The 142,852-nt window shown below is 40.9% G+C and overlaps 6 protein-coding genes across 9 annotated transcripts in view; 3 read left to right on the plus strand and 3 right to left on the minus strand.

Moving 5' to 3' along the window:
- Positions 1-18,176: 18,176 nt before the first annotated feature.
- Positions 18,177-64,961, minus strand: mllt10 (MLLT10 histone lysine methyltransferase DOT1L cofactor). Of its 4 annotated transcripts, none has more exons than XM_051940508.1 (21): positions 64,446-64,961; positions 61,369-61,448; positions 55,786-55,840; positions 53,336-53,445; positions 53,114-53,217; positions 50,775-50,868; positions 47,741-47,830; positions 41,860-41,958; positions 41,263-41,599; positions 40,307-40,525; positions 39,673-40,152; positions 33,983-34,143; positions 30,144-30,261; positions 25,906-25,984; positions 24,616-24,809; positions 23,397-23,546; positions 23,003-23,058; positions 22,441-22,742; positions 21,424-21,444; positions 21,059-21,149; positions 18,177-20,661 (listed from the first exon to the last, which is right to left on the minus strand). In XM_051940508.1, exons 1-21 carry the CDS (start codon positions 64,600-64,602, stop codon positions 20,377-20,379), a joined length of 3,282 nt encoding a protein of 1,093 aa, XP_051796468.1. In that variant the 5' UTR covers positions 64,603-64,961; the 3' UTR covers positions 18,177-20,376. The 4 variants fall into 4 exon arrangements, with proteins under 4 accessions (XP_051796468.1, XP_022045692.2, XP_051796469.1 ...); XM_022190000.2 differs by having other exon boundaries at positions 21,424-21,447; XM_051940509.1 differs by lacking the exon at positions 21,424-21,444.
- Positions 64,962-73,316: 8,355 nt separating this feature from the next.
- Positions 73,317-79,398, plus strand: skida1 (SKI/DACH domain containing 1). Its single transcript, XM_022189999.2, has one exon. It carries the CDS (start codon positions 74,013-74,015, stop codon positions 76,506-76,508), a length of 2,496 nt encoding a protein of 831 aa, XP_022045691.1. The 5' UTR covers positions 73,317-74,012; the 3' UTR covers positions 76,509-79,398.
- A 12,489-nt stretch (positions 79,399-91,887) lies between these two features.
- LOC110948446 (polycystic kidney disease 1 like 1) lies at positions 91,888-121,667 on the plus strand. Its single transcript, XM_051940515.1, has 51 exons — positions 91,888-92,040; positions 92,147-92,436; positions 94,051-94,699; positions 95,780-95,948; positions 96,138-96,377; positions 96,662-96,794; positions 97,187-97,390; positions 97,598-97,776; positions 99,790-99,993; positions 100,720-100,883; positions 100,985-101,104; positions 101,186-101,350; positions 102,934-103,005; positions 103,075-103,257; positions 103,347-103,424; positions 104,427-104,569; positions 104,906-105,026; positions 105,159-105,294; positions 106,293-106,476; positions 106,561-106,617; positions 106,728-107,075; positions 107,155-107,412; positions 107,490-107,603; positions 107,712-107,863; positions 107,985-108,085; positions 108,245-108,443; positions 108,541-108,624; positions 108,798-109,011; positions 112,530-112,636; positions 112,833-112,932; positions 113,018-113,140; positions 113,246-113,419; positions 113,509-113,683; positions 113,783-113,853; positions 113,937-114,301; positions 114,383-114,467; positions 114,568-114,732; positions 114,810-114,928; positions 115,086-115,196; positions 115,280-115,388; positions 115,604-115,669; positions 117,056-117,141; positions 117,270-117,504; positions 118,526-118,630; positions 118,932-119,072; positions 119,287-119,421; positions 119,750-119,965; positions 120,429-120,590; positions 120,792-120,944; positions 121,042-121,142; positions 121,234-121,667. The coding sequence occupies exons 2-51, from the start codon at positions 92,227-92,229 to the stop codon at positions 121,511-121,513; spliced, it is 8,265 nt and encodes a 2,754-aa protein (XP_051796475.1). The 5' UTR covers positions 91,888-92,040; positions 92,147-92,226; the 3' UTR covers positions 121,514-121,667.
- On the minus strand, positions 109,230-112,609 carry LOC127531367 (adiponectin-like). The gene is made up of 6 exons (XM_051940513.1): positions 111,922-112,609; positions 111,582-111,644; positions 111,418-111,480; positions 111,038-111,100; positions 110,672-110,800; positions 109,230-109,675 (listed from the first exon to the last, which is right to left on the minus strand). The coding sequence occupies exons 1-6, from the start codon at positions 111,992-111,994 to the stop codon at positions 109,395-109,397; spliced, it is 672 nt and encodes a 223-aa protein (XP_051796473.1). The 5' UTR covers positions 111,995-112,609; the 3' UTR covers positions 109,230-109,394.
- Positions 121,668-122,885: 1,218 nt separating the features above from the next.
- On the plus strand, positions 122,886-128,122 carry pdia4 (protein disulfide isomerase family A, member 4). Its single transcript, XM_022189995.2, has 10 exons — positions 122,886-123,184; positions 123,660-123,837; positions 124,880-125,085; positions 125,176-125,314; positions 125,419-125,624; positions 125,742-125,900; positions 126,194-126,345; positions 126,668-126,824; positions 127,066-127,299; positions 127,427-128,122. Exons 1-10 carry the CDS (start codon positions 123,109-123,111, stop codon positions 127,840-127,842), a joined length of 1,923 nt encoding a protein of 640 aa, XP_022045687.2. The 5' UTR covers positions 122,886-123,108; the 3' UTR covers positions 127,843-128,122.
- Positions 128,123-128,190: 68 nt separating this feature from the next.
- si:ch211-217a12.1 (alanine aminotransferase 2-like) overlaps positions 128,191-142,852 on the minus strand; it is an 18,150-nt gene continuing 3,488 nt past the window's right edge. Inside the window, exons 3-12 of the mRNA XM_022189996.2 lie at positions 137,376-137,465; positions 135,978-136,086; positions 135,641-135,774; positions 133,833-134,076; positions 133,592-133,671; positions 132,515-132,651; positions 131,854-132,028; positions 129,228-129,383; positions 129,031-129,143; positions 128,191-128,844 (exon numbers count right to left, since the gene is read on the minus strand). Of these exons, the coding sequence (XP_022045688.1) occupies positions 128,754-128,844; positions 129,031-129,143; positions 129,228-129,383; positions 131,854-132,028; positions 132,515-132,651; positions 133,592-133,671; positions 133,833-134,076; positions 135,641-135,774; positions 135,978-136,086; positions 137,376-137,465 (1,329 nt within the window). The 3' untranslated portion in view covers positions 128,191-128,753. The remainder of the gene's footprint in view (positions 128,845-129,030; positions 129,144-129,227; positions 129,384-131,853; positions 132,029-132,514; positions 132,652-133,591; positions 133,672-133,832; positions 134,077-135,640; positions 135,775-135,977; positions 136,087-137,375; positions 137,466-142,852) is intronic.

Consider the following 142,852-nt stretch of genomic DNA (forward strand, 5'->3'; position numbering starts at 1 on the left):
CTGTCTTTTCTGATCTGTTGTTTAGAACACATGCAACTGGTATGAATCTCTCCCTTCTTGTGTTTTTTCTCGGTCTTTTTTTCCTCCTCTCTTACTTTTATCTTGTTTTTTCCTCAGGCCACATCTGTCATTCCACGCTGGAGGGTTATGCCTGATCTTTGACCTTAGTTAGTGCAGCCCCTGAGACCTGTTTCACACTAACACACACACACTCACACACACACGGATACAGACAAACCTGCACACACAAAACAGCAGGTATCGATTGGTGATAGATAGAGCAGGGCTGGCCTGATAAGGAGGCCATATTTGATGTTTGTTCTCGCAGTAGAGAGAGAAGGCAGAGAGAGATTAAATCACAATGAGCAGCCTGCTCCGTCCTTGGCTTCGTCCCCACTTGAGGCTTTACAGGAGTTTAGGGGTCGAGCTTAAAGAATGACGGGTGAGGGATTGTGGACAAGGGGCGCCAGGCCTGCTTAAATCCACTGTGGTAAGAGCCATTGATTAACACGGCCTGTAATGTTATTCAAGGGTGTGTTTTTGCACAGTCCAAGGTTTTCAGCATTTCAAACTCGTAGGTGCACAACAACTGCTTCGCTTTTGAAGACAGCGCTTTGTTTTGTGCTCCTTGTGCAGCGTTATAGACTGATTGACAGGCATCAATACACGCCTGTAGATTCACAGTGGCCGCGTTCAGGTTTTTGTTGCCCTCAACACAAACACACACACACACACACACACACTGAGGGTTCATTCACCTACTGCTGCTCTGTATAGAATGTTTTTACCCATTTTCCATCTGCAAACATTCAACTATTCATAAGAAGTAATGTCCTCCAGACAGTCTGGTCTCAACTTACAATAAGCAGAAAATGATAGAAGTCTAAAACTAAAATTTTAAAATATAGTGCACTGAATTAAGGATGGGTGATTATAGTTGTTTTTTTTTTGCAAGAGCAACAGCAATATTCTTCTTTCAAAATATGCATCATCTAAATTACAAGCTTTATGTATTTATCATTGATCAATGCTACAAAGAAGCATAGTGATAAATAATCACACACATGAACCTATTTCTTAATTGTTTTACTCACACAATGAGAAATATATATTTGCAAATGTGTTCAGACCCCATGAATTCACATTAATGCTTAATGTTAAATAGTTAAAGCTGCTGAACACTTAATGTTCTCACTTTTTCTTACATCTATGATATAGCAGTGTTGAAGCTACATTATATTGCGTTAAAGGGTGTATTGATTGTGCATGTATGGCCTGTAAATGCTAAAAATGTTTTAATTAAAGTGCAGCTAAGTTATGGTTCAAATTTGCATCAGTATTGTGGTGGAAAACAAACTAAATCTGACACATGATATAAAAATTGGTTCACTTCAGTGTCTAGTGAGAACATGTCCTGTGAAGACTTTAAACTCTTTTTTTTTCTTTCCAAACTTTAATTGTGATAATCTAATCTCTAAAATGCAAACTTAAAGGTTCTGTCCTGTTGATTATTACCTAAGTGTGGGTAAATCACACGGCACCAAATCCCGCTCTGGCAGCGCACTGACCTAACAGTCCCTTTTACATATGACCACAGCCAACCCAGGACTGAAATCCCCCAGTCGAAGAAGCAGCATGTGTACGTATGAAAGGCTGTATATGTTGGCCAGTGTGCTCGCGGTCTCAAGGGCTGGGAGATTATGTCGACAAAAGGTGCACCTGGTGCTTTAGATTGAGTTTCTCTCCTCCCCTTCCTCCCTTTATCCCTCTGCCATCCCCCTCTCCTCTTCTCCTCCGGCCATTTCCAACATTACCCTGGGACTTTTAAAAGATTAGACAACAGCTTTCATAATTGTGCCGCTAATGCACGTTAACAGTTTGGAACAGTATTCTCTAATGGAAAATACTACTCTTTAACATCAAAGCTACCCCCTAGCTGTGGGAATACAGTTATTTTAGACTTTTATATAATTATGTGTGGTGTGTCAGAGCAGATCATGGAGCTCTGTTCCTGCGTAACCCAGATCTGATGGCCTCAGCAGCGATAAACAGGATATACATGTGTTTAGTTACACGCTGCTGATGTCTTTGGTTTAACAACAGTATTACTTAGCAGAGTAAAGCTACTTGTTGATTGATATTTAATGCTTGTTGCTGTTAAACTTACATAAGTGGTGAAAGAAGTGTTTACATCAGTTATTTAGGTCAAAGTACCAATGCAGGGATATCAAAAACACTGAATTACAAGTAAACCTTTACAATCTTACTTCATACTAAGTAAAAGTACAGCAATAATAGCACCAAATGCTTTTAGAATTTCAGATTGTAAATGCTGATGTAACAGTGTGTGTGTGTCTGGTTGAGGTGGAGTCAGTTCTTCATATATAGTAGGTGGTCTATTTTAGCATTGTCCAACCTGAGGGTCGAGTCCCCTCCAGTGGGTCACCAGAGAAATTTGAGAGGTCAGGAGATGATTAATGAGCAAGAAAAAAAAAACAGCAGAGCTCACAAAAACAAAAGTCTTCATTTTTCTGGGATCTTTCTAATCTTTGTGTGTGTTTAAGAGAGAAATACTGAATCTGTTTAAACAGTTATTTAAATAAAGCTACAATTGGCAGCCACAAGTCTGTTATTTAACAGTTTTGTCATTGGTTTTCTTCATGTAACAGTCGAATCTGTAAAAATAACTGCTGGCTACAGCTGTCAGATACATGATGAGGAGTTGAAAATGTGATATTCAACCGACAAAGAGTAGAGCACAAATATAAAATGGGAAAAAAATGGGAAAACTCAAGTAAACTGCTTCAAATTATGGTCAAGTTTTGCTACTTTCCATCACTGGAAGCTTTAAAGGTTTTCCAAAGGAAACATATTTGTTCAGTTTCTCTGTTTAAAATCATAATAAATTGGCAAACAGGAATCAAAATGAATGGAATTAAACGGAATACTCTCCCAGTGCAACTTGCTTTACGTTTAGGGAGAATTAGAGCGTCCTACTTGCAACTCTGCTGGGGTTTAGCTGCTGGTAGCGCTGAAGTCCAGAGTTGTTCTAGTTGAGTAATGGATCATTTCAGTGGATCATATTCCCACATCTGTAGCAGTGAAAATGTTTATTTGTCAGGTTTAATAAACCTGACAAGCAAAGCTGCGGTTTTCATTCCTTACGTCGCCTCATAGTCCACAGCTGTTTTAGATGTAATATTTGTGACAAAACTTTTCAAAATCATGAGCTAAGGCAACCTGGGTCTTGGGTATACACACTTCACAAGCTTCTCCTTTATTCTCTCTCTAGAGGGAAGCGAGAAAAAAATACAAATTAGCAGAGAGGCAAGCTTCTTTGTATGTGTTTTTCAAGGTCTGTGTGATAGAATACATGGGACTGACATATCAAACAGTTATCACAGCTGATGCAACAAGTCTAACAGCATTATTCACACTAATGCACGGACCCCTTTTCCTCTCTCTCTGCAGTCATCTTTACCTCTTACGGCCTCTTAACTCCCACAGCATGTATTTGGGAGGTGAATCAGCTGTGTGTGTGTGTGTGTGTGTGTGTGAGTGTGTGTTTCTGCATGGCGTCTTCACCAGCCTCCTGCCTCCTCTGCTTCCAAAACACACACACACACAAGCCTTCCGTCCAGCCCAAGGGTTTCCAGTCTGCATAATAAATGAGGCTTTGCTGATAGGTGGAGGAACAGGGGAGGGAGTCGGTTCCCTCTCTCTCTTTCTCACACACAGACACACAAACACACACACAAGCGTCGGCCTGTACCATTATGCTGCCTGGGTGTATACCACTTAACAGCTGTTGCCGCTGGAGAAATCCCAGGCCTCTTTACATGCCTGTTGTTCACTCATTTATCCTGATTTGGACTTCTCCTCCATCTCTGATGTTCAGATTTCAGCACCAGAATTTAGCTCCAAGTCTCTACAGGCTTCTTCTTTCAGCTGCAGTGTCCTTGAGCAAGGCAGCTACCCCATGCTCAGGGCAACACCCACCCTTCAAGGTGTTTGTGCATCCTACATGGGAAGACCTCCCCTGTTTGTGCAGCTTCCCCCCCCCCCCCCCAATATTTATTAGCTAATCATAAAAACACACACATACAGGAGCGGAGGGATGACTATCAGAGGATTGGCTGTCTTGAGGTTGATCATTTGTTATGCGTGTGGAAGCTTTCTGAATACTAAAATCACATTTCTCACCTGACAACAAGCACAAAAGAGGAATAATTAATAACACACCTCTCTGCTATAGTCTCTCTCTTTTTTATTTTATTTTAGGTAATTATCATTTATGGACAACTCCCTCAGCCTGCTGCCAACACCAACCAGGGCTGGAATTATTTAATAATATAGACCCCCTCCTCACATAGTCGACCATTTGAAAGTAATTATCAGTAATGATCCGCCGGTGACTGATCTATTTTTACCTGATGATCAAACCAGATCTCATCTCAGATCTATATCCCGTGACATTCATTATAACCCTACAAGATTACATTCATCTCTGCCAGCACCACCTGTCTTTGTAATGGTGTTTCATTCTTCACCCAGAGCCCATTCACACTGATGGTAAATACAGGAATTACAATGGAAATGCAGTGCTAGAATTTTTTATTTTGTACCCAGATGGGATGTAAGCATTGTTTTGAGTATGTCAGTGTATGTGTGTGATTTACAAATTACCTTTAATCCATTTAATAAATATTCTGCGTTTCCAGTTTTCTGTGGTAACTTTAACCACTCTCCTTTAAATTTAAATCAGCATGTGAACTTTTAAGTCTCTTGCATATAAATATACAAATAAGCACACTAGTTCCTACTTTGTTTAACCACACTATCACGTTTATTAAAAGAGCCAAATCTTGCCCTTAAGCCAACTTGACATATAGGATCCAAGGAAAAAATGCCCAAGCAAAGATAAAAAAGGTTTTTTCTAAATGACTTTAATTGATTTATACATAATTTAGTGCATTTCTGTGTCGGTCATGTGGCTTCCCTGCAGTTGGCTGCTGTGGTCGATGGTCTTCAAAACAACAGACTGGAGGTCGCCATAGCAGCCATAGGAGGCTTTGGTTTCTGCAAAGAGACAAACATGACAGGAAAAACGAGAAAAGAGTCCACATCCTGTTAGAGAACACGGTGGAAAGGAGGGAATTAGATAAAGTAGGATAAGCTTACTAAAATCCACTGTCAGTTTATTTATACGTATTAGTAAATAATATAATCACAGTATATTCGGAGGAGGTCACATAATTAGAGCAGTTTAAAATGCTGCCTGTTTTTAATAACATCACTACACCCTCATTATACTCTGCTAAATTCACATCACATCGAACGTTGCAGCTTTTCGTAATTAAAATGAAGCTGTACAAGGTGATATTTTTTTGGTATTTTTTTTTTTAGATATGTTCTAAATTTGGGCGTTTTAGAAATCTTATCTGCGCCAATATAGCGCGGATCCTGAGACAAAACACACCGGGAAATGTGCACGGCTGCGCGGCTGCTGCTGCTCGGTGGAGTGGAGCTCCGCCGCGGAGCTGCATTTCCCCTTCCTAAGGGGAAAAGCAGACAACAGAAAACCACCCATTCAAATCCCCTTCCTTTTACCGCTGAATTAATGCGCTCATTAGCCCGCCGTGAAGATATCCTCCTGCTCCTCGCTTCTCTCCGGGTTTTCGCAGCTCGTTTCTCCTCGCCGGTAGTGGGACCCGCGGCGCAGCGGCGGAGGGACGGATCTGTGGCCGGGCAGCGATGCGCACAGAGCGGGGAGGAGAGCGGAGCAGGAGCCGCTGAGTCCCGAGGAGAGGCTGCTGCACGGAGAGGCGAAGAGGGAACTCTGAGCAACTCACTTTCTCTATACTGTGGTCACATTTAGCCTATACAAGCAAATTCAGCTAATTTAATATAATTTGAACTTTTTTTACATGAAACAATTTCTATAATACATTTTTAATATTCTTGTATATTCAGTTTGTTGTGCACCAAACAGAAAGTAGACCCACAAACACTAAAAATGCAGCATTTTTAAAAGATAATTTAAAAAATATCTAAATATATTTTTTTCTGCAGTTTGGCTTTGGAATAGATAGATAGATAGATAGATAGATAGCAGGGGTGGACTGGGGCAAAATATCAGCTCTGGCATTTTTGGCCCAGACCAGCCCACAACATTATCGGTTGACTGAATCAAGCACTAATTTTTGAATGACAAAAAACCGACAGAGGTCGGATTTTCAGAACAAAAATTCAAAAATATCCCTAGAGACCTATACAAACTTGTTGGCAAGTTGGGGATAAAAACAATTGCAAACCAGTAGAGCAGGAGTATTCAACTAAAATTCAAACTGGTCCAGTTTTAGAAAACGTATTAAAGCAAAGGTCCAGAACATCATGATGTCAAATCTGAATTAGTGCCATAGCTATATGTTGATGTAACCTACTAGTTTTATTAGCCTTTGCATGTAACCAGTAACTGACTATCAAAAATTCAGTACAGTTCACAAAACATTTTGGCAACCTTTTTTACAAATAACTTTTTATATAACCGTAAATCTTAAAATAAAAATGACTGAACAACCTGAACCAATTTATAGACATCATTAATAATGCCAAAATCCAAACAATGTAAACAATTGAACCAGGGGCAGATCCAGATTAATTTTAGTTGAGGGGCACAGGGGGGTACAACAGGTATTTTGGGGGGGCCACCGAAACGTTGTAAGAAAAAATGAAAGCTGCTACTCACCTCTCGCTTTTAAAAAGTATTTTTCATGTTTGTTTGTTTTTTTTTGGCTCAATAGGAAAGCTGCATATGACCTTTTCATTTTGGACTGTTAACATTCAAATTATGATGGACTTGTTTCCTTGTTTATGTGAATTACAGCATCATCAGCTGCAGCATCTGCCTGTTCTGTAAAACTGGAAAGCTCAATGACAGTATTCTGAAGGCAATTAAGTGACAAATATTGTGCAAGAGCAGCACTGTATACAACTCTGTCAATTTCCACTTCTTAGAATGTTTACTGCCAATTATCAGTAATTGGATTAATAAGAAATAATATTCTGTACTTTTAGCAACTAGTTCTTAGCTGTATACCAGAAACATCATAGGGTTCTGTATACTAATCAGTCTAAATCAAAATGAGTACTACCCAATACACAGTGAACAACAATCTGTACCCTTGATCTGTGGTAAAATAATCTTAAATGTTCTGTGAAGTAATGTCAATTTTAAAATACAATAAAATACAGTAAGTAGCACTCTAACCTTAGAACAATAATAAACAGTAACAATACTCCATATTCTTAAATCAGATACAATAAAATACTGTAAGTAACACTCTCTACATTTAACAATAAACTTGAGAACAATAATATACAGTAACAATATTCCATATTCTTAAGTCATTTAATAGTTCACAGCTCAGCAAACATCATAGTGTTCTGCATAGAAATCACAAAAAGCTGCTTTCAATAATCTTTCACAGTGAGCAGATGTTCTTGTGTTGCAGGTCCATGGTCCAGATGGGGGGTCTGGCACCGTGTACTTCCTAGAGCACCTCCTCTTTTTGCATTCTTCATATGGGATGGAAATAAAATAATGTTGGTTTAACACGTCCATCAAAGACCTGTAGGTGTGAAGCAGGAAGCCCTCCACAATGAGGATGTGAGTCTCCTCCTCCTCTTTGTAGTCAGATTTCGGGTTGATCTCTATGTCCAGGGTGTTATTAACGCCATGAGACTCCTGAAACTTCACCGGGTTCTCCAGCCACGAGTAGATCTTACTCATCATGGCGTCCATGTCCAGAGCAGTGACAACATTGTACTGCTTAAAGCCATCTTCACCAACTTCAGTCTGATCTTGGGGCTTGAAGTCATCCTGATGGACCACGCAGCAGTTGGACAGGTTCTTGATCAGGCGGTTGGTGAGGATGGTTTTCCCTCCATTGGTTACACCGCTGATGCCGATGATGTACTTCATGTTCTTAGATTGGTCAAAGCTTGGAAAGAGTAAAAAACGTCGACAGAAAACCGGGTCGGGAGTGATCGGACGTGGAAGAAAGCTGAAAAAGAGAAGGTTGCAACAGGAAACATCAACTACTCGAGTCCTCCATGGCACTTGAGTTTAGTGAGTAAGGTAAGAGCAGAAAGGGAGCTGCCACTCGGACGCAGTTCTTCCACCCAGAGAGGACCTCTTTTGGTTGTCACTGCTACACATACTGCCCTAGTTGAGGTTTTAGGTGGAATATTCCTTTTAACCAGCCCCTCAGGTCTGTCTGAGGATTTTGGATGGAATACTCGGTTAAACCAACATTTTAGGTGCATGCCCAGGGATTTTTGGTGGAATGTTCCTTTAAGGTGGATGTGTGAGAACCTTGTAGGTGGAATATTTCCTGAAACCAACCTTTTAGGTCAACATTCAAAGATTTAAGGTGGAATATTTCTTTAAACAAACCTAAATTTCATGTTTTGATCATTATCAAGTGAGAAACTTCAATCCAGACTCCTCATAATGACGTTTGAGATTTATGCTGCTGTTATTTAATTCAGACTAAATGACAGAAATCCACAACTGTAATTTTATTTCAGGACTTGGTTATTAAATGTCAGAACATTCCATGTGACTCTAAAAACTCAACAGCTTTACAAACTCTAAGATTAAACTCTCCACAAGGATCCAAAATAAATTGAACTTCTACATGAGAGCTTTAATTATTCTTCATCTACTTCCTGAAAAATTTGGTCAATAAAAAGACAAAAACTAATATTTTCAGCTGAACTAAAGACAGACTTTTTCTGCTCACATGTTGTGTTGTTGTAAACTTACTCTTTCAAATAAATAGCCTCCTAACCCCTTGGAAACCAGCGTTTGTCCTGTTTTTGTGTCATTCCTCGGCAACCCTAGACAGCCGGTTTTAATGTTTTTTTGAGCAACACACCATACTATGACGTTTTTATAATGATGGTTGTACTATGGAACCAGTTTGACATGTTCAGATGTTCTTTGTGTGAAAACGCAGAGATTTCAGGTATCAGAAGGTGGTTTTCTACTTTCTTTGTTAACTTTATGCTTCAACTTAAACTAAATTTACTTCACTAACCCAGCCCTCTGGACTTCCAGTAAGCTGTGCTCCTATTGGCTGTCCAGGTGGCTGCTTGGTGTTATCAGGAACACCTGAGCAGCTCAGTGTCTTCCTGCTTTATGTCTGCAGTCAAACATTTCCTCTGCTTCTCTTCACCGATCCGAGTTTGGCTCCGTTGCTTTAGTTTGTTCTTTAGGCGTTCCAGCAGTAAAATCGGCTTTAATGTGTTTCTTGGTGTGTTTTACGGCTTTGTAGTGGATAGTTGTCTTGGTAAATGTGGTTCTTTAGCCACAGTTAGCACATGGTGCTAATGTGTGCAGTGATTAGTGGATTTGGTGCAGCTGAGTTGTGTCTTTATCTTGGCTGTAGTGAGTCTTTGGAGGTTTTTGGTCAGACACATTCTGTATTCTTGTTTATGAACCAACGTTGGTTGTCTAGAAGGTAAGAGTTCCTGTCCTGATTCTGTTTAGAGGTTCTCTGGTAGACTGCAGGAGACGTTAGCGTTTGGGTTGTGCTAGTTTGGTTTTGTACGGTTTCATATGGACGACTATCTTGAGGCCCCTCCATGTGGTTTAGTGAGGTTTTCTGTAACAGTTCTACAAAGCAACCTGCAGCAGAAGAGACACTGAGAGGTTTTAGGAAGTTCTGGAGACCAGACTTTAGAGCAGCAGAAACATTTGTCAGCAGTTTGAGCAGGAGAAGGTGAGCTTCAGAGTAGAAATGAGAAGGAAACCTTGTTGACCCGTGTGGTGAGGTCTTGTACGAAGAGTTTGAGCAGGTTGTGAAGCGTCTGTAGTTCTTTGGTCTGAAAGCACCAGAAGAGTCGACTCATTAAAGGAGAAAACGGGAGTTTTCTCTTTCCTTGTTTAGTTTTGTCATCTGTGTGGAAGGTGCTAAACAAATAAAGTTGATAAAGTGAATAACCTATTAACTCATGATCGTGACAACAGAAGTATTTTCATTGTGATTTAAGGGTTTGTTTCATTTTTAAGGTTGGGGTTAAAATCTTGACAAAAAAAGATTGAAGAAATAAACATTAAGAACAATTAAATCAAAGGAAAAAAGCAACTTAAAAAGAAAATTAAACATTAAATACAATTAAATTATATTCAACAGGCAAAATATTTAATTAGATAAAACAGAAGATACAAAATATGTAATTATGAAATTAAACATTTTTAAACAAAAATATTAAACATTAAAGATGAAATACTTTACATAATTAAACATTTAAAAATATAAACTATTTAATTAGATTATTAAAACTTTAAAAAGCCAAAAACATTTAATGAAAAAATTTAATGTTTAATTAGAAAATTAAATCTTAAAGACAATAAAACATTCAGTAGGAATTAAACTGAAAATACAATGATGCAAATAGAAGAAAATTAAACATTAAAAGATGGTAAAACATTTAAAAGAAAAACCTTAACAAAGATTTAATCTAAAAATTAAACACTGGGAAAGAAAAAAAATTCAAACAAGCTGATAAAACATTTGAAAAACAAATATTAAAAAGACAAAACATTTCAAAGTCAAATCAGACATTAGAAAAGAAAAAAAGGTGAGAAAAGAGTAAAACTAAACATTTAAGAAGAATCGAACTCGAGACAAAATATTTCAAAAGACACCAGTTAGACTTTAGGAGATCAAATTAAACAGAAGAGACAATAAAACGATCAAAAAGAGCAAAAACAGCTAAAGGTCTTAAAGCGTTTTGTAGTCTGAAATGAAAACATTAAGTTGTTTCTCCAAACATTTTCTCTTTCTATGTCCTTGGTTTTATTGTGAACAAACTTACTAAGAACTCATTTCAGAAAACTGCTTTCCAGATAAAGTCTACTAGTAGTTGAAGGCATCGATCAAACTAATGTTACCTTCTGATCTCCACAAACTTTACTGTTCAGTGAAGAGAATCAAAGTTTGTTCAGGATTTCTAAAAAACCCACAGGTGAAGGTCTGAGAAGAACTCGGATAGTCTAAGGCCCCATCCACACAAAGACAAACCGAGGTCGAAACGCATAAGTTTCTTGCTGAATCTGCGTATCATCCACACGAAGACGGCGTTTTGGGGGTCTGTAAGCGATCATTTTTGAAACCAGGTTCCAGAGTGGAAAGATTTTGAAATGCCGTATACGCAGCTCCGTGTTTACTGGCTCTCCGCTACTTTTCAAATATGCTTGCGTCATAGTTTCATATTTTCATTGACATGCATGCACAGTTTCATAACTTCATTGGCACGCATGCGCCACACACGGTAACGACAACAACAATGGCGGCGTACAGTGTAGCAAATGTGCTAATGAAGCTAGTGACCCTACTATCCCTGTTGCAGCAAAATCTCCTTCTTCTCAATCACCACCGAGTTGAACAAACAATTATCGAGGACACATTACGGCACTTTATGGATACACCCCGGCTTGGTCTCTGTTTACGACTTTTGCTGCAAGTGCACATGCCCACTGTTTTTTCTTCTGTTTGCACGTGTTTCCGTCATATCGTTACAGCGCCCCTAGAGGTCTGGCATGTGTTTTTACAGCGTTTCCATGCATATCGAGTGCATTCATGTAGACACACATTTTCTGAGATGCCTTCGTCTTTATGGCGATCGTGTTTGAAACTGTTAAGCGTTTTGTCTTCGTGTGGATGGGGCTTAAATGTGAAATCAAGACTCATGGTCACAAGTTTTAAGGCTTCTGTTAACCGCAAAGTTCAAAATAACAGAGGAGTACTGAGAAACTTTTAAAACTTCAGCCCTCAGACTGTCTAAAGGCTCAAACTAACAGGGATCTACTCAGGAACTTAGAAGATATCAGTCATTGGACTGTCTGAAAGTTAAATCTAACAGAGATCTACTGTGGGACTAAGAAAATTTCAGCCCTCAGACTGTGTGAAAGCTCAGGTCCTGAGGACTCGGGAGGTCTGGAGGCTTTGGAAAGTCTTGGAACTGAGGGTTCAACCCTCCAGCCCAAAGGCTGAAGTCCAACCTCCTGTGAAAAATGGTCGAGACGAGACTCGAGTTAAAAAAAACTCAAAAATGACAAAAGATAAATGATAAATGTGCAAAAAAAGAAGAATTAGTATCTGAGCAAGTAGCTCAGGGGTAAGGAGAAAGACTACCAAGTGAAAGGTAGCAGGTTCAAGACCGACCACTGGTGTTTGTCTTTGTCAAGATTTTGATAAAATTTAAGAAGGATTGGGTCTTGAACCCAGCAACCTGCAGCTCCATAGGCAAACCCTTAACTCACTGAGCTACAGATCAGACACAAACAAATAACTTCATCGTCCCTCTGACATCGTAGTTTCTGTTCCTAATAAAGTGATCACATGGGTGGAGGCAAGGCGGAGTCCGGGTGGAGTTAGGGCGGAGACTAGGCGGGGAGGTGGGAGGCAGCCGAGTGTCAGAAAACATTTAGAAAACAACATCAACAAAACACTCAAAGATTTGAACATCATTAAAGGGAAGTCCAACTTTTGCATAACAATGTCTAATTAAAGGACATTTATTTCCAACGTAAATGTGTGATGTTCGTCCTCTGGAGCTTTCTCTACACATCGTCTTCTACCTGGACAGGTTTGGTCGGGAGCATGTGGAACAAACGTGAAAAACTGCACTTTAACATCAATGAATGACACTGAAGTTTAACCTCTACATAAATGAGACTGAGTCTGGATGTGCTGCTCTGTCATTAACTCTTAAGTTTAGGGAGAGTTCAAACTACAGAGGACAGTTCAGATAAGACTTGAGAATGAGCTTATTACTAACAAACATCTCAGACTTTCTGAGCTTCAGCACCTCTAGCAAGATATTTTAACAACAAGCAACTTCAGAGATCCAGAAGTTGGAGAGAGTTAGCTTTAGCTGAGCCAAAGAACATGTGGGACGCTAACCTAGCAAACATTTCTGACTTTTCTCTGTGAATCCTGAGAAATACTTTCCTATTTAATGACAGAGCTACACATCTGAACTCAGTCTCATTAAAACAGACTCTAATTCAGTGTCATCCATCCATATTACAGTACAGTTACCTAAAATGTTTGTTGCATGAGCTCCAACAAAACCTGTCCAGGTAGAAGGCCACTTTGACAAACAGGAAGTGGAAGATTCCAAGCAGATTTATAGAAGGGGGAACCGGACTGTACTAAGTGTGGTCAAGTATAGAGGGGTTTTTTGTGGGTTTTTAAGGCTGATAATGATTATTAGTGAGACATTTGGAGGAGATATTAATTTGCAGTAAATGAAAGTCTTTAAAATCTTGGAGTTAAACTTAGAAGAACACAAACTCTAACAGAAAACTTTGTTGATACGTTTTTGTTTTGTTTCCAGATGTTAAGTTAAAGGAGTTTTATTCATGACGTATAACCAATCAAATCACTCCAGAAGACAGAGCGACCACAGGTAGATGAAGGTTCAGAGCCAAAGTAGCGCCATTTTTTAAACTGATTTATTACCGTAAATCAGTAAAAAATAAAATACTGATAATCAGTAAATCAGCCCACAATTACTACAATTCTACAATGAATGTCTCTTTCCTTTGAATTGTTATTTGTACAGTATATGATGGCCAATCAGATCATGGGGGAACCATTGCCCCCCCCCCAGAAGATCCACCACTGAATGTCGTGTTATTTGTCTCTCTATCTGCTCTGTCGTCTTGTCTGTCCTTTGCCTCTAAACTGTTTTCTGAAGGCTGAGCTTGCTTAGCGGCTACAATGCAGAAATTTTATTGGCTGAGTAGCGTCACGTGGGACGCCTGAATTCGTATGTAATTGGTCTGTGTGTTTCCTGAGCTGATAACCAACGACGTAAACACTGGAAAAGTTGGGATAACAGAAGTGACACGTTAAATTTAAAATGTCACCACAATTTACTGATTACAGGTCCGGGGAACCTGTTGACTAGCCCCACCTCAGATAGATAGACAGACAGACAGACAGACAGATAGTTTGTTTTCATTGCACTCTTTTTCCCATGCATTATCATCTCCATCACCCCAAAAGCCCAAATATCTATTTGAAACATTTGCTCTTAATAGTCTTTCACCTTCCTCTTATTTACACGTGATTGTTTTTTTTTTTCATTTTGCAAATATTTACCATACAAGACATCTTACCCAGTTGCCTTTCCCAGTTTTGCAGTCATTTAATGCTGTTTTCTTGTGATCATTTCTCTGCAGCTGCACTTGTGTATCATCTAGGTTGCTTGTTGTGTTTAGTGTAAATGGTGGCCCTGCAAACTGACTCCGACAAAGCCAACACATGAGCTTTTTTCCCCCCCTCCACATCCACATCAAGTCAGGCTCCAAGGATACAGACTAAAAAGGCTAAATGGTGCATTGCTTGTTTTCCATTTGCTGTCATTTATCCGGGCTTGTGATCGCCCTTCAGTCACTGCATGTGTAGCTGCAGTGGCATCAATAAGGGAACTGTGTAAGGTGTTATTCAGCTGGAAGGCAAAGAGAGAGACAGAGGATGCAGAGAGGAGTGTATATAAATATATATGCATATGTGTGTGTGTGTGTGTGTGTGTGTGTGTGCCAGGGGGGTGACAGAAGAGTGTCACTTAGCAGAAGAATACGAGCTGTCTGAGAATGAAGAGGGATGAGGCTGAATCCTGCTGCTTCCCTTCGCCACCATTATCCTACAGGAGAGAGACCTGTGGGGGGCACAAACACACACAAACCAAACACACACACACACACACACAAACCAAACACACACATACACACACACTCACACACTCCCTCTCTCTCTGGGAATCTCCTCAGCTGTTCCCCCTTCACTCTTTCCATGCAGCCTCTTCCTCCTCCTCCTCTTCCTCTCTGCCCTGACGGCCCTAAACACCTCTGTTTGCCGGATCTGGTTCCACTCAGCACCGGATCAGGGCCCCTGGCAGCTGACTGTAGGTTTCTGGCCGGGATTAAGCCTCCTAATGGCAGCCACTCTGTGATGATTTACACTGCATTACTGTACACAGCAGTGGCCGCCTCCTCCTGCTAATGGTTTATTAGACCGGAGCCTCTCTCAGCTTTATTGCTCTTTGCTCTCTCTGTCTTTGAGGCCGAGGTCTAATTAAATAATTTAACTGAATTACCAAACATGTGCTGAAACCTGCGCGGGAATCACTCGTTGCACTTGGTGTAGCTGTTTTATGGTTTTGCTCTCCTTTTTTTTTTGGCTGGATGGGAAAGATGATGGCAAGGAAAGCTGATCCACTGTAAGTATGTGAGAACTGATGCTACAATAAATTTCATACATTTTCCTTTTTTATTTTTTGGGGGAATTACACCATCCTTAATGCTTTGGCACTATTATTCCCCTGCTATTCATAACACTAATGCACACTGAATTTGAATGAATCGCTTGTGAAAACATTGCTGTCAACTTTTCAGAACTAATGTTTATTTTCAACCAAGACACATTTTTTTCAGTCAATAAAGAAGCACTGAGTCGTTCAGTTTATGTGAAAATGTGCTTGCTTTCATTGCATAGTGATTAATTTGACTTAGTTTTGTAGTTGTGTGCATTGGTTATTTTAGTGGAAACATTTAAAGCGAAACTCTTTAAAACGAAAGGAAAAAAGCAGCTTATTCTTTCTGTGATTATTTGAAAATTCAGATTTTTTTTCTCCTGCTTTGAGTCTTTTCTTTCAGATACATGCAGAATCGTTCACAATTACAGTTAAAAATTCTACTCAAGTTACATTTTCTAACCTAAATTTGCTGCTGCAGAAAAATGTGTGTGATTGTTCAGTGTAGCTTTTTTCCTTCAGGGCAATAAACATACATCATGTCAAACTGCACTCTGCTTCAACTTTAATGTTAGATTATCTTAAGAGTTTAAGCAGTCCTGGATGGTTATAGTGCCTTATTTGGAAGAAGAAATAAAGGGGGAGATTACACACATTAAAGCAGAAACTGAAGCTCAGTGCTCAGTCAGAATCAGGTATCTATGCTACTGCAGAGCATTCCTCAGTGACAGCAGCTCAGTCTGAAGCCGCAGATCTCTGGCCTACATTTGTCTAATCATCCAGGGCTTAACCCTCCTGCTGGCCTGCTATCTCAGAGAGGGAGAGATCCTCCCGTCTCCTAACGCCACGGCTTAGTGATGTTTTGACTCTGCGATCAGGCACCTGGTCGGGCAGCTCACAGGGGTCCTACGTCAGCTGTTGAGCCCACCCACCCCCCCTGGAGTGAGAGAGAGAGAGAGAGAGAGAGAAAGAGAGTTAGAGAGAGGGGGGAGTGTGATCGATGATAGACACGGCGGCTCGGCCCCTGTGAGGCCGGGTGCTGCTATTACTGGGAGAGTGGAGGGGAGGCAGCCCTGATGGGGGGGGGGGGGGCTTATATGAAAGAGAGGGTCCTGGGTGGAGGTGGTGGTGGTGGGGGTGAGGAAGGGAGGAAGAAGAGGGTGGGGGAGGAGGAGGGGGGCTGTGCTGTTTAAACAGCCTGGCTTTGATTGACAGGGCTGATAGCGAGTGAAAGGGAGGGGGGTATTTGGTGGGGGAGGAAGCAAGTGGCTGGGTAAAGAGAGGAGGAGGGGGGTTGTGTTGTATGTGTTGTGTTGAATGCAGGTTAGTTTGTGTGTGTGTGTGTGTGGGGGGGGGGGGGGTATTTTTGAAGGGAGCAGGAGTGCAGGAGGAAAGTGAGCTTTTAATTACCAGGGCAGAAGCAGATGTAGCAGAATGGTGCCCCCTCCCCACTACCACCACCTCCACAACACACACACTGGTGTGTCTTGGCAGCTGGAAGTCATCAGCTTCAGCGTGTGTGTGCGTGCGTGCGTGTGTGTGTGTTAGGACAGGAGCCTTGAAGCACATTGTTTAAATTTAAAGATGTTCAGTTTCTATTGGCACCTCTGAGCTTGATGATTATTCATTTTTTCTCCCCCTCCTTCCTCACTGAATGAATCACATTCTGCTGCTGCTGCTGCTGCTGCTGTCGCCTCTTCCATGATTTTCTGTGTAATTAATTGCATAGAATATAAAACCAGGTGAGCTGTTTCTCTTTTCACTGCACAGTATGTTCAGGAAAATAGGAGTTAGCTCTCAAGGGTGACTTCAAATTCCAAAAAAAAACCGAACAGATTGAACAGAAGCATTTTAATATGTTTGTTAGTCTAACTCTCATCTACAGTCACCTCCTGAGGCACTTTAACCGTCATGTCGTCCTACGGGTTAAACTGACCAGTTTTAAAGTTTGAAAATGTGTGTGCGTGCGTGCGTGTGTGTGTGTGTGTGTGTGTGTGTGTGGGGGGGGGGGGTATTTTCATAGTGAAAACTTTCACATTTTCAACATTTTTTGGTGGGGAAAAAAGAAATGTTAAAAAAATTGTTTAAGAACATTCAGAAAAAAAATCTGATCTAGATTTCTTCTCCAAATGTTCTTAAAGAAAGTAATACAACTTTTACTGATATACATGCAATCACTTTAGATACTTTTAGGATTTTTTGGAAGATTTTCATTTTTTGAAAATATTTACAATTTTTATTTTTTAAATTTTATTTGTCAAATTTAGGGATTTTTTAAATATATTTTTTTTCAGGGAAACTTAAGGAATTTTCTTCCTGAAGATTTTGCAAATTTTCATAAATTTGGGGTGTTTTTTTGCAGAATTTTTAGATTTCTGTCAGAAAAGTGAACAATATTTTTTTGGGCCCGTATATGAGGACAACAAGAGGGTTAACATAGAAGAAACAGACAGAAATATCTTTTTATTCAAGTATTTAGTCATAACAACATATTTGGCCTGAACTGTATTGTATCATTTTTATGGATCATCTACATGAGTCATTTTTAACACTTGGCCAGATGAAAATTAACTTTCATAGGAATTTCTTGGCTCATTTCCAGTTCTCTTACACTAATCTCTGTGTTAACTCTGTTAAATAAACAAATAAATGTATTTTAGATACATGTATAACCAATCATATTCACACTTTATCTTTATTAAAAATATAAGATTCTTAATTGAATTAAATATTCAGTATCAGATCAATTAGAAATACTACTTGTCACATTGTAATAGAAGTTTTCAAAGTCACTATGAAAGTGGATTAAAACTCCTCGATACAAACACTGAACGCGCTCGTGATTTTCTCCAGAGTGTTTCTTTATTTCTGTGTTTTGGAATACAATGTCTGATTTTTTTATCTTATTTTTTTAACCCCCCAATCATTTTCCACTTGTACAAAATTGAGCCAAACAAATGTGTGCACAGATGAAAACATGGTGCCCAGAGTATAAAATGACTTTTTCATAGAGAAAATGGTGCAAAACTTAAAAAAAAAGAAACACAATGTCCCTGCACATATAAAAATAAATTAATACTTTTGTGTGTCCAGTCACTGCCAACCTTACTGTCTGGTACTAAAGATTCACACACACAAACTGAGGCTTCATTGGCTTTCCTTCACACCAGCACGGCCAATCACAATCACTTATGTACACCAACGGCCAATGAGAAAGGTCTATGTACACTTAACGAGGTAAAAACTGTGCCACTGAATGCCCCTCTGACACACTTTGTCCCCCCCCTACAAACAGCTATGTACAGCCACACCCCCTCCCCAATCAGCCAACTATCAAGTAGCTTCTAGCTTTTAAACACATGACACAGAGTAGAAGTCATTAAAAGGGTTTTACAGCAAGATTAGACTGTATGGAGAGAAAATCAAGACAAAAAAAAAACTTTACACAGTAGTACAAAACGATGTTAAATTGCAAAACCAGCGGGCCTTTAAAATATATCATCTTATGCCCATTACACAAAGACTCCAGATAAATAAAAAAGCACAACCCAAAGTTGGCTTTGATATTTGAGAATGCAGCAGAATAAAATTTCCTAGTTTTATTAAAGAGACGGCACATCCAGCCTCACAGGCAGAGTGTTTTTGTAATCTGTTGCCTTAGCAACGCAGCTTAATTACCAGTAGCGTTGTGAAAAATTGGGCTGAGTGACAGGGACTAAAAGGAAAACAAAATCCCGCCTTCCCCCCTTGGCCTCAGGCACTTGGGTTTGGACCTTGATTGGCCAGTCCTGACTGTTGTGGGTTTTTAAGCGGCCGCTGCTGCCGGCCTTTTAGGTCCTGATAGGCTGATCCTGCTCGAGAGGTAGGTGCAGCAGGGGGCTCAATCAGGAAGATGAAATGTAATGACTTCCATTCGCAGACAACCAACTGCATGATTCCTTTTTTTTGTGCCTTGTGGATTAAATGCATCCTTGTGAACATTCAACGTGCCGTTTTATCTCCTCTTTTGTTACACTTTCCTCTCCTGAGTGAGCCCCCTGTATCTGGCCTGGAGAACAGACAGTCGAAAAGCAAGGCTTCTGTGGTGACCGTGCGAGACTTGGCTCACTGACATTAATGGATCAGCACAAACGGGAGTGAAAGAGACACGGGGAGAGAGGCAGCAGCGAGAACATGTGGGACATTTTCACAAGTCTCACCTAATATTCCCGTTGGGACTGCAGCGAGACAGATGTCAAACACACATCTGCTACTGTAAGTCCTATTGGTAGGGAATAGTATTTTTTGTATTCACGTATTGCTGCTATTGTTCTTCTTGTGTTTGTAGTTGTGTGTGTGCTGAGCGCAAAACTCTGGTTAGCTGAGGGCCCTGAGAGAGTGAAACAGCAGACAGACGAGACCAGGACAGAAACAAGAGGGAAAAAAAAGAAGAAGGAACGTGTACAAGAAGCAGAAAGAAGAAAACATCGAAAGAAAATGATTAAAGAATAAGTTTCAGGGACCTGTTGGTCAATTTACGGGTTAAGAGAGGAGAACAAACACATCACATGTCCTCTGGTGCGACATACTGACACTAATTAACACTCAGCTGCAACAAGTGACATTAAATAAAAACCATGAAGTAGACGAAAGACGAAACAAGAACCCGAAGCGGCACTAAAACCTAAAGTTAGAAAACTAAAGTTGGACTGAAATAAATAGCACAAATTTACACAAAATGTGGTTTCAAGATTGCAACTTGAAAAAGTTGCAAAAATAAACCAGGGTAGGTCAACTACAGCGAGCTTGTGACTGTAAAACAACCCAACTAAAAACACTTCCTATTTCTGTCTTCGGCTATAACTTGCCGCACTATGCGCTAATGTTTTAGCACACACCGCTGGAAAGGATAATCCACCAGGAACACAGATTTCTCTCCTGCCAATGTTCTCATCACTGAACTACAAAGTTGACCAACAGGCTGATCCCAAAAAACTCTGCATATTTATTTTAAAAAAGGGAGGAAAAAAAAAAAAATCAAAAACAAAAGAGCATATGCCGTCATGTCTTCTCCTGCCCCGCGACGCCCACGGCTTTCTCGGCTAGCCGAGGCTTCTGCGCCCCGGAGCCGTGCGTGTCGGCGTGTGCGTGCTGCAGCGCCAGGAAGGGGTTGGCGGTGATGGCGCCTTGGCCCTGGCTCTGGGCGCCGGGCAGCAGGTTGTTGATGGGCAGCTGAGCGGAGGAGAGCGGGATGGAGGGAATCTGGGCAGAGGAGGAGAGGGACTGCAGCTGCTGGAGGTCCTGCTGCTGCTGCATCAGTTGGTAGAGCAACACCTGCTGCTGCTCCTGGGGGAGACAGGGAGGGAGGGAGGAGAGGAAGATATACAGAGGAAGAGGAGCGAGAAAGAGGAAATTGTGGAAGGGCAAAAAAATGAGGATTAAGTGGAGGTTGTAGACAAGAAGGGAGGCAAAGTGGAGGGGAAAATGAGGGACAGAGGCAAGGGAAAAAAGAAAAGAGGGAGGATAGAGAGGGGAAAAGAGGAGAAAAGTGTGACACGAAGAAAAAAAAAAGAGACAGTTAATAAGCTTGGTGATTTAAACCATTGTCCCAAGGAAAATTGTAGCTCAGTGTCTTTGTGTGTGTTTAACTGTGTGTGATGTTGAGTAATCACATGCTGGCTGGTGTGTGTGTGTGTGTGTGTGTGTGTGTGTGTGTGTGTGTGTGTGTGTGTGTGTGTCGTACCGCTGAGGGCTGTGAGGACAGCAGCTGCTGGAGCTGATGCTGCTGCAGGAGGAATCTGTGCTGCTCAGACAGCAGGCCGAGTCGCGCAGCGCTGATGACACAAAACGCAATAAACACTCACGCACAAGACGGTTTAACACACACTTTCAAAAATGAAGAGCACACTACACACTGAATAGAATAACAGAATCCAAAGAAATGCACAACAAATCATAAATTCATCCTACAAAAAGAAGCATTTTAAATGTTTGAGTTTGACAACTACAAACTGAATTTACTTTCTGATAAACAACAAAACATTCACACACAGAAAACGTGTTCTTTAGCTGCAGGTTGCTGCCATGTGCCACCAAATTCCTTCTCACCTGTTCTTACTAGTTGCCGAGCTGCTAGAATCCAGCACGAAAGCAAAAAAAGGGAATAAAAAGGAGAAGACGCAAGTTCACATTCAAAACATCTTGTGGAATATCGAGATGACAGACAAGAAGGATTCTGCTGTTTTTAGTGCTTAAAGATGTGGCTAAGTGAAAGAAGGCAGAAAATCGCATGTCTTGAAAATGTAAAGCAACTGAAACACATCTGGAGGCCTTTAACCTTTTCAACCCCCAGCAGTTTCTGGGCATATTTTGCTCCCGTCATATTTTGATTCGCTGTGGAATCCTTTTTCCCTCCAATATAAAGTCCTTCACCTCTTTGGAAGCAGCTCGTTAGAAAGGAAGAATACAAAAATCTCTGCTGTGGAGTGTTACAAAATAAAATGGCACAAATCATAAAAAAAAGAAAAAGATTTGCACAAATTGAAAAAAAACCTGATATCAAAATTTTTCCAAGAGGACAAGCATTACCAACGCTGGAAAAAAATGGTGGTGCTACATAGTAAAGATATTTCACTACTTTCATTTGTAATTTTTCTATCTGCTCTGTGGCCTGCAGGTCGTTGCTTCTCGGTTGTGCCATGGAACGCAGAATCTTTTGTTTTCATTCCGGCTACTGCAATTTTTTATTTTTATTCATGACGAATATTTAAGAGACCCATAGAATAAATTTTAAGCTTACATTTCATTGTATATTCGGATGAAACTAAAACATGTGGTTCAAGTCTGAAACCATTTTTACCACTTTTTGAACGTACTGAATTCCCTCGGGATTAATAAAGTATCTATCTATCTACAGTTTCTTGCTTTGATAAATAATGAAAATTGGGTGATAAAAAAAAAAAAAAAAAAAGAGTACAGTCAACTGATTTGTTGAGGTGGGTATTACGACACTACATGATTGTATTATCATCACGGACATTAAACAGCATTCAGCATCCAAACGTTAATTTTAATTCATGTAAAATGGACACCAAACATATTTCAGGATGACAGCAGTCTGCGTACCTGTTGTTGACGGGTAACGTGACGCCTGTAGCGGCTCCTGTAGTGTGAGTGTGAGGGCTGGCGGTTCCTGCTGGCGTCTGGATCACACCGTTCAGCGCCCCGACAATCCCCCCCATGCCCAGAGCGCTCCCTGCGCCCAGAGCGCCCATCAGCCCCGCCACGCCGCCCAGCCCGGCCGGGGTCGCCCCCACGGCCGCGACGCCGTTGACCTGGGGCTGAGGTGGGCTCTGGGAGACGGAGGGAGGCGTGGAGAGAGAGGAGGTGGAGCCACTACTGCTGTGACCGCCACATGACGCACTGTCCTGAGGGACAGACACAGATGAAGACCGTTAGTGACAACTCTTGCATTCATAATCTGTTTCCCACATTTTGTTCATTACAAATGTGAAGTCATTACAGAGGTTTGCCTAATTTACCATGGAATATTAAATCAGAAATGATGCTTGTTTTAATTAACCTTAGCCAATTCAGGTGCTACACGGATGTTACTGCGCTGTCTTATAATGTGGTACATGACTGTGAGGTGCTATAGAGTTTGAATCTGTTGGGGATCAGTCTTTACCTGAGCTGCCACAGGTAAAGATGAATCAGTGGCTCCCAGCTGGGCTCCCTTCACATCTACAACACAATTTAACACAGGTTTAGATTCCTCTAAACGCAGTCTGTGCCAATGTATGTAGTCTGAGGCTGCTGCTGAAAAAGTGAAAAATGCCCATCCAGGTTCTGAGAGCTTCAGATTCAATCGATAAAATGCACAGAGAAGCAGCAAATCTTTCCATTTTGACAACCTGGAACCACAGAGGAGTTTTTAGTTGCGGATGATTAATTGGTTAGCAAAGTTTTTGCTTAATAATTTCTACAAATCGAGTAAATTGTTGCAGCTCTTGTACTGATTTGTGTGTGTTTATGTTCGGGTGCATTTCAGTTATTTCTTCAGTGTGTGTGTGTTTATATACCAGAGGAAGCTGTGGAGGGGGTGAAAGGCACTGATAGCTGAGCGCTGAGAAGCTGCAGTCGTTCTTTCTTCATGGTCAAAGTTTTAATCTGCTCCTCCAGCCTCCGGTTCTCCTCCTGCAGCTGGTGGAGAGACTTCAACATCCCCACAACTGAAAAAAGACAGATAAGAAGAAGAACAATTCTGTAAACTCTTTCTGTAATCGCTCTGCTCTCCAGCAACGTGTAAGAAAAACAACACAGCAGGATTTTCCTACTCAAAGTGGTTTCAAATACAGTTTAGATGATGATGGAAAACACCAATGTCTTGACTTTTTGAAAAGCTACTCCTTCCTCAAGGCAAACTGAGCTGCTCTGCCTCCATACACCTCATTCAAATACCCAGAGACTGATTAGACAGATAGACTCCACAGGGGGGTCAAGTTCAGCTGCAGTGACCCCAGCTTGCCTGTGCAGACTCGATGCAGCGCTCAGAGACGACTCAGGGAAGAGGAGGAGGAGGGTTTGCAGGTGCAGGAACTTAAACCTGATTCATGCGGTTGAAGGACGGTCTTCCTAACAACTAGGCCGCCATCCCTTTTTCATTTTCACTTTATTGATCCCTGCAGGGATGTTCAGATTGGCAGATAACTGACAGAGATCGACAGATGCAACAGTAACAGATAAAGTGACTGCAAAGAGGGCGGCTGTGAACAGCTGTGAGGCGAAGAGGCGGCGGATCAATTGATAGGGAGACAGAAACGGGCAAAAAAGGTGAATATGAGTAATGTGTAAAGAGTGTGTGTGTTAGTATGTGTTATTCTTTTGGAAGAAAGTTCTTGATTTTAATGCAAATTCTATGTAATTTTAGTTCTAGTGTAGCTGCTTGCATTCTGATGCTTTTAACATTTTTTTTGGTTTATTTACAATGCACTAAAAAAATTCAACTTTATCAGTGAGTGAACCACAAAATCCTGGTTTTATTTCTACTATTTTTCATGGTGCCTTGGCTGTCAGCATAACTTTACCATCAGTGTCTGACTTCAAGAACTTAAGCTTCAAGATCTGCTACATCTTTTCAAAAAAAAAAAAATCTGGCTTTTTTTTGATTAAATAACTTGTTTCTCAGAGTCTAGAGGTTGAATTTGTATTGTTTTGGCGACAGAACAGAGAGCTGTCCATCAAAACAACACAAAAGGAATGATTTTAAGTGATAACCAGGGTGTGTGTGTGTCCTCTCACCGTCCCCCTGCGCTCCCTGCTGCAGCAGGAAGCTCTGCCCTTCGTTCCACTGCCTCTCCAGGAGCTGCTCGATGCTGGTGGCCACCGGGGGCAGCGTCTCCGCGCCGCCTCCCCCCGCCCCTAGCAACCCCAGCCCCGGCCCTGGCAACGACCCCGAGGAGTCATAGCGGATCTGCAGGCCACCAATGGGAGAGCTGAATGGAGGGAAAGAGAGAGAGAGAGGGAGAGAGAGCATGGATAGAAGAGAGGAGATAGAGAGGTCAATAGGGAGATTAACGACCTAACATAAACGTCAGACAAACATAGACACTGCTGGCTATAAAACTACATCAATTTGTTGTTACAGTGGCCTCTAATGAAAAGGGGCCAGGCTTTCTGTCTGCGTGTGAGAGCGAGGAAAAGGCCGGGAGAGAGAGGAAGAGAGAGGACATGCAGCAGAGAGAGACGGACAGAAAGACGGAAACGCACTGTCTTGATGCGATAAATCTTGGGGTGTGCTGAGACAATCTGTTGAGTGTGAAGGAAGGGAAATGAGGGACGGCGAGGGAAAGCTGAGAGGAGAGAGAGAGGGGTGCGTTGTGTGGACAAAAAGTGGAAAAACTAACAGAAATGGCAACATTTTTCCACTTTTGGCAAAAGTAAATACACTTATGGGAGTCAAAATTACATTGGAGTGCAAAAACATAATTTTATTCACTAAGTAAACTTAAGTAAAAAATCCTAAAGGTGTCACAGTCAAATTTCAGCAATACTTTCTTTTAAAAATAAATGTCAGCCAATGTCACATTAAATATGGATCGCAAATGTACGACAACAAATAGCCTGGGTGCAGAATTAGCGACAAAAAAAGTAACCAACCTTCAAAGTGAAATCACCCATTCCACAAAGTAGCAGAAACAAACAAAAATGCAGATGTATGATCAATGTTCCCATCCTGAACGATCCATGCAAATATCCCCAAATGGAGGCGATACAGTAAATAACCAGAGTGTCCTTCCATGTGTGATTAGACCGGGGAAAGGAAAAAAAAATCTAACGTGAAGGATGGTTACCACCTTCAAAAACACAAGTTATCGTTGGCTGAGAGAGCAAGAATCGCCTGTAGGGGTGAGAGCGAAAGAGGCGAGTGTGCATGTGTGTGTGAGAGGAAGAGAGGGGAGACGAGGGGCCAGCGGAGGGAAAAGCAGAAAAAAAAGGGGGGATGGGTGAAGGAGGGGGGTGAGTGAGGAATGTAAATGGTGAGGGAGGGAGTGTGTGTGTGAAGGATAGTGTGTGTGTGTGTGTGTTCACCGTGGGGTGGTCTTGGGAGAAGCTCTTATGGAGAAGCCCTGAGCTCCGACGCTGCCGCCGCCGTCTCCCACCTCCTGATCTGCACACACAAACACGCACACAGAAAATCAATTGGACATCTAAGAACATGTCCACGCCGAGCCGGACGAAGCTGAAGACAAGCTTGTGTCAAAATACTGGACGTCCACAGGTCACTTTTTAAACAAAATCTCTCCAGAAGAAAACATGAGAACATTAGGAAAGTGAATATTTTATACTATACTGACGCTTAATGTATTAAACAGGTACATGTCAGCTATTAATACAGGGAAGTCAAACTCATTTTAGTTCAGGTTCCACATTCAGACCAGGAAAAATCACAGGATAATAACGTATGAATAACCACAACTCCAGATGTTTCCTTTGTTTTAGTGCAAAAAAAAAAAAAGCATATTCTTAAAATGATCACATTTAAGGAATTATCTTTTTACAAAACATCATCAACAATTTGAAATTTCTTAAGGAAAATTAATTTAACACCAACAATATTATGCTTTTGTTTATCATTTACACGTTAAAACTTACAGATCACAGCGTGTCCACAAAGGCACCAAACATTCAGTCACAGCTATCTGGAGCTGACTGATGTAGTATTTTACTTTCAAAATGACAAAAGTCAGATAAAAAAAAAAGACATAAAATCCCCAACAAAAACAAGACAGAATATTACAAAATGAGACACAAAATGAGACAAATGACACAAAACAAAAAAGAGACAAAATATCAGACAAAAAAGCTATAAAAAATGGGCACGTGACAAAAATGAGGCAAAAAATTTTAAAAGTGAGAAACAATCAAAAAATAGACATTTCAATCGAGGCAAAAAATACAAACTGACACAAACAATACACAATACAACAAAGTGAGACACAAAACGACAAAAGTTAGACAAAAAAACAAAAACAAAAACAAAACACTATTACAAAAATGAGATAAAATGACAAAAGAACAATGAGCAATCTAGTATTTCACTTTAAGATCAAAACAACTTGTCATAGCTGAGAAATTATTTTAAATTTATAGTTTTAAAAATCTACAATTTATAGATAATGTCTCCTCTGTAATTTCTACACTTTACAAAGCCGTCCAGCGGAACCGGACTGGACCTTCTGGTGGGCTGGTTTCAGCACACGGGCCGCATGTTTGACACCCCTGTATTAATAGATCAATCAATTATTTTGAAAATAAGGGGAAAAAATGAGACATTCTCCAATTCTGGCCTCATACATTTGAATACATTCTAATTTCTTTCCTCTTCTATGACCGTAACCGTCAGATCTGAGCTGTCAACAGAAGACATTTGTCATCTTGGGCTTTGGGAAAACACTAATCAGCATATTATAGACCAAATTAATTATTCAAGCAAACAAATGGCACAATAGTTACAGAATTAGAGGGTAAATAAGAAGAGTGTCAAATATCTTAACCTGCCGCTCTACTTGATCTTCTGCATTTTAATACAGTCCAACTCGAGCTGATCATTTACACATTTTAATTTTTATTCTGAAATTTATCACATAATTGCGGCTTGTAAACAGTAAGATTAATATTTCCTGCATTGGTGTCTTGATCATAAAATCTGACAACTACTAGGTAAAAATATGAGCCTTTGATGACTGAAACTGTTGCAGTCCAGCAGTAAAATAAGCCTTATTGCACCATTATGGAGTGATACTAACCGAGAGTTAAAAGTGACATAAGACGTCTTCTTAACATTTCTGTTCTGCTCAGCATACTGGACACTCGAGTCGTCTTTGAAAGCTCAAACATCATACATCAAATTGCTTTATCAGCTTGATACTTCACGATGTTCGCTAATGTTATGACAATTTCTTATAAACACAATTTTCAACCAACGACATGTTTCAGAAATCCTTCAGAATTCATTTTGACCCCAGCTGTAAAACATGATTAAATAAAACGGACTCCCATCAGCTGACAGCTAAACGGCACGATCTCTACAAAATAAGTCTGATTAAATTAATGTAGGTAGACTTTTAAAGCATTTTGGCTTGCGCAGGATTTAAAGGACAATCCTAGGTGGTTTTGAAATCATCATTATCATTTTGTGACCCCAAATAATAAGGTTTTTTATAAAACACATGTATAAACTAATATTCAAAAGCTCTGTTCTCGTCCACATTTAAACACGACTGTTATTTTAGATCCACCAAATTATTTTCAAGACTTCTGGGCGATAAAAACAAGTGAGGATGGCCGGCCAACACAGAGCAATTATCTTTCAAGTTTTCCTGTTTTCTCTTGGACCTAGATAAGTTGCACTGTAATACTTCTGGCTCTGCAGCCTACCAAACGCTCTCTCTTCCTTTGTATCTCTTTCACACACGAGCCTTCATTCATACTGCATGTGCTTCCCTCTCTCGCCCTTTACCTTCTGTGAGAGTCGCTCTCTCTCCTCCCTCTGGGCCACTGGCCAGACGCTTCTTTTCATTTTCCTCAGTGAGAGTAATGAATCACACATGCACACACACTTTTGCATTTACACACTCGCACAAACTCCCCTCTACTTAAGACAGTCAATCCCAGCTTTTACCCCCACCAGGTCACCACTCTAGTCCCTCGCACCCTTCTTTTTCAAGTCCTTTTCCCGTCGTAACCCTTTCCGTCCTGGCACCTCCCTCCAGACACTCAAAAGCAAAGAGAAACGGCTGCCAAAGTAAACAGGCTACATGCATACAAACACACACACACACACCTTACTCGTTTGCGCTCACATGACCCTTTACTAGCCGACAAACAGAACTTCACGCTCATGTAGCTGCACACACACGCTGTACATGATGTGGGGAGGAAACGTCCACGAACTTAGGATTATTTTCATTACTGATTGGAGCTGAAATGATTAGCAGGTTGATCAACTGAAAAGATAATCTACACTCATTTTAACAATCAATTAACCGTTTTAGTCAGTTTTCAGGACAGCATGCTTAACACATCTCTGGCTTCAGCGTCACTAATGTGAGGAGCTGCTGCTTTTAACTGCTTTATAGACAAAGCAAAGTCAATATCTGTCGTTTGAGGCTGTTGGTTTGAGTCAGAAACAACAGCGATATTGAGAAGAGAGAAAGTGTACTTCTTCGTTTTCTGAGATCTTATAGAAAATATAATCATTTAAGAAAATAACTGCCAGATAAACTGATTATGACATTACTCGTTCAGATATTAAGGTCATTAAACAGGGAAATTAAAATAGAAAAAAAGTAGACAAACTTAATGTCTTAAAGGCTGGGAACAGATCATTTGAGACACTCGTGCTTCAAAAATGACTGAATATATAAATATAAAGAAATACAGGGATATAAAAACATGAAATGTAATTTAAAATAATTAATTACCACATTAATTTTTCCCGTGTCAGTACCGACAAACCGCTAATGTTTAAGTCAGTAAATTAAACCTGATATGAAATCTAATATTTTTCTCAATGATGTTAAAAAAAAGAGTTTACACTAACATGTGACTGTTTGTTTCCACTGCAATCAAACTTCTTCTTCAAGAAATACACAAAGCTTGCTTGTGTCTACACACAGAACCTGCCTAGTCTCAGTCTGTTGCACACACTGAACACACACACACACACACACACACACAGCCTTGTGGCCTGCTGTCATTCAGCCTGATTAGTGAACTGACCCGAGGGTCAAAGTGGATCTGGCTCTGATGACTGCTGACCGGCAGCAGGAACTCCTTCCTCCTCTTCACTCTTTATTCTCTCTCCTCTCGCTTCTCTTCTCTCTGTCGAACCAGATGTCTTACATCAGGCTTCTCTTGATTACCAAAGCCAATTCTTACTCCCTCATCAGCCCTTCAGCACCGGACAAACGGCAACAAACCACCTCTTTCTTCCCTCATCACATCATCTTCTGCTTAAGGATACTACTCTTTCTCTCTGACTGGCCACAGCTTTTTAAAGATTCGTCTTTAACAGCATATTTTTGGCACATCCTTGTACTGAACATATACAGTTTGATATAATTGTGGATGCACGTGAGAAATGAAGAACCAGAGAGTAAGAAAGGGGAGCCACTGTCTGGAGTAACTAGAGCTAAGTGGGAGGAGCTTCAGAATATCACTGACCCCTGACCTCTCTGAGCGATCAGGGGGGCGTGACCTATCCATTATCTGCCTCTCTTTCTCGCTCTCTCACACACGTAGCCACATTAGGTATGCTGCCGTACCTGCTGGTGAGGCCTCGGACTGAGCGATGAGTGCTGCCATGGTTGAGTTGGGGTTCAGCCGGTTCCCGAACATGTGGGGGGGGGCCAGGTTGAAGACTGACCCTGGCAGGCCGCTCACCTGGAGACAGAAACACACACAGCGAGACGGATAAGCTACAGGAAGCCACGCTTTACAGGGATTTCAGTCTTTGTTATAATCACTCGAGTAACAGTTTATAGAGAGTGAGAAAAAAAACGTTCCCAACACAATAATTACATCTGAACCAACTGGCTATCAGGACGCCCCAACAAGAACTTTAGAATGGAATCAAGATTAAAGGATGCTTTAGAAATGAAATAATAGAAACATTTCTCTGTAATAAAAAGAACTATTTAACATAAATTTAAAAAATACTTTAATCAAATTAAATGTTCTTTTAAATGACATGATTTAATCTAGTGCTATTATCATTATATTATTAGTACAGGAATTACATTACAAATAGAGAATTATTTACATTAATTACTTGATTTATAAATTCATTGTTTAGTACACAGAATGTCACACAATTATGGCTATTTGTCATTTTCCAGAGTTCAACAATGTAATGCAAATAAAGACATGTGTCAATTTAAAAATGTTGAAATCTGCAGATATTTTTCTCCAGACAAATAGCTCAAACGATTAATCTAGATTGCTGTGGATGTATTTTCAGAGGATTATATATATATATATATATATATATATATTTATTTATTTATTTAAGCACAATACACTTCTCTGAAAAACTGCCAGCAAACCCTGAGAAGCAGCAAAGCGATGCCATCCTCACATAAGCGGGAATTCTGTGTATTTTAACCGATACTTAAATCACTTGTTACACTAATGTTTCCTTCATGTGTATTTTATTGTGCCAACTGGCTTGAAGTGTTGTTTGTATCACATTTGTGTGAGGTTTGACATCTCCTTGTGTTATTACACAATTAAGCTTAAAGCTGAGAAACAATCCCATCTCAGACTTTAGCTTCTCTGACTCTCTGCTGTCACAAAGCATCTATCTCAGGCCAGTGAAGCTCTTTTGGAAAAAGAAAAATAATATCTGAGTGTTGACTGACATCACTTCACCATCATTTTATGCACACACACAAAAAAAACCAACAGTATATAATGAATCCACAGCTCATTATTCTGTTATACACACGGGGCTCACAGTGCCTCAGCACCCCGACAGTACGCTGACATGCTGACAAAGTGTTTCTGATGCATAGAGTTTAATCCAATTAAAGCATTTCCCAAATAAGGACCGAGGACCAGAGGGTGGGGTGGAGAGAGGAGGATAGCGAGGGTGGAGCATCAGGAGGGGAATCTAGTTTATCTAAAAGAACAAAATGGCTGACTGTTTTATTGCTGAAGAGTAAAAGAAAATGCTTCAAGTGAGGCGTGGGACACTGCAGAAAGCCAATTAATGTCAATGTAAAGTTCAGCAATTCTCTACTTCATTGTCATATTTCTTATGATAAAAATAATATTAAATTGAACTGATTGATACGATATGTTTAGGAGCCTGGTTCACTTTAGGGAGATTGAATTAGAAACAGACAGAAATATGTGATGAGCAGAAAAACAGAAAAATCAACTACACTAATAACACCTATGGCAAAAGTAAATAAATTCAAGCCCTGAAGATGATCCGTTCTTCTATCCTACTGCTCTGGGAGCGGCTATGATATAGTTATTTTAAATTTAGGGCATGCTCTAGGAAAAAAAAAAAGCTAGAAAGCCATAATCTCTTATTACAAATTCACAGGCAAGTAAATGTGGTAAGCATCCTGCAAATTCCCACCCCTGTTAAATGTTAAATTCATAGAGGAAACCTGTTCCCATTTTGTCCATTTTCTCCCCCTCCTCTGAAATCACTTCAGATTCCTTTCTACTCTCTCCGTCCTCCTCCCCCTGGTCCTCCTCCTTTCAGTGCCATAATCCTGCCCCTTTCCCATCAACATTCATTTTTCATTTACATTCATTTTTCATTAAAGTCTCTCTCGCACTCCCTTTCTCTGTCCTGGGCTGATAGCCAATAACAGTAGGCCAAGAGTCTGCTAGCAGACTGAAAATAGCAAATGGTCTCTGTCATTCACACACACACACACACACACACAGAGGGAAGCCTGTTGTTGGCATCCCTCTATAGTTGTGTAATTTTTGCAGACTTGATTCAAAGTGTGTGTTCCAGATGACCAGAGGCATGCATCACACTTTACACACACGGTTTAAACAACCTGAAAAGGAGAAAAAAAGCACTATTTAAGTCACCCTTAGTTTCTATTTTGCCACACACACACACAAACCGACACAGCTCAAACTACTCTATACATGCTGAAAACAGGCGTGATATCCTGTGCGTCCCTGGGCCTCCCGTCCTCTATAATATGTGCTGAACGGAGAGGAGCATGGCGAGATGAAGGCCAGGCCAGCGAATTCAAGGCATGAGTGCAAAACCCCCTACACACACACACACACACACACACACACACACACACAGGCTCGCCGCGACCCCTCCCTCCCACCATCTATCTCTCCATCCCTACTGTGGTGCTTGTCAGATGTCATTACATCACAGGACAACGGAGGGGGAAAAAGAGAAATGGATGGGGACAGAGAGAAGGAAGGTCGAGGGTGAGAGAAAGAGTGTGTGTGTGTGTGTGTGTGTGTGTGTGTGTGTGTGTGTGTGTGTGTGTGTGTGTGTGTGTGTGTGTGTGTGTGAAAGAAAAGCAAAAGAGAGATGGTAAGTGGACGCAGGAGAAAAATGGCGATGGGTGGACAGAGACAGAACACAGTCTTTGGGGGGGTTTGAAAGGACGGACACTAGGGTCAGGGCGAGGATGAGTTTTTATTTTCTTTAAGGGAGATAGGTGCTTTGATAACCGAGGGAGGCTGAGCTGATCGTGTCAGGCATTCAAACTGGATATAAGGCTATTTAAGCCACAGCAAAAATTATTATTATTACAAGAAAAGCACAGAAATTGAGGTCTTGGATGATTCATTCAAAATGTATAACTGTTGAGGTGCAGATTTAACTGGTTTTATTTCCATTGAAATGTGTAGCCTTGATTCTGGACCCTTTCCTGACATAATGTAAAGTGATTGAGCGCTTTCCCAATGTGGCCCAGACGTGCTTTTTCACTTTTCTAATAGTGCCTGCCTTTTACAACAATACATAATCTGGGCTTTTTTCCCCCCAGCATTTAATTATACTGGTGCCTGAATGAGTTTTTTTTTAAACAAAACAAAAATGATGATTTCCTACTCTTTACATTTGTGGCACATTTCTGTTTACACCCCTACAGATTCCTCCACATTGTCATTAATTAAAATGCCTCACTTCTTATTAGAACACAGAGCTCGCTCACTAAGGTTAGCAGAATTGAATAAGGCGGGAAAATCTGAGATGTTTTAATTGAATGTACAAAAAAAAAGACTTCTTTTTGTGCTCTGAATAAACGACCCTCTACAGGTGCACCGAACCATCAGCTATAGAAGAAGTTGCTGAGAAAACACAATCCACACAAGGTCAGGACACACAGATTTCACACATAATTAACATGTGGCGGATTAATAATAGTGCTGAGAGATTTGGTACGAGGAGACGTTTAATTAGTGCGCTTCGGCTTATTTGTGTTCCCACAGTTTATCTGCACTTCAGCTCAAAGATGCCAGAGATGTGGGTGAACTGACAGATGCAGAGGGTGCTGAATAAAAAGAGGGTGTGTGTGTGTGTGAAGGAAGGTGAGATGGAGTGTGTGCCGTGGTGGGTTTAAGGGCCGTGTATTTCAATGCACGTCAAAGTTTTTGGACTCACGTGTGTGGAGGCTGTGCTGTTTAGCGGCGCGGTGGCTGTGAATGGAGAGGGAGGGGCTAGAGAAGGTGTGGGCTGCTGTTGCTGTGACAACTCAGAGCTGGCTCCGCCCATGGCGACAGCGCCTGTCCCTGACGATGACCCATCGGCAACAGAGAAAACACCTGTGGAGAGAGAACAGACATGACCAGCGTCGCCTTTATCCTCTACAACACTTAAATAATACAATGATTTTTGAAAAGATAGTCATGCTATTTCAGTGACTATAATAACCGCAAATGTACAAGAGGTGCAAATAAAAATAATTATAGCTGAAATCCCTTTAGTTGTTTCAATGTCAGGGTCGTGCTGTTGTGCATGTTGACTCGCTGTCATGCCTTCCCGTCACACTTCAATAGAACGCAGCCATCATTTATGATATTAGGAAGTCCTTCATTTTTCCCACTAACATGAGTCATTGACATTGAAACTGTTCTAAAATATTTAATTAGTGCTGATGTTTGGGACATTGGTTTTTTTTCATAAAATGTGAGAGAGCACATTCAATTTCATTTGAGCACTTATTAATTTGATGTCAACCTGTCAATCTTAAAAATTTTATTTAAAAAAAAAAACAAAAAGTACCTAGAGCGATGAAAATATCTCCTCACAATGAATTAGAAATACTGATCACCCAAGAAACAGGAACAGAGAAATTGCTGCATTAGAGTAATTTTAAACAAGCTGCACGTTCATTGACCTTTACAACTTTAATGTGAGATTAGCAAAACTAGCAAATGAAATGGACGGCTAACCATTCAGCTTTGTCTGAGTGTGCAGTAGAGTAATTTAGCTTCCTTACAATCAGAAAAACTGAATTAGAATAAATTTAAAACTGACAGAAACACACAGCAATAATTTTCGTCATAAAAGTCGAACACACGATGATCTCGCTCTCCATTTATTGTCCGTGCTTTGTCTTGGGCTTACACAAAACACGCAATTTTATTAGAAATATTAAAAATGACGGATACTACAAAATCTAAATTATAAATCTAGTTATACTTCAGCCAAACACACACATTGCTCTATTTTCACACACCCACACATGCTCCTTTCTCTTATCTCTTTGCTCGCTCTCTCTCCCTTTCCATCTCTCCTTCCTCGCCCACTAACCAGGGATAAGCCCTGCCCCTGCCCCCCTTTGACCCCGGCAGTGGAGGGGGGAGAGAGGGCCCCTCAGCCTCACAAAAGCCTGAATGGCTCAGGGCAGCACGCATTCACTGGGGGAACAAGAGATCTTTGTGCCAGGAGGGGAGGGGTGGCGGGAGGGGAGGCAGGGAGAGAGAGAGATACGAACACTACATGGGCCTACATACTATTTATAACGCTTTGTAATATGCACCAGAAAAATTGATACCCAAAGCAGGGCTGCCGAGGCTCAGGGGGCATGAGCTCCTGAGAGATTCCGAGCAGCTGGATTAGAGGCCAAACCAACAATTTATCAGAGTTTAGCTAATGCCACTGAAGAAATGGGTTATGCACTGAAGTGTGGTGCAAAAACAGTGCTAGAAACATGAGGAAAAATACAGGTTGGTTTTAATTCAAATTGTCAATAAATGTAGAATTATACAGGAGTTAATTAAAATGTCCCCAAAAATAGAGTCACACTTTATGAATGCAGAATCTGGGGCTTCATAAGAAATGTGTGTATTGTAAATTTTACTTTATTTTCCTTAGACAACCATGACTATTTCCCGTTAATTCTAACTTGATTATGCATGCCGAAAATAAGATAAAATATTATTGGAATTTCTAAATAAATACTTCATTGGTCTTATTTTGCAAAGTTTCTGTATATTATATTTTTGTCACTCATTTGTCTGTCAACATTTTCACTCCTAAATGTTAAATGAAAACATTCTTGCTCCAAATCTCAAAAGCGGGACTACATTCACAGGTTTAAGAATTCCCATGACTGCATTAACACATTTCAAAAATAAATCCAATACATTGAAAAATGTGCAATTCTTCTATCGACAAAAGCCTGTTTTTCAAAGTGAGACGCTTTTATTTTGACGGTGTAATCTCAGTATTTTCAGTCAAATGTGGCACAAGCATTTTCAAATACTACAAATGTTCTGATTATTATTGTATTTAGTACTTTTGATGCAATTAAAATTTCTTCTAGAACCACCAAACAAGACAAAGAACAGAAAAAAAGCCCATTCTACACACACACACCTCTAACACACGAGGCTGAGCTTGTATAACTTATAACCTATTTGTGTGATCAATACTGTTAAGCCCCTGAAGCACAGCGGCCTCCATCACCCAACTTTCCTGTTCCTTTTCCCTTCCTGCTCGGTACGCCTGTAAGCTTAAAAAATATCCACCTTGATTAGTTCAAGCTGGTATTATCTCAAGAGGAAATCTATGTTTTCTGTTGAGGCAAGGTTAAATCCAATCTAAAAAAAAAAACCCAAAACAAGTGCACGGCATCATATTCTGTTGTTAAACCGCTAAAGCAACTCGCTACAAATTTAGTTTTAAAAGAAAATTTCCATTTTAGTAAAAACACAATGCTGAATACTGCAGTCTTGTTGCTTGTTTTGTTGAAAAACTGCAGTCGTTTATTCACTTCTTATAAAAAATGGACAGCAGAGACTATCGTTAATATGAGATTTTTTTGCTACAAACATAACAAATGTATCTAGAGCCAATCTGAGGACTGTCAATGCAAGTGTGTGTGCTTGTCTTTGTCTCAAAGCGTGTGTATATCACAAAATGTAAGTGGGTTTGCAATGCACTGATAAAGCCACGTCAGTTACACAGTCAGACAACCAAACTCAACAGTCTCAGCGATTATGAGCAAATAAACAGGAAAAAAATACACAGTTTCAAGTTGAAGCTACTGCAATTTCCAGTGAAAATATTCTTAAATACGGCACACTGATTTGGCACGCTTTATTGGTAAGAAAACATAAACATACAATATTTTTTAATGTAAAGGAAACTGTTTTTAATTTTCAAATATGTTGATTGTTGGAAGTTTTCTGCACGCTATGTGTATTTGTTCAGTCAACTTCAATTATACAGTCAAATATATATGTGAGTGTGTGTGTGTTTTTCGTTGCCATCAAGCATTTAACAATCTTTGTTTTGACTGAATTCCTTTTTCCCCAAAAGTATTTTAAAGCTTAACCGCCACAGTGTTCACACAGCTAAAGTATGAAAATTGTAAATCAATAATAAATGTGTTGTGGCAAAAAATATTCTTATTCACAAAGCTCTACAAAATGTCTTCTAATGCAGATATTTATTTTACCTACATAGGAAAATGTGTTTTATCTGCACACTTAATTATGAAGGAATTACAGGAGAAATTGCAGCATTTTTATTTTAATAAAAGGGTTAATTTGGTATTTAAATTAAATCCTGATCATGGAATATTTTCCCCATTTTCACAGTTTCCCCTCACGTTGTTTTGCAGATGTGAGACCAAGCCGGTAACAATTATGAAGAATTTCCCTGGGATAAGGAAAAGTCTTACATTTAAATATACGATCAAATAAATGAGCTAATAGATGCACTAGTCATAAGTCTTTGGTTTTCTTGTCCGGTTTCTCACACACTCCTGCTGTTCTGAATAAATTCATCTCCACCCAACATCTTTCCTCCCCCACAAACCAAACCTCCTGCGCTCGACTAGCTCGTCCGTCCCATCAGTGACCCCACTGCCATCAAACATTAACCTAGCCAAAATCTAACCCCTTGCTTCTCCCCACCCACCAACACATATCTATCAGGCTAACTATCTATCCATCAGCAGACAGGATAGAAGGGGGGGGGGGTAAACGCCAAGATCCTCCCCATTACTGCCCTGCATTAACCCTTAGCTAAATATTTACAGTAAGACCAAGAACACACGATTCTCTTTCGCGCTCTCACAAACACACACGATGCACAGTCCATACGTAACCACCACTGTTTGCCCTATTTTCTTTCAACAGTTGCGGCGAGAAAACGCCACAACCGCTTCGGGGGAAAAGCACCAGCGTCAGAAACTGAGATGGACGTGTAATCACAAACACAATTATTCTCAACCACCACTGCTGCAAAAAATTATATACTGAAAATAAATAGAAGCAGTTCTCACAAACTCATAATCAAAACCACTAAAACATAAAACGTCCACTAAACACACCTTGGAATGCCCCGACAGAAGATCAATATTTACAGAGAGGGAATGAGAGAGAGACACCTTCTGCCTGAGCACACTTAGCAATAAATTTGAGGCTTTGAATGGATACAATGGTTCTGACTTGACAGACAGCCAAATGTGTTGTATTTCATGTTGTTTTAATATGATGTAACATGATGTTGAAAGCGCTATACGTGTAGAAACTATTTTCTGTCAAAATGAGGCCAATAGCAAATTGCAACAAATGTAACACCAAGCAAAGACAGACATAAAATCCCCGTGAAAAAAAAACACTAAATCACCAATAAAAATAAGCTTCCTATACAATAAAAATCAAGACAGCCACACTATAAAATACCTAGCAACACGTTTTCCCACGTGAATCAACTTAGTGTTTCACCCCTAGTTATCAATGTCATCATTTTTAATATTTTACAAACACTATTTTGTAGAAAAACAACATAATTACTACGGAGTCTCTGCATTCAGTGGATGCTCCAGTCCATCCCATCTGGTGCAGAGTGATATCGTCTATTATTAATTACAGCTTTTGAAGATTTAGAATAAATGTAATTTAACAAGATGTAATCAATCACTTGAAATTAATGCCACTATTGAAAATGCATTAATATTTTAGCATTAGGAGTCATCAAAAACAAGCTGGAGACAAAGAGTCAGAAGCAACAGCTGATCTTACTGACCACTGATGGATGTGGGCTCGATCAGCGCGTCTGTAACATTTTTTCCTTCATTTATAATAAGCACGCATACATCACGCTTCACATGTACCACATTTATATGCATCGATGCAAACATGCTTATACCTCCAGCTGCATAAAGCATCAACAGGTGTACAGATTTGAGGAATGAGCAGAATGCAGGTAAGCGAGAGCAGCTGAGAGCAGGAGGGAGAAACAAAGGGGTGATGATTCTGGAAGAAAGGGGAGATGTGGGATGTGTGGGCTGTACTGAGCCATTTCCATCAGCAGAGGGGAACTCCAAAGCATAAAGACAGTTGCCAAGCAACTGAACACGATGAAAAAACATACACACCACGTCCACGTGTGTGAGCAAATAACACGTAGACACACACTCTCACACACACACGCTCGCGTACGAGGAGCCAATTACAAAGGTGGGTCAATTCCTTGCCTTTTGTGTTTGGTAATGTTAATAATATGTAGCACAGACGCTATCCACAAACATTTTCATTTTAATTCATCAGCTTTTAGTGATGAATAGCAAGTCAGGAGCTGGTTGGGAAGAAAAAGAAGCGCTACAACGCCACCTCACATGAGCTACTTTCCTTTTGATCGTTGTGTTTAGGTCACAAGTGGCAGATAAATCATGAATTAAACCGGCCGGGTTTTTCATCTCAGCTCCCTGACAGACAAAGGCATCTGAGACGGTATTTCTTACACTGAAATCTGTGTGAGACTTCATTGTCTCCAAATCTCGACCAAATGGAAACCTTGCTGTGTTTTGCGTTACGCTGGCGTGTCCTCCTTACCTGACCCCGTGGTTGTGGAGCTGCTGTTGCTTTGCAAACTCCCATTCCTGAGGAGTGACGGGGACTTCTGAATCCCACTGCTGACGCCCATGACCCCCAGCCCCCTCTCCCCTCCTCCCCCCACTCCGACGCCTAAACCGCTGCTGGAGACTAAGCCTGGCCGGCCCGAGAGCGTCGTGGATGAAGAGGAGGAAGGGGAAGCGGTGGAGGAGGAGGTGCTGGCGGTGGAGGAGGTGGGCAGGGTTAGGGAAGGAGCTGGCTCCGAAGGCTTCACATCTGTGGTAAAGCAAGGTCCAAATCTGTTTCGCCAGTTACCCTTCTTTTTCTTCTTCACCCCATCTTCCCCGGCTCCTGCGGCTGCTGCACCGATGCCTAGTCCTGTGCCGGCGGGCTGAGGCCGTTTGTAGCCGGTGGACCCGACGAGGCTCGTCGTCTCGTTTGCTGTGTGGCTGTGAGAATTCTCATACAGCTTTCCACCCACTGCAGTTATGAAGAAGAGCAGAATTGAACATTTTAGCTTCAAGTCTACAATACCTTAACAGTTTAGCATTTTTCAGCAGCTTTTATGAATAAAATTATGACGATATTATTCATCTAAGCCACATTATAAAGGGTTTTCAAAATAATGTGGCACCTGCAGAAGCAGAGGTAGCGGACATGAGAGAACCAAAGAGGGTTGTAGTTCCCTCTGAAGCTCCTCCCTCTGAGCTTGGCTTCACAAGGCAGCTGCTGAAAGACGGTGGGGAGGAGAAGGTAGTTCCACCTCCGGGACGCAATGATGAATCTGAGAAACTTAGGAAGTCTGAAGAGGAAGGAGCAGAAGCAGTCTTGCTGGCACTGGTCAACAGGAGGCCTGGGAGAAGGACAGAAAAAAGTGAAAAATGCAGTTAATCCCAGACATAGAAAGGACAAGAAAGATACAGAACACAGGGAATCAACAGAGGATGGAAGAATTAACTAAGAAAACAGGCATTGCGGCTGGAAAAGTTTCCATACTACTCTCTGTCATCATGGGAGGCAGCAGAAACAAGATAACCAAAATAAGCATTTTATCTGCCCTTGTGCTCTTGATCCGCTGCAGTCAGTCCTCCCATGCATGAGAGGAAGTGTCACGCCGGTGGATAGCTGCTCAAACATATACACAACTTCTCTACAAGACGCACGCAAACAAACACACACCTGACACATGCTTCAAGGTTTTCACAACACAAAACACAGGAGCTCAATGCGAACGCTGACTCCTTTCAGGTCGTGACCTCCCCACATGTTCTTTCTGCCTGTGTTTGTGTGTGTTGGTTTCTCCCAGACAGGGCCCCAGATTACAGGAGCCAGAGGCCCATTGAGACGAAACTGTTATCACGGCCACACACAGAAGGCTGGTGTTGTCAATGACACAGCACATGGACATGCACCCAGAAAAGACACGAATCATGTGCTTATTTAGGTTTTAAGAACACTGCTGCACTTGTTGTGTTACGGTTGGGTGGGCAGAGCAGAAACACCAGATGATTTGTCATTTTTCTAACTGTGGGGTTAATTCCCAGCTGTGAGAACATTAACATATAAGATCATTTGCAGCTATCAATTCACCTTGATGGAAAGGCCCAGTGGAAGTGGAGGCAGATGTAGACGAGGTTGCCATGGTGACCACAGCGGAGGGGAGGGGTTTCCCTGAGGAGGTGAGAGACTTGCGGCCTCCCCTCTGTCCCACTGCGTGACCTCCGCCGCTGTTCTTCTTGTTCTTCACCTCAGATGCCACTTTCCCGGTGTCTGCCGCCAAGCCGTCTTTGGAACCGCCGCCAGAGTGAGCGGACGACACTTCCTGGAAGTTGGCGTTGGTGAATCGGCTGCTGCTGTCGTCCAGTCGCTTCTGCGAGGATGCTGGTAGAGACGTGACGCCTCCCCCGGAGTTGCCACTGTTGTAGGTCTGTAGGAGGAAGGTGAAAAAAGAGAGAGAGAAAACAATGAAAGAAAATGAAGATTAAAGAAAAAAAAGCAGACCAGAAACCAAGAGAAGCACAGGAGCAGGGAAGGAAAATTATCAAAACAGCAGCAATTGAAACAGGTAGGAGCAAAATTAGAGGAAAAGTCAACAGGAGGACAGGATGTGTGACAGATACAGATGATCAACAAAGTGTATCAAGGTTTAAAAAAAAAAGAGAGAAAACCGCTAAGGAGTGCCCTCACCTTTTCTGGGACCATGATATTTGGAAGGACAAGGGAGGGTGACATGTCCATGGCGGTTTTCTTGTGTCTTGGTTTGTGCCTGTCCCGCTCCTTGTGTTTCTGAAGATGGAGAGTTACAAAAAGAAAAGACGATTAGTAAAGAAGCTCAACACATGACCGAAGGGAGGAGAGTAATAAAGACAGACAAAGAAAGAAAAAATAATGTCTTTTAGTCCTTGGGATAATTAGAAGCACTGGGGAAAAAATGAATATAGAGACATTTTGGACAATATACTGAAGCGTCTGGGGAAGATAACAGCCACAGAGATGTCAAAAATAAAAGAAACGAAGGTATGAGTTATTAGGATATGAGCACAGAAGAGGAGAGTGTGTGTGTCTGGTTGAGAGAAAGAAAGAGTACTGCATTTCAAAGGCTCAATCCGAGATGAAAGCCTGGAGAGCCACAAAAACAAAGAGAGTGATGGGAGAGAGATAAAAAAAAAAACGGGGCAGGAGGGAACAGGAATTTAGCATGCTGCGGTATAGAGAAGAGTGTGCCTAAGTGCCTCATGTTGAAGCGCACAAGGTCTCGACGTTTCATCCAATCATATCCTTCTTCTTGGACCATCAGAGCTCAATTTACACCCTTGCAAACAGGCACGCTGCCACCCTCCTCTCGCACCCCTGAGGTGGCGACTGGGTGCCAGCGCATTTACACCTCACATGCACGCCCCGCACCCCGACACCTCCCCTGCACGAGCGTGTAAGCAGACAGGTGCCCGTACGATCGCACACACTTTTTACATGGACACCGCAGTCGCATGCACACACACACACACACACACACTCGTGGAGATAGGCAGTGAAAATATGCAGCGATCCTGAGAGACGCCGTGGGACTCAACATGCTTGCGACGCTCAGTGTCATGACAACTCTGAAACACCAGGAAAAAGCCCATCCCCCCCTCCACCAGGGTTTCGTTGGGGACTGATTGCATGGAGGCCTGCGACAGACTTCCTCTATGAGTGGCAGTTAACAGACATCAACAGCCACATCAGGAGATAGCAGCTCCACTGTGGCCTCTCTGCACGCTGGCTTCCGCTAAGGCTAACGCTCAGCGGTTAGGAGTTTTGTCAATGCGTACACTCCAGAGGATGTGCTAAACTTTAAAATAGGCCACGGCATTGATTATTTTCCTAACAGAAAGTTTTCTCCTCTTCTTTCCCCTTTAAGTTGCTTAAAGTTGTTAAAATCATTATGGTCAATTGTACACACCAGTCAGCATCAAGTTTGAGCTCTTCGCTGAAATAAATTGATATTTCTGGATGTTAACGATCTCCACTGACATTTAAAATATTTTGTGGGTTGAAACAGCGTTTTCATGTTTCAAACCCACAATTTTTTTCAGTTAGTCAGGTTTTGTCTATAATTGGTCAGAAAACAGCAAAAAAAAAAATCCATTACAATTTCCCTAAACCCACGTTGAGGTGTCACCTTCAAATTGTTTGTTTTGTTAGACCAACATTTAAAAAAAAACAACTTGATCTATTTATCATGATTTTTAAAAGCAAACAGCAACAACTTTGCATGTCATAAAAGAGGAAACCAGCTAATATTTCCCTTTTTGCTCAATAAATTAGTCACACCACTGCAGAAGTTGCTGCCGCCTCATCAAACAACTGAGAACTACTTTAGAGAATTGTGCTTATACTCTAAATTGGCTACAGGAAGTGGGGGAAAAACAGGAGCACGAGGTAGAGATAGTGAGTTTATAAAGGGAGGAAATTAACGAAACAGCCTCCACTGCAACAAAAAGACATTATAATAACGGAAAGAGAGGGAGAGTGACACCGAGGTAAATTCTTTGGGATTCCCTTGTTGTTTTTCATTAACATTCCAGAGGTAGGTGTTGATGGACAGAAGCAGAGCAGAGAGGGTCGGATAACACACACACACTCGAGGACCCACAGCACTGGGCGTGGGAAACATAACACACGCACAATGTAAGCCTGACACATTCTTATCAATCAGGTCAATTGATTATACAGGCGGAGACAAAGCCTTTCAGCATGTTCTCTCCTCTCTTTCTCCGTTGCTGACCATTAGCGGCCGGATCATTTGACATGTCCGAGTGCTCTTTGAGGCTGTGTGGGGTAAATATGAGTGGTGGCGGACAAAGATGGCCGTGTCTATTTATCAACAAACTCCTCGAACAATGAGCGATTCAGCAGTGGGCTGAAATCCTCTCTGTCTACGTCAAATGCTGATCACGGGGCCCTGAGGAGGGAAACTCACTTTTCATGATAGAAACGCATTTCCTTGTAACCGTGTCTTCACAGCGCTCAAAACGTGCCTGGAAGTTTCCTTGGTCTCTTGGTACACATGGGCTTCAAATTTTGCTCACTAAAATGATCACTAAAGCAATTTTTTTCTTTATTATTAATTCATCTGCCCTTTTTTAAGGCAGTGATTGATCATTTTGTCTATAAAGTAACAGAACAGGGTGACCAAATGCTTCCTAAATAACTACTAAGGTCTTCCAATTACTTATTTTGTCTAACTGACAATGTAAAATTGTTATGTACTTTTAGAACGTATATCATATTTTTATGTTTTTGCATATCTAAAATCACTCTAATATCACAGCATATACCTCAAATTTCCTCATACGATTTTATTTGTACTTCAACACTGCCTGGAATGGAACTTTATCTGGCTATTCAAAGTAGTAATAAGTAGTATTCAACACATAATCAAGCAAAACAGGGAAAAAGAAGCAAATTCTGACTAAAATGGGCCACTGTCTGGCTATTCAAACCGATACTGCAAGTCCTCAAGACATGATGGCTTAAAACAGACAGAGAAAAAGAAGCAAACTGTCACATTTAGTTGCCAGAGAAATTTCCAGCATTGTGCTTAACAATCATCTTAAAAAGATATTATCTAAACTACAGAATATTTAGGTGACTTCTCAGTTAGTGGAATCATCAAACAGGCCTTTGAGCAGCACGTGTTCCATTCCTGTCTTATATTTTCTTATAATATGTGTGTTTCTATGATGTATAATTTAAGCCATTTCTACTCTATTCTGTTTCTGTCCATATAAAATGTGCAAGATGAATAAAATAATTTTCTTTACTGTAACATTCATAAATAAGAAATCAAAATTAATTACATTTTCACATCTTATTTAACAGATAAAGCGCTTATGATGAGGTATTGTCTGTTAATGATTTGATATAGCACATATTTTAAATCATTCACAATTCAGCACAATGGCCTCGGGAGGACGACGGGGGAGGGGGAGTTCAGACAGAGAGAGGGGTGAGGAGAGGCGAGGGAAGACGGGTAGAAAGGGAGGAACAGGAAGTAAAGAGGAAAATAATCTGCCCTGGCCTGGCAGGAATTCCCCTGTGCGGCTTCCTGCAGGATTTCTGACTAGCCATTGTGTGTGTATGTATGGATGTGTGTGTTTCCTGCGGGCCTTTTCTAAGCGACCAGTGTGGGGGATCTTTAAGCCCCTGCTGTAGGTTGACTGCAGGGTCTAACAAGAGGTGGGTATACGTCTGAGCCTCCAAACCACATAACAAATGCATGTGTGGAGTTTAGACGGAGACACACACACACACGCGAATCTGAGCACACTGATCTCTGACCCAAGAATCTGGATGGCCTGTGTTGATGTGCGCATGTGTTTAAGTGAGAGAGGAGGGGGATGCTCTAATGCTAATCAGACACACACACACACACACACACACACACCCTGAAGCTGGCACTGGCAAACACAACGACCAAGTACACAGATAACGGCACACAGAATTCTAAGTACTCAGTCTGAACACCACAAACTGCTTGACGAGTGAATAAGGAGTAAAATCTCTTGTCTTATGTCATGTTTTTCTCTCAAAAATAAAGAATTACGAGGGGAAAGGGAACTCAAATCATCAAAAGGCTTTTTTGGCACAGCATCACCAAGTAATTCTCTTGAGCTGCATAAACACTGGTTTAAAAATAAATGCAACATCTCATCAGAACATGAGAATCTCATTCAGTGGAAGTGGTGCAATTACTTTTTATGTCAATCAGAAAACAAAAACAGCCTTGATGCAGAAGCTGACTTCTTTAGATTTTAGAATGGGGTGAAGAACTGCAGGATCAAGAATTACTTTCAGCGTGCATCTATCCATTCTCTGTTATACAACCTTTAAACACTAAGCCAGCACTGAAATAACACAAAGAAAAGACAAAATTAAAGCATTACTTGTTAATATTTTTGTAAAAAAAAAACAATTTAGACATTTTTTCTTATTGTTTCTGCTGCAAATGGAAAACCATTAACTTTCTAATTGGAGCTTACTCATGACATTTTCACAGCATATTTGCTTTTCTGTTAATTATAAATAAACACTTAAATGATTTTTTTTCCTTTCCCCCCCCCCCACATTAAAGGTTCAAGGCTCACAGTCTCTACTTGGTGTGGCCATTATTGTTTGCAATGAAAAGCTCCGGCTTCAAGCTATTCCAACAATCCATTCGATAGGGACATCCCTAAACACATTTATTCTCCGCAGATAACGATTCTAGAGAGAAAGAGACGCTTGCCGTCAGTTTAGGTGATTTGTACCAAGACGGCCTTGGCTAAAACGTTTTCACACACATCCACACAAAAGCTCTGGCCTGAACTGCCCGAGTAGATTAAGTAGTTGTTCTTGCTTGTTTCATTCCCATCAGAGTCCTTTGTTTGCTCGAATGCTTTTGATATGATTATTTAAACTCTTCCCAGTGATTGATACCCCAAAGAGTGAGGATGGATGCATTTCAAAGAGCCGTCCAAACAGGACACACTGTTGGAGAGTTTGGTGGGGAGAATCAATGACAGCGAACAGAAAACGCTACGCTCTCTCAAAACACCTCAACTGTGAAGGGACAGTTATGTTTATTTTCGTAAATTATATATGTCTATATTGTGTCGAAATATCTTTACCTGCTTAATAAACTCTGACACAAGCTGGCAAATGTTTTGTTAAGATTCACATCATCAATCGGGCCTGTCCTACCAAGCGCTTGGTGCACACGACAAAAAAGTGGAACAGATGACTTGACACCGCCTGTAAATTCTGATTTTACACACAATGTGATTACATGCTCAGCTAACACGCATGACTTATTAAGTCACACTAATGTAGTATTCATTAACAGCTGTAATCACTGGTGGGCACAGGTGGGCTGCAGTCCTACTAGCAGCTACAAGTCAATGCAAAAACAGCTGCTGCTGGGTCTAGAAAACACAATTTCAGTACTCGCTTGGACATCAAATTCAAGGACTTCTGTGATTTTTAAGTACCTCAAACGGAAAAATGATGGGAGACATGGTTATGTTTTGAGATAGGAGAAATGTTTCTATTCCTAACTCTCAGGTTAACATGCTATAAAACCAGAATATCTGGAGCATAGGTTTTTCTATAGGAAAGCACTAATTCATTTAAATTCACTTAACATACCAAATAACTTACATTCAAGGCCAAACATCCATTTCAAAATATTTCATTCTCACTCTGCTAAAAGCATTCGACCTTAGAGTCATGTTCGTGGCCCAAGGTGGGTAATTTTCTACATGTAAGATACAGTAGCGTAGACACGGTCTTCAATAGATATTGAAATCTACACATGGCCTTTTCCACTGACCTTATTAATTTAAACAAGAGTATGTCCTCTGGGACTTCACTAAATTATGCTATACTGCATAGTTAAGCCACTCCGCATGATTATTGATCAACGGTTCTGCTGTGTGTTTGCCTGTCCCTCCACAGTGAGAACGTGACAGTGAGGGCATATGTTTCTGGTGGAGTCACAGTCGTGGGTGGGAGGCATAGATAGGGTAAGATCTGAGGGCTGTCTTACCTTCTTGTCCTGGTCTGGGGGTCTATCCATACACTGAGAGGAAGAGTCACTTATGCTTTGAGACCTACTACCACGGCCCCTGCTCCTTCGCTAAAAGGTAAAGAGGAACTCCAAGTTACTGGATGAAGTCCACAGAAAGAAGGCCAAAAGTAGACCAAAAATTAACTATGATATCAAAAAAGAAATATATAAAATAAAGTCAAATGTTAAAAAAAAAAAAAGGCTGACTGAACTCAGGGACAACTGAAAATTTAAAATCAGTCAAAAAACATGGAAGCATTGCTTACAAAAGTTGTTACAGGAGTATGCTTACTGGTCACCTTTGAGAAAAAGGCACATTGGCAGCAAGTATCTAAATTTAAAAAAAATAAAATAAACATACCTCCACTGCTGAAAAAGCCATTCTTTACAGAACCAAATGGTAATGAGTGTAAAAGTCAATCAAGTGTAAAACATCATTACTCCATGACAGAAAACCAATAAGGGCTAAAGACAACAGCAAAAGCACACGTAACCACACGTTGCGTTTTAATGTTTTGTAACTTTTTTTGTCCAAACTAAACCATGAGACCTGCTGGAACATCTCTGACAGACACTGGTTGCTGGTTTCAGGTCAAGCCAGCTTCCTCTTGCTCATAGAATCTGTTGCCATGGTGATAACAACTACATCCTGAAATTACAACCCTGCTACCTCCAAGCACTGATCGAGACTTGTATTCACCCACCTTGTGTTCAAAAATACAAATCTATGACCACAAACTGTATTTCCACCACTCAGAGTCAACCTGGTGCATCATGGGATACATCCTTCTCTTTCAGCCGCACATACAGGTCACTTCCTTAGTCACATGACAACATCCTCCTATTCAGAAATGACATTTTCACACAACCATGTGGTTGCTCAACACACAATAAAGAGCTTATAAATTACTGCTTGTAAAATCTCTTAAATACTAAATTATCATTCAACAAGCTTAAAGAATAAACGGGCAGAATGAACTTCTGCCGCTTAGTTCTTCAATTCCATCTAAAACGTGGGTTCACGGCTAATGACAGAGGATTACACAACAAGGTTAGCCAATCATTGTCAGAAGAGAAAAAGAAAACCAGACACAACCAGAAATACCCAGAGCAATGCACCCACGGACGCACTTAAAGTACTGCGAAATAAAGGAAAAATTAGTCACACCTGGCCTCAATGAAACCTCTAACCAAACAGAAAATCCTCTCTAGTCAAGACTAAAGGAGGGTAATCTAAGTTCGAAATTAGATTTGGCGACTAAGTCCACTCAGATACCATATGTTGCTAACACGGCGTAAACATCCATCAAGTGGTATTTTATGAAATCCATTCAGCTGGCGACATTGCTTTCTTCATCATCGATTCCCTCTCATACATTTCTGTCATCCATACAGTCCCAGCTTAATGACATTATGCCCCAGCATCCAAAGCAATTCATACACCATCACTGTAATCAATGGAACAGCACGAGTCTTTCCATCAGCATTTGTTAACATTGGAAAATGGTGTGTGTGTGTGTGTGTGTGTGTGTGTGTGTGTGTGTGTGTGTGTGTGTGTGTGTGTGTGTGTGTGTGTGTAGGTTAACACCATAAAGTCTGTCCTGCCGTTCCATCCTACCACAGTTCCACAAACCATAATAGCTCAGGCACAGTCTTTTTTGTTGTATTTTCTTCCCTCTCCCGACTGGTGCTGAATGAACCTGAACAAATGTCTTGACTATTGAGAGGAACACAACAGGTGATCTCTTTAGTGATTGTGTGTATTGAAAACACACCTCCTCTGCATATCCAGTTGTTGCATTTTTGTGTTGATATGCCTTTTCATCCCTCCCTTTGTGCGACTAAATTCTTCTTCACAATAGCGGGCTATTCACCTATCGCTTTATGCTGGGTGCACAGTCAGAGGAGGCTGTGTACAACTGAAAGCAGATTAAGGCAGGGCTGTGATCACGGACAAGAAAATAGTAATCTGCCATTTAGGGATGAATTCTCACTGCTTGTAAAATAATTATTACTGTAATAAGAAAGCAGGTAAAAAAATACACTCATCACTAATTTGTATCTCTATGTATTAGGAAAAAAATGTAAAAAATGCCTTCTAAAACTGGCGACAGTGCCGACTGAAAAGCCAAGTTTGTTTGAAACTGATGAAAGAAATAATTGAAATGGGATTTTCCAAAATGTTTGAAATATATTAGCAGCTATTAAGGCGTGATTATCCCTGCTTGACTCTGCAGTAAAATACAGACTAAAACGCCAGGGCTCAGGACAAGTATACGGAGAAGTGGAGGTTGCAATCTAATAATGGAAAGAAAGGTGGACGGGAAGAAAACAGTGGTGGTGTGGATTCGCTGGTCCAGAAAAAGAAGATGATGGAGGGGATAAATAGCAGGTGACAGCAGAGACCGGACGCTGACTGAGTGAGGAGGTTGACTGGGAAAGAGAAATGGCTATGAAAGGAAAGGTTTGAAAAAGTGGGGTGAAGGATGTGGAGAAAACAGAAGAGTGATGCTCAGGGCGGGGACAGCCACATGAGGAGGGATAAGAGAGATGGAGACAGTGGAAAAATTACGCAGAAGGAGTGATGGTGGGCCACCTGTGAGAGAGCAGTGAAGTTCACTAGATGAAATTTATTCCTCATTGTATTCAAAGTGAACCAGTATGCTGTGTTATGTCTCTGTAGGTATCTCTGCTTGTAGTTAATACAACAGAAAATGCATCAATATATCTTAAAAAATGTTAATAAGCACAGAAGAGAGGCACGTGCAACAAACACTGGAGCTGCTACAACCCTCAATACACACTTAGTAGAGTCAAATTAATTAGTTTGAACTTAATACCAAATCAGCAGACACAAAAAAGTGATTCGTTTTCACATTTCAAGAAGCATGCTTAGGCTACAAATCTGTTTTTTCAGGTAAGTAGAAATTATTATAGCATCTAGTGAATTCATAGGTTAGACTATTAGAAAAGGCAAACAATCCTTAGAAAACAAATCTGAGAGGACACTCACCAATTTGCTGTGATGATATTTGCAATATCCACAGTATTTGACATTGTCTGCGTCTGATCCTTGTTCCTCACATAACAACCCCGCAAACTGGGCACTGTGGTGGGAAAAAGTGTAAAAAAGAACAATGTATGTGAAAAACAGTAGAACGATAATGTTTCAACATGCATCAGGGCTCCAGATTAACTTTTGCACTGGTAACATTGGTGCTACCAACGATTTAGTCGACCCACCCCCACCTCCTTATTTTGGTTCAGCGCTGCCACAGCTTTTAATCCACCATGCATGCTGATGAACAGCTGCTTTTGTTTAACCTAGTTATGCTGCATTGACTTTCAGTGACAGAAGACTTCATATCTGTAAAAGGTTTTAATCTGAAAATATATTTATTTTGTCACCAGTCCTCCTGTGATGTCGGTCATAAACTGGGCACAGACTAAACACTGAACATTTGCTTATCGGTAAATACTACATTTTACCGATGTTCCCTAAACGCCTCACACGATAGCTACAGTGAAGCAACTCTGCATAGAAGACTTTTCTATGAGTGGATCAGATCTTAAATGTCAATACTACAGTCGATCGTGTTTATTTAGTTAAAACTGTGATCGCTGTTAAAATCGGAACCTTCATGACTGGTTGTTTTTCTTCTTCTAACCGATTCAGTCGAGATCTTCCATCCTGCACCTGAACACTTTCATCACCAGCTGTATCGGACCTCTCCCTCTCTTCCAGCCTCCTCCTCTCTCCTCACTGGGTTATGTAACAGAATAAGCTGTAGATCGTTTCATCGTTGGATCACAGTCAACAGTGAAATTGACTGACGTCTAGCATGGAGAGACTGAGACAATGTGGAAGAATTAGGACTTTTTTCAAACCACAATATCCTGCAGTAGCTACCTGTGCATCAGAATCAACTTTACTGCCCAAGTTTGTACACAAACAAGGAATTTGACTCTTATCTGTCATTGCACAGCACATTTTTCTGTTTATTTTTTTATTATTATTTATGTATTTTTTCATTCAATTTAAGCCACATATTTTAAATTCATTAGCTAAATAAAACAAAACAAACAAATCAGATAAACTTTCCTGGAAATTTTCTGTTTTTCGTAGAAACTTTCATGGAAATATTTTTTTCCCCCAATAAAACTTTAATGGAAAATTCACAGAAAATTCACATAACATTCCCATATGGTTCCAGGAAAATTCCCAGAAAATTCCCAGAAAGTTGCCATCAAATTCTTGAAAAATCCAGAAATTTCCGGGTAAATATCCACAAAGTAAATATCCACAAAAATTGTCATAAAATAATCGGAAAATCTCCATAGAATTTCTGGAAAATCCTTATGAAATTTCTGAGGAACTTCCACAAAATTCTTGTAAACTTTCTTATAAAATTCCTGGAAAATTGCCACAAAATTCCAGGTAAATTCCCATAAAATTCTTGAAGAATTTCAATAAAATTTCTGGAAAATAATGGATAAATTCCAATAAAATTTCTGGAAAATTCCCATAAAACTTCAGGGAATTTTCTACAAAAATCCTAGAAACTTTCAATAAAATTCCTGGAAATTTCCATAACATGATTCAATTTTGCATCCGTGCTGCTGAAGTTCAGTGTCTTCCTTCCTGCACCTACACTCTGATCATCAGGTATGTCTGATACGGTCCTCTGCCTCTTCTTTCCTCAGTTTTGGTTGAGAAACACACAACAGCTTAATAGCACGTTTTAGGCAGAAAAAGACAGAACGAGCTATGGAAGATATAAAAGTTGTACTTTGTACCACTATGGCTATTGCAGTAGCTGTCTGTGCTCATTAAAGTGACAACAAAACAACTTAATGATCATCATTCACTCGCACAAATGAGACCACTTGAAATTTTTACTCACACACACTGAAAAAAAAGGTTGCATATGCGCCCAAAATGTTCGTAGTCTGGAGCCCTGTGTATGTTTAAACGTTGTACCACTGTAAAAGTTAAAAAAGTAAAAGCAAATACTTAACATGAAACAATAGGATTTGGGAAAAAGGAAGAAGAACTGAAAGCTCGGTTTGCAGCCTGTTTTCATTACAGTTTCAAATCCACTACTCTTGAACTACTCAAAGACAAGCAACTAGAAAAACCTAATGTAAAGGCTCGTGTTGGTGGTAAAAACATCAGCAAGAAATAGTTTTTTTATATACATTTTAAGCTTCAAGAAGTTACACTACTGAAATACATGATCATCTCAACATGCACAGTATAGCAAATCTACAAGTCTTGAGTTTGAGCGAATCGTTTCAGAAACAAGAACCATCTTTGTAAAGTGAGGTTAATGTGACGTGACCGAGTCTCACCATGTGACGTGGAATGCCTGTCTGCAGCCATGTTTGTTGCAGGTCATACAGGCCCCAGTGGCTGCTTTACTCTCTCTGCCCTGGTCCTCGCAGATATAACACGTCTACACACACAGACACAGTAAAGACACAACTTTACAAATCAAGGACACAATTATTTCCTGACAATTCTACATTGCAGGTGTTTTTCTGATGTCTAAATGCATAGACACGGTCTCTTACCTTGTTGTAGCGCTCATGCGGCACAGACTGGAGCACTATAGGCTCCATAGTCGAGACATTAGCAAACTCCACCTCAGGTATGTAAAGGGCACAAACCACATGGGCCCAGCCTGCAACGAAACACAAAGAAGAACTATGTTTGTGGTAACATTTCACAGCTTGCAAATAGAAATGTTAACCACCTGCTAAGATCCTGAAAAGTATTAAAATGTGTGCAGAATTTATGTTCATCATGCACTCGTTTGATTTGTGCCTTGTGAGTTTTACTACTGTAGCAGAGCTCTGTTAGGACTTTGAGAGCATTGCAAGTCCAGAGAGCTGGCACAAGCATGTCAGCTTTTCTTAAAAATGTTGTACTTGTAATACAGACACGAAGTCTCGACACTAATTGTGGACCAAATAAAGACAGCCAGTAATGCCACCCTTTTCATCCATCGTGTTACACTACATTTCCTTGATTATATCTGCACAATTTGTAGCAAAAACATTAAGTTCAGGACACTTTTGAATGCACACAGGCAAGAATTTACTTTTAAGCTTTTGGTGACGATAAAATAAATCATTTAAACTCAACGAAATGGAGTAAATTTTAAAAAAAAAATCCTTTGAATTTGTCAGTTCACTACTTTATGCAACTTGTAGATTGCTGATTAGAGTTCAGTGTGAACCCAAAAGGAACCAGACCAAAAAGCAATAATGGATCACTCTCATTTGGTGCTAACAAAGTTTTTCCAAAACACAAACCACTTCCAAACGTGCCAAATTGTGCTTTCGGTTACAAAAGAAATTACATCAACTTTTAAACAGTGAACTTTAAATTCTTTAATTTGCCAGTTGGTAGTTAATCTGCCCAAGTAGTCGTTTATTGAGCCCTAAGACACACACAGCTGCCTGTCAGTGAAGACAAACTGGGGGCAGTGGAATGACAGCGGGGCATGGTGGAGCGGCGGCAGAATTGACGACAAGCTGAGGAGGAGTTGGAGGAGGTGAACAGGAGGTCAAATGGAGGTGGGAGTCTCCTGCCACACTGGAGGTGTCTGTTTTTCCCCCATAGCGGAAACAAAAACAGGCTTAAACTTACAGTTGAACCCCTGACCTGCCTTTGACCTGGTGAACGGGACAGGGGGAGGAGGGCAGAGGGCGGGACGGAGAGGAGGGAGCCGGTGTGAAATGGGGGCATGTTGTTGTTTTGAAGTCCCTCCAAGAATCTGGAAGAGGCCTATAAACCAGGACTATAAAAGTGGCACAACCTTCCTCCTCAAACTACGCATTCATCTGTTTATCCCCCCCTAAAAACGAGGCAAAGCGCCGTTTTACAAACATCCTTAGCTTCAAGAAGCAATCAGAGCCACATGTGTCGAGATAAAGAAGTGAACTTTGGTTGATAACAAATCAGGCAAAGGATGGCTGATGAGCTTCTTTGGTAAACTGTGGTGAAAAAGTGACACAAACACCTGGTGAATAAAAAAGACTAATTCATGCTCAAAGTGATCAACACTGTCACAGGTAGCAAACAGAATAGAGTATGGTCCAATACTAAAATACAGTTTTCCTACTGCTGCCACATTGTTTCTTAATGTCTTTTGAGCATTGAACTTGTTTTCATCACAGTCCTTCACACGTGAATGTCATGGATTATTGAGACCCTCCAGGATGCTAATTATTTGGCCTTTGTGTGTGCAGTGGCGCACAAATATATATATACATGTGGCCAAGGCAGGCAGGTGTGGACTTCATTTCTATATGTCTGTTGCTTTTCTTTCCTCTCATCCTGCTATATGTTAAGATACAGGATCAAATACTCATTTCAGACAAATCCCTCTCTTCTGCTTTATTACTGTGCCACCTGGAATAACAGAGACTACCACACAGATCAACAAGTGAAGAGGAACTGTAAAGAGCAGAGAAACAGAGGTAAGAGATGACGAGAGAGGAAAAAGAGGGAGAGAGAGAGAGAGGGAGAGAGAGGGGTCATGGGAAGGGTAAAATAAAAGAGAAAGTAGTAAAACGGTGTGTGTTAGTGTTGTCCTGATGCCTCCCTGCAGGCCTGGACACAATCCCACAGCTGTGCCTCTGACTGACTCAAGCACACACAGACACACACACACTCACACACACACACACACACACAGAATATTTACAGTCTCCACCAAACTGACCTCCCAATGAACCCAAAGAAGAGACTCCTCACAGGCCATGCACTATACCCATCCTGGCCCGCCCCCTCATAAACATACACATACACACTCACACACTCTCATAAAACATGGACTGGCAAGGACGGTACAGAGAGGCAGCACACACAACAAACAGCAACATAACTCTCCCAGCACGCTCACACCCCTTAAACTTGCTGGTGATAGGCAATTAATGACAAAATACACAAGAGGCCAACCACAGATGTGGGTGTGTGTGTGTGTGTGTGTGAGTGCAGCGGAGAATGAGTCTACCTCCGTTGTCTGTCCTCTTGAGGGCTCCATCTTTGTGGGGACAGAGCTCACATCTCTGTGGGCAAAGAGGAAACATCAGGTCAGGAACAACAGGTCAACCTCATCTACTTACGGCGAGGTAAACACACCAGTATGACAAATATGACGGTGTGCGAGACAAGCTGGCCAATCGCCCAGACTTGGGCACATGGCCAGAAACTCCTGGGGAAATACCTTCACTGTCTGCCCACTGTGGCTGCTGCTTTCTCACAGGGTGTGTTTGTATCAGCACATGCAAATCTTCAGGCAAATATTTCTGCTGCTCTCAGTCTGACAATTTAGCTCATCCTTGCCTAACAAATAAGCTGCTGCTGCTGCTCTTGTTTCACTAAACATGAGCAGTATGTGTGTTGTGCAGCAGCAACAAGAGAGTTGAGCCGTTTCCACTCCACATTATCATCTTCAAATTCACTTTCATTCAATTTTACAATTAGAGAATATATCTAGCTATCTGCCCAGCATCAGCAATGTCAAAAGAGTATCATAACAGAGACTTTACAGGTAAATTTAAGCCAGAAGGTAATTTGGCAACTTGAGGATAAAAAACAATTACCATTGGTCACAATTTATCTACATTCTATTTAAATAATGCTTTGCACAAAGTTTTGTACAGTTTTAGCTCGATTAGTTCTATTTTTAGTACTGCAACATATCTTGAAGCTCTGCATTTATTTAAATTTTCATGTACCGTTCCTTTTTCTGAGCAATATCTAGCACAACAATTTCCTTCTTGATTAACCCTTTAAGCTGCAGTCAATTCCAGCCATTTTCAGTACAAAAAAAAATCGCTAATATTCTATTTGTAAATAAAAATATGACGAGAAATACAGGGAATATTGGACGCGCATCGCGAGGTGCATTTCCTCGAAAACGACCTATTCGTGGAGTATATACTGTCTTCAAGACATGTTTTGGACAAAATATGTTACTGGCTTGTTTCGTCTGGATGTCCAAGGTTGGATTATGGCCGTTTTTTGTGGAATATTTTCATCTGTGTGTAATAATGAACCCGGAAATGTGAGTCGTGCTGTGTACGTTGAAGCCGTGTATAGAGAACGGATGGATGGATATTCGTTGTTTGTCGGACAAATGTGTTTATATTACCGCTGTGGTAATCACATCTGAAAGTGGTTTATACCGGCGGATTCATGAGAATCTAAGCTTTCCATCGGCGTATAGTGTTTGTATAATCGCGTTTGCAGTTTCAGGCATTTAGCAAATTGCTTATGCAGATCTCAAAGTGTACCGCGGGCGGGACACTGAAGCGCAACGGGTTAAGATCTGAAAATATACATATACCACATAAATAATGAATTTATATGAAGACTGTCTATCAAATCAGAGAATCACAAATGTTTCCAGTTATATAAACACACATATAAAAACTGTAACAACACTCGCACAACCTGCTGCTAAATAAACAGAATATATCTGTTTAATACTCTACTTATCAACAGCATAAAGATTTTGTACACATGAGCTCACAGTTTTGTAAATGATTTGTTTACATGTATTATAGTTATTGTGAAAGTCCTACCATAACCTATCCTTCCTCAGTTTAAGAAGCCAACATGAAAACCCTGTTCTCCTGATAAATATCTGGTAGAGAACATTTGCTCTATGCGCAAACATGCATACAGAAAGCAGGCAGTTCGTTCTCGCACCTGTATCAACAGCTACATAGAGTAAATCTTGCTCTGACAAAATCTAGACAGGTCCTTAGAAGTCTGCCGAGGTCATACTAAGTTGAGACTCAACAAGCCATACCAGCTCGTGTGTTGCACTGAGGTTCACGAAGAGAACAGTCTGAAGTGTCGTGATTCAGAGGTCCGTGGAGAGCAGGTCAGCCCAAGGGTGCTGCAGCAGTTGTTGGAAATACAAGGCTTTACTGTGCAGACAGTAAGGTTTTCAGACGCTGCTATCATGTAGACTAGACAGCTTAAAGTTTCTTCACACACAACAAATGGTATCTGGCACAGTTGGCAAACCAGCTACAGTCAAGCAGCATTTCTGACAATATTTTATAGAGCTGTCAAGAACAGGATTAAGAAATACATTGGTTAAATGTGGTGGTAACTAGTACAGAATACAGACTGTGGGCTAGACGAGGAAGAATCTGGTGTACCAATGAAATCACAGTGTGAGGGATAACTTCCTTAAACAGTATTCGTTTTTGACAGTTTGGTCAATATTTGTGCAATACTTCTGTCAGTGGAATAGGAAATGCTCCTTGAAGATGCATTTTACAGAGATTTTTTTGCACAAAGTACTTTATGTTAAAAACAATATTTTTATTTTTTTTCCCCCTTATGGTAGCTGTCATACAGGCAAATATGAAGCAAAGGACAGCAGGAGAAATCACATGCGACTGAAAATCCTGCTAGGTGAGGCAATTGCGCTGTATAAAGGAGGAGTAACAGGCAGGCCTGCAAAGATTGCTAATTTATTTTCTCCAGTTACGTTGCTTTTGACAGTACAGCTTCTACCAAGCAGTACAAAGTGATACACATGGTGAGTCCATCAACACAAGCACGCTTTCAAGTCTCTCTAAGGAAAGGAAGGAAAGTTTTTTCTGCAATAAATACAAGCAACTATACAACGCCCAGTTCCTTTGCTTTAATTAGTCAAAAAGGTCTCTGTAAAGTCCATTGTAAATGTATTAACTGACAGCTTCCAAGACATCTGATTTTACACTGTGACAAAGGACATATGCCCAAGAAAGTGCTTGCATTTTCTGTTTATGTACTGCTGTAATTTCATTGCAAGACTTGAATGTTAATGTCCTCTATTGCAATAAACAGTTCTAATAAATAAACTGTTTTTGCCATCTGTATCATCAGCATGTCTTCAGGACATGCATGGGAAAATCTAATTGATATGATTGACAGCAGGTTAGTCTGCACTTCAAAGCTTCTTATGTGTATATTTATGTTCTCTGGTGGCACACAGAGTTGACAAAGAAATATGTGGCTTTGAGCATTATTACTGCAATATTACTGTAGGCAGCAAATCCATTGTATGTTACGACTAAAAGCAAACAGGTAGAGACAGGACAAAAGTGAGGCATCTTGTACAGAAATGTTCTAGGATAATTACTATGTGATCACTCTGTCTTTGTAATGGAATTAATAAACTAACAACGCAGACAGACGATACAAACACAGCAGATCCTAGCTTAAACTGCATTTGACTGTCTAATGAGGGGAGAAACTGCATGCAAATGTAAATATATGTTATCACAGTTACCAAATGGATCAAAGTCACACTGTCTATACAGACTGATGTGTTCACTTCCTGAACAGTTCAGATGGATTTATCAGTCATGCAACTTTTAAAGTAGTATAAAACCACAAACCTACTATCATAAAGACTGTGTTTGTTTCTTTTTCGTGACATGACATGTAATTTTCCATAGCTACGCTGCAAAGCAAATTAGGAATGAACGCTTTAGAGGAAAACATCTGTGTGTGTATTCTGATAGATATTGTGATCACAGTTTCCCATGTAATTTTTCTGAGTCAAGCTTCAGTTCAGAATTCACTTTGGAACAGATTTGAAACATGTGATGAAGCTCTATCACATGAGACATCATCCAATATGCGACTCTCTCACACATTAACTCCTCGGTCAAACGAGCTATCTAATATACCCTAAATTGCAGACATTTGCTTATTACACTGTTTCAAATCACGATTTCAATTTGAAATCAATTAATTGTTGCCCTAATGTACACCAGTGTAAGAAAAAGGCTTTCTGGGTATTTTTTAAATCTATTCATTGAGCCTTTCCATAAGGTTTGATGAGTAGAGGTGGTCTTGCTCCACCATACTTATCCGAGCTGTTTTTTACTTTGGCATCTGAGGTCATCTGATCAGCATCTACTTGAAGTGCCTAGGTCAAAATATAAACACTAGGGTAACCAGGCATTTTCTGTAGCGGTACCCAGGCTCTGGAATAAGCCCCCAACCCCCAATATGTGCACCATCACTGACCTAGGTCCTTCATCCCCACTGCCATCAGACTGTATAACACCACTGTGTAGTTGTTATTATGTGCAATATTTATTATTTTGTACTTGCACTTTCGTGACTTTTTGCACTCCTCTGTTTTTTGTTCCTAAGAGCCCTGTAACAGTAAATTTCTCCTTTGTGAGATCAATAAAGTCTATCTTATCTTATCTTATCTTTAAATCAAAGCTCAAAACCTATCTGTTGAAAATGGATTTTAATACTTAGCAGTATGGTGACATGTTCAGCGCTCAATTTAGACGGTCGCCAGATCGCCAGTTGCAACTAAAAGCCGATTTTGGCGACCAAAAATGACAAAAAACACGCTGGTTAGGGGCCCAAATATTTTAATTTGGGCTACTGACCTCCAAATCCAAGTTTCAGGGATGGCAATTTTCCGCGGATCCGCGGATTTCCGCCGATTTAATTTAAAATTTGAACTCTTTATTGTCGCTGATGTTAACGTCGTTAACATCTCGCGGACTCCGTCGGATCCAGAACCAGCCCAGAATGTGGTGGCGGCATCCGGAGGACAGCATCAACTGAGCCTGAGCACCGCGAACGGAAAGCACCAAGCCACCGGAGCTGTCATTTTTAACTCGGCGGGTCCGCCGGCTGCTCTCCCCGGTCACAGACTGCTCAGACTTCCCGGCTGGCTAGCTATCCCCCGCTAGCTGCTCGGCTAACACCTGCCGCTCCTCGACGCTCATCTGTCCGGGACAAACCGCACCTGTTCCGGCTGTCAACGTCCCAGTCGACTGCTAGGAGCTCCGGACAATGCGCTGCTCATTTGTGGGTGACTTTTCACAGCCGTGGGGGGTTTTAAGGCATACTTTGCCCAGCGGATTAATTTTTTTGGCCACTAAAAGTTGATTTTGGCTCCTAAAAATGTCTAAATTGATGTATGTTGGTGGCCCAAAAAATGTCATTTGGGCGACCGGACCTCTCGGCCTTAAATCGAGCGCTGATGTTATATAGTTTTTTTATGTACTAACTTTTACATGTGTATTTTAGTGTTGTTTTATTGCTGTTTATTTTTATTGTATATTTTACTGCTGTCTCTGTTTAAAGTTACTGTATTATTTTTAACTTATTCTCTTGTTTCTTCTGTAAAGCACTTTGGTCACCTATTGGGCTGTTGTAAATAAATAAACTTTGATTGAGTGATTGATTGATAAGGCTGCAAACAAATGGAATAAGAAATCACAGCCTTTTTAAAACTGTAAATCTTTCCTCTACTATGTATTTCTTCACACACCAGCTAAAATACTGATCAAGCATAATGTGTTGGATTACAAAATAAGTCTACATACTGATAATAAATGTCTTAAACATGCATGGTGCTATTTTTAACAGTTTTTCTATTCTTTTCTTTCAGCAGATTTGTTGATGATGGCAGACTCAACATGGTGCTATTATCTGCTCGCATTTACAAACAACAGCACTGTTTCTGTGTCCCGCCATCTTTGTGAGGTAGTCCTGTTATTTCAGGGGTTAGTCATAAATGATGAATGGCTAGATGGATTATGTGACTCACCACTCGGGCTGCTCTTTCCTGAGATTCACACTTTCTGCAAAACCAAGGTCCAGTGGGCACCTGCACAATGCCATAGCAGGCTGAGGAGAGGTGGTGGAACATAAAAATAGAGAGAACTGCTGTCAGTCATCATAATCACAACAAAGTCTACATTTTATAGATCAGAGTACAGCCACATAATAACAACAACACCATTGTGACACATGCAACTACACACCAAACCTGACAACACTTATTAACATCTTTACAAATATCCCATTATGTCCATTCCTAGTTATTTATTACACTAGTAGAAGAAAGATTTATGACTAAGCTCGGTTAAATCCAAAACAGTGTTTTGCCCTGACACACTGTTGAACCTATTCTTTTTACTGTTGTTTTTATATCACTGCATTGGCACCAACAGGCTTTGCTTGGGCCGCAACATATTTGGGACAACAGCAGAATCAAGAGCAAAGGATTGCTGTTGTTAAAGTCATCAGTAAGAAGTGTTTGCTTTATGTTAAAGTGAAGCAAAGTGCACCATTCATGGAGAGGCTGCATTCAAATAGTCCACATTCTTTACGTGCTCTCCCCAACATATTCGTAGGAAAAAGGTCAAGGAAATGTCGTCAGCTGCAGAAACAACTGCATTTCAGGGTGGATAATAATGGGACTGTTTAAAGCGATATTTCTATTTTCTAATTTGAATTAAAGCTGCAATAATTGGGTCACAACTGGTGGCTCCCGATGTCTTGTAACATCCAAATAAAGCCTTTCAATTCTTTGCACTTTGGCACAGCATTGGAGAAGTATATCATTTACAAGATGGTCTGGATCAATTTGTTTTCATTTTGAATTCTAACCCGTTTCCACCAACGCTTACAGGACTCAGACGTGAAGCTGTGCAGGTACAAGCACAGACGGTGCAACCCTCAATGCGGCAGCACTACCCTAAATAGCCTAGCTCTACACATTTTCAGATTATCTCTGATCTGACCAGAGCCCATAATCCACTGGAATAAACAGCTATAATCCAGATTTCTGAGAAAAAAAACACCCAAAGGTAACGGAGTTCAAATGAAGAGATTGGAGGCCTGACTTACAGACAAAACATCGAGTATCTGGCTGGTTAAGATACTCTGCACACACTGCATATCTGATTCATTTAAATTATTATGGATGGCCGATCCAATCAATTCAAAGCCTGCCAATTTTATTAATCGCTAGGTTAACCAGCACAATATACGCTGCGTTGTTAAGCTTTTCTTTAATATGCAGGGGAGTGCGTAAACATAGCGGATGAGTATATTAATTAAATATTAAAATATCTGTAGTGTATTACATCCTCAGTAAGACACACAGCATTTTAAATTTTCTTTAACGCAATTTATTAACATGGCCCTCTTTAACTCCATATTCTCCATGGATTGAAAAACTGTAACTGTTTTGTAAAATTTTAAAACCCTTCAGTCAAACATGGGGCAACACAGGGGATGTGATGGCCTAAATACTGAGGCACACACCACGACTGCACGTTCCACAGCTCAACTTTAGGACTGCTGTCATATCCATCTCTCTGGCTGTGTTTCCTGTCTCTTCCTGGACTGCTGACTTTAAAATAAAAATACCACTGAATGTTGCTAGTTAAGTTTATCTGGCAAATATGTCTAATTGAACCAGAAGCTGTTTTAACTGTAACTGTTTCGGGGCAGATCTGGACAAAGTAATACATGACCTGTCTATTTTAGTCTGACTCACCAGAGGTAGATTGCAGGTATGGGTCTGCCATTGGCCTCACTATTTACATGGATTTCTCCTCTCCCTTCTAGCTATGAGTTACCGTTTTTAAAACCGGACTAGCAACCTACCAACTGAAAATTTCAAGTTTTGCAAAGATCCTGTGAATTAGCCATTTTCATGACCGTACTCGCCTCCCTGCCTCAAAATGTTCCACTTAAACAAATCTGCCTCGCTTAGCTTTGCCCAGTATGACTGATCAGTTCACAGAAATGCAAACAAGTCAGGGCATTTTTTTTCTCCTACTGTATAATGTTAGCAAGGTGCAGCCAGACCATTGTGTGCTATGCAAGACCATGTTTATTCCTACTGGACATAATCAAACTTTTCTGCAACAAATAATTAGCAAGAAGAGGAAGAAAGGGCTCCTCCACAACCCACTAAAAATGCTTTCCAGTCTAGTTTGCTCACTTGTTTCAAAGCGCACATCATCATCAAAAAACATGATGCTTAACGGGTTGGAACTGGGAGCCTTAAAGTAAAATATTAAGTATTTTTTGCACAATTACATATATAAAAACCAAATAATCAATCATATCATTACTACTACATCTTAAGATTAGTTTTCTCAAATATAAAACAAGAAACTCACACATGTAAGACTGTTTACTATGTGTATTTGCAAGCCTTGGCCTATTTAACAGTCTAAAAATTGCAGCATATTGCTACATACAGACCAGTGCTACAAGTACAAACATGCCCATGTGCACAGGCATGAGCATAGAGCTGCTGACTTTTCAGTCTCCCACTGGGTTTGCCAAATGTACACATGGTCAGCTCTGAAACATGTAAACACTGAACGTCACCATCTGAGTCATCCTGAACGAGCACAGCTGCTATACGAGATGGTAGCATGCAGAAATCATTGTTTTGAAACGAACTTTCCCATATCCTTCAACCATGTGGATTATTAGTTACAATTCTGTGTTTAAATTCAGTTTGGACTAATAGTTAGAGAGTTTTATAGTGGATTTTAAAGTCCTCGCTCTGAGCTTTCCTCTCAAGTTCACACATTTTGATAGTCAGTCTTTAAATCCCAAGTGACAGCTTCTGACATGGGATAAAAAAAAGCCCCAGAAATGTGCTCACAAGGTACATTTCTATCATCTACACAAGAGCTACATTAGCTGCCAAGTCAAAGCAGCGGAGTTGCATGTGTTGAGCCTGACCTCAGCCTGGCCTTGGCGAGGGCAGGCGGAGGAGGAGGAGGAGGAGGCTCCATAACCTTCCAACTAGATAATGCTAACTAGCCTGTAGGCTAACGGCTAACTGGTAGCCGAGCTAGCAGCGCAGGTTACCTTGATGCACGGCGACGTTGCAGCCGTGTCCGTCGCAGTACACGAGCGGGTTTTCTGCCCAGCCTCGTTCGTCGGAGCACACACAGCAGCCTCCGATCATCTCCTTCATGTTACTCGTCGAGAACTCCGCCGCCAGACAACGCTCACCAGAGACCATCTACGAAGAAAGCGGACATGCGGGAGTAACACATAAAGATGGACCGAAACCTTCGCCGAAGACGCCCTCGTTCCACCTGCAGCGCCGCTTTAGGTCCCACTCGGTCGAAATGTCATGTTTAAAACGTGTTTACGTCCCTTTTCGACGCCGTATTTTTTTCACCAAAACATCCCCGTCACGGCGCGATGGAGAGAAGAGGGGGAACTTCGCAGAGAACCAGACGTGCGTAATGACGTACGGCACGTGTGTGTGCGTGCCGCCAGACAGGAAGTAAAACGTGATTGGCTGGTCGGCGGCAGCTTTCCATTTTGGCTCCACATGGTTGGAAAAGTTTGTAGCAGAGAGACTTCACTCTGATAAAGATTCATTGTCAACACTGTAGCAGCATGGAGGTAGGCAAAGCTGTGGCTTATTACTGGGAGACCCACCAGGTTCAAGTAATGTTAAAAGCACGGTGTTTACAATACGGATGTCAGCTGTTGACTGTGTTTGAAACGTAAACAAACAAGGCCTGTAATTCTTCATCTGCAGTGGATTAGGACCGGTTTAAAATAGAACAGCTGACCTGGAAAAGCCTGAAGTTTTAATGTCAGTGTATTAATGCTGTTTGACTGTTTTGTATGAACTAATTATTCTCTATTAATCAATTAATTCAAACCAAAGTATTAACTGACAGCAATTCAGGGTTTCCTTTCAAATGTGGAATTTTCCTGCTTTACTCTGTTTTATATCACTTTGATGCCTTTATTGTTTAGAAAAAAGTAAGATATAATTTTTTCAGCATGGTGACTATTTTTTAAAATATTTTACAGAGAAAATGTGAGCATAGTGATTCTTCCTCAAGTTAAGAAAATCCAGTAATCAAATATAAAATGAAAACTTTGTTGCAGTCCAGAATAAATGTCTGTCAGGTTGTCAGAAAAGAGCTTTATCTTTGATAGAAGATGGCAGAGATGATGTCTGTTCCCAATGGCTGTAGTTTCCCTCAAAGTACATATAGACTCAGAGCTTTTATACCCTTTGAGATATTCTGAATGATTATTGATCTTTCTGCAATTTTAAACAGACTATCAAAATGCATACAGCCATTGTATTTCTTTTTATTACTTTTTGATTTGCTGTACTTACTTTTTGTATGACTTGTAGCACTTTAGTTTTTACCTGACTTGCAACTTTTGCTTTATTTCTTAACTTTCTTTAAAAATGTTAATGTTTATTGTTATGCACCAAAACATCAAATCAAATCACTCATACGTTGAAGCCTTTTTCAAAATAAAAGCGATTCTCATTTTTTCCCCCTTACATCTGTCAAGATAGTGTAGCCCCATATAAATGAAGTGTTTGCACCTTTGCAACCCCTTTCCCCCCTTTCTTTTCCCGATGCAGACACACTATCCATGCTGTTCTGGACAGTTTCTGATTTTCAACATTTACGATTTATTTTATCCAATCTTGTAAGAAAACATTAGGTGGAATGTCACATTACTTATTATTACTCTACAGGGAGACTTTGAATATCTATATTTATGCTATATGCTTGATAATGATTTTTTGTGATGTAATGCAAAGTGTTTTTTAGAATTCAACTACTTTTGAACATCCACATTTGCATCCTTAAAAATCTGTCTTGTAGTTGTTGTTTTTTTTTTTGCATCTCAGTAAACTCAGAACAACAGCATGGCATTTATTGTGCAGTTTTTAGAGCAAATACACAAAATGATTGCACACATTTTTTTTGTGTTTGATATAAATCTGAATTATAGTTTGCATTTGTACCTACCAAATAGATATTATTTTACATCTCTCACTACGCTAGTTGACTGTTACAATGAATAGTGAAGATGGAAAAGATTTATGCCCATGACTGCAGAACCAATAGACTTGAGACAGCAATTTGAAATGTCTTTGTTGAAGGAATACTTTGTATCCTTCAAAAAATATTAACTGGGCTTTGGTAAGCTTTTATCAAGCCGCATATCAGCCTGTCAATGTACAGTTCTGTTTTGACAGCTCCCCATGCTGTTGCCAAGGATGCTCCAGAACACACACACACACACACACACACACACACACACACACACACACACACACACACACACACACACGCTATTCCAAGCACTCAGCTGCTGCTTGCATCACCGATTCCTCTGAGCGAGCTCCCGCTCTCGGTTTCCAGAGAAACGTAATGACTTGCCAATAATGCGCAAGAGCACACGAGCGTCCTCCGTGTAATATGGTGAGCGAGAGGTCCCTGGGAGTGTCTGCCCATTGTTTGCTTTAATTTCAAATTGCTCAAATGCTCCAGTCGACACTGGGCACTGCACTAAAAGGGGGTGAGGGGCTGGGGAAAAGGGGGAAAAAAAGTGAATTGTGTGTGGCAGGGGAAAACCTATTAGAGCTAGAGAGAACAAAGGGAGGCGAAGGAGGGGGCAGCGGTTGTGGAGGGGCCCATATAGCTACTGAAAAACTGAAAATGGCAAATGATTTTTACAACTTGCATTTGATTAGTTCCTCAGGTTGTCAGAGAAGAGCTTTCTCTATGATAGAAAATTGCGGAGACACCGTCTGCTCGCTGTGACTGTTGCTGACCACAAAGTACATATAGCACTCAGGGCTTTTATATAATTCAAGGTATTCTACTATTATAACCAAGCTGCCTTCTTAGTTGCTATACATCAGGGCTCTGTTGTTCATTCTGTACATCTTTAAAGTTGGTTTCTGGGATGAAGGTCTCCATATCTGCTGTGCGTGGATGTTGTAGGAAGAATTGTGTTAGCCATATTCTTCTGCCACATAAAAGATATATATTTGTAGCAAAAATTACAAATGTAGGGCATGAAGCAGTGTTTATAAGATGGTTGCTGACTGTCAGGTTTTGCTAATATTTTTCATAGGTTTTATAGAATTTTTACTTGAGCGGATAAGCTGAAAAAAACCAAATGTAATGCCACTGAAACATGGAAATTTGCACTCATTTAAAAGAAAAACATTTAAAAGAAGTGAGAAAGTATGAAATACACTGATTGTTTAATCTCCTACGTTTGTTGTTGTGCTCAAGTGAGCTCACTCATATTGTTTACTTTTCCAGTGTGTTTTACAATTAATTGTCAGTAAGGTGACTTAAAAGCACTTGAGATTTAAAAGTCAGGCAGCCTGCACGACTGGGGTTCTCTCCATGTTTGTATTGGCTGGGGGAAGTTTTGCAGAATGAGGAACGTGTGAAACATGCAGGGAGTAGCAACGACAAGGCAGCAGGAAGAGCAGCCCCCACACCGACAGACCTATAGGCCAGCATTGTGTAAATGTATTGTGCACATACAAATGTTGGATGTACTTCATTGCCCGGCAGTTATTGGTTACTGTTGTGATGTAGATTGCCTGCCCGACTCCATCTCTTCAAACTCCAAAGTTCATTTGTTTTGTTGGCATTTATAAATTGTCAGGAAAAAAAAATAAGATGCATGAGCGAAGAAACAGTGGAGTGGTAATGAAGTCTGAATTTGTTTTTAAATATTGCATCTTAAATGTGTGTGTGAGAGAGAAAAAGAGTGTGTGTGCATGCAATGCAGGGGAAAACCTAAGCACTCTGGGAGGAATGTTTTCACAGACTGAGCTCATAAGCTTCAACAAATGACTACTGGTCGGACCTTTATTTTGGAACAATTGTGTTCTCAAACAGATGCCATATGCTTGTTTTCGCATCCATTTATTGTAAGTAGTGCGTATTTTTCATGGGTGTCAGGTAGAAATTATGTAGTGCCAGTAGACCTTGCTAAGCCAAACAAACAGTCTAACATCATTTATGTTAAGTAAAGTATTCTGCGTGACATATTCATGTGGCCAACCTATTATTCTTTAGTTAAAGTCAATCAATGGAAACAGAGTTTTATTGGAAAAAAGCAGCACATGTATGGTGTTGGACTGAACCATGAATTCATAAATTGTGTGTAAATAGTCTCCCTTGTGCATGAATTACTGTAGTTAATGTAATTCACCTGTAGTGACCCCAAAAAATGCATCATTAAATTTAACTGAGCCTGATAATCATTTAGGAGGTAATCATAGGCTATATGACTGTTTTATAGGTGCATTTAATGTTATTTTTAACTCCTTTGTATTGCATTGTACTTGCCCTTTTTACAATTTGTGGCAGTTTATATATTGTAAGAGCTGCTGTGACAGACCAGTCCCATCTGTATATTTTATGATTTTTTTTTTTTTTTTTTATAAGGATGTGTTAGTGACACCTGGTAGGAACACACAGAACATAGCCAACAGAATAGTCAATAGCTGCACCCCTGAACGTTCAGTTACAGTGTTCCTTCCCTGGTTCTTCCAGCAGGTCCATCAGTGTGCACCCATGGATCCTCCTCTCCTGTCTGGGAGTAGCACAGGGGCCCAGGAAAAAAAAATACAAACAGTCCCAACACGGCGGGGTGAAAGGTGAAGAGAGCCCTCCCCCCACCACTGTCCGCACATACTTCAGGCTCGGATTGCATGTAAAATCACATTCTCCCTGGGTGGGTGGGGGGTGGAGAGGAATTCATTGTTTTGGCATGGGGCAGTGGGTTTGTATCATAAAAAGTCCATGCTCTTACAAGTGCTGCGCCTCCTTGACCAAGTGTCTCCATAAAACTCAATGCAAAACAAATGACTCGGAGCTGCAGGAAGGAGCGGCACGTTTGACTTCATGAAAAAAAAACTGGAAGAGCTCAGGAACTTACATGGACAACACGATTTTTATCTATTTAGTTATTTATTTTTATGGCCAGTTGCTGAGGTTGCACACACCTCGACCTAGAAACGCTTTTTACACTTAATTTTATGCAGTGTGATGAACTATTTGTATAATTTCTAAGTTTTTTTAAAATATTATTCAAATTACACAACATATTTTTTTTTAAAATTACGTTGGAGAAATTTAATTTTCTCCTCTTACTCTGTTTTAAGCAACTCTGTCTTGCAAGAGAGAAGACAAATGCATTGAGATGCAGCACTACGAGTGTGTGTGTGTGTGTGTGTGTGTGTGTGTGTGTGTGTGTGTGTGTGTTCTTACCGTAATCGGTCTATATCCCCCATTAAGCCTCGGACTTCCACAGTGAAGTAGTGGAAAATTTTGAAAAAAAAAGAGTTAAAGACGTTTACAGCAACCAGGAGTCGCCACAAAGGGCGCACATGCTATAGTTTAAATTATTTAAATAATTAAAATGACGTTTTATTCTTTTATGTTTCTCGTTTTTAAAAGTTTCTGAAGTGTCGTGAATGTTATGATAAATCTGCATCACAATGGCAGTGACAATTATGGTTAACTCCATGCTCAAACCCGTCCCACAGATTAGCGTGATCTTTTTTTTCTTTTTCAAATTCTTATTTTAGTTTTTTTTTATTCCCCGTCCATATAGCAAGTCTTCCACAAACATTCCAAACTCAGACAAGACTTGTCTAATGCCCAACACTTTAAATGAGCCTAAGCGCGCCAGATTTGTCCCTCTGAAGCATTGCCCCTGCAGCACCGGCTCTCACCGGGCTGCTCTAAGAAACCTCCCCCGTACTCGAGGTCATTTTCCTTGGCCACTCGGCCTCGTTTCCTCTCGGTGGTGCCGGCCGACATCCAGGCGCAGGAGAGAAGAGGTGGGGTGGAGGAGCAGGAGGGGGAATAAGTGCCCGGTGGCATCTGTGCATAACAAAGAATCCCTGGTCTTAATTGGAAATAGTCAAACATGCATATACAAACACGTGGTAATTTTTGTCCATTAATTGCAGATTTTGATCAGCTGTTTTAGGACCTTTTAGGTGCTTCTCAGTTGAGACGTTTAAATGGGCAGTTATTTAGTCTGTGACAAACTGGGGAGGCAGATGTGCTGACATGACACGTTCCTTTGAGTATAAATGGAACGTGTATTAATCATTAATTAATAATCATCATTGAGTATTAATCATTAATTGAGCTTTTATTTTAGAATTTTTTCTGCTAATATGTTATCATTAAGTTAACCTTGTATTTTTTTCCCTAAACGGTGCCTCCAAATCAACGGTTAAGAGACCAGTGTGACGAAACCAAAGCTCCGAAAAGAAGTGTGTGAAACTAATTATTTAATTCCTTAACCCAACAAACTGTTTTATTCGGTTTGAGTGAAGATCTATTTCTGTTCCAGCTCAATTATACTCGTGGCAGTGCGCACGAGAATTTTAAGATTTATTGCAAACCAAAGAGAATTGCTCTGGAGCTTACCCAGGTTTTACACCGACCCCAATCACGTGGGAACCCTTGGATATATGGGTGATATGGGTACACATGTGAGCAGAAGCAAAACAACACTCGCTTATTGTGTCAAACAAAAAAGCAGCCCAGGTAACCCAAAGGACAGGAGATGCAGTGGTCAGGATGGAACAAGCCTCGCCTGTCTGTCCCTCCATGTATCTCCGTGTAGCGGCCGGGCACCGTGCAGGCTGGATCTGGGGGATCTGTGAGAAGCCTCCCCTCCCTCCTCCTCCCACGGGGACCCCCGGACCATCACCGAGCTACCCCTCCCCTCACGTCACCCCCTCCTTTGCATCCGTGAAACCCTGGCATGTTCCATGTATTAACGCTATCATACAGAATCAGGAAAAGCGAGGTTTCTCTTCTACAAGCATAGCGAGGACATAGCAGCGCTGCCTTCCATATGTTGCGTTTAAAGACCGGCGAGAATGCAGGTCAGATGACCCCGAGGTCGAGTGGAGCTGGAGTGGAGTTAACTGAGCTAAAGACACTGGGCATGCTACATGTTCAACGGTTACTCACACCCACGGTGATCCTTCTGCTCTTCTTATCGGGCAAAATAATTCAAAACTAGGTGACATTTTTTTTCACAGAGGCTACTACAGTTATAACTTCTGATTATCTGAACGGCTGTTTGCTACAGTCCCTCTAATATAAGCTCTTGAATTGGAAGCAACACGTTTCCTTTAGTAGAGAAAAAGAGAAACATCCATTTAGGTTCCCAAATAGGCTGACATTTCAAGGTATAGCCTGACCTTTTGACCCCTGTGTGTGTGTGTGTGTGTGTGTGTGTGTGTCTGTCTGTCTGTCTGTCTGTCTGTCTGTCTGTCTGTCTCATGGCTACGCACACCCCATCAGTCAGTGGCACGCACGCACGATCTTGCGCTTAAGTCCATGCACACCATCGTTGGTGATTTTTGCGCTCCGCTCCAATATTGTAGTGGATATTTGGGGCACGATGTTCAAATCATCACGCGATTTAAAGACTAGCTGCATATAAGGACGCCCACGTACTGTATCAGTTTGATGTAACACCGGGGTAACATCGATGCCATTCAATATGCAGTGGCAGGTCTGTAAAGGAGCAAAACAGGCTTAACGTTGTGGAGATGAGCGCACCCTTGTCTTGAGTTTGACCCCGGCGCGCTGGGCCACAGGGGACTCACGTGTTTTATACGGATAACAAAGCTGGAACATAACGCAGTATTGAGAGAATATAGCTCTGGGGCGGAACGCTGTGATTTACACAGTCATATTATTTGGAAAGCCTTGAGGCTGGTGGCATCAGCTACGTTTCCTTTGCTGCGTCTGACTGGCGCCGTGTGTGTGAGTGTGGATGAGGTGTGCGCGTTGTAGATCACGAGTGTGTGTGTGTGTGGCGCGTGCTCGCACCCCATCTTGCACGCGTGCGTGTAGGTAAGTATGCATGCATTAAATTGGCACATGCGCTAAAGAGAAAATTTGCGCAAAATTTTCCCAACATCAAGAATTCCTCCAAAGAAAATCTGCGTAAATTATCTTCAATAATCTCACACCCTTCTTCTAACAAGCTACTTGTTGATATTTATGCGTTTTGTCGACGCAACAGTTTATTAGTATATTCTTTACGCAATTATATAAATTCTATATTTCATGATTGTATTTTAACGACAGGTTTTGATGTGATTTTCAAGCGGCTCCAGCTGCATTGCCTAGAAAACCATAAGGGAAAAGCAACCCTGACTTTGCACTTTTTTTCCGTCCAGTCACTGCTCGCATTGTTTCTCCGGTTCGAGAGGAAAAAATGCCCGAAATTAAAATGGATTTGCAGTTTTAGAACAGCTCCGCTAAATTCACATTATTTCCAGAGTTTGCTATTTTCACACACACACGCACACACACACACACTCCCATAGACACACTGGGGAGAGGAAAAGGAAACTGCGTGAAAAATAATTAATTCATTACAATATAGCCACACAAATGTGATTTCAGCAAATAAGTAGGTCAGTCTATCCTTGCACTTCGAGGAAAAATCAGAAGGAGGAAAAAAAAAAGGCTCGAAAGCAGATGAGTTTGGTGTGAGGTCAGGGCAGCAGCCTAAACGTGGAAAAGCAGCTTGCCAAGAGTAAAAAGGAAAGAAAGAAAGGAAAAAAAGCAAACGTCTTTGTTTAAGCAGCGCTACGTAAACGAGTGTGGAGTCGTTTTACCAACATGCAACCGATGGCATATACTGCAGGACTACTGTCGCATGCATTTTGATGTGGACCAACAGGGAACAGCACGATTACATTCCAGTCTTATCCTGACCATTTTGCAAGCTCGGACTACTTATTCTACACCAACTGGGTGGAGGCTGGATTTTTCAGCTGCTCTTTATTCAGCTCATTGAAATATGAACTTGTCATAACTGCGTTATTTACTCAAACGGCAAACACTGTGGGCACAATTGCAAAAAAAAAAAAAAAAAAACTATTGTAAACGGTGAGGGTGTGGGAGGGGGTGGGGATGGAATATCCATTTTTATTGCATCACCTGTCAGCGGCGTCCAATGGGCGTGGACTCTGAGGGCATTAATTGATGAAGGTGTCTCCAGACTGGCCCACCTCCTCTCTCTGTCATTTTATTTGTGGCTCAACCAGCAGCCAGAATAGCAGCTGCATTTTAGCTCTTATTCTGTTTCTCTCTGTCTCTGATTCTCTCTCTCCCTCTCTCTCTCTCTCTCTCTCTTTCTCCCTCCCCTCCATCCTCACTACACCCTCTCTCTCTCTCTCTCTTCTCGCTATTTTATCCCTCTGGCTGAGGCAGTGGTGTACACCTACCCCTCGTCCTGCTGCCGACCAGAGGGGAGTGGAGTCGGCAGAGGCAGGTAGCAGCAGCAGCAGCAGCCCCAGCTTGGTGGACGCATCCGTCGCATTCCTCCACCATGCCGGACCGGGGCAGGAGCCGAGGAGTGGATGCTGTCGGCTCATTCAACCTATTAGACAGGGGCAGCTCCATTTAACTCCGCATGTCAAAGTTTGCATTTTCATGACGCAGCAGCAGTGTGGATGGATTACAGGTATGAGCAGGATGCCTTGAGCTCACCAGCCGGTGCCATTTACTGGTAAATCCATAATATGCTGAGAGTGACTGCATGGATTAATACACTGTAGCGGATACATAAACCATGGGGGACCTGGAGTGTGGCTTTGAGGAAATGCAAGGAGTGAGATTGGGATACCTTCTCATCAAAGGCAAGCAAATGTTTGCTTTGTCTCAAGTCTTCACCGACCTGCTGAAGAACATCCCCCGGACCACGGTGCACAAGCGCATGGACCACCTGAAGGTGAAGAAGCACCACTGCGACCTGGAGGAGCTGCGGAAGCTCAAAGCAATAAACTCTATAGCTTTCCACGCCGCTAAATGCACTCTCATATCGCGGGAGGACGTGGAGGCTCTGTATTTCTCCTGCAAGACGGAGCGGGTGTTGAAGTCCAACAAAAGGAAAGCGAAAGCAGCGTGTCCCCCCGGGGACGAGGACGCGTCCTCGGGGTTCCTCCGTGCGGACGCCGAACTGTGGAAGGAAAAAGTTTGGTTTAGTTTGCACGGTGTCCCGGAGACTCTGGCGCTTCACAGCAAAACGGCAAGGAGGAGAGAGCTGACTCCTTGCCTTACCGACTCCAAACTACCTCAATTTTATCACAAAACACAGAGACGGGAGTACCGTTCGACGGCTAAGTCCAGTCACAAACACTTTAAAAACTATGAAACAGCAAAAATAACAGGGAACCGCGTTACTTTGAGCCAAAGGCACTCGTTTTTGCGTAGCGCCGTGAGCCGGCAGCCGGTGGTGCTTCAGTCCGCCATAGCTGCTCAGTCCAGGCTCTCGCGCTCAGCCGGCGACCTACTTCACAAAAGGAAGAGGAGGCGCGAGGGGGGCGGCGGCAGGGACAGCGCAAGGCACTCGTGGAGCAGGAGCAGACACGCGCACCACCACGCACCGCCGGTGCTGCTCGTTCAGCCCAAATCTACCGGCGGCCACGGCGCGTCCTTCGGGGCGTTCCACCTCAGTCCGGATTTCTATCTCGACCCGCGACCTCACCATCATCACCACCACCAGCATCACCATCATCACCACCACCACCACCACGAGGAGCCCAGCTTCCCGGAGAGCTGCAGCAGCGACACCGAGTCCAGCACCTACTCGGACCGTGCGTACCCAGACTCGGACTTTGGATCCGGCTTCTCCACCAGCAGCAACTCCGGGAGCTCCGAGGAGGAAGACGAGGATGAAGATGACACGCAGTCAGAGAGTTCAGAGGTCAGCTCAGAGGAGGAGGAGGAGGAAGAGGAGAGCTCATCTCAGTCCGACTCCAGCTCCGTTTCCAGCCGGGTGTCGGTCCAGAGCATTCGGTTCAGACGGGCGCGGGTCGGTTCTCTGGCCAGAAGCCTCAGCAGCAGTAAAACACCTTTAGTCCTGCAGCCCACGTTTCACTACAACAACCAACAGCAGCAAGACAAGCAGCACAGGACGCAGGGCCACACTGTTGCCACTTCACAATCAGGGGACAGCAAACAGGACCAGAACTGTGAGTTCATATGCAGTGAAACTAGGAAGGACTTGGGACACTTACAGCCACCCAAATTTAACTCAGCTGCTGTGGGGGAGAGTTTTTTCACTGAGTCCAAAAGGGAAAAGACGTGTGAGTCTGATCCCAGTAGGGCAGACCCGGTGGTTGAGTTGGTCCTCCATAACCGGACCACTAAGGCCTTTCACCCGCCACGCAGGACACCGGGGCATCCCACCAAATGCCTCCCGGGACTGAGCGCACAGTGTGACCACAACAAAGACGCCAAGCCCCAAAAATGTGTCGACAAAAGGGAGGTGAAAGCCACCAGCCTGAAACTGCCCACTCCACTGAAAAAAATAAAGACCGAGTCGGAGGAGCCCTGTGTGACCCCCTACTCTGACGGTGGCAGGACACCACCCTTCAGCCTCCACAATGTGAAAGTTAAAGTGGAGGAAAGCTGTGATGAATATGAATACCAGAGCCAGGCCGCCGCAGTCAAATGTAAAGGAGATAATGCAGAGAGCAGCAATGGTCAATATCCCAGCGGAGCCATCAAACAGGGAGACTTTTTCCACAGCGGGATTAAAGCCACAGAGAAGAGCCCTGATGTGGCCCCCAGGTCCCCCTGTGGTCCTCAGGAATGCAAGAGCAGCCAGGACACCCCGTATATCGTGGAGGGGGAACACAAGAACAAAAACTGCAGGGCTCCGGTGCCGGGTAATAAGAAAACTAGAGTTTCCAGGACGCAAACAAAACAAAACGTGCCCAGGGTCAACAAGGCTGCCTCTTCCTCCTCCTCCTCCTCTTCTTCGTCCTCCTCCTCTTCTTCTCGTCCCGAGGAAGCATCCACTGAGGATTTACCGAGCAGACGCAAACGCAGCAGCAACGCGAGCACTGTAGCATCGCCTGCAAAAATGCCTTTCAGCCTGATGGCAAATTTCCCATCCCCACCGTCGCTGATTGTTGGCAGCGACGGGGATTTGTGCCCTGCTTACTCCCTGAACTCGCTGAGGGGCCCCGGGCCTCCCCCTCCGTCCCACCCCGTGTGGAGGTGGCAGCCAGGCGGCCAGATTCTCCCTCCCCCACACGCTCAGAGAACTAGGAAATACTGAGCTGTTTTTTTAAAAGCAAAACAACAAAAAAGCCCCCACCGTGTCCATGTCCAACCTAACCGTAGCCTGAGTCTTAACGCGAGCGCACCAAAATTGCGCACAACTTTACCGGTGCTTTTTTTATTATTATGATTATTATCTTTTCTCCCCTTTTGTTTCCTCCTGAGAATGGATTTACATTCCGCTTTGTTTTGAAGTTTGATCGAGGGAAACCCACAAGATCCCTTTTCGGAGCCTCTGAAAACGCCCACAGGACTGTGAGACACCGCTCGTGGATTTACGCTTAAAAAAAACCTTGTCTTTTAAAAAAAATAAGCTATCAATCCTAAGCAATATGTTAGGTTCTCAGCATTGTGTTCACTTGACTATTTCCTGAACTCAATTGTTTCTTATTCGCTTATTTTGTAACCCCTATATGCTCGACCTGTTGGATTGTATGGTGCCAGGGTTTCAGTGGTTTGTGCTTTGTCTGAAAGAGGGAAGGGGGTTTAAAAAATCACAGCATTCCTTGGGATGAGGCTACTTTGAATCTGGTTGCGACCGAGAGCGAGTTGGTAAATCAAAAAGAAAGAAAGAATCAGGGTTTCCCCCATTCTGTGCCACTTGGTATATTTTCTATACCAGCGCTGTGTTTTCTTTCATGACAGTCATGCTGACCAGCTTGGCCACAATGTGCCCAAAATGTTCAGAGAATTATTTAAAAATATGGATTTATTAATGTCTGCTTATATGCTCACAGTGAAGCCTTTATTAGATTTGACAGGAATTTATTCTTGGTGGTTGTTGGGTTTTTAGTTTTTTTCAGGGTGCTTGTGATCTGGTTTTCACTCTATTTTTTTTTTTTTTTATTTCTGCCGAGCTTTTCCTGGTTTTCTGACTGCACAGACGCAGGCCCAGACACAACACAGGCCTTATGTGGAGACAATCAAAGAGAATAAGGCTCTTGCATGTACCTGCAGGTCTCACTCGTATCCCTCCATGTCCACTTTGGCCACCGTTTGTCCTCTGCACATCCTATTTATGGCAGGGTGAGAGAGAGAGAGAGAGAGTGTGTGTGTGTGTGTGTGTGTGTGTGGGTGTTTGGAGTACATATAAGTCCAGAAATGTAAAATAAGTAAAGACATAATGACAATATCCAAAACAGGATGATGGTGTGATGAGATTCAGCTCCAAACCCCCCTTACCTTGGCTACTCAGAAACAATGCAACAAAGCACCAGAGACAGGGCTTGAATGCATTGCACTTTGTTAGGGGTCTTGTTTCAGCTTTAGGGTTTCCTGACTGGCTTGTGAGATGATGTCTGAGAGGAGAGGAGGTGGTGACAGAAAAATACTAAAGATGATTCATTTGGATGTAGACACAAGAGCCAAACTGCATTCCTTTGATTGTTATGTGAATATTTACACTTTCGCTGAAAAAAAATACAGTTTGTCATTTGCGTTTTTACTTCCTCTCTAAAGATATCCTCCAAAACAGAAATCCAATCAGGGTTTTTTTTTTCTGCTTTCTGTATTTGTCATCACCATCTCACCACCCCTGAATGTAGCCTTTGGAATATGGCCGCTCCATGTAGTATCCCAGACCAGTTTCATGTAGCCTTTAAATTCAGCAGACTTCAGTGCGCACACCTTTAAATCAAGTGGCTGAAGTCGCACCTATGTACATGTAGGCATTTTGAAGTGAATGTGTAGATGTGTGTGTGTGTGTTTTTTAATGGCAGTGTAGGACGCGCTCTGCTAATTGGCATGCTTTTCTGTCTGCGACAAAGAGAGGCCCAGCTTATGGCGAGCCAGATCACAACAAACCCAAAGCCCGTGAATGATGTCAGCCTCCTCACAAGCACAGCAAAGGGCGCATTCATTCAGAGGATTGTAGAAACTATGTAATGGGTGATTGTATAAAAAAAAAAAAAAAGAAAAAAAAAGAAAGAAATGTACAAAAAAGTGCGCCTACATGAGTGTGGATACATATGGCGGATGTTTTAACCATGTGAATTACGCACCACTCTGCAGCCATGAAGCCCCAACTCACCCAACTCACCATGGGCCTTATTTCTGAGGTTGGAACGACAATTCAAACTTGAGACTGTCAGCCTGTAAACTGGCTATTTTTGAAGCTATGACACAAGCTGGTGTATGAGCAGTAAAAAAAAGAAAAAGAAAAGAAGAAGAAGGAAGAAAAAACAGAGGGGGTTGAGAGGAGGTGGTGGTAGTGGTGGTGGTGGTGGTGGGGGAGTAGCTGTGTTGCAAGAGCGAAGCTTTCAACCTTTAATCCGCATGTCAAAAGCATAGGCTGCGCGGCATAGGAGGAAGAGGAATAGCCCTGCGCCCAAAGCTGCGCGGCTTTGCCCCCCTGACGCAGCAGCCTATTCTCACGCAGCGCTCACAATGCTCGGCTGAGGGACGGAGATGGTGGTAATGGCCTGTTGGGAGGGCCTTTCCACCGTTAAGACAAATAGCTCTCTGACAGTGACGCTATCAATGTAAACAATTGCATCGTGCTGCAGCAGCTACAGACTGCATGCCCTCTCTCTCTCTCTCTCTCTCTCTCTCCCTCTCTCCCATCTTCCTCCTCTTCTCCCCCACTTCCCTGCCCTCCTCATTCACCCATTTACTTCGCTTTTTTGATACAATACTTGAGGTCAGGTTTTTTGACATGGAATTTGAAGTCACTGGTTGTTTATATGAAACTGAATATTTATTTTTGTGAATTTTATGGGGTTTCTTGTATATTGATTTTTTTTTTGGGTGGGAGGAGGGGAGGGGTTGTGAACATGCATAGAAAAACTGCACTCGATATGGAAACTTGAACGGTGGATTTCTGAAGCACTTTCCCTTTCTTTTTTCTTTTTTTTAATTATGAAGCATTCATTAAACGGGACTGAGTGTAATTATCGGGCTGTTTCTCTTTCTTTTGAGATGTTTTGGTTGGGGGTTGTGGTTTGTTAAACAGGGAAATTCGGGAGGGTTATGAAGTGATTATACAACTTGTTTATTAGTTGTTGCAGAAATTATGTCTCATTTTGGAAACGCAGCTGCTTTTCATCTTTGATGCAAGATATCTTGAACTACTTTGTCACAAAATGTCCTCAGCCTTTCAATTTGCTCTAATAGGAGCAATTTCAGAAATGTTAAAGCCATATCTAGTCTTCAATTAAATACAGATAAGTGGTTTGTCCTGAGGGAAAGAGGTTTTGAAAGGAAATAGATCCCAACTACATCTCGTGCTTATCCACATTGTAGGCAGTTTAACAATAGAACTAATGATGACTGAGGGCAGAAATTCTCCAAAGAAGGTCAAATGTTGTGTCTTCGGTTTAGTTAAACTCTTACAGTAGCGAGGGATTCCCTTCCCAGTGTGTTTGAGGGGTGTGGGAAGGAAGAAGTGGTAGGCCTCCGGAGCCTGCAATAATAACAAGAGGCAAACCGCAGACATTTACGCATGCAGCATTTCCAACCGCTGCGCATGAGGTGATGCAAACCTACTGGGTTTAATATACGAGGCAGCGATAACCCACAATGATCTGGCCAAAACAACGCTCCTACAGGGGCATTTAAACCTCTGAACAGCTCAGAAAGACAAACAGAATCGTAGCTTGCACGTATTTGCACGAAGCCTGCGAGCAGACACGACCACGGTGCGTAAAACGTCAATATTCCCTCCCATAAACAACTATTAATCCTGCAGGAAAACAACTCCACGATAGAAACCCGGCAGTATACTGATTCTATATGTAATACAAACAATTCACAAGCACTCAGGTACCAATGGGAAGAAAAACACAAGACAACTGCTAAACCCTCCTAAAGGCGATTCGAAATAGCAGAATAGCTGCACAGCGAAGGACCAAGCAGCTCTTCTAAGAAGCTTTGACCAGACTTGCCCTTCGCTCACTCTGCCATGTTTGACGCGATGTTTCCCTGATTAATGAGACTCTGCGGTATAAGGTCCAGGCCAAAGCCCCGAGGTTGATAAGGGGAGCCGGGGGCTGGCAGGTTGTCTGGCCCCGGCTTGGCTGCTGCTGCTGCTGCTGCTGGAGCCTGCAGGGGCCATAGCAGAAGCAGAGACGAGCCATTATGCTGCTGCTGGCGATTCAGGGTTAAATTCCTGTGCGGATTGGGAACCAGCAGACTGTAACTTCTATAGAATAACAATAGAAAGAATACATAAAAAAAGAACAAAACAAGCCCGAGTACAAGAATAATACATTTTGCGAAAAAAGACGAGAAAGTTTTCCAAAGAGCTGCAGCTTATTGCGCACAAAATTACACTCGTCACTGACTGCACGTTTGGGAAACCAAGTTATTGTTAATGCTGACGGACACATGCCGCGTCAGGGTCAGCACTTTGCATTGATCTTTGAGACAATTAAATACACGGAGGCCGATAAAAGCTGTCAGGACGTTTTTATGCGTAATCTCTCAACTGTAAAGTATTCGCCTGTCACTCATCTCAGGTCAATCACGAGCTGATATTTGGGTGTGAAATATTAATGAACAAAGCAAACGTGTTGACGTTGTTTGGTAGCAACTTGTGGAAATGCGGTGGTGGTGGTGTGTGTGTGTGGGGGGGGGGGGGCAGAATTTCAGTGCATCAACAGTTTCTCAGTGTGTTTGCTTCTTTCTTTCTGTCTGTGAATGAATGTGTAAAACGTGAGAGTAGGAGAGGCTGAAGCGGCTCTGGATGATAAAACAGCACTACCAGAGCTTAAAACTTACAGGCTGCAAGCACACTATTTGATTCTCACGTTGTACACGTAAGAATGAAATAAAATCTCCAACTTAAAAGGAAAATACTCCCCTAATTATCTAGGAAAAGAGAGAAAAATCACGCAAAATAGATGTAAACATACAAACACCATATCTGAGCTTTTCCCTATTGCTGCAAATAGAGAGACTGCATGCACAGTATGCCACACTGAGTGAAGAAGACACGGCGAGACACTTAAAAGCCTCATCATGGTTCAGTCTGTGTGTTCTCGTTTTGCAGGAACCCATTAGGCACATCTGTGCGTAAAACTTAAGACGAGCTGAAGGAAAGAGCTACATACATGTTGTTGTATCTTTAATTTTACTGTTTGAATTCTGTCCCTCCCACGCGAGTCTGACTCCACACAGATCAGAGCTTCTCTTGAACGTGGAAAACAAAGTTTCCTCATCCAAAAAAAGTAGTCGTGTTATCTAACGGCTCCACGATGCGCTAAAAATAGAAGGTTCTTAGTGGTGACCTAAAGAGCTTTGTTCTTTTAAATTCACGCAAACTGCATTTGAGCAGCAGTGTAGATTAAATGAGCACTCAGATTTATTTGCATTTTCCTCTCCTCACCTCCATTTTCCTCTTTTGGCCAGTTGTAGCGATTTCACACTTACAGATGATCGTCAGTTAATATATAAAAAGACTGACAACAGAGCTCTTGAGAGCTTCATACCACAAAATTTCTATTTACTGCCTTAATTTCATACGGTAGAAAATGTAGTATTTTACGCCAAAGCCCCACAATCCGTTTTGCTTACAGCTCTTAGGTATATTAATTTCACAGTGTGCGTAAAAGTTCCAAACCTCCAGGAACTAAAAGTAGCGCAAAGGTCGCAGGATCTTAACATTATACTCTTCACGTAGCACCTAATAGTTCCACACAAGCATGAGGGAGTTTGAGTCTGCTTCAGCCTTCCATGTTGGGTTTAGAAAGCTGAAGCCACCGCGCGCCACAACAACTGATATTCCCCTTCATTAACCTCCCCACTGTTCGCGGTCGTGGCTTCGCACGGAGGAGGAAACCGCGGGGCAACAGCGCTGCCTGTGCCGGGTTTTACCCAGCATCCCACTGCACTGAGCCGGGGACAGAGGGAGGGACGGCGGCCTGCGTGGAGAGCAGATGGGAAGAAGCGCTGCCGTAAGTTTTAAAATCACCACGAAACGCCTCACGGTGTGTTTGTAAAAGCCCCGACACTTACCCACTGGAATTTCAACAATTACAAATATGTCCGCATTTGTTCCATTCATGTTGTGTCTGACATGGAGGCGTTCAGCTCTGAAATAATAATTAAAATATTTATAAAATGGATATCTTACACTTCCTTATAACACCAATCCTTATGAAAAAAAACAAGAATAGATTTAATAATACTGACTAATAACATTGTTATTTTTTGCAGAATTATCACCAAATGAGTGAGCCCCTCTTGCCTGAAATGATTCCTTCTTTGTATAATTTGTAGTCCGCGTGCGTAAAATAATCTACTTGCTCTCGAGTTAATAACTGACCTCAAAGCGTTGAAAACACGTTTAGAAAAGACACAGGGAGCCCAAAGAGCTGAGGTCTGGTGGATTTCCCTGGCCAGAGGGACCGGGAGGGGGGGAGGAGGAAGGGGAAAACCAGCGCCAGAGGGCTTCTGCTCCGTCATGGAGCTCAACTCCATTTGTAAAGGCTTTTCTGGGGACAGGAGAGAGCCAGATGTAGCCTTAAGTTGAATGGAGCACGGGGACCGGAGCAACTTTTAACGTACAATTCAATCAGTTATCAGCGAGGTGACTTGAGCTGGCCTCGAGTGCAGCCATGAGCCAAGTGTGGAGGAGAGCTGAGATGATCAGAGGAGTAGATTAGGGTATTTATGCTGCTGTCCTGTCAACACGGTTACAATGGTGTCACTCCTAAACACTAAAATAACAACAAAAAAAGTAATTTTCTCTTTGGTTGATATGATTTGTAGTCTGTTTCATATGTTACAGATTTGTTTAGGAATAATTCATCAACTTTATCAAGCCAAACAAAAGAAATGTCTTGTATTCCTTCAATGTTTTTAAGTTTATGGACCAAATTTTTACACAAGATCAATCAAACATTTTCTGTGTCACAGCTGCAATGTTGCTAGAAGCTGCACCACCTAAAGTTTGTTTGCAGACTTTATTAAAAAGATGTTGTTTGCAGATGGAAGCAGGAATGTAAGTTGAGAGATGCAGTCATGTTAGCTTTATGAATAATAAATTACTCTTTTCTTAGAACCCATATTGTAGGTATTAAACTTACTTCAATTCCTGTTGTTTGCTGTTAAAATGTGCCTAATGCAATTGCAAGAATGGCTGCAAATGTCTCATGTGTGACCATGTTTTTATGATAATCCCCAACATATTATTTTTATTATTATTGTTACTATGCTAACATTTTTGCTGTTGTTGCTGTTTTAACGTAAGGTAAGATGAGATAAACTTGATTGATCCCACAGTGGAGAAAGTTCACAGTTACAGCAGCTCCAAGGAGAAAAAAATAGTATGAACGCAGTACAGAATAAATCAGAAACACACTGTGCAAAATGCAGAGAATATTACTGAAGTTTTTTTTATTTAAAGACTATTTACATGAGGATGGGGTTGAAACATTATTGCACATCAGTGATATGCATATGTAAGGGGGGGAAAGTGCAAAAGTAACAGAGTTTATATATAAGCTAATGTAAAATTCTTTCCTTCTGATATCTTTTTCACCACACTGAAATGCTTTATCTCATCAGTTCCTCATTACTGACCCCAGCCACAATTTGAAGTCTACATACTGCATATAAAATTTCTGGATAATCGTGCAGTAAATAGCAACAACATGCACGCTGTCCTCAAGCTACAGAGCCTTTCTGGACATAAAAATTCAATTTAAAGCCTCAGCTCGGCTGATTAAAACGTTCCACGGGCTGGAAACTAGTATCTGGACACTGGTTCCCTTTATAGCCTGACAGGCCAGTTGAGAACGTCACACACTATAGAGGGATTTGAACATGGCCACAAGCTGCAGTGACCTCTGACCCCCTCATACCAGGGAGTTAGGACAAGGAGTATAGGCTCAGCGGACTGGAATGAAGCCACCAGCGTACACAAACACACACACCATAATAGGACCAAAACACTGGTGCGAAATTAGCTAGAATTTCTGCTCGTGGCATTCCTGCGTTCAGTTCAGGCCGCAGCTTGTTGATTATTGATTAGTATGTCAGCGCTGCCTCTTTGGCTGCACATTTTCTCACCTACAGGAGGCTATTTGTCAAGCATCAGACAGATGAAAAAACCCTTTTGCTTTTGCTGCAGGGCACCGAGGCAGGAGGCGTGATGTGTCAGAAGCAGATTTTGAGTGGATGAGCCTCCTTTCTTCTCCTCTTCAAGTGAAGTTTTCTTAAAATCGGGCGGGTGGGAAATATAATAGGCTGTCTGGACTTTGCTAGATAAGGTTTCAAGCACCATTTTCCAGACACTTCTTTACATTTCAGGATGTGGGACAAAGGGGAGAGCTGGAGGTTGAAGATTCACTGTAACCATCCTCAGATTTAAGCCTAATTTAACAGAGACCTCTTTAAAAGTAATCTAATTAGGTCTATTTGCAGTATTCAACAACTAAATTATATTCAGTTTTTGTCCTGCTACATCCTTGAATAAAGCTCATTAATAATGAGTTAAAATAATCCTGCTTTTCCCCTTCATGTGTTATAATTTCTATTTGTTTTAAGACATTTGGGTGACTGCTTCATCGCTCTTTTTGCAGTATTGTGATTTAAACTAGCATATTACCTCCATAGAAAACCACTTGCTCTCTGGTGCCTTTTTACTCCACGTTTCTGTTTCGGTCCCTATAGTGCTCTTGGTCATATTATGAAATCTGGCCAAAAAACTAATTCTCTCAGTGTTGTTTTTCTCCTTTCCCTCTTGTCAAACACATGGAAGTGCTCCCGGTGATCCGGCTCTGATAAGATCTGCATGTTACACTGGATCCACGTTAATAATTTGGCCTGATTGAGGCTTGTTGGCAGTGTAATCTGAGCCCTGCAGAGATCCTTCTCCTTCTCCTTCCCCCTGGGGTGAGAGCAGAGCAGAGGCCCGTCAAATAGCTTTTAAATTAGGATGTTTAACTTCAGTGGTGGCACAAATGAGGCAGCATTAGCTCAGGTTTTAATAACGCGCAGGGATCTAAAAAACCTGCGCGTCCCAGCAGATTTATTGAACCATCAGTGCTCTGTTTTTCTGTCCGATTACTTGATCCTCTTCTTTACATGATTACACACTCATTAGTGAATTCTTTAAATCGTGCTTTATCTGTATATTTGTTTACTCCTCTGCAGACTCCTGACCTCGCTGGGATATATATTAACGAACTGTGCATGTTTTTGGTCAAAACCCTTCTGTTTCCCCTCTCCCTCCCAGGCCTCCTTTATGTATTCGAAGTTGAGGAGCATGTAAATGAATTGATGAATGCACGGAGGACCAGAGGACCAGATGCAGAGAGTTTGGGGCGCACCACAGACCAGAGGCCAATTTGGTGCCGCAGACTAAAGTCCATTTAACGAGCTGCGCGCACAAAGAGGAGAATCAGGTTCTGCTTTTTTTCCCTTTTTTTTTTTTTTTTTTTGTTGAGATGATCATCTGAGAGGCTTTGTCCTCCTAATACAGCTGACTGGATGATTTTTAATTCATGCATGCGTGTCCTGCATTAAATAATAAGCGCAAAATGTATCCCTGAACCGTTTGCTAATATGAAGACTTCGGGAGATTTTAGATATAAAGTCGACGTTTCCATCAAATCTGCTGTTGCTGAAAACGCCACAACCAACAGCTCGAAATGCAAACGCTGGCAGACTGAAAAATACACCCGAATAGAACAGAATAGAAATAGAATAGCCTGTTGAAGTTTGCAATGACGAAATAGAGAGATTTCTGTGACAAAAAACAGACTGAAGCACACGATCAACCTTCATTTCCCACAATCTTCCTTCAAACAAACCAAAATTCAGCGACATCATTTATTTACAGTATTTATTATTATTTTTATTCAGGATTGAGTCTCCTTTTAGGGAAACTCCCAGCCATCGCTGTTTAAAATGAGTTTAATTAATGCTTTGGCAGCATGATGCTGAGTTTTCCTCCATTTCTTTCCTTCTGTCTTCTGGTTTTTGGTGCAAATTTCTTGAAATATCACAGTGCTGCTAATTAAACAGACAGAGGGGATACCTTCTTCCACTCAGAGTGCCTTTAAGTTGTTCCAGTAAGCATAAATAACAATAAGAGGTCACACATGAACCTTCTGTGGGTTTGCAGATGATTTGTTTTCTTACTTTTTGCCTCAGAGAGCTTGTGTTCAGCAGGTTTCACTGCGTTCTGCTCTTATTTCTTTCTCTCAGAAAATAAATTGGAAGGTACTGGCTGATAAGGCCAGCTTTTTAAAACGTTAATCTAGTAAAGAAAAAAATATTGCAACTGCAACGTACTGGGTCATTTGTTAATACTGTTGAGGTAGATTAAGTCCTTTGACATCACATCTTTAGATTTTGAAGATTAATGTTGAAAAATATGTGACTGGATTTGAAGAGAGTTCAGGCAAAGGCAGAGCTGTTAATGGTTAATATTGCTCCAAAAATCCCAAATAAATTGGTTAAAAAAGAGAAAAACGTCGTGGTCAAGACAGAAAGGCGCACTGTCAGGTTGAGGCTAAACCTGGGAGAAGAAATAACTTTTTTTATTTCATTAAAGCTTTTCTCTCAGATGAAGGGAGGTGACTGAAAGAGGAGACTCAACTCTGACCTGCACTTGTTCATCGTCCAACGTAAATTAATTTTTATCCCACATCCTCGAAACAAAGCACATTTCTGAGACATGTCAAGGTGTAGTTTAGTCTTTTCTATATTTTAATTGTGCACTGTTAAACTGCCAAAGGCGATAGATTATGCAAATAAAAAGGTGAGTGAATGGAATTTATGTGGTATTTCAGCTACTAAACTTTACATCTCTGTGTCAAAGTCCTTAAGACAATATTTATTTACAATACAACTCCACCTCAAATGACTCCACGGTCTCCCGGAGTGAACCGCTATTTCCTCCGGCGGACTCGGTGTCCTCGGCAGGGGCGCGCAGACTGCAGGCGCTTACATAACGCTTCCCCTGTTTATTAGGACTCTCCGTTACACAGCGCCGTGCCGCCGATCTGTCAGCTTCTCTGTAAAGATTTCGTTGACTTGATCATTTGTTAATTGTGTCCCCGCATGCACGCGCTGGAAACACAGCACGCGCTTAACGAATGGCGGCGGCAGTTGGAGCTCCGCGGGCCTAAAGTGGCTTTTACGCACCGATCACGACTACCGCGCCTTAGGCTGATGTTTGGGGTTTGATTACGAAATGCGTCTCCAAGTGTGAGCCGGGGAGCAGCAGGGGTCCTCGGAGGGGCTCCAAGGGGTCCCTCCGCGTCTGCTTTTCCTAACATGTAATGTATATAAAATAATCCACGTGGAATGATTCGGATCATACATGCATTCTTCACATTTTAGTTCCTCTTCCACAGCTGTTCCTCACATTTACAGGTGATTCTGTTTGACATCGACATTAAAAGTCTCACCAGTTGGATTTTTTTGAGAATTAAATGGGGCTGGTTTGGGTTTCTGTGCTCGCACGTGCGTCTACTTGGTGTTTCTATGGTGTGGCAGCGTTTAAGAATCCCTGAGAGGAGAGACGAAACGAAATTGGCAAAATATGCGCGTATTCCGTATAAAAAATGAACAGGGAAAATGTGTTTGATTCCCCCGCTGTGCCCCTCTCTCCTACAGTCAGCTCGGAGCCATGCCGCGGTCTGACAGCGCCACCTGCTGGCCACACGCAGGCGCGGAAACCTCTCTTAAAGGGGATGTCTGGAAAGCCGGAAGATGTTTTTAAGGTGGACCGGTGGAGTTAGCTGCACGACATGGACGTGTTATGTGCAGAGCTCACAGGGCAAGTTGGACTCGGATGGAAGACTCGCACCGGTCCCGATGCGTTTCTGCCCCCGTCAGGCTCAGAACCCTGCGACAATAAACGCAGTGAGAGGAAATTTAGTCTCCTTTCGAGGATGACAGGTTCACTCTTCTTAAATCAAGAGAAAACTACAACAGTGCTGGTGAGATTTTAATTCCATTTCCAATTTTAAAACGACGCTTTGGAAGATTTTTCTTTGAATTACGCAAACGAGCGGCGGCCTTGACCCGAGCAGAACCTAACACAAAACCACACACAGCTCAAACTCACTGGTGGGTTGTGGCACCCCGGTTTCCGTTTTGCTCACTAGATAAACGATTCCAATGTCAAAATGAAATGAAATCTTGATAAGACGAATATTTTTTCATTTTAAAATCTTGTTTTGCACTAAACATTGTTGGTAGAACGGAGCGTTCTTGTCAGGTAGATGATCCACAGCTGTTTTTTCAGGATATAATTTGGCACCAAATTCCTACGGACACAGTAAAACATAGATATGGTCACTTCTAGATTCATTTGAAGAGTCCAGATTTAGTTTCGAACGCAGATGACAGAGAAGAAATGTGGCCCTTCTGTGCACCATTGAGCAGCTGGGAGAGAACACATCCAAATCAATAACGGGAGCTGCTTCGTGGCTTGAAGCAGCTTACAAAAGCAGCCCTAGAAATAAATAATTCATCTCCTGCTTGTGGTATTGTTCATAAACCTACCTGGTGCTTAGCCGGGTCACCTGAGGCCAGGTCAGATTAAGTTAGTGTGAAACAATAATTTTTCTGACAGATCTTTGGATTAAAAGTGTCCACAGGATGCAGAGAAAATAACGCCTCCTCTTCTTTTCTCTGCACATTTTCTGCGTTTTGTTGAACGATTTTCTGCCTCATTAGGCCACATTATTTTTGCAGCGTTTGGGACAAAGGAACCAGCAGTTCAGGACGAAGGAAGGGCCTTTGGTTTATTTTACATGGAGACCTCAAAGATGAACCAACTCCGGTGCTGACCTTTGTGATTAGGATGTGGAGAGCAACAGACACACGTCACTCCATTAGAATCACATGTTAATTCTGAAGAAGAGCTATTTTTCAGCGGCTGCACATTTATTTCCATCCTCAAACATCATGATTTCATACAGAAAATATCAGTACAGGCGATCACCGTCACCAGCATTTAAGGAATTACAGTTTAAAAGTGGCACAGCGCGAAAATATGGCCCTAAATCAAAAGTTTCTATTCGTTTTCACCATCATATGCGTCACACACGCATCATAGCTTCTTAATATTGTACTATTTTATATCCACAGGCCTATCATTTCTCACTTTGACCTCCCTCCTCCTTCACGCAGCTCCTTCATTTGCATACAGTTCCCCTCTTTGTTCCCACACACCTTGTACGCACAGAGCTTCTGGTGCTTTTATTCTCCCATTCCTTCTCTCTCCTCCGTCTCAAGCGCTTGTGTCCTCCTAAAGTGCTTCAAGCTTTGCTGTAGCTGCGGCATTTTTTAGCGTGAGAAAACCCTCTCTGAGCAGGCAGACATGTTTGCAGCGTTTGTCTGCATCGCGCTGCATTTTTCTCGCTCGTCCGCTGCGGCCTCCTCTCCGGGTCAGCAGAGTTCACCCTGGCTGATCGGCTGCGTCAACGCCAGCTTCTCCTCTTCTCTCAGGTTTTATGCACCCAAGGGTGCCCGTGACCTTGACCCGGTAACCTGCTCTGTACGCTGCCTGGACGAGGGGTGAGTTAGGGGGGTAAGAGAGCAGAGTGGGTCCGCTGCGTTTCAGCTAAAGCCGGAGTTTGGATATTTCTTGCGGAAAATTACGCATAAAACCATTTTGTGTGTGTGTGTGTTTTTTAAACCTACTGGGAGAATGTTGTTTATAGTAAAATTAAAAATAATTTGGTTTGAATCATTTTATATTACGTGCTTAAACTATGCTTTGAATTACTTTTTTAAGGAGATGTCATGAAGCTGTGTTATGCTGTCACTGTGGAATATTTAAATCTAATGTGTTTAAACGCATGGCATGCTTATTTTTAATCTAATTTGTAGTCTTAAAACATTCAAATAAAATGTGTACTTTACTCTGGTCTCAAACAGAAACCTTTACATAACGTTTTTCTTCTTCTTTTTAAAATAAAGTGTTGTTTATTGTTGCCAGAGATTTCAGTGTATCATATTTGTTACTCTAACTATCCAGACTACTTGGTTCTAAAACATCACAAGAGGTGTAACCACATGGCTTTGTGTGTGTGTGTGTGTAGTTTAACACTTGTAGCACTCAGCATTTTAAACACCGTTGTGTTACTTTTCATTGTTTGTTGTTTGAAGGTACCAGGTTGCAGCATTGTCTTCAGAGGCTTGTTACTGTGGCAACCAGCTCCAGGGTTTGGTGGTCAGTGAGTGTTTCAACACATCCTCCAATGAAGGGACAAAAGATGTGAAAGGAGGCCGTGAAAGACAAAGGTGAGACCGACTGCTGCCTTTTGATGATGGCAGGTTTGAAGCTGCCTCATGTCCAGACCAATGAAAGTCAATGGAATTAAGAAGAGTTGTAAGAAGCATAACTTGTGTTTGGATGAGTCTGATTTTCTTTTCTTTTCTTTTCTAGTGCCATGTACCTGCCTATAGGAAATCAACAGGAGGGATCTGTGGCTCTCTACACAGCTGAAGGACCTTTTCTGCACAACCTGAGTGTGTCTGCATCTCCTCCGAGGGTTCAGGCTGGACAGACTTTTGTCGTGGAAGTTTCTGGAAGCCTGGCCGGACGCCCCGGTCAACCCACAGGTCAGCTGCGACTGTATTCTGTGTCCTTTTTGGAAATATAACCCTTTAGTTTGCACAGATGCTTCCTCTCCTGTCATAAATGGTTCCTTACCTGAAGATGTTTTCTAGTCTAAATGCAATATTTTATGCTTTGTGTTATCCATTACAGGCATTTTCTGCATCTCTACACTGTGTTTTCTGTGATTTTACATAAAGTAAAAATAAATTGTGCTGTAAGTAAATAATTCCATTAATAAACATAGATTATTTGCTGTTATGAATGATTGTTACATTTTTAATATTTTATCAAAGAGAGTCTATTTATTCACAGCAGTGCTCCAACTGGATGTGAATTTATTTGCAGTCAGTGTTTATTTATTTGTTTATTTTGAAATTAGCTTAAGTTTTTTTTTTTTTTTTTTTACAAAAATACATACACATGTCAAAAAAAAGTTAAAATATTTGCATGTCTGGATCAAACAAAAACAGGTTGTGTATTGCAATTAAAATAGAATTTTATTATTGTTTCATAAGACCTTCAGATGTAAAATTGTTAAGAATCAATCATATTTGATTAATCATTTACATTTAAACTTAATAGAAATATCTAATTAGAAATATGAATTACTTGTACAAATTAAGTGATTCAGATATTGTTCTAAAATAAAGAATATGTTTGAGAAAGTGCTTTTGTTATGTTGTGCCATAAAATATTTCAGTCAGAATGTGATTTATTATATGGTTTAATATGAAAGAATATGTTCGCATAAAGAGAAAATTAACCCACAATATCCAGATCATATTTACATAATTTTCTAGAAATGTAAATTTCTGTTTAAGTCGAGTTTTTCTGTGATTTCCAGGGATTCTGGGACTTGGAGGACCGGATCTTTTTTCTGTCACTGTGGACTTTCTGTGGAGCCCTAAAGGTCAAAGTTCAGACCATGTCAGCGTGTTGGAGGACGGTTCCTTTACTGCGTCTTCACATTGGATTTTTAACAACCCAGGCAAACATGACATCTGTGAGCTCACAAAAACAACTTATTTTCTTTCCTGAAAATTCCTTCCACCCTACATAAAGTCACGTCTGTGTTATTTTTGCCTGTTTTCTTTCATTCTTTGTTCCAGACGTCCGTGTCTCCAACCCCCTCTCCACGCTCTCCTCCTCCCTCCACTTGTCCGTCTCTCAGTCCTCTCCATTCAGCTTAATGATGTTTTTGCTTCACGACCCCCCGGGTTTCCCCTCCTGCATCCCCTCAACCTCTAAAAGTGGGATTATGAAGGCAGCATATCAGGGAAACACTGACACACTGCAGGAGAATGTGAAGGACAGTTCTACTAAGTTCTGCTGGTGCTTCACTCACAAAGAAAAACAGGAAAACATTCCTTGCAAATCAGACTGTCTGAACAGCTCTGTGGTAAGTTTAACAGTGTTTCTAACTAACATGTTGGTTGGAGTTTGGATCAGTTCATTATTTTCAGAGTAGAATGGATTTTGGATGGGTTAGTAATTGATCGACATCATATTTAGACAAACTTTGGCAGGATAGTGGTCTAAAGTAAGAAAAAGAAGTCGTTGTTTTAGCAATTCTAACAAAGAATCAGACACATTAGCAGCTCAATAATGAAAATGACAGAAAAGATTAGATCATTTTCAGAACTAAAATAAAAAGTGTTTTTTCCCATTTGAATTATGAACTTCTCAAAGTCCTTTAGCTTCAAATGTTGAGGTGTTGTCTGTTTGAAAGCAGCATATATCATGTAAATATATAAGATGAATGCCTGAATTTGGGACTTCTGATAGAAAATGTGCATAAAGAATTCACCACTGGTCTGTTGAAATAATTATTTAGAGCATCTTGATATTTTGATGACACCAAATATCATTTTAGAGGTTAATACTGCAACAAATCTGATAGATCAGATAAAATAATGTATGACTGATGACTTTAGCCTTCTATCAGAATCTGAACCTACGTACAAATGATAAATGTTAAAAGAAAACACAGCTTTCACTCAGGTTTTACCATGATTAATTATGTTACTAATGTTTTTTTATTTCATAGGAGTGAAGGGTCAGAACCTAGAACCTGAAATGTTTACCAAAGCAACTGGTATTAGTAGAATAACAAACAATTTCTATTGGACTATTTTGTCTCTTCCTCCATGATTGAGAAATGAACATTTTGGATAAATTTTGCGCATGAGAATTACAGCTACTGCTACATTGAAGGAAACCAAGATATAAAAGGTTCATATACAAACAGCGTAGAGACGGTAGCAGACAGGGAACAGCAGAATTCTGCTGGAATACAAGAATTTCTGGACAAATGCTGTAATAGAGAGTCACAGTGCGTTTAATGCTGGATTTATGTGAAGTGCTGTTTAAAGATGTCACAACTCACAACAAAAACCTATCTATCCAAAAAAAACAAAACAAGAATTTATGATTTCAATTTGAGTATGAAAGGAAAGCTTCTCTCCACTTATAATTTTACCATTTTAGGCCAAAAAAAGTGCTTTAGTTACAAATAAACAATGAAAAATCTTCCAGAAAATGGACTTAATGTTTACTCAGCAGCAACAACATTTAATTTGAGGTTTTCCTCAGGAATCTGATCTTACATGTTTAATGTGGCAACTGGAAAAAAAACATTTTATATGCCCTTAGGACTGGTCTTTTGAAACAGACGGAGTTCACACGGTGTCAGTGAACGCCTCAGATATCTACAGATTGATGCAGGAGACTATAGATGCTGTAAGTTCTCTGCTTTCAGTCAACGAATATGGTATTGTGTGGCATTAATGATGCAAATAATAATGCAAATCTATTAAAAAAATGTACAGTAGCTTTAACAAATCTTACTCAAACAAGATCAAATCAAGCACTGTAGGGAGAACTTCAAGCTCTGGATGGAAACATTTGGTGGGTTATCAGGTATTTTGTTCTAAAAATGTAATTTGAGAGCAGAATAAATTCAATGTTGTCTTCTAATCTCACAGTTGTGTGCTGTGGCTGTGTGTTCTTGCAGGTGCTTGCATGTCTCGTCGTCTCTGACCTGAGAGAATCTGGGAATCAGCTGACTGTTTCTGAGGATGTGGAGCTGCTCAACACCACGAAACACCTGCTGGTCCTCAACCTCACAAAGGACGACCACAATTGTGAGAATTATAGAAACCTCAGCAGCAAAGAAAAGGACTGTAACCATGGCAACATCACATATGACCCTAATGTCAGTCAGCATCTCGTCTGTTGCCATGTTGGCACCCTCCACCTCCTCCACACCTCCAATCTCTCCAGCTGCCATCTGCACCTCCATCTTCACGTCCTAGTTGAAGGTCCAGTTGGAGAGTTGGTGTTAAATATTCCCACAAGAAATCAGAATCACTTGGTTTTATTCAGCGTCACGGCGGCTTCAAACATGACTGTTTGTCTGCTGGCGAATGCAGCGCCGCTGTACAGAAACTGCAGCTACGCTACAGCAGCGGAGGTGGTTTTGCTTTTTAACCACACTGGGACAGTTGTGATTGAGCTTCAAACCGAGAACCGAGTGCCTTCTCAGAACAGAAGTGTGAGAGTGTGTGTCGAGGGGAACAGGAAGGCGTCACCGCAAGACAGAGTCAACTCAACGTGCCAACCAACACCCAGTCCAAGTCCTGTTCAGAGCAGAGATGGCAAAGGTACAGAGCTGGAATCCATACAAACATTCATATGGCACAAATTTCGTTTCTGTTGCTCATACCATTGACCTTTTTTTGAAACAAATTCACCCTTTAGTTGGTGATATTTGTGCAAAATCTCTCCTATATAATGTCCAGAATCTGTGGTACACATTTAAGGCAATCAATGTACAAAACTGCAAAATAAAAGCTTTACCCTGGACAAAAAACAACAACAAACCAAACAAAAACACAGACATTTTCTGTATTTTAGTGCTCACTCTACAGTAAAGAAATTCATCTATTGTTTAATGATGTATCTGTCACAGAAAAGATAATATTTTCTCCAAGTTATTAGTTTACCAATGCACACGTACAAAAAAGAAGAAGCATTTTCTGTTTTTTATTGATAAAGCTATGATAAAATGTGGACATTTTCTGCTGTTTAGTGGCATATCTTCAGTTTCAAAACTGCAAATGTTAAATCAGTAAAATAACAGAAAAGTACTGGCAGTAAATTACCTGGACTCTTTACTGTAACTCAAAAACATACTGTTAGTTACTGTAACAATCTGCTCACAAGGCTTGCAAAGAGAGGACATTTTTTCTATTTTAATGGTCACTCTATAGTCCCAAACTACACATCTTAATTTCAGGAAAAAAAATGCAAATATGAAATAAATCCATAAAATAACAGGAAAAATGCTGACAGCTTAATATGGCTTTTTTTGTTCCATTAATAATAATTTAATAAAATTTGATTACGTTATGGTTGAGTTGCTAGAAATATTTAAGACAGTTTTTGTCAATGTTACTTGCATGCACAATAACTCCTGTTAAATACAATTTCAAACAAATCTATTATAAAAAAGATGTAATAGCATACATATCTTCCACTTTTTTTAAATAAAAATATTGAATTAAGATAAAATAAAAATGTTTTTTAACCTCTAAAGTTCCCCTAGTTTGCTATTTCCTTACCACTTCTGTAAACATTACAAACAAAAAGTAGAATTTCTTTTAAAATACACAGCCATAAAACTGTTAATGCATAGATATTTCTTGCATTTTTAGTGACCATGTCTCTCTTTTGTCCTCTAGCTGTGAGAATTTTAGCAGCAAAGCAGGCGTATCCCACAAACACCGATGTAACCTTCCTGGCTGTGGCTGATGTACCAGATCCTGTGGACTTCCTCTGGCTCTTTGGAGACTTCAGATCAGCCAGAACCACCTCAAGAACCGTCACTAAAAGATACCAACAACCTGGCAGGTACATGCTAAATATTCAAAATGCAAATGCTTATTTAAATAAACAGGGTTTGACAGGGTTTCTCATGCTTTTTACTAATAGTCACTTTTCAAATTCTGGCATTTAGCTCATAAAATGAACAAAAACTGTCCCAAATGTAGAATTAAATCGATTAAACTCGTCCTTTCCATCTCACCTTTCTCAACACAGTTATGATGTAGTCGTAGTTGCCTCTCATGGTCAGACGTCCGTCACCTCTGATGCTTTCCCGCTGGTCGTCCAGAGAGCAGTGAAGCTCAACAGGCTGGTCCACCAGGCCTCGGTCCCGCAGAACCAGACGGTGTCGGTGAGCTGCCGAGTGAATGTGGGGACAAACCTGACCTTCCTGTGGAATTTCGGAGACGGAACGACCAGACCTGGACAGAACACAGAGCAACACGTCTTCCACAAGTAACGCAAAGAGTTTGATTTAATAGTAAATCAGTTTTATGATTCCACAGGTAAATTCAAGTTTAAATAACACTCCAGCTGTTTATTATGAGTCAATTTGATACGTCTGAATATCAAAACTGTAAGATTATATTCAATATTTTATGTGAATTGAATTCTCTCTCTTGCCAATAATCAGTCTATAAGGAAGCTAATCTTGCGTTATTTTCTCAATAATTTTCCTGACATACAAGTCAGCTTGTCCTATCATTGTGTCTATTTAAAGTTTGTGTTTCTCTCCACAGATTAGGAGAGTTCAGACTAGAAGTAACTGTGTCTAACATGGTCAGTTCTGCTTCTCTGAGCAGCTACATCTTTGTCGTTGATCGGCCTTGTCGGCCTCCACCGGTCAAAAACATGGGGCCCCCAAAACTACAGGTACCAGCCTCAAACCTTTAACATACATCAGCAAATTTTAACAGTATTTATGCTGTTAATACCTTTGAGACGTTGTTTTTAGCTCTAACATTAAGGGTTTTCTTTAAAATAGCAGCAAATATCTGTAAAAGATCAATCACTTAAATGCATCTGATTGTGGTAAGAAATGTAAAATGTAGATGTTTTGTGTTGATGTAACTTACATTAATCCTTTTTTCAAATGAATGTATGTAATTTGAAAACATTTTATTGTAATTTAATTGTTTATGGTAATTATTTCATTTTGACAAAACAGAAAAACATTGTTGAATGAGGTTCGTCTTTTTTTTTTACAGTGTAGATCTCAGTTATAGTACTGTTTAAAAGGAGATAATTCTACTCTCTGTGCTTAGGTGCGAAGATACGAAGTCATCCGTCTGGGTGTGACGTATGAGACGAAGGTAGACTGTGACGTATCAGAAGGTCTTAACTACACCTGGACTTTATTCGACTCTGCAGGACGAACCTTCTCTTTACCTCTAACAGACACACACAGACAGAGTCTCACACTGCAGAGAAACCTCCTGCCGTATGACACTTATACTGCTGTAGCCAGGGTAGGTCATCACAGCAATGGTCACATTCTGATCCCTGGACTGAACTAATAAAATTCAAATGGGTCTAACAGTCTTTCCACTCCTGTGCTTTCTCGCAACAAATGTGTTGGATTTCTGTCAATTTTCTTATTGCGATATTTTACACCAAACAAGAATTAATGTGGTTTTTACTTATATTATATATCCCTATCTGTCATTTCTCTGCAGGTTCAGGTTATCGGCACTGTGGTGTACAGTAACTACAGTGTGAGAGTTCAGGTGATGCCGAGTCCTCCTGTGGTTTTCATCCAGGGCGGCACCAACGTCTTCATCAACAGGAGCTCTGGAACAATAATTCTGGATGGACAGGCGTCTTATGACCCTGACTTCCCCGTGAACCCACTCAGGTAAAAGATGAAACCTTTAATGGACATCAAAAATGAGGCAGGAATCCTTGAAAGAGACTACAAAGAAAAGAATGTATTAAGAAGCAGTTGTTCTTTGAGATCGGAAGCTTAATTTTAGAGAATCAAAAATGCTAAGCAAACAGTGTTTTGTTATCCCAGTTTTGACTCTCCTTCTGTGGCTCCTCTATGGTTGACAGCTTATAAGGCCATCGATGGAGTCCAAGTAGCAGCAGGAATCCCTTTACATATAATGCAGGACTGGTGTTGATCAAAACTTTGCTGATGGTCAAGTTGTGCTGTCGAACGCTAAAGTATAGACTGCACCTGAAATGCTTTCTTTCGTTCCCTTAAAATAACACTCAACAGTTAGCAGTAAATTCAGATTTTACACACTAATGGATCATTGTCATGTTGTGCTGTCTCTGATGAGTGTAAAGCATTGATAACACATCCACAACAGAGTCACACAGCGGTAATAATTTAATTTAATTTTAGTTTACTTTACTTAATTTAATTTAATTTTACTTAATTAAAATGTATTTTATTTTATTTTACTCAACTTAATTTCTTCTAATTTTTACTTAATTTAATTAAATTTAAATGCATTTTATTTGCTTTTGTTTGATTTGATTGAATTTAATTTAAATATGTTTTATTTGATTTGATTTACTTCATTTTGCTTTAATTTATTTGATTTGATTTTTATTATTTGGATTTAATTTGTTTTATTTTATTTTACTTTGCTTCATTTCATTAATTTAATATAAATAAATTTAATTTGTTTAATTTTACTTTACTTAATTTTGTATTATTTAACTTAGTTTATTTTGATTTTTTTAATTGAATTAAATGTAAATGCATTGTATTTGCTGTAATTTAATCTGACTGTTAATTTAACTGTGTTTTCTTTTCTTTTTATTGTTTTAATTTAATTAGTTTTATTTTATTTTAATTTAATTTCATTAATTTAATTCAATTTAATTTTGTGGTGTTTCATTTTATTTTATTTTAATGCATGTGTTGCCCTGCAGCATACAGCTGATATACTTGAAGGTATTGTGGCACTGAGCTGGAGGAATCTTACTTAGCTCAGTTTTTCCTTTTCTCCTTCTTCTTTTTCCTCAGTCCAAGGATTGAGCAGATTTGTTTCCAGACAGAGCACTTCTTACTTTACTCTGACAGCTTTTTATCATTGGCTTGTGCAGCGATGAAGGCGTCCTCCTCCTCCTCCTCCTCCTCCTGCTGCTCTGTTCGTCTTCATTCAGCTGAGCAGCTTCTTTCTGGAGGGCCTGACCAATCTCTTCCTTTGTGCTGAGGTTGGCTGAGGTCAGTTCTTGCATTTTTTAGTGTCAGGCCCTCCAGCTGCTAACAGAGGGCATCCTGCTCTCTCCTCAGTCTTTGGATCATCTCCTGATTCTCTTTCAGCATGGGACGTCTTCTGCACCAAGCTCTTTCTGATGGGAGTCTTGTTGTTGTTGCTGCAGTCTCCTGGTATATTTGTTCTGGGTTTGTCAGTCAGGAACTAGTCCTGTTTACACATAAACTCATCTTCTGTGGTCTCTTTCTCCGCTCTGGTAGAGAGTTGACTGACCGACTCCTCAACCGGGGTGCTTAGAGCTTCATCTATTGCTTCATATTCTCCCCTTATTGTGACCCTGAACTGGTAGATTCAGTTTTTAGTATGTTGTCATCTTGAGAAGCTTCTCAATCTTCTGTTGAAAGATTGCAGTCATTTTAAGAGAGTTGTCACCAGTTTGTTTTTATTTATGCATAAGTTCAGAAATGTTCTAATCATTAAGTCATGCAATAATATATGGACGTTTAGAGAATTAACAACTTTAAATATTCTTTTGTGGTCATTTTCTGACTTTTTGCAGTAATTTGCTTTCATTTTAGCCTGCTTTAGCTTTGTTTGTTTGTTTGTTTACAATCTTGCTTCATATCTGTCCTGTTCCACCCATAAAATATTTGCATGTGTTGGAACTTGACATCTTTATAATTTTCTGTGTGTAGCTACAGTTGGACGTGTAAGCCAGTCAGCTCCATCGCCAGCTCCTGTTTCGACCAACACGTTCACACTTCATCCCCAGTGCTCCAATTCCCTGCCGGTTTCTTGAAACACAACTTCGACCAGTTCCAGTTCACACTCACCGTCCACAGCGGAGAGCGTTCGGCTTCATCAGAGACCTTCGTCACCATAACACCAAACCTGAGCAGGTACAAGTGAATAAAACAAGTAATGATTCATACATTAAAGACATTAAAGGGGAACTTCGTTTTTTTCAACCTGGGGTCTGTTTCCATATGTAATTTCATACATGTGAGTGATGGAGAAATGAATTTTCGACATAGCTCCAGTATTTAGCCAGGCAGGCAGCTTAGCAGCTCAGCTAGCAGCTCGGCTAGCGAAAAGTATGGGGCAGCCCACAACATACTAGAGATGAGAAGTGACCGAAAACCTCCACATTACCTGGCGATCGCTCTTTGTTGTGGTCTGTATCCAAATCTATCACGTGGTTTCGGAATGAGATTTGCGTTCTAGCGTCCTGAGATTTGGATACAGAGCACAACAAAGAGCGATCGCAAAGTAATGTGGAGGTTATCGTTCACTTCTCATCTCTAGTATGTTGTGGGACACTGATTGAGACTATCTGAGCCGGTCAGTGTGGGGCAAAAGCACGTTAGGGCGGACTTTGACGCGGGGGGCCAGCTGCCCCATACTTTTCGCTAGCTGAGCTGCTAGCTGAGCTGCTAAGCTGCCTGCCTGGCTAAATACTGGAGCTATGTCGAAAATTCATTTCTCCATCACTCACATGTATGAAATTACATATGGAAACAGACCCCAGGTTGAAAAAAAACGAAGTTCCCCTTTAAGTCTGCCTGGTGTCATTTAGAATTGATTCAATAAAACGACCGTTATGTGTCTAAATCCATCCAATCCAGGAGGATGTCTGTATCTTGTCCTGAGTGTCAGGGAGACCATGTGAGCTGGGATCAGACTTTTTCTGTTACTGCCATGTGTGAAGACTGTGACATCCCTGCTGAACTCATCCAGTACAGCTGGAGTCTGTATGTGGTCAACGCTTCATCTAAGCCTGTCACTGAGGGTAAGACTAGCACATCTGGTTTCTCGTCTCTTGCAGCTGGACTGCAGTTGTTTACAAGACTATTTCTGACCTTAAATCTCGACTCTTGTGTTCTCTTCCAGTCCCGTTTTGTTCTACAGTGGATCTCACTGCTTTCTCGTCCATCATGGAGAATGCTGCCACATCCCCTCAAACACCTGAGATCTCTACCCCACACCCACCTGCAGCAAGTTCACACTCTGGTAGGTGATCAGCTGCACTGTAGCTTATGAGATAAACACCAACCTGTCACTAAAGGTCACAACTTTTTCCTCTCCACACAGGTTTGTCAGAGTCGGAGCCCTCCAGTAGTCAACCTGTCCTCACATATTCAGATCACACTGACCAGGAGGACATCATCAGTGAATCTCCAGTTGACCCTGACTCCTCTACTTACTGGGATGTTGCTTTTCCCGTGCTGGAAAGTGGCGGTGAGGGCGTTCGTCAAGGTGAGAATAATTCAACAGAAATTATTGCTGTTAAGTTTTTGGGTTTGTACCATCAAAATCAAACAGTCAGGATAAAAGAATTAAATCAAGGAAATTATTACAGTGGAAATTCAAGATGACTTATTTCTGTATTTTTGAAAAGCATAGAAATTAAAATTAAATGGAATAGAACTCAATAAAATTACAAAATAGACTAAGTTGATATGTCTAATGAGAGAAAACTAATTTCATTTTTTTAAATAAAGCGATTCAAAAATAAAATTAAGCACTAAAAATATAATTGCATATTTATCAGAATGTCACAAGTATTTGCTTTTAGTTTGTAATATTTGATCTGTTATTGGTGTTTTCATTATTTTTACATGTATAAGTATCTTTCAAACATTCAGTATTATTTCTTGAATATTGTTGACATTAAATATTAAAAAGTTACCTCATCTTATGTAAAATTAATGACAGAAAATATTTTTTAATATGTGAAATTACTAAATATTTGTGAGATGGTTATACCTCATTTTTACACATTTGTTTTCTTTTTTTCCATAATGCAAGTACAATATTCAGCCTCCTTTTAGCTGAGTTTTGGTTTCTAATTCCTCAACACAATGTCGTACTTTTTTTTTTTTTTACTCAGGTTTTTGATAAACACCTGTAATTAACCTTTGGCCAGTTGCACAAAATTTTTATATTTTTGTCCTACATTTAATTGCAATTTCAATTTGTGGCAGACTTGAGATATATTTTGGAAAAACAACACAAAATATGAAATTGCTGCAAACTCTAAAACATAGAAAGCCAAAAGCATACCTGTCCCAAGTTTTCCACAAATCAAAGTTCCGTTTAAAAATCTGACCTTGATGCAAATTTACACATTACCAACTTCTACTGTAACTTTGTCAGCTTTATCTCTGGCAAACATAAAACATGTTCGGCACTAATAGTAATCTTGCTGGCAAACTGTGGTGGAAAAACTGCAGAGAAACTTGTCATTATTGCCTCAATGTTGGTTGAAATTTGCCATTAATGGCCAAATATTTATTTGCACACTGATGTCTTTGCTGCAAATCACTTCCAAGTTTGCTACAAATCTGCTGTAACAGTTTGCTTTTGTAAGCGAAATGAGAGCTGTTACAGCAGTAAAGCTGAGGACAGTAAAACTAAAATGAGCTGAGATGTTTTATAGATAACAGCTGACACAAACAGCTCGATGAAGTAGTAAAAAACAGGAAACTGGATGACGAAATTAGCCGCCTCGCCGTCTCTGCTTTTTAAAACCTACTTTTGTATGCAGAACTTTCTTTATTCTGTGCTCTTTTCATGTGCTTAGAGTGTGTTTGTTATCATTATGTCTTCTGTGTATGATTTATGTATTTTCAGCCTGTTAATTTTTGTGTTTGAATGTGCAGAGTTGCCATCTCCTTACAGACTGTGTCTTATTGTCTCTCTTTGAACACACCGAATAGGAAGAATGGATGCAAATATGATACATCACATGATATATAGGCTCAAATATCCATGATGTATATGAATTATTTGGGCTGTTATTGCCTTCTTCTTCTGTATTTAATCTAATCCTGTCACAGATCCAGATTATGATGTTCCGTTCCCCAGTGCAGAGGAAGGAGATCCTGGGATGTCAGCAGGAAGACCCACAGGTACTCAACATATCTGTTACTGTATTCATTGTTTCCATGGGATGGTTGTTTATTTATGTGTATCCACAGGTGTAGATGGTGAGAGCTTCAGTCCAGGAGACGACTCAGTGTTTGATCCAGCGACACGACACCAAGATGAGGGCAGCAATCTGGTGGATCCTAAACCATCTCTGGTGATTCAGGAGCCGAGTTTGCTCGACTTACCTCGACACCCAGTGGACAGAGGCCTCTTCCAGTCCTACACTTACACCGGTACAATGTTCGGAAATACCACCAACAGACATTTTCTCTCTTTATGACTCAGCAATTAGTCATTATTCGCTGTCTTTGTGTGTTTCCAGGAAGCTCCTCCCCTTCGCTCATTTTCAGACCCTTCAGTCTGAAGCCGGGGAGCAGGTACATGTTGGAGGTCGCTGCCAGTAAGTTTCCACACAGGGACTGACATTTATTAAAATGCAACACTTGCAGAAGTGTCATTTCCTCCAGTCACATTTGTTCTCGCCGTGTTCTAATTTTTCACTGTGACATAAAGTCCAGCATCTCTGGAAACAGCACAACTGTGACGAGATTCAAAATCCCCTATTGCACAGTGTAACATAGTAATAATAGCATAAAAAGAAAAGCTGATTTTCATTACTTCCAGTCTTAATTTGTTTCCAATATTGTCCCTTATCTGCTCTGTGCATACACAGCCTGCAGTCTATCCAAAAGGTCCCTGAATTATTATCACATCACTGCTGCCACAGATGAATCTGTTACTGTCATTGTCACACCAAGGAGCACAGAATTTTTATTTATTTTCCATCAGTTGGTTCGTATAAAAGCTTTATCCTCAGCAAACTTGCCCAATAAAATAATTTTGATGAAACATCGTGATTCCAAGCATAGATTTGGTTAATTTTCACTTAAAATGATGATAAATAGGGTAATGCTTAATAAATTTATATGTGCACTACCAGTCAACAGTTTGGACACACCTTCTCATTCAATGGTTTTTATTTATTTTCTACATTGTGGATTAATACCGAAGACATTAAAACTATGAAAGAATACACATGGAAATATGTTGTAAACAAAAAAGTGTTAATCTACAACGTAGAAAATAATATAAAGAAATAAAAAAAGCACTGAATGAGAAGGTGCGTTCAAGCTTTTGACTGGTTGTATAAACATCTATTACTATTAATTGGGTGGTTTTTGTTTTCCCACTTGCATGCATTTAAAGAAATTGCATATTTCTAAATAAGACATAATTATCAACAAAGTTTTGGTTTCAAGATTTTAGTCCATTGCAGTGCTGTCATTTTAACACAACACTGTCATAACATAACCATATATCTGTCAAGTAAAAATATTATTTGTGGAATGAATCTTTGCGTTAACAATGCCCTTAATTTTTTGTTTTTTTCTGATGACTTCAGAACATCAGAACAGCATTCTGGGTCGGACTCAGCTGTTCCTACAAACCAAACCTGTTCCAAAGGGCATGACGTGTCAGGTGCAGCCAGCTAAAGGAACAGAATTACACACACACTTCAGCATCTTCTGCACATCAGGGAGGGAGGTAACAGTAACCTCGTTCTATATATCTGACACATTTATTGCTTATTTCACTCCTCAAAATTATTTTTTAATTACAAGGCAGCCACATTATCACTCAGCTCAGTGTTGTGGATGTTTAGAGAGGAAATAAGATGTAGTAGGTTTTATTCTTTTATCTTTGAGTTCAGTCATTCTTGAATTAAAACTTCTTCTCTTTTCTCTTTCGTAATTGCTTAATACTGCATTTATTTCTCATCCTCCATCTTTATTTCTGGTCTACAGAGCAGCAGACTTAAGAACAAACTCCATCCAGCTTGTCATCACTTTACTAAAGTGTGTGTTTGTGTGCCCTCTGTAGGATTTACTGTATGAGTACAGCTACAGAGCAGGAGGCCGACGCCGCAGGATGCTGTACCAGGGGAGAGACTTCCAGCTCTACTTCAGCCTTCCATCAGGTGACCCCAGTGATGACTATAAAGGTGAAGAGACGAACACAGACGGAAGATCATGCACATTGACACGCATTTTTGACTATTATTCAGACATTTTATTGTAGAGGTTTAATTTTTTTTCATTTTATTTAGTGAAATTCTGTATTGTTTGTTCAATAGTAACAATTTATACTGAGATCAGAAGCGGCACATCCGGGTCCGCCACCAAACCCTGTCCTGTCACAGTCCAAGTCCAACCGAGCTTCCTCAGACACACATCATCTTCCTCTTCAGGTCATGATCCTGATTTGGAGCTGTAAGTAAAAAAAAAAAAAAAATAGTAGTAATGAAGTGAAAAAGAAAGCAAACTATGGCAACAAAAAATACTATTTTTCTCATACAAATATTGCAGTTTCTGTAGTTTTCATAATTATAGTACAGAATAAATTTAGAATAAATGTGGAATCATTTTTACACGGATCATGTTTGTTTTTGACAGATTACTATTGTTTTTAGATATTATACACTCAGGAAAACACAGACATTTAACAGTTTTGTTGTGAATATATATGAACTTATTACGAATTGTACATGATATCTAATTTAACAAACAATTTGTAAAATTACAGAGCAAACTTTTTGTTTCAGTTTTTCAATGTGTGTTGCTCAATGTGTCTTTTAGAAATAATTGTAAAACAATCTGAATTTTATGGTTATTCTCAATTACATGATATTTTACATTAGTAGTCTGTTTTTGTAATGTTAATTATATTTATATGCGATTCAAAAATAGAGAAAAACATTGGTAAACTAAAAAGGAAAAAATCAGGAAAATTATAGATTGTTTTTACAATGTATGTAGCTTTCATAGGTCAAGCAATTTTCCAGCTACAGCTATGTGAACAACTAAGTACATCCAATGGAAACTGTTGACTTTTTGACACATTTAGGCAAGAAAAAGTCTAATCTACTTTGAAACGTATTAATAAAGGTGACATACTCAAACAAAGGATACAAAAAATGAAGTTTCTTGTTTCATAATCTATGTAAATGTAATAGCCAATCAGTCACACAGAAAAAGAAAGCATACTTCAGGGACTAGGCGCCTTACTGTCATTGATTCATTCATTCATGAATTCTGCATCAAGATTGGTTTAAGATAAAGCTTGAAAATTCTTGTCAAAGTCAAATAGAAGGGAATGTCCTTATTTTTTCACAGAGCTGTATGAAGCATTAGTCTGAGCAAGTCAACAACAATATCAATCTTTAAATCATGTGCAATAGGTGGTGTCATCAGTTTCTCGCTTTCTCCAGTTCAGAGTCAGGTTTGAGGAACCTGTCGGCTCTGATGCAGCTTGGAAACAGCGCAGAGATCTGTAGCTACGTCAGCCTCCTCTCCACCATCCTGAACAGACTCAGCCTGGACGCTGAGGCCAACACACAAGTACAGAGACACATGCGCAACGTGCTAATTGGCACAGTTTGTGAGCTTGAACAGGTACACACAAACCGACACAATACTTCAGTGTTAACAGATTAGCATTCTTTTGCAGGATTATTATAACATGTGATTCATTTCTAGGTTTCGGTAACAGACAGCATCTGCATCCTCGAAGACCTTCTTCAAGTTACTGATCAGGTAGTTGGATGGTTGTACTCTTTTGTGGATATTTTCATGGACAAAAATAGGCTGAAAGATGCATTCAAAAAGATGAAAACTGTTTCCTTTACATGCTTTCATCCCTTTAGGTGGCATTAATGAGTGCCAGACGAGTAACAGCTCATGTTCGGGGTGTCTCAGAGCAGTTTTCTGAGTCCAGTCCTCCACATTATACCAACCAGAAGATGCTCAGCTCTCTCATCAGCCTGCTTTCATACAGTCTTCAGGCGGTCATTAACTGCAGCTTCACACCTGAAACACCCAACTGTGCTGACATGCAAACACTGGAATCACATACTGGTAGAAAAGATCCTCCTAATGCCTGCTTACGCGACTCTTCCGCTGGTCCTCAAACTAGACAACGAAGATCAACTCCAACAGAGCAAGTGATGCAACTTGTGACTGATATTCTGCAGACTGCTTCAGACCTGATGCTGGTGAGAGAAAGCAAGTAAAAACACCTCCCCTCACTCTCCTTTTATGCAAGTCTACTGATATCCATTCTCTTTCTTTCAGAAGTCCATTCTATTCCATGAGACCAAGGAGCTCAGTGTGAGCTCTGGTCTCATCACTTTGTATGCTGCATCCCAAAACCAAACCTCCGCAGTCATCAGCAGCGGCTCAACCACTTTCCACATGCCTGAGTCTCTGATCCAGATTCTGTTTAATCATCACGGTAGAGTCACTGATCGGTTTCAGCGTCAGCCATGTGTCCTGATAGTGCTGACTGAGCTTTCCCACAGCCCTTTCACCTGGGCCAGCTCTCCTGCACAGGTGAGAAGAGGACAACATGTGGACATTCAGTCACTTAAAGGCAAGATGATGCTCATACTTACCATTCTGATTTTCAGTTGAGTGGACCAGTGGTTGACCTGAGTCTGTACAAGTGCAGCACGAAGAGGAAGATCCCCGTTCGCTCCCTCATTCAGCCGATCGTCACTGAGCTGCATCATCTACAAAGAAATGTATGTTGCTGCTTTTTCTTTTGAAATGGAAAATTAAAGGTGTCTAATGGAGTTCTCTTGCCAATGAAAGAATGCTTTGTTTTGTTTTGTTGGTTTTTTTTGCTTCAGAGGAGCTCTGTCAGTGAGTGCATCCTCCTGCACAGCCAGGTCAACTACCACAGCTTCAACATTACCCAGGAGCACTTGCAGCAGGCCATCCAGCTTACTGTGGCGTTCACACCACCGTCCACCAAGGCCTTTCCCATCATGCTACTCTTCAGGTAGACTTATAGTGGCATGTCTAGTCATTTTGTAGCTACAACCAGCTGATAGTTGGTGCTACATAGTCATTTTAATGTAAGGAATGTGGCAGAAAACTGAACCTTATGTCTGCTGTGTCAGGATGTTCGAGAGGCCAACTCCCAGCATGCATCACCTGCAGAGGGTTCACCGCTGGGAGAGCAACACAACACGTATCACTCTGCCACCATCATACCTCAGTGGTAGGATATAACTTTGTAAATAGCCACATAGAAATTCAGTCAGTGGATGTCTTTCACCTGGACACTTTTTAGTCTATGTAACTATTGTTTTCACATTTCAACTGTGCTTTTGGTAAGTGCGAAAAGAAACTGCTTTGCCCAAACCATAAAATCTTCTAGCCGCAGGGGTCGGTCACTTGGCTCTGCTCAACGCCGATTTTGGGAAAGCACCCAGAAGCAAGCACCTGAGTGAACAGTTAAGCTACAGTCTCATGGTGGACAGCAGCCTGTGTTTGTCCTGGGACAGCCAGCAGGGGGCCTGGACAAGCCACGGCTGCAGGACAGAGCAAGCGGACACAAGCCCTGCAGTCAAGTGCAGGTTAGGAATGAATGAACAGACACGTACTGCAAGAAAGAACTGGATGAAGTGGTGATTTACAGAAATGAATCCCTTCTTGCTTCTTGTTTGATTCCAGCTGCCGCCAGTTGAAGCCGCTGACTGTGATGCAGCAGCAGATCCAGAGCAACCATGAAACAGCTGATCTGGACCCATTCCTGAGGTGACCATCTACTCCTGCTTGATTTTGTATAGAAAAGAGAGTGAACAAAGTCTCTCTGTTGCTTTATCTGCGGGAGGAATTTGGGCTATGAATTTACATTGTCTACAGATTAATAGTTTGCATTTTTGAGGCTTATTTTCTTCTTCCTGTGTCCTCTCTTTGCCTCTCTAAAGCCTCAGTGCTTCCGGTGATCTGACAGTGCTGGCTGTGCTGATGTTGTGTTTGTGCCTGTACATCCCGGGGTTGGTGGCGTGTCAGAGAGCTGATGTCGTTTCAGAGGACAACCGAAGAATCCACCACCTTTCTGACAATCCTCCATCGGATCCTCATCTCTACGCCGTCACCGTCCACACTGGTCTCTGGTCTGCAGCCCGAATGAGTGCAAAGGTAAGGTCAAGAGCGCATTAATACACTAATCTTACTTTAACAGAAATACGTTTTTTATTATTTGTTTTTTCACTGTTGAATGCTATTTAATAATTTCCGAGTCTTTCCTCTGTCCACCTGCTTTTCTGGCTCAGTGGAAAGCTCTCTGAGGGGGAAGAGGGTGAGTGTAGCTCTGACAGGCTGCCAGTCATGAGGCTAGCAGAAATTCACATGACGGCTCAGGACTTCAAATGCTTTATTGATAATCAAACATAACATGGATTCATTTTGTTAACACGATTCAAAAATTCTTAGCATGTGTCTCATTCTTCAACCTAGACAAAAGCATGCGTATATTCTGTTTGATTAACTGACCTAATTGAATGTGTTTCTTCCATGCATCATCACAGAGGGAACAGCAGAAATCCACTAAAAGTGACAAGATTATCTGCATTATCATACAAACCGTTGCCTGAGTTGAGAATCATGTAGACCAAGTCCCCCTTTTCCAGCTGAAGTATTACAGCATTAGACATGTTCGCAACGTAATCAACATTTTTATCAACATTCACCATCACCCTCTTGTCATTGTGATACAAAGAAATACCCATATAATATGGAGTGCGGTACTCCCACATGGTAAATCTGAAGTAGTAGGCTCCTCTGACTGGGGCGGTGAAGAAACCTGTGTCCAGGGAGACAAACAGTCAAAAAAGAGTCAAAACGATTATTTTTTCTACAGTTCTGCAATTTCATTTAGGAGACCAAAGCAACGTGCATCTGAGAGTAGATACAACACAAGCAAGGATCTAGTCAGGAGAAAACAATCTGGATAAGTGTCATAAATAAAGTTCAAGTGTGACAATAGGACTGTGGTGCCCACAGGCAGTGCGGACAAAATAGGGTTGTTTTTTGAGGTTTCTTGCAATCTGTCAAGTGTGAAGGTATTCAGTGAAGAGCTGGGTTTTTAGTCTTTTCTTAAAGACTGAGAGGGACTCTGCAGATCAAACAGAGTTTGGTAACTTGTTCCATCACCAGGGAACCACAGAGGAGAAGAGTCTAGCTATCGACGCGCCATGTTGTGGTGGTTGTATCAGGCTCTTTTTGTTGGCCGAGCTTAGTGAACTGGAGGGAGTGTAGACCTGAATGAGAGAGTTCAGGTAATAGGGAGCTGTTTTCATTGTAGTTTTTAATGCAAATGTCAGAATTTTGAATTGTATGTGGGCAGTAACTGGAAGCCAGTGAAGTGATCTGAACAGCAGGGTGATGTGCTGTTTTTGGCTGGTTGAAAACCAGACGTGCTGCTGCGTTTTGCGCCATCTGCAGAGGTTAGCATGCAGGGATTCCTGCCAGTAAGGATCTGTTAGTAGTCGAGGCGTGATATTATGAGAGCCTATGCCAGCAGTTGTGCTGCATGTTCAGACAGGAAGAGTCTGATCTTACTGATGTTAAACAGGACAAATCGACATGACCAAGGAACAGCGGCCACATGAGTATTGTGTGTTAGTTGATCATCTATTATGACACCCAGGCTTCTCGCAGACTTTATGGGTTTTCTCACCGTAAACAAACTTTTGCTCTCGGTTATGACACAATGATGGATCTAGAGGGGTTTGATTGTGTTGCTCTCCTACATTTATGCACTTTTTGATCAGTGTTGGGGGGTAAAATAGAAAAGCACCTGAAACTGGGTTGTAGGCTTCACCAAAGTTGTAGAAGACTTTGCTAAACTTCAGCGTGATGTCTGTGTTGAAGGCTCCAACTCCTCCTGCGTCTGTAAGTCCAAGTGAGAAAGCCACCTTTGGGCGTTCTGTGGGAGACATATAGAAACTTATTTATTTTGTAAGATATTCTTTGTATATACATTGTGCTATTAAGGCTTTGAATCTCACTAAGAGCTACAAAGTATCACCTCTTTTTATTTTACAATAATTACTGCATTCATAGATTTTCAAAGCACTCTGCATAGAAGTTCCTCAGTTTGCTGCTATAATTCTCACTGCTACCAACATATTTTAAAATTTCAATAATGAGTTAATAATCTCACCTGCATTCTGTGTTTTGAGCTCCAACACCTCATTGTCAGTGGAGGTCATTCTGGCTTCCAATGCTGTGAACACATTTATCATCATTACTGCAGATTGTATTTTTGTGTCTTTACCCGAATACAGTATCTGAAAAACACAGCAAAATTAGTAAACTAATAATAGTTTATCTCACAGGAGCTTCTTTAACACGCAAAAAATAGCTTTGTGAAATAGATATAGATCCAGTTGCTGTCACTCGTATTTATTTAATTCAGCTGAAAGCAACCTACATAGTGGAATTTATAATGTATGGAATATCCATTTGCCAGTTTATTAGACATGAATATAAAATGATCAAATATAATGTCGATAAATGAATTCAAAGATTTCTTGAGCTTACCAGTGTTTGCCATCTTCAGCTTCTCTACTTCATTTTTGCTGGCGTTCAGTCTGGTCTCAAAATCTGTGATGTTTAAAGTTAAACCTCTGTGATAATGACCCACAGATTAAGCTGCTGCTCTTCACTTTTTTATGCTATTCTTATGCTACTTTTTTATGGCTTACCTGTGCTCTCCCTCTTCAGTTCCTCCACCTGCTTTTCACTCGTGCTCAGTCTGTCCTTCAGATCTGTGAACACATTTAAAGTCGCTGTTAAAAAAAAATTAATGCTGAAAATGCAAACGAGGGCTCTCATATAAACATACATAAAAAAATACATTTAAAAAATATATATATTCAGGTTTTTCACTGTCAAGATTGACAACACACTGAATATGTCCTGTATTCATCTGCTCTCTCACTTCTATCTACTGTCAGTCTGCCCTGTACGGCTGACTGTTGTTCCAGTTGAGATGTGGTTTGGCCAATTAAACCACATTAATCAGTGTGCTGTTGTGTCTATCACCTGTATTCTCTTGCTTCAGCGCTGCTATATCGCTCTGGCTGTATCTCAGCTCCACCTTCTGTTCGATGGCCATGTCTCTCAGCTCCTTCAGCTCAGCTCAGATGTCAGTGGTGATGTTAGTCTGTCTGCTGCTGTGGTTTTGAGCTTCTTTGACACCTTCTATCTCAAACGGAACATCTTCCTTCCTGTTTCCTCCTGCTGTCTCACCTTGAGCCCACGTCCAGTACAGACAGAGCAGCGATACCAGAAAACATGAAACACCCCTCATCGTGAAATATCACCCGATGAGAGAGCAAGATGCAGTGTGACACGTCTCGCTCACTTCCCCTCTTTATACACATTGGGTAAAATGGCTTTATGAGAACTGAACAGGTGTCTTTGATAGCAAAGGTCAAAATAACACCAAAGATCCTTGAACAGTGAACTGCCTTTAAGGTAAACAAGAAGAAATTAGAATGTTTTAGAAACAGTTTTAAATACTGACCTATGCTTTGGAATAAGTCCAGTCTGCTTTTTATTCCTGAGAGTTCCCCAGACTTATTTAGACTAAGCTATAAATGCTAGTTCACCCAGCTCTAATGTGCATTTCAGAAACTGTTTCATTTCAGGTTTACATAGTGCTTTATGGTGAAGATGGGACCTCACAGACGAGAGAACTACAAGTCCCAGAATGCACTCTGTTCAGGAGGAACTCTCAGGACACCTTCATACTGAGGTGAAATCAAAATTTTACCTTCAAGAAGATAAAAAATAAGATAATTTTTAAGTTTTTTTTACATCAAAAAATGGATTCTTTGTGTACTAAGCAACATTTTTTGACTTTCTAGTAATAATAATACTGCAAAGCCACATTTGCTCTGCTCATTCACTCACTCCTACTTTTTAAACTTTTTTTTTTTTTTATTCCACAGCTCAGCAGAAGGCCTGGGCCCTCTGTGGGGGGTTCACATCTGGCATGACAACTCTGGAGCCTCCCCAGAGTGGTACCTCAAACAAGTGGAGGTGTCTGAGGTAAAGCTCATCTGTTTGGTTTTCCCTAAAGATGGGAATTTCAGATGGATCTACAAGATGGTTTGCTTATCTGCTTTGAATTCAGGTGAGCAGAGGGTGTGTGAGGAGATGGCTGTTTGTCGGTCAGTGCTGGTTGGCTGTGAATAAAGGCGATGGCCGAGTGGAGAGGGAGCTGCGTGTTTGCACCGAAGGAATAGGCTTTGTGAAGGTACAGCATGAATATACACATAAAAAAATCATGTCTGAAAAGCGCAGATTTTAACATTTTTTTCTGCCTCTGTGTGATTCTGGGTCTCCATCTATATTCTTGCAGATGTTGCATCTCAAGCTCTCTGAATACATGGCTGATTTCCACATCTGGATGTCTGTGTACAGCTGCTCTTGCCCCAACTCTTTCACACACACCCAAAGACTTACCGTGTGTCTGCTGCTGCTGCTGGGTTACGCATGTGTCAATGCAGTCATCATATCACAAATGGATGATCAGGTAAATTCATAGAACCTTCGAAATTGAATATTTGTTGCATGAGAGCTACAAAACTTACAATGCAAAGGTTTCTAATTTCTTATTCGCAGTTGCTGTTTATTGACATGTCAGCTGTTTCTGTAACAACGGGACTTTTAAGTGCAGTTGCCGTGTTGCCCGGAGCAACAGTGGTATCTCTGCTGTTTCGAAGGCGTGAGGTCAAGCTGAAAGGGTCAGGGGTGCAACAGGCAAAGAGCAAAATGACTGAAAAGGACTGTTTTGAAGGTTAGAGCATCAAGATGTCTTCAGAATGAGGCTCTCCCTTCATGCATTATTCAAAATTCTTATGTAATATTTTTGCATTTTGTTGATTTTCTCTCTCAGTGAATGAATTTGAGTCCCATCTCTCCTGGAGCAGCTGTCAGCAGTGGGACAGCTACAGGAAGAAATACCAGGTTACACCTTCAAACATGATTTATTTTTCTGCCTTTTTCTGTGTCTTTGTTCTCACATCCCTGTCCTTCTTTTTGCAACTTAGGATGCAGACCTGGAGTCACTATTCACTACCTGTCCAGAAAATAAGGACACAGATAAAGAACCAGATGTGGGAAAAGAATTTGAGCTTTTAACTGAAGGCAGCAGGTTTAACAGAACCCAAAAAGCTTGTCTGAATGGTACAAGACAGGAAGATGAAGAGGAGGTTCAACAGGAGAAAGACACTCGTGAAAGATGTTCATCAGACTGGAGCTTTGAGGAAGGAAGTCATATCCAAACAGCAAGGCCTGGTCAACAGAGAGAAAAACGATCCAGACCGACATCCCAGTGGTGTCACTGTTTGGCCTGGACGCTGTGTCTGCTGTTGTCTCTCTCCTGTTTGGTGCTTTCTGCAGTGCTGGGAATGAGGTAGTAGATGGATGATTGCGAAATGATGTCTAATATGTGCATGCGTTTGTGTCACACTGTAACTGTGTGTTCTCGTGCCAGATTCAGCAGCAGCAAGGCTCTGCTTTGGATTCATTCTTTTTTCTTCTCTCTGACGTCTTGCATCTTCCTCGTCCAGCCAGCTGTGGTAATTTAATCGCTTTTGTCAACTATATGCATTTCAAATAAACACTAATATAGCCCTGATCTTTGATTAAAATTACCGCTTAATTGTTTTTCTTTTCCAGATACTTACCGCAGCCGTGACTGTCTCCTGCTGGTACAGAAAACGATCCGACTTTTATAGTTTTTCTAGTCTTGAGGCTTTAAAAATGTCGAGACACACTTATCAACCAGAAGAGCAAATCACATCATCTACTTTCCCCCAGAGAAGACGCTCATACCTTGAGAAGGTGATACCCAGACTCTGTTACAGTTTCATCTCTTCTGTTCTTTTTTAATCCAATTTCAACTACTTTTTGATTGACAGCTGCTCGGAGCTCGTCAGCGAGCTCGGTTCCTGCGTGTCGTGCGCCCACCTACTCCGGCTGAGTTGAGAAAAAATCGTAGGAAGAAAAGAAGAGATGCTCTCATGCATAAAACACTGAGGTGTGTGTGTGTGTGTGTGTGTGTGTGTGTGTGTGTGTGTGTGTGTGTGTGTGTGTGTGTGTGTGTGTGTGTGTGTGTGTGTGTGTGTGTGTGTGTGTGTTTGTACATGTACATGATTTAAAGCTGTATTAGGAACTCGGTTTTCTTTGTCGTGTAGGGATTTGTCTCTCTGCGTCTTCATGCTTCTCCTGATGATGTGTATTACCTACAGCAGCTCATTCAGTGACCATTACCACCTCAACAGAGCTGTTAGAAGACATTTTATGGGGTAATTACTGCAGACATATGTCATATCTGTCTCCATCAATGCCATTCACCTCTAACACATGGAAAAATCTCATGTTTACCCAGAAATCATGGTAATGCTTTTATGTCTGTACAAATGCATGAGGACTGGTGGAAGTGGACACAGACAAGTCTGCTTGATTTACTGTACAAGAGTGCATCATCCAAAACAGAGGTAAACTATGACCAAAAGCTCTAAAGCAAACTCGATTTTATGTAAAGCGTATTGACAGAAAACAGTTCTGACCCACCCTGTCAATAACTATGCAAATAATTTACCACCACCCTACACATGAGCCTTTTCAGTCCAATGAAAATATATTTGAAGGAAAGACCTTATTGTATATCAACATAAACCCAAACCAAATTTTTTTGTATGCTGTTCAACAGTCATATATTGTGATTGGAGATCCAATCCTGCAGAAAATGGAGGTGTCCGACACATTTCAGATCCAGGTAAGTAACAAAAGTTGCATTTAGGTGCAGTATTCTACCACTTATTTAACCTTTTCTAACTCATTATATGAAGGTTAGAGTAAAATTTCTTGAATTACCCAAAAACTGTTCTTAGAGAGGATTTATTTTGACTTTGTATACATTAAAACATATTTTCCATATAAACTAATCAACAGGTTATTTTTTCAGCAGGTTATTGTAATCTATTGTTTGTGAAACAACAGCAATGTACACCTAGATGTTATTGATCTCTTGTGTTTTACCTTAATTACGAGCAAATAATCAGTCGCAGGGCTCTCAAGACGTCATTGAATTCCTGTATATTGCAGTAAAACACCCCTGCAGAGAGTGCTGTTTCACAAAGATGAGCCAATATGCACTTACTCAGTTACCAATTTATTAGGTACGCCCAGTTAAAAGTAATGCATCCTAATACAAGAGTCCTGCAATAAGTTCTACCTTTATAATGCTCATTTTTTTGTTTCAGAGAAGTGTTGAACTACGTTTTCATTTTAGCTGATCTTCATTTTTTAAAGTAGGATGGACAAAATGACAGAAAAATGCTGCACAGTAGTCAGTGGTTAGCAATGTTGCCTCACAGTTAGAAGATCCCCACTTCCCGGCCGGGACATGGGATCTTTCTGCATGGAGTTTGCATGTTCTCCCTGTGCATGCGGGGGTTTTCTCTGGGCACTCCGGCTTCCTCCCACAGTCCAAAAACATGCTGAGGTTAATTGATGACTCTAAATTGTCGGTTGTGAATGTGATTGTTTGTCTCTATACGTAGCCATGTGATAGACTGGTGACATGTCCAGGGTGTCCTCTGCCTTTACCCTAAATCAGCTGGGATAGGCTCCTAATGAGGATTAAGCGGTGTATAGATAATGGATGGATGGAAAGTGACAAAAACACCTCTTTTAATGCCATATAGTTCAACGGCACCACAGACAGCTGCATCCAAAATCCTCCAGAGAGATTATAAAGCTGAATCATCTTGTCTTTAAAAGAGTTCCATTGAACCTGAACATTATAACCTTCATGATTTATTGCTGGAGTGTTGCTGCTGATTATGTTGCATTAGTCCTGTGGCAAATTTCAGTATCGTTCAAGGTTCAGATTGCTAGTATTGTGTTTTCCACATATTTGACTAAATATGTGTTGATGCTTTGGCAATATTGCCTCTTGATACTTTCATTCCTATAAAACCCTTTAAAATGTACTAAAATTTAAATCTTATACCTACTGCTGTCACACCGTTTACTGTTTATTCGTGTACCTTCTATTTCACCTATGTATTTAAATTCTGACCGTCTGCGTGCTATGTATGTGTTGCTTATTCTTGTCGGGGTGCAGAGTATCCTTTTAACACACATTCAAATCTCCCAGATTTCCATGGTAACGCTGCCAAGGCTATGTGGTCCCCTGGGCTGCTACTCAGGACTGAATGCCACGGTTGGCTCAGGCCACACAAAGTGAGAAGTACACAGTCACACACATGATGGAAACAATTGTTATCTCAGTTTTTCCAAGTGAAGCTGAAGTACTTTCCTGTTTGACCAACTCTGAATTCATCACCACACTCAGTTCTGCTCTTCTACAGATCTGACGCTGCATCAAAACTGGAGCTTCTGCGTTCAGGTGGCTGGCCGGGTGGACAGACGATGGCCCTGAAGGTTCAGTTCACCTTGTACAGCCCTGCAACAAACTTGTTCACCAGTGTGGCGCTGCTCACTGAGCAGAGCCCCACCAGAGTCCTGCTGCCTTCTGTCAAAGTCCAGTCAGTCAGAGTGTATCACACTGCTGCTCTCTGGGACTATGTTATTACGGTCTGCCAGGTAGAATGTTTTTTTTTTTTTAATCTCAGTGAGTTTTTAACACTATCATAAAGCTGACGAAGCAACATCGAGGCTAAAGTTTACAACACACACTACAGATGAATCAAACAAATGACAATGTAAGGGATAACTTTCTTAAACAGCATTCATTTTTTGACAGTTTGGTCAATATTTGTGCAACACTTCTGTCACTGAAAAGGGAAATGATCTTTTAAACCTTATGTTGTCCTGCGGGTCAAATTGACCCATTTTAAAGTTTGAAAATGTGGAAAAAAATATAGTTTCACAGTAACACTTCTGATGTCCACATTTTCAGCATTTTTGGGAAATTTTTGAACATTTTTTTGGTGGAAAAAAGAAATGTTTAAGAACATTCAGAAAAAAACAACCAAAATCCAGCGAATTTCACTGAATTTTGGTAGATTTTTTTGTGAATGTTCTTAAAGAAATATTAGAAATTCTACGTGTGTGTGTGTGTGTGTGTGTGTGTGTGTGTGTGTGTGTGTGTGTGTGTGTGTGTGTGTGTGTGTGTGTGTGTGTGTGTGTGTGTGTGTGTGTGTGTGTGTGTGTGTGTGTGTGTGTGTGTGTGTGTGTAATTTAAGTTTTTTTTTAAAAAAAAGATTTTTACTCATTTTTTGAAAATATTTACAAGAATTTTCTTGGGCGATTTTTTTTTTAAATAAAACTTTTAAGGGAAACTACGTAGGAAACTTTTAAGGAATTATTGGAATTTTCTTCCCGAAGGTTTTGCAAATTTTCAGAAATTTAGGGATTTTTTTTGCTGAATTTTGATTTTTTTTTAGACAAGGAAACTATTATTTGGTGCCCGTAAATGAAGACAACAGGATAGTTAAGATGCATTTTACATTGATTTTTTTTCACAAAATGACATTTTTAATGTTGAATACTATCTTTTTAATTTTTCCCCTTATGATTATTTTCTTGTGCATTAACACTGTATATTTTGCAACATGTAGTTATATTTTATGGTTGTTGATATTTTTTTCCTCCTTGATCCTAGCTTTTCTTCTTCGTCATGTCTCTTCTACAACTCTGTCTTCAAGTGTCTAATATATCACAGCAGGGGCTGATGGGATACTTGAGGAAACTTTGCAACTTGGTGGAAGTAAGTCCACTAGAAGGAAAAACAATTATTCCAACATTATTTTTCCACCACAATTAAAAGACACGGCTTCAACATACAGTACACAGCTGCGCAAACTGGGCTACACACACAAACGCAAACAGGATCACAATGACCTTGCCGAAAGGGTAAAGTAACCTGTAGCTGTTAAACCAACATACCTGTCAGGAAAAGTACACAGGGAAAAATATGTGAAGGTCAATGTTAAGTTTGAAGTGTGCCTGATTATGCTTTGGTGGTGCAGAAACGTACCTCAATTTCTCACCGTTTCCCTCTTTTGCAGGTCAGTCTGCTGATGGCGACTATAGTGTATTATGTCTGTCACATCTATCACTCCGTTGTTGTCATGGAAGTTGTGGAGCTGCTGCAAAGACGCAGCTACAGAGGACATGTTGATGTTGGCCTCCTGGCTACCTGGGAACAAGTGAGAGAAAACAAAGGAATGCAAAATTAAGAATACATGCTTGCGCTGCTTAATTCCTTACAACACCTTCCCCTGGAAAACAAAAAAAAAAAACGAATCTTAATTAGGAGTAATTTCCTGACATAGCATTATTAAAATAGTAATATTGTTGTACACCATGGATCTTGCTTTTGACAGATAATAAGGACCAAAATCTCTCTCTTTGTCTCTGCAGTGTATTCGTACTCTGCGGGGCATTATGGTCTTCCTCCTCACTGTGAAGTGTGCGACTGTGCTGAGGCTGAACAGGACCTTGACTGTCTCTGCTGCACTATTTTCCCACTCACTCTCCAGCCTCTTATGGCCAGCGGTAAACACATCACACAGCAATTGTACTAGTTAGGAAAGGTTCTCGCTCGAAGCAGCACAATACACTCACTGCTTGATTTCCAATAGCATCATTAATATGTCCTGAGAGACTGGAAAAGTGCAGAAAAAAACCTACAGGCATTGTTTGCACTTTGGAGATGCTAAGTGCCACATCCTCCAGTGCAATGCGGATATTACTTCTCTAGATTTTCTAGCTTTCTGATACCTATATGTACTGTTATTTTTTACATTTATAAAGTGGAGATCTGGTTAGAAACAAATAACTGACTGCACAAACAGGGACTAGAATGCTGCACCTTCTCTGCTAGATTTCAGGTCTGATCCTGCTGGTGGCGCTGTCCTGTGTGGGGCATCTGCTCGACCCACAGAACTCCTGGTCCTTCGGCTCTGTTCTCAGCACCGTTTGGACTCTGCTCTGTCGGCATCGAGGCCTTGGAGTCGACAGGCACCTGTTATTCTCTGGGCGTGATCTCTTTTACTACGGAGTTTTATGTCTGACCTCCACTTTGGTGTGGGCAGCAATGGTACAAATACATTTCAGAAGTGGCATTTTTTTCCTTTGTAAAATTTGTGACTGAAAGGACAAGAACTGGCTAGTTTAGAATACATTAAAGGAAAGTGTGTGTTCATTTAGGGAGGGCTGTTAGCAGGAGTACAATGCAGTATTCTTACTAATATTTTATTTGTATATAATCACTAGCATCTGCGAATAATTGTGTTGTGATTTGTTTCAAATGAACCAGTTATAACCACAGAGGAAGCTGGTCCTCTTTAATGAAAATTGATTGCATTGTCATGTTTCTAGAGTAACTCAGAGTGGTCAGACCTAACGCTGGCTCTACAAAAGTTCTTTCAAAGAGGGTTTCATGGTTCATTCATCGGTTTTCCTACATGTTTGGACCTCCTGCTAGATGCTACTAGATCCTACACCCTGGTTCTGAAAGTCCATCATCGTTGTCCTCTAACTGCCATGTGTGTGTCTTACAGGTGATCGCTGTGGTGTCTTCACTGGCCAGAGCTATCAAAAGATGTCAGAACAGGAGGAATGTCTTCACCATGGCAGAACTGGCCAGCTACATTAGACAGAGAGTGTCTGAGTTCACTGGGAGGCAAAGACGGGCATCAACCAGTAACCATGAGGAGGGGAGGGTAAGAAAAAAGCTGCTTAGTCCTTCAAAACAGCAGAATGTCCGTGTTTATCATTTTTAAATTACATATACTGTCTATATCAATGTGAAATTGTCTGCCTGTAAACAACCTAGACTGCTGTCATGGTTACTAACTCTTTTTGTACCTCCAGAAATGCTCCAGCTGCACATATTCAGAAGTATGCAAATGTTCTTTTTTCAGATGTATTACCTTGAGGAGTTTGAAAGCTCAGTGGATGAGCTGCTGTTTAGACTCAACGCTCTCTCCAGCAGCCTGCACCACACTTTACCCCCTAAAGCCCATCGCTACAGAGAGGAGGACAGTCCGGTCAGTTCATCCATATCTGAGCCACAGGTGACCCAGCCTCAAGTCGAACACGAAGACACCTGCATACATTACCAACCAAACATTTGCAATGTAATGTAAAACCGATGCTGCATGCTTCTGTTAGCGCGCTGTATTGTCACAGATGATGGTGAAAGATGCTGCTGGTATTGGTGACCACAGTGTGTCCAATCTTGGAGAAACCCCAACTTCACCACACCTGGTCAGGTAAAGGAATTAAACTAGCAAAAGATACACATTGTTCAGAAGATATTAAGATATGGTAAATTAATTAATGTGACTCTTTAATCTTCACCAGCTCTCAGGTTAAACTAAACATCCTGCAGGTCCTTCAGCAGAGAAGCAAAATGAGACACAACCCCTCCTCGGATTATAAATTAAAGGGTGATTGCTGTCTGTCTTGTCCAGAGCCACCATCACTTAAAGGACTTTGGAAAGGAGATGTTCTTGAGAAGCAAGCTGACCAACAGAGTAAAACAAATGACTGGTTAAGGGAAACTCAGCCCGCCCATAGAGAGGTGGTGGTGGAGGTTCTAGTTCATGATGATCCTGGGAAAGTAGAGCCAGATATCCACTAGAGCTCTAGCCAGGAGATTTTCTGTGCTGTAAAAATTTATAGAATATCACGATATTGTTTGGAGCCAATGTCTTGTTTTCTGTTTTGTTTGATAGGTTATGTGTAAAAATCATTAAATCCCTCTCTGGTCTTTCATTAAACCCAGAAAAACTAAACTCTTTGTTTTAAAGCTACACTACTGTCCAAAGATTTGGGGTCACCTAGACAATTTCATGTTTTCCATGAAAACTCACTTTTATTCATATGGTAACGAAATTGCACAAGGGTTTTCTAATCACCAGTTAGCCTTTCAACACCATTAGCTAACACAATGTAGCATTAGAACACAGGAGTGATGGTTGCTAAAATGTTCCTCTGTACCCCTATGGAGATATTCCATTAGAAATAACCGGTTTCCAGCTAGAATAGTCATTTACCTGCAACCCTTTTGAGGATTAAGTGGTGTATAGATAATGGATGGATGAATGGACTATTTCACCCCACTATAAAGCACGATGAGATCAGACAGTTCTGTTATGTAGCTCAACCTAATTAATTTCATGTTATTGTAAAGACCGTATTGACCTATACTATTAACAACGAAAACCCCCAAAGTAATTTGATTATAATCCGAACAGGCTAAGACCCTGCAGCATGAATAATTATGGGAACAACCTGACTGACTTAAAACAAAGTTGACCCTACAAAAATACGATTTCCTGACTCTCCTAAAATGCAAGCGTTTGATTGTTTTTGTGCATTTTTCCAACCATATGAAGCAGGTATGGAAAATTGATGAAGGGAAGCTTTAATAATTCTGTTTTTTTTTCAACTGACAAAGGAAATTAAATCTGAAATAAGTATTTTTATTCTAAGCAGTTAAAAATGCACATGCATTTTAGCTGCATTCAGTCATCAATGTGGAATACTCCATATTTATTTTGCAAAAGCAAGTTTGTTGGCAGATTTGTTTAGAATGTAGCACGGTAAAGCTTTTTGTAAATGTAATATCGTCTGTGGTATTGTAGTGCACACAGGAAGCTCCACCTCCACAAGGCAGACTGAATATATGACTTCAAGATGTTTCTTTTTGATAAGAGCTTTTCTCTCTAAACACTCAGTGTTAAGTGGTGATTAGGCCACAAATAACGGATTATGATGGATAATATTGTCTGCGTATATTGGGTGAAGATGGGCACAATTAAGTAAACTATTAAAGTTTGCATACAAAGTGCAGTTTATTTGCTCCACTGTCCTGCTCACCAGTCAGAGCTCTGAGTGTGAGCAGGAAACAATCTGAAGCGTCCAATAGCGTCGGTCAACGTCTCAGCCTCAGGAATTGAGTGGCGACTTGTAATTGGACGACGGCGGATGATGGGAGCCAATCAGAACGTGGCAAGTCAGACAAGTTCCAGACGGAGGAGGCGGCGTGCGTGATTTCAGAAGTGTTAGTTTGTTTGAAACCACAAAGCCGAGGTTTGCTCAGCCTCACAGCAGTATTGATCCGGACGGCAGGTCTGTGCAGCCGGCCGTGTTTTGATGACATTCGTCGGCGTTGTTAGCAAAAGTTAATTAGCCGGCTACTTCGTTGACGCGGCGCCGCATCATCTGTGGACAATGAGGAAGGTTGCTCTGCTGCTAATTGTGCTGCTCGGCGTTGCACATTTTGCGACTGTCAGCAGGTGTGAAGACGGTAAGGGAATTGTTTTACTACTCTGTGTGATTAATGCAACTGAATTGGTAATTTAAAGCAACCAATGGCGTAGCTGGTGTGTGTTTCCTGTAAGTTATTGTCATGCAAACTAGCTAGCTTAGACACTGTACGTAGTTTACCAGTTCTGTTAGCATCTGTTAATGTCAACAGCACTTCCACACGCACACACACACATTAAAAATGCATTTAAGTGGCGCTTAAGTGTTAAATATGACTACATGCACATTTAGAATATCATTTCAGGCTATTCTGTGTTTTTTGCACCAATGTGCAGCAGTGTGCAGCATAGCTCAGATACAAAACATACATTAAGTTTTCATCTCTGGCTGCATGTCATGTCAATACCTGCCTTGAAAAGTCTGAGGAGTAAAACAAGCAGCATTCTACTGGCGCTTACTTTTTTCCCTGGCTTTACTACAGAATCAGTATGAACCTTTTTCTTGTTTGTTTTCAGATGTTGCAGAAGACAAGGAGATGACTGATGAAGAGGACAGTGACAGTGAGGACGAGGAGGATGAAGATGACGACTCAGAAGTGAAAGAAGAGAACGGGGTGCTGGTTCTCAACGACAAAAACTTTGACGCCTTCATGGAGGGCAAAGACATAGTTCTGGTTGAGTTTTATGCTCCATGGTATGTTTGCTTTTTCTAATCCAAAGAAGTCTACTTTAGTCACCTTGCAGATTTAATTTCAGTTAATGTCTTCTCATTTATATCTCGTCAAGTAGTCTGCTGATTTTATTCTGAAGGAATCAAATAGTTGTTTAATACTGTTTTAAAAATATAGGAAAACTGTCATCCGTCATTTGATGTTTCCCAAAGTCCAATGGGATCTTAACAAATGTCCTGTTTTATTGACAGCCCTAAACATTCAGTTCATTGTCACAGAGCAGGAAAGAAACAAGAATATTAAAGATTTACAAAGCTCGAATGTCAAAATCACACCTTTTTTAACTTTAAAAAAAATACTTGAACCAAATAAATGATCATCAAGATATTTGGCTGTTAATTTGATAACTGAAAAATTGATTAATGTTGCAGCTCAAGTAAAAATTGAAAGTACAGCGGTCCCTCGTCTGTCGTGGGAGTTACATTCCAGACCTCCCGCTGCGATAGACGAAAATCCGTGACAGAGGGACCGTATTTATTTTATTATTTAGATATATTTTAAGGCTTTATAAACCTTTCTCACACTCATATAAATGCTTCCTATGCTCTTAATTACTTTCTACACTCTTAAACCTACGTAATTTTAACAACATATAAAGTTCTATATGGGTACTCAGCAGTGAATACATTACAACTTAAATGAAGATGATGAATTAGCTGTGGAATATTGTTTTTTATATTTATCTTTTGGCTAGAAAATGCTTATTTTACAGCAAAGCTAATTAATATAATGAATATATAAAAAAATGCCTATATTCCGCAAAATCCTGTGATACAGCGAAAAATCAGCGATACCGAATACAATTTAAAAATCTGCCATAGAATAAGACTGCGGAAAAAAAAAAGACTGCGATATGGCGAAGGACAACTGTAGCAAAAGGAGGAGATTTTTTTTTGCTGTTTAATATCTTAAGCCATTTCTGATGCAAATTTTTCAGCACAGCTCTACCTTTCCTCATACTGGCAACCTTTTTAATACATCTGTATCCTTTATTTTCTATTTTAGGTGTGGCCATTGCAAACAGTTTGCCCCAGAGTATGAAAAAATCGCTCAGACTCTGAAGGAGAACGACCCTCCTATTCCTGTGGCCAAAGTGGATGCAACTGTAGCCAGTCAGGTGGCCGGCAAGTTCGACGTGTCGGGATATCCCACCATCAAGATCCTAAAAAATGGGCAGCCTGTGGACTATGATGGAGACAGAACAGAGAAGGGTAGGAGTAATTTGTTCAGCTTAAGCGTCTTCACAACAGACGTGCTCAAATAAATCTCGTATTCACATGGTGTATGTCTGTGTATTGCAGCCATCGTGGAGCGGGTGAAAGAGGTGGCTCAGCCGGATTGGAAACCTCCCCCTGAGGCGACGCTGGTGCTGACCAAGGACAGCTTTGACGAGACTGTTAATAACGCAGACATCATCCTGGTGGAGTTCTACGCTCCTTGGTGGGTTGGCAATGAAATGGAAATTAATTATCAAAAGTAGTGCGGAGATCACCTCTGAACACCAATAAAACCTTCATCATTATCTTCCTTTAACTGACCTTCAGGTGTGGACACTGTAAGCGTTTGGCTCCGGAGTACGAAAAGGCAGCCAAGGAGTTGAGCCAGCGCACTCCTCCCATCCCTCTGGCCAAGGTGGACGCCACAGTGGAGGAGGAGATAGCCTCGCGTTTTGAAGTCACGGGCTATCCCACCCTCAAGATCTTCAGGAAGGGCAAGATGTTTGACTACAACGGACCCAGAGAGAAGTATGGTAGGTCACTAATCGTGCCATGTTTGCTGCTTTTATTGTACGCATACAGACCTGTGTACACATTCCAGCTTTGTCCATCCTGCACCACAGCTGATCCGTCTCTCTCTCTTCCCACAGGCATTGTTGAGTACATGGGTGAGCAGGCAGGGCCTCCCTCCAAGCAGGTTCAGGCCGTAAAACAGGTGCAGGAGCTCATCAAGGACGGTGACGATGCTGTCATAGTCGGAGTGTTTGCTGACGAACAGGATGCAGCCTATGAGATCTACATCGAGGCCTGTAAGTAGTTTCTAATAGGTTACTTTTTTCAGTTTCCTTTTTTTCCTGATGACTGCATGTTGTGCAGTTTAAGATTACAGAGACGAACATGTAGTATTATGACAGTAGAATTCTATGACTGTTTTCCAAAAAGTAGCATTCAGTTGATTTGTGTACCTTTTTCTGCTGTAAAATTAAACATTTAGTTATTTAGCTGTTATTTTTCTGTCAGAATATCTCTGTGTAGTGATAGTAAAGACTCTTGCTCTTCAGATGGATAGTAGGTATTATTCTTGCTGCCATTTGTCTGGCAGGTAACACACTGAGGGAAGACTTCACCTTCCGTCACTCCTTCAGCCATGAAGTGTCAAAGCTGCTCAAAGCTATTCCTGGTCAAGTTGTCATTGTTCAGCCCGAGAAGTTCCACTCCAAGTATGAGCCATCGTCGCACACACTCGCAGTCGAGGTGCCTTTTTCGGTTATTCTATTTCCATTTTCAGCATTGTTTTTTTTTTTTTTTTTTTGTCTATTTTGCTATTTATTACTGAATGTTTGCACTAGTTGGATTTGAATTGGTTTTACTGCATGTGAAACTGTACAGAATCACAGAGGACTTTCTTTCAGTTTTAGAATTGGTGTAAAAATACATTTGCAATGTGCATGCTTCACTTAGCAACAGCCATTTTCAGTTTTTGAACGCCATCCTTCCGAAATCTGAACACTTTCTGACATAGGTGGACAACAGTGACATTTCAACTGAAGATGTGTTCATTAAATCCTTCATGCAGGACTCGACGACGGTGACGGAAGTGCAGGAGTTTTTCACAAAACACATGATCCCCTTGGTGGGACACAGAAAACCAAGTAACGATGGCAAACGCTACAGCAAGAGACCCCTGGTGGTGGTGTACTATGGAGTTGACTTCAGCTTTGACTACAGGAAAAGTGAGTTCATAAGTCTGACCTGGGACCTTGTTAAACATCTGAGCTACTGTTGAATGAGCTCCTTTTTGCTTAAACCAGCTTTTGCTCATTCTTTTTTTTTTTTTTTTTTGTATTTTTTTGCCACAATTTTGCTCTTGTATGTCAGAAAAGACCCATCTATTGACACCGGCAAGTACACTGTACAACGATCACCTGTGCAGAATTTTGTTGTGCTGTAACAAATTTTGTCTTGTCTTTTTAGCTACACAGTTCTGGAGATCCAAGGTGCTCGAGGTGGCCAAAGATTTCCCAGAATACACATTTGCCATTGCGGATGAGGAAGATTATGCAGAGGAGCTGAAGAGCCTGGGTCTGAGTGAGAGCGGAGAGGAAGTGAACGTGGGAATCATGGCAGACGGAGGCAAGAAGTTTGCCATGGAGCCCGAGGAGTTTGACTCTGAGGTGCTGAGTGATTTTGTTAGGGCCTTCAAGAAAGGTGAGTTTTCTTGCATGATGTGACCGTTTGAAGGCTTCTTGGATACAAATCTGTAATTACATATGTAGCTTTTGTTAATTATCTTGCACTTTTCTTACTGTATTTGTTTTGTTTATCTTACTTAAAGGGAAGCTGAAGCCCATCATCAAGTCCCAGCCGATACCAAAGAACAACAAAGGACCAGTGAAGGTTGTGGTAGGAAAGACCTTTGATGATATTGTCATGGACACCAAGAAGGATGTCCTGATCGAGTTTTACGCTCCCTGGTGTGGCCACTGTAAGAAACTGGAGCCTGATTATATAGCTCTGGGCAAAAAGTACAAGGGTGAGAAGAACCTGGTGATCGCCAAGATGGACGCCACGGCCAACGATGTACCAAACGAGAGCTACAAAGTGGAAGGCTTCCCCACAATATACTTTGCCCCGAGCAACAGCAAGCAGAGCCCCGTCAAATTTGAAGGTGGAGACAGAACGGTAGAAGGGTTTAGCAAGTTCTTGGAAGAGCACGCCACAAAGCTATCACAGAAGAGAGATGAACTTTGAAACTTTCTCTCTCTATAAGTAGCTAAGAACTCTTACCGTGCTGTCCAGACAGGCAGAGTCCTAAAGGAGGCCTCTGGGAGAGTGAAGGGAACGCAGTGGTTCATAAACGGTGTTACTGAGTTGCTGTGACGATTTCAAGGTTCAATCATCATTTTAGTTTCTGTTCATTCCAAGAGATTCAGCGTTCTTCTGTTTCTAAAAGCATGTAAGCACTGTTTAAGATGTAAGTCTTTTTAAATAAAACTAAAAATGATGGCAGCGTTGTGGGCCAGCACTCAAACCTGACTCTTGGTCTTGGTAAATCAACACAGGTCATGTTTTGCAAATATTCCAAATGTATGCATACAGTTCAGAGAACAGTTTTTGCTTTAATCACATTTAAGAACAATTGAAACATTAGTAAAACAAATGGCTACATTCTGAGACAGGCTTTGAAAAACACTGCGCAGACAGTACTTCCCAATCCGGTGCATCATCCACAGCCAATTAAATTAATCAAGTAATCACCTAACATGTTATTAAACTGACATGTAGAACTACTTGGCAGCAGAGCGATGCACCTGTAGCAGCATCTGTGATGTGATGAGGGATAAAACATCTCCAACTCTACACACAGAGCATTCAATAACATCTTTTTGAACATTACAGACCTGGCTGGGTAAATCTTAAAGTGCATCATGTACTGAAACTCATCGACATGCTATAGGAGCAGGAAATGTGACTGCAGGTGTTTTCACTTGCTGAACGAAGAAATGTTCCGAACGGTGAATTAGAGCTATGAACGTCTGATTAACTGTGAAGACGGTCCATGAGCTGAAAGATGGATTCTGCTCAAAGGCTGCTGCCTCTTTCATGTGAAGGCACTTAGATACTGGCACTGAAGGAGGTGATTCTTCAAAGACGGAGGACCATTAGGAGAACTCTTGCGTGAAGCGCAAGTGGAAGTCTCGAATTTTCTGCAGCACCACCTTCAGCTTCTCGGTTGGAGGCAAGATTGTCATCCTGGATAGGAGAAGATATTGATATTTAACATTCATTATGTTTTGAAGGAAGTGAGGAGGCTTGTTCTGTTATCAGTCATCAGGATTTAAGCAATACAAAGTTGTAACATAAAATCTCATCAGATTAAAGCTTTTTGAAGTTTGAATGTGAACAGGAGGCAGTAAGGATGCTGGTAGCCACACTAACCTGAAGTGGAAGGTTCCCTCTCTCTGGCCGAAGCCACTCCCTGGTACCAGGCAGATTCCCTCTTCCTCCAGCAGCCTCATACAGTAGTACATGTCAGGGACTTTACCTTCCTCCTGTGGACGGACATGCACACATTTGTACACATTTGTCTACACTAATGAGCGGATCGGGGGATGCAGGGTGTGTGTAGAGCAGACCTTGGCCTTGTCGATGGCCTTTTGAGGCAAAGTGATGCGGGGGAAAGTGTACATGGCCCCCTGGACCGGGTTGCAGGTGATACCAGGTACAGCGTTGAAGATCTGCTCTGTTAGCCGGGCCTTTTCTGCCAAAGCTGACAACACAGCTGTCCGCTCCTGGAAGAGAAACGGTAAAACTGTCAACGGTGAATAGTTACATTAGTCACACAACACCTACAGTGGAAAAAATGCCCCTCTCAAAACAAGAAAAAAAACTTATTTCAAGGAACTTTGACCTTGTTAGAAGTGAAAACAATCTGCCAATAAAACAAGTGAAAATGGCTTGGTAAGATTTCTTGAAATAAGGTATGATATTTGGAATATTTAGATCTTAAAATTACCTTCGCAAACTTATTTTAAGCTATATTTTACCATTATTGGCAAGCTTAGGTGTCTTAAAATAAGCCAGATATGCTTATAAAAAAGCAGTTTTCCACTCAAAAATAGATTTTCGCTTTCATGTAACCTCCTAATGTGAGATGTATTAACCCTCCTGCTGTTTTCATTTACGGGCACCAAAAAATATTGTTTCCTTGTCTGAAAAAAATCCAAAAATTCAGCAAAAAAAAAATCCCAAATTTCTGAAAATACAGCGAATTTCGCTGGATTTTGGCTGATTTTTTTTTGTGAAAGTTCGTAATAAAATAGAAGTTTTACTGATATATATGAAATCACTTTAGATATTTTTAGGATTTTTTGGAAGATTTTTACTCATTTTTTGAAAATATTTACAAGAAATTTCTTGTCAAATTTGGGGGATTTTTATTTAAATAAAACTTTTAAGGAATTATTGGAATTTTCTTCCTGAAGGTTCTACAAATTTTCAGAAATTTGGGGATTTTTTTGATGAATTTTTGGATTTTTTTTGGACAAGAAAACAATATTATTTGGTGCCCATAAATGAAGACAACAGGAGGGTTAAGGTAGTCTCATACAGCCAAGACCTATCTTCACAGTGCTATGGCAACATTGAAGAATGGTCTGACTGCACCTCATCAACATTCTGCCACAGAGGGAAAACTATTTAGCTTTTTTGTATTGTTAAAACCATTCACAATCATCTTGGGCAGTGATAAGCCTAGAATACAGTGATTTCAACCCTGCAAAATAGCGACAGGGTGATTGTTTTGGTGGAACATTTCCATGCACTCGCGAGCACTGTCATTAAAATGGCTAATTCACTGAAAGAACCAAGTAGGCCCGTCTTATTATTACACAATCTAAATTTTCTTTAAAACTTTGTCATTTTCAGTGTGGAGGTAGTTTCCTGTTTCGAAGCGGGTTTTGAAAACACTGCCACCGGATAAACTGCATAGTGGAAATGGCCAAACTATACCCGAAGTCTACATCTGATGGGTCAAACTCGGCGCTGGAAAATGAAACGATGCAGCCGACCAAGTGGTATCATGAGGATATAAAAGTGAAGATGAATCAGCGCTTTTCTCCTGAGTTATAAAAGTCAATGATCCTCAAAGCAGTCAAACATTTTCAGAGTTAACAACCCAGTCAGTTAACAGAGTTACATATTGATAATAAGCATCACTATGAATATGCACTGTTCTTTCATCCTGCAGTGGTTTTTCATTGACTGCATTGTTGTTGTTGCACCAAATACTGGAGAAAGGAAATGCGGAGGCTGAGCAGGTGTTGGATACAGATGGGGAGATAGTGTGTGGTTGACAATGAAACCTGCATTTGAAGAAAGTTTGGTTTGGATGTGGCTTTTTCACTGAACCCAGCGTTTGATAGTTTATCAACCCCTTGCACAGCAATATGCAGCCTGCTCCACCTCAACTGAACCATGTCTATCAACTGAACCCCTCTGAGCAGAATGCTTGTTATATCCTTGTTCCAGTGTAAGAGCACGCCCTCTAATGGCTAAACAAAGTAGTAATCTCCTAAATACAATGCCAGAGGGCTCTGGGGCAGACTACCTACTCTGGGTGTGAACATTTTTGACCTGCTTCTGTTTGAATAACTAATATAATCAGATTAGAAGAGTCTAGGTGGGTACTGCAGGGTGTGTTGATTCTCCTGTTGAGTCACTTTGAAAGTAGATGTGTTGTGTCATTATTATTCCACTATAGGAAAGTGCAAAACATTATTTGATGTCTTTGCATTACTTTAATACTGAAGCATGCATTATAGCTGCAACCACAGCTACAAACCTTGCTACAGCCAGAGACCTCTCACTAATCAAAAACACTATCGATCATCAACCTAATGGCTTCCTCTGCTACACAATGTTTTGCCTATGTGTGGGTCTGATGGACCAAAAGCTACTTCCTTTCCAAAGTACAAACCTTCTTTCTGCTCTTGAAGTCGCACAACGGCTCTAAATTTAATGCTAAACTATAACAGATGGAATCCAAACACATTTTTTAAACACCACAGGATTGAAAAGCTGATTATTCACAACTGACTGAATGCCATGTGAGGACTTTAGCACATTCAGTACGTACTTTGTGTGCACAGATTATACGGTGTGGTGTTAACAAGTGTTTACATAAGTAAACTGTGTTTGCAGGCACTCAGAGCATTGCCTGGGCATGCACTAGTTACTGAGGTGCGCGTTTGTTTTTCAGACCTTCATAAAGGTGGCGTAGGAGGGCTCATCGGGCTGCGGGGGGTTCACCACCAGGTCCAGGAGAGCCTGGCCCGGGACAGGGGGGCACAGACGCACCGACACCAGTTTGGTGAGCTGGGTCTTCACCTCGGGGTCCATGTTGATCACCTCCATGTAACCGCCACGGAATCCACACCTGACAAAAGCAAACAGAGGACAGAAAGCACACCAAGTTTACCCTTGCTGTAGGTAATGTACACATCAGAGAGAAGTAACTGCTCCAAGGATCTTTTACAGGTGCTCTGTGGAGTTTTCTGGTTTTGCTTCAGGTCAAACACAGATGCTGAATGCATTTCCTCCCTCAAAAAAACATTTGCAAAGCAGATTTTTTTTTAAAGATTGAAATTGTGTATTGTTTACATCCATGTTTGCTAGCTTGGATGGGTTTTTCTTTACTGTTGTTGGTACATTGCAACAGATCTTCCCATCACCTGTAGATCAATAGAAATAATATTAAACTATTGACATTCACATGCATGTTTGACTGGGAGACAAACAAGGAGGACATTTAGTTAAGAAACAGCTCCTGGGCACTGCTAGAAGTTAAAATGTGCTCAATTTTTAAATTTTCAAGTCCATTGTATCTGTGTGAAGGTGTGTGTGGATGGTTTTAACGACTCACTCTCCCATGTAGCATTTGGAGGTGGAGTGGAATGAGGCCATCTCCACTGTGCTGGAATACTCTGGTCCCATCTCAAACAACACTTTCTTAAATGAGTGAAACTTGCAGCCCTCTGCATACACGTTATCCTGGTAGACCTACAAAGAGAAAACAGCTTAAATTCAGATGGCCTTATTAAAAACACATCATTATAGTCACTAGAAATCCTCTTTGCACGCAAGAATGAACTGAAATCTGCTGAATATAGTGGAAGTATGAAAGTAAGTTCCATGAAGAGCAAATGTGCACATATCAAATTCTGAAATGCACAAGTATTAAACCAAGATTACATGAGCATATTGAAAGCAGATAATTAAATAAAATATTTTTTAAAGGAGCCTAAAAGATATTGGTTCTTATGGGATAAATCTTTGAAGTCTATTATAATTTTTCATGTACATTAAATGTAATTTATTATTAGTTTGTTCTTTAAAGAGGCACTGCACACTTAAGCTTTTTGATCTGTAAGCTAAATGACGCAACTCTGCTGTGATGAAACAACAATGCTGGTGTTAATGTCTGGATTTCATGGGTTGAAAATGGTTCAAAATTTCATCTCTTATGTTAGAGAATCTTGAATCTTGCACAGTCAATGCTTGGCAAAGTTACCAATTTATACATATTTATATTAAACAACAAATATTAATGCCCTGTTATCCTCAGCCCCTGATTTTGAGTGAAATCATGCTCATTTTCAAATATATCCTGATTGAGACTCATTTATCACAGGTGTTTTCATTATTTTTGACATTTGCTCTACTTTTTTTGTTTTTCTTAACTGGAAACACATGCACTGCCTCAGCTCTCCCCTCTAAAACTCAAAAAGCATAGGAGTGGCAGATTCAGTGTCACACTGTTCTGGCGATGTCCCAAAGGAACTCCTGCCTCACCCATCCATCTCCCATTTCTTATCTACTTTTCAGCATTTTCAAAATGATGCAGTGGGTGGCTCAGAGCTGGGGGTAATACTACACTTCACGACATATGAAACTGAGAATAAAATGCTTTTGAATAGAAGAAATAAAAACTGTGACTTACTTCATCAGCCATGAGGAAGAGATGCTCCTCTTTAGCAAATCGGATCACGTCTTCAATGCACTGTCTGCTCTGGACCTGACCTGTCACACAGGACAAAGAATGGATGCTTAAATTTAAAGTGATCTGAACAAGTTTTGACGTCTAACCTGTCCAAGAATTTACTTCTGAAAATATAAGTTGGTTGTTTTTTTAGAAGAAAATGGATCAAATCCTCGTGACATATACAACCAGATATACGTACCAGTGGGGTTTCCGGGGTTGATGATGCACAGGACACGAGGATTGCAGTGCTGCCTCGCTGCATTCAGGGCTCTCCTGAGCTCTGCAACATCTAGACTCCAGCACTTCTCCTCGTCCAGGTAGTAACTGATCTGCACAGCACCGAGGTCCGCCAGGGCGGCTGAGTACAGAGGATACTGGGGGATGGAGATCATCACTCCTGTACGGTCACGACCCTCACCGCACACCAGCAGCTTCAACATGGTCTGGGATTGGAAGGTGTGAAGAGGAAGAGGAAGAAAATTTTATTTATAGCCAAAGAATGTGGCAGACTTATGTGACAAATAACGTGTTTGTTCATCTGTTTGTCAGTCTGTTTGCAACATTACTCAAAAACGGACAAACGGATTTGGATGAAATTTTCAGGGAAGATCAGAAATGACACAAGGACCAAGTGATTAGATTTTGGCAGTGATACAGCTTATAGTCTGGATCCATGGATTTGTTAAAGATTTCTGTATCACTGAGAGAAAACGGCATGTCATCACTGTAACTATGACAACAAGTGAACACTACATCAGCTGACGATCACATGATTGTGATCCTACTACAAATCGACTGGTGCGAACTTATCAGGACTTATCCATCGAAAATCAGACAAGGAACAACTGATTAAATTGTGGGCGCGTTTCTAAGTCCCATCAATTCCCACCACCCACTACATATTAAGGTCACACGATTTGGTATCTGTACATAACGTACACATGCATAACACACACCTGTGCTTAGCGCGAGGTCATTTTGTTACTAGATGGCCACATGTTATGGTGCAGGGCTGAGATCTACTGTGGGACTTAGAAAATTTCAGCCCTCAGACTGTGTAAAAGCTCAGGTCCTGAGGACTCGGGAGGTCTGGAGGCTTTGGAACGTCTTGGAACTGAGGGTTCAATCCTCCAGCACAAAGATTGAAGTCCAACCCCCTGAGAAAAACGGTCGAGTCGAGACTCGAGTTAAAAAAAACTCTCAAAAATGGCAAAAAATTGATGATCAATGCGCAAAAAAAAGAAGAATTAGTATCTGAGTGAGTAGCTCAAGGGTAAGAAGAGAGACTACCAAGTGGAAGGTAGTAGGTTTGAGACCCACCACTGGCATTATTCTTTCTTTGTCAGGATTTTCAAAAAATTTAAGAAGGGTCTGGTCTTGAAGTGGCGACCTGCAGCTCCATAGGCAAACCCTTAACATTCTGAACTACAGATCAGATAAAAAAACATAATTTCGTCATCCCTTTGACATCGTAGTTTCCAAGTGACCACATGGGTGGAGCCAAGGCGGAGTCAGGGTGGAGTCATGTAACACTTGCACACAGATAACGTAGACTGTAAGTGACTGTGATTTCACCAGAGCTTAAACTACTTCAGTGTAACAAATGAGTGAAGAGGCTTTACTGTGGAGGATTTATATTGACTCTGAAGCTGTTCATGTACGTTAAGAAGGAGAAGAGTAAGTATAACACCAATCGAGCCCAGTTTTTGGTTATGGTTTAAAACTGTGTGCAGCAGGAACAGTATCTTCTAGTTCAGTAGCTGAGTGTATCTTGAGGTCAGTCAGTAGCCTGACTTGGTTGCATAAAATTGACAGTGACAAAGGTCTGTAGGTGGAGTAATGTCATAGATGTGCAAAGTACAGTCAAGTATATAATTAACAAAAGCAAAATGGATTGTACAACAGAATTAAAGCAACAAATCAACTCACACAGCAGCTTGGGGAAGCCTGGCCTATAGCTTATCAGCATTTTATGGGAAAGAAGATATTTGGAAGTGGAATACAAACCACAATAGCATCACTGGCCCCAGTGGAGAGGTAGATGTTGTCAGGGTTGGAGGGGATGCCACCGTCTCTCTTCTCTATGTAACGCGCCACATCCTGGCGGATGCACTCGATTCCCTGACTCGCACTGTAGGCCCCTTGAACACATGGAAATGAACTTTGATTCAGACAAAACGAACTGCATTGAACCATTGAAACATTTTAACCCTGGTTATGTAGTGATTCAGGCTGTCCAAACAAATTATTAATGAGTAGACAAATAGAGGTGGAAGCCAATGACGTGCGTGCTAGAAGAAGCCGATGGTAATGTGGTTGGTGCAGTGAGGGGGAGTTGTCTGACCTATGCTGTGGCCTCCGCACGCCCCAAGGATACGTTGTGCTCTTTTCTTGGCATCCTCTGGAAACTTGTTGTCCTCCATAAGTTCAGGGTAAGAGCACAGAGCCAAGACCTGAGAGAGGAGGTCCAAACATAGCAATAGAACCAACATTAACAGACACATTCAAAATGAAGTTCAGGCTGCTTGGACAATTATAAAATTTCTGTTCTTCAAGCTCTTCATTCAATTTGAAATACAATATTAGATACTATGTTAAAGTGCCAAGTCTCAGCTTTTATTTAACTCTCGTGACCTGTTTTAAAGTTTGAAAATGTGGAAAAATATATATTTTCACAGTGAAACTTCTCATGTCCACATTTTTTAAAATTTTTAGGAAATATTTGAACATTTTTTGGTGGAAAAAAAACAAATGTTAAAAAAAATGTTTCTCATGAACATTCACAAAAAAATCAACCAAAATCCAGTGAAATTCGCTGGATTTTGGTTGATTATTTTGTGAATGTTCTTAAAGAAAATATCAGAAGTTTTACTGATATATATGTAATCACTTTAGATATTTTTAGGATTTTATTGGAAGATTTTTACTCATTTTTTGAAAATATTTACAAGAATTTTCTTGCCAAATTTGGGGGATTCTTTAAAACAAAACTTTAGGGAAATTTTTTAGGAATTATTGGAATTTTCTTCCTGAAGGTTTTGCCAATTTTCTGAAATTTGGGGTTTTTTTGGCTGAATTTTTGGATTTTTTTCGGACAAGGCAACAATATTTTTTGGTTCCCTTAAATAAAGACAGCAGGAGGGTAAAGTATGTCTACATCACTGTGGATGTCATATAGCACTTTTAACATGTTAATTTCTGTATATATTGAGTTATATTTAATTGTATTACTGCTATTTTTTTCCTCCCTGTTCCTCTTTCTATAGTTTCTTTATTTTTTATTATTCCCTTCCATAATCCTAGGGTAACACCAACAACCAAAACCAAATTCCTTGTATGTTGTGTACATACTTGGCCATTAAAGCTTATTCTGATGAGGAGAAAAGGGGTGATAATAATGATGGGTGGGAATCACAGAGAAACTCATGATAGGATGCTGTCATAAGTCTGCTTCAAGTATCTGCATGGTTTAATAAAAATATTGATTTCTGGCTGCAGTGTATCATTAATGCATTGCTAGAGGAAGTGATACAGTACATTGCTTAATCAATATTTTGTCCCACCCCTAATTATAAGAGTCGGACAACAGCAGAAATCTATCAGAGAGTCATTCGGAAACTTGTAATGTGCTTTTAGCGTCATGAATGCAGTCAGTCCAGGTTTATGTGGTTATGTAATTATGAGTGCTACTTTCTCCAGAAATCCAAAAGACTTTCGTCAAAACTGTAAAAAGCGGTCCAACCTGTCTGAGAAATGTAATTGGTTTCTGGCCCATGGCGTGGGCATCACCGATGTTTGCCTTGATGACTTCTGTGAAGGGTTTCTTGACTCCCTGAAACAATAAAGATACAAAACTGTAAGAATCTGTTTTAATTACTTCTCTGAGCAACATGCAGGAAATGCAGACGCAGTGAAGACAGAGTACCTGAGGAGTTTCTGTTATTCAATTCTTACTTGCTGCAACAGCTGTTCAGCAAACAAGATGTGTCTAAACATGTTAGAAGGAATAATCAGCGTCAGGATGCAGTTGAAATTTCTAGACTCATCTCTACAAAGGCAAGATACCTTTTATCCTTCAAGTGTCTCTTTTTGTGTCCCTTGTTTCAAAAGTCAGTTATCATTAAAATGAACATGGTTATGATTAGTGCAGACTAATGGCATAATGATCCTTTATAGTGGGAGCAGAAACTCAGAGTCATTTCTGTTTTTGCCACTTTTTGCTGCTTGTAGATCAAATCACAACTACTTGCATTCACCTCACAGAGTCCCCTCAACATCCACACATGCATCCTCTCTCATTAGCACCCTTTTGTCTTGCGAAGACTCTGGCAAAGAGTCTGGTTTGGCCTGCGAAGTGATGATGCTGCTGCTGGGGCTCCTACAGACACAGACCCTTCACTGTTTGTAGTCGGGGTATTAATCAAGAATGTCTGGTCTAATCCGATCACATGACGAGCTTGAGTCCATTTCATTCCTCTCTTCAGCTAAACCATTTTGTGCCTTCTGTCCCCTTTCTGTTCATCGTCGCCTCATCAGATTTCCCTTCTTTTCTTTGACCTAATTGAAACATGCAAACTCTGGTTCGGTGTCTGTATGTCTGCTGTTCATTACACGTCGCTGTTTATCAGATGAGGTCATGCGACAAAAGATAGATCCTGTTACTTTATGACCGGGTGGGCCTTAATGACGGGATCATTTGAAATCACACCAAGGCAAGTAAGAAGTAGAACTGAAATTCAATCAAAATAGAAAATGGCCAGTGTTGTTATTTGCAATAATAATAATCCATATCATCAGATTATTGGAATAAAAATGTACTTATTGTGATTTTAAGCCCAACTGCCTACCACATTCCACAAGAAAAGCGCTGATAGACTATTACACACCTCTACATATAGCCAGATGGTTCTCCTGCTGTAGAGTATAGAACATGGAGTACATTGTCTGACTCAATCAAATCCATCTAAATCCAACCTTTAATTTGCAGGTCATGTATAGACACTGTAAAAATGCTTTATCATCTCTTTTCATGTCAGGTCAAAGCCCCACAAAGCCAGCAGTAACAGAGGAAACCCTTCAGAAACTGCATCACCCATTGTTTATCTCCCATCACACATCTGTTCATTCATTTCATGGATTTGAGGTATTGAGACAGACTGTTCTACTTCACCAGTCCTTAACTTAAAAAAAACTCCTTGTTTTTTCTTGTGTTGTGATGTAACTGCTCCATTAGATGGAACCTGCCTCAGGTGTTTGTGGTTTGCTGAATGTAGGCACATTGTGGAGGCTAATAAAATGAATGCAAGAACAAACTGCTTTATCATGCCTACCCTCATAACATTTCACATGCTGACTGTACATAACACTACATAGTTGTAATACTCTACATATTACGACTCCGGTCTAACAGTTCTCACTAATCTTGTCTTCATCTTGTCAAACCTGCACATTACCTGTCTTTCAGTCCCACACTCAACGATGCATGGCCTGATTTATATCAGAATTTTACACTCTGTTGCACGACTAAAATAGTGCTGTTAACATGATGTTGAACAGGCGTGTCAAACTCATTTTAGTTCAGGCGTCACATTCAGCCCAATTTGATCTCAAGTGGGCTGGACCAGTAAAATCACAGTATAATAACCTGTAAACTCCATTTTTTTTCTTTGTTTTAGTGAAAAAAAGGTATGTTCTGGAAATGCTCACATTTAAGGAATTATCTTTTTACAAAACATTATGAGCAACCTGAAATTTCTTAAGAAAAACACATTCAATTTAAACAAAATTATTATTCAGTTTATCATTTAAACATGACAACTTAAAGATCACAGAGCTTCTACAAAGGCACAAAACATTTGATCACAGGTATCTGGAACTGAACGATAATAATATTTAACTTTATGACCAAAACAACAAAAGTCAGACAAAAAAGACAAAAAACCAAGACAAAACATTACAAAAATGAGAAACAGAACAACAAAAGCGAGAAACAAAATGACAAAAAAGGAGACAAGTGACACGAAACAAAACAAAACAAGAGACAAAAAATCAAACAACAAAGTTAGAAAGCGAGTAAAATGGACTACCTGTTTGCCGATGTTATAGGTGACACCTATAACATCGCCAAACATGTAGCCACCATCTTGGCCCTGTTGGCAGGGAAGAATCCTCCCCATGTACAGAACTCCATGGACTTTGTGGAAAAGGTGAGAGGACTGAGATTGGATACAGATGAGACCATGGTATCCTACGATGTCACGTCCCTATTCACATGTGTTCCCACAATGGAGGCGGTGGAAACAGTGAGGCAACGGCTTCTATAAGACAACACCATCAGCGAAAGAACAAACCTCAACCCAGACCAGATTTGCCAACTTTTGGACCTCTGCCTGAAGACCACCTATTTCAAGTACAGAGGGAGTTTCTATAGGCAGAAACATGGATGTGCCATGGGCTCGCCAGTGTCTCCTATTGTGGCCAATCTATACATGAAAGAAGTGGAACACAGGGCCCTGACCTCGTTCAATGGAGAAACACCGAGCCACTGGTTCCGATACGTGGACGACACATGGGTCAAGATCAGAATTCATGAGGTGCAAACTTTCACTGAACACATCGGTGGACAGCAACATCAAGTTCACCAGAGAGAATGTACAGGACAACATTTTGCCCTTTTTGGATTGTGAGGTCTGCATAGAAGAGGACAGAAGTCTCAGTGTTGGGGTATACAGGAAACCAACACACACGGACCAGTACCTGCTTTTTGACTCTCACCATCCACTGGAGCACAAGCTAGGAGTCATCAGGACCCTGCAACACAGAGCTGACAAGTTACCCACAAGTACCCAAGCCCAGGAAAAAGAACACAAACACCTGAAAGAGGCACTAAAAACTTGTGGATATCCAGAAAGGACCTTTGTGAAGGCTCACACAAGATCCAGAAAGGAGAACAATAGGGCTGGACCCGAATATCTGAATATTCGTTCGCTACGGCGGTATCCGGATATTAATTTTGGTATCCAAATAACCCCCACCCCCTCCCGGTCGGACGTTACCAGGCGGAAAGAATATGCGGCGTCACTGTCTTCCCTCCGCCTTCGGCCCACATCGGCTCATCCCGTCCTGTGATCACATAAACATATGTCTATGACATATACATATATGTCTATGTGATCACTCCTTCCTCCCCCCAGACGAAAATATTCGGAGCTCATCTCTTCCCTTCGCCTTCGGCCCATTTCGGCTCATCCCGTCGTGTTCGGTTCATCTCGGCTCCTCCATTCGTGTTTGTAAACACCACCCGAATGGCCGAGTGGCTGCCAACTCTGACGTCACGCTTCACTTCGTTGCATAAACACAAGACAAGATGCTGAAGACCTCCGCTGGTTGGGAATTCTTCAGTTTAACTGAAGACAAAACAAAGGCAAAATTTGGACCCGGGAGACCAGACGAACGGATCCGAATATTCGGGCTGTCTCCACCCCCCCCTTGGGACGTTAGGGGGCGGAATGAATATTCAGATATTCGTCTTTAATAGGGCCCGAATATTCGGAGGCCAGAAACCACTATTCAGGCCAGCCCTAGAGAACAACCCAGTGAAGACGGAAGAGAAGGAGAGCAGGCGGAACAATATAGTGATCCCATATGTGTCTGGTGTGTCTGAAAAACTGAGGAGGATTTTCAACAAACACCAGATCCCTGTCTTTTTTAAGCCAAATAACACCCTCAGGCAAAGACTGGTCCACCCAAAAGACCCCACACCACACAGCCAGAAGAGCTACCTGGTGTATGCAGTTAAATGCAGCGAGGAATGCTCAGATCTCTACATAGGGGAAACCAAACAGCCACTTAACAAGCGCATGGTTCAACACAGGAGAGCCTGTTCCTCAGGACAGGATTCCGCAGTTTTCCTTCACCTTAAGGAAGAAGGACACTCGTTTCAGGACACCAATGTTCAGATTTTGGACAGGGAGGACAGATGGGTTGAGAGAGGAGTGAAAGAAGCCATCTCTGAACAGGGGGGGTGGTCTGCGACATCATCTTTCGCCAATTTACAATCAGGTCCTTTCAAAACTCCCCAAAACAACTACTCAGCAGACTCATGCTAATGACCATCACTAGCACACGATTGCATTTCTGTGCATTTCAATGACTCTCACCGATACTCACAACGACCATCGTTGAGTAGTCAGATGAGTTTTGGTATTGGTCGTTGGAATAATAGCCCTGGACACACCTCACAGAGGTTTAAAAGCTGAGGCAACACCACCCACCACCAGAACTGAAGAAGCCTTTCGGATGAGAGGTGAAACGTCTTCAAGGAACTTTCTTAAAGTCCAGTGGATTGATTTAAACTACTTTGGAAAAAACGAGAAACAATAAAGTAAAAAAGAGATAAAATATTACAAAACTGAGACAAAATGACAAAAGAACAATGAGCAATATAGTAGTATTTTACTTTGTGATCAAAACAACTTGTCAAAGTCTAGAAATTATTTTATTTAAATTTGTAGTTTTACAAATTTAAAATTTGTAGTTAATGTCTTCTCTGCAATTTTTACACTTTAAAAAGTCGTCCCACGAGCTTGATCAGACCCTCTGATGGGCCGGTTTTGGCTTGCAAGCCGCATGTTTGACACCCTGATGTAGTGTGTTCTACATGATAAACAACCAGTCAAATGGCATCCAAGGGCACAGACAGAATTTTCCTTTTTAACTGAGTCAACATTGGTATTTTTGTGCCCTTGAATCCTATCGAGAACAAGCTCTCCATAGTTCCTTAGGTTTGCACTAAGTCTGATACGAGCTTGTAAGCGGATGCAGCACGTTTCCTTTTAAGTCCTTATTCTGGGGCAACAAAGAGGCTGCTGTTCTGCGGGTTAAATGGGAGCCAGTTGGTTCCCCGGCTCAGCGCTGCGTTCTCCTGCTCAGTCAGCACCAGGCGCCGATTACACAGAGCAGCGAACCGGGCAAACAAACCCTGCAGGTCACCACTGTTGAACAGAGCCTGGCCTGTCAACCATCCTAAAATCACAATTCACTTATGATGCAGTCATTTCCTCTGGTCAGCCACACAAGAAGAAGTGGAACTACATTAATTCTAGCTCTCGTTCCTGCAAATCGAAAGAAAATCACTCTTATTCTTGCTCACGTGATCCTTTTTCTAGCAACATGCCGACTGTGACGAAACTCAACAATCAGAAGAAAGAAGGAAACTGA

The sequence above is a fragment of the Acanthochromis polyacanthus genome, chromosome 20, assembly GCF_021347895.1.
Source record: "Acanthochromis polyacanthus isolate Apoly-LR-REF ecotype Palm Island chromosome 20, KAUST_Apoly_ChrSc, whole genome shotgun sequence".
NCBI classification, from domain to species: Eukaryota; Metazoa; Chordata; class Actinopteri; family Pomacentridae; genus Acanthochromis; species Acanthochromis polyacanthus.

Bases quoted from the DNA above. Each gene is read 5' to 3' on its own strand.
- mllt10 (XM_022190000.2), bottom strand. From the start codon at position 64,602: ATGGTCTCTGGTGAGCGTTGTCTGGCGGCGGAGTTCTCGACGAGTAAC. The intron at 41,600-41,859 runs GTGAGGGCACTC...TTCCTCCTACAG, and splicing joins ATATCATGGTCCCAGAAAAG to ACCTACAACAGTGGCAACTC. The intron at 23,547-24,615 runs GTGAGAGGACAC...GTCTTTTTTCAG, and splicing joins GCAGGGAGCGCAGGGGGACG to TTGTGGGGATGTTGAAGTCT.
- LOC110948446 (XM_051940515.1), top strand. From the start codon at position 92,227: ATGATGTTTTTGCTTCACGACCCCCCGGGTTTCCCCTCCTGCATCCCC. The intron at 107,413-107,489 runs GTGAGAAGAGGA...TCTGATTTTCAG, and splicing joins GGGCCAGCTCTCCTGCACAG to TTGAGTGGACCAGTGGTTGA. The intron at 114,468-114,567 runs GTAATTTAATCG...TTTCTTTTCCAG, and splicing joins TCCTCGTCCAGCCAGCTGTG to ATACTTACCGCAGCCGTGAC.
- LOC127531367 (XM_051940513.1), bottom strand. From the start codon at position 111,994: ATGGCCATCGAACAGAAGGTGGAGCTGAGATACAGCCAGAGCGATATA. The intron at 110,801-111,037 runs GTGAGATTATTA...TGTCTCCCACAG, and splicing joins GCTCAAAACACAGAATGCAG to AACGCCCAAAGGTGGCTTTC. The intron at 109,676-110,671 runs GTGCTTTTCTAT...CCCTGGACACAG, and splicing joins AGCCTACAACCCAGTTTCAG to GTTTCTTCACCGCCCCAGTC.
- pdia4 (XM_022189995.2), top strand. From the start codon at position 123,109: ATGAGGAAGGTTGCTCTGCTGCTAATTGTGCTGCTCGGCGTTGCACAT. The intron at 123,838-124,879 runs GTATGTTTGCTT...TTTCTATTTTAG, and splicing joins GTTGAGTTTTATGCTCCATG to GTGTGGCCATTGCAAACAGT. The intron at 126,346-126,667 runs GTGCCTTTTTCG...TCCTTCATGCAG, and splicing joins CGCACACACTCGCAGTCGAG to GACTCGACGACGGTGACGGA.
- skida1 (XM_022189999.2), top strand. From the start codon at position 74,013: ATGGGGGACCTGGAGTGTGGCTTTGAGGAAATGCAAGGAGTGAGATTG.